The 144,179-nt window shown below is 37.4% G+C and overlaps 3 protein-coding genes and 2 long non-coding RNA genes across 10 annotated transcripts; 2 read left to right on the top strand and 3 right to left on the bottom strand.

Moving 5' to 3' along the window:
- Window positions 1-581: 581 nt before the first annotated feature.
- On the top strand, window positions 582-5,771 carry LOC114283499 (cytochrome P450 93A3). Its single transcript, XM_028226323.2, has 2 exons — window positions 582-1,754; window positions 5,106-5,771. The coding sequence occupies exons 1-2, from the start codon at window positions 843-845 to the stop codon at window positions 5,742-5,744; spliced, it is 1,551 nt and encodes a 516-aa protein (XP_028082124.1). The 5' UTR covers window positions 582-842; the 3' UTR covers window positions 5,745-5,771.
- Window positions 5,772-25,411: 19,640 nt separating this feature from the next.
- Window positions 25,412-31,934, bottom strand: LOC114289113 (chaperone protein dnaJ 72). 2 transcript variants are annotated; one of them, XM_082898710.1, is made up of 3 exons: window positions 31,237-31,934; window positions 27,331-27,400; window positions 25,412-25,768 (listed from the first exon to the last, which is right to left on the bottom strand). In XM_082898710.1, the coding sequence occupies exons 1-3, from the start codon at window positions 31,659-31,661 to the stop codon at window positions 25,706-25,708; spliced, it is 558 nt and encodes a 185-aa protein (XP_082754836.1). In that variant the 5' UTR covers window positions 31,662-31,934; the 3' UTR covers window positions 25,412-25,705. The 2 variants fall into 2 exon arrangements, with proteins under 2 accessions (XP_082754836.1, XP_082754837.1); XM_082898711.1 differs by having other exon boundaries at window positions 31,384-31,907.
- On the bottom strand, window positions 27,663-31,139 carry LOC145804523 (uncharacterized). The gene is made up of 2 exons (XR_014346476.1): window positions 29,440-31,139; window positions 27,663-29,146 (listed from the first exon to the last, which is right to left on the bottom strand). It is a non-coding gene; the product is annotated as an uncharacterized LOC145804523 (long non-coding RNA).
- A 29,558-nt stretch (window positions 31,935-61,492) lies between the features above and the next one.
- On the top strand, window positions 61,493-67,024 carry LOC145788880 (uncharacterized). Of its 4 annotated transcripts, none has more exons than XR_014346472.1 (3): window positions 61,493-61,824; window positions 66,326-66,505; window positions 66,836-67,024. It is a non-coding gene; the product is annotated as an uncharacterized LOC145788880 (long non-coding RNA). The 4 variants fall into 4 exon arrangements; XR_014346474.1 differs by lacking the exon at window positions 61,493-61,824 and adding an exon at window positions 63,758-63,909; XR_014346473.1 differs by lacking the exon at window positions 61,493-61,824 and adding an exon at window positions 63,689-63,909 and having other exon boundaries at window positions 66,326-66,936.
- Window positions 67,025-69,135: 2,111 nt separating this feature from the next.
- On the bottom strand, window positions 69,136-97,978 carry LOC114289117 (Heavy metal transport/detoxification superfamily protein). 2 transcript variants are annotated; one of them, XR_014345785.1, is made up of 3 exons: window positions 97,655-97,978; window positions 97,161-97,208; window positions 69,136-69,509 (listed from the first exon to the last, which is right to left on the bottom strand). XR_014345785.1 is itself a non-coding variant. In XM_028232772.2 (3 exons), exons 1-3 carry the CDS (start codon window positions 97,700-97,702, stop codon window positions 69,187-69,189), a joined length of 456 nt encoding a protein of 151 aa, XP_028088573.2. In that variant the 5' UTR covers window positions 97,703-97,965; the 3' UTR covers window positions 69,136-69,186. The 2 variants fall into 2 exon arrangements, 1 of the variants encoding a protein (XP_028088573.2); XM_028232772.2 differs by having other exon boundaries at window positions 97,124-97,208; window positions 97,655-97,965.
- Window positions 97,979-144,179: the final 46,201 nt, after the last annotated feature.

The raw sequence follows: 144,179 nt of genomic DNA, 5'->3' as shown, positions 1-144,179 counted from the left end.
CATTGTAATTATTGTGAAAATCAAATTATAATTGATTTACTTATACGATAATTTAAAATTAGATTTCTCACTTAAACTTTCACTTAAAAAAATAGTAATTTTATAGTGTTTATATATACAACAAATTTTAGGTGCAAGCAAAAAACAAAGATAAATTGAAGATTTTACGGTTTTACCAATATATATAATTTTAAATATGTATGAAAGTTGGGCCCTCATTTTCTGAGTTCGCCTTAGGCTCCAAAAAAGTGAAGGCTGGCTCTGCATTTATGAACCCTATACTTTATAAATTTAATTTTCACCACACAAACTGATTCTGGACAAATTATTTGAGTTCCTAACTCTGGGTTCTTAACTTTTTTGTATTGCTTATAATATGCAAAATACTCTACTTTGGGGGGTGATTCCATCTCCTCACTTATAGGCCATTTTATACAAATTTTAATGAAGATGAATCCCAGGTTCTGCTTTGACCACTTCTTTAGGTACACCAATTAACAAGCCAATTGTTCTTTGGTCGAGACAAGAAACTATAAACTAAGAGTAGAATATAAAAAAGTATGATTGACTAGTTCAGCAATAATCTACAAACATAAAAATACAACAAGAATAATTAAAATAAATGTCGCCCACATTGTTTATTTGGAAGGGCACATCATCGCCGGCAATTAGCCGTCTAGATTTTGCTATCATGATGAATCAGTCTCTTGATTTTCTCCTAGGAACAGAGTTTTTAATTTTTTATGGAGTCTAAAAGGAAAATACAAACCAAAGTTGCTTCTTATATGTAAACAGCCCTATGGAACCAAGAATGTGCTATCATTTGCATTGATGCAAATAACATGGGTGATTTTCAAGGCTACATCATCCTCTTCCTCATTTGGCTCACTTCCATAATCTTACTTCGAGCCTTCTTCAGAAACCGAGCCACGTCTCACCTTCCACCAAGCCCCCTAGCCTTGCCAATCATCGGTCACCTTCACCTTCTTGCTCCAATACCTCACCAAGCTCTTCACAAGCTCTCAACGCGCTATGGCCCCTTAATTCACATCTTCCTTGGCTCTGTCCCTTGCCTTGTTGCTTCTTCACCTGAAACAGCCAAAGAGTTACTCAGGACTCATGAAACTTCTTTCTCAAACCGGCCTCTGATGACTGCCGTTGATTACCTAACTTATGGCTCACAAGATTTCTCTTTCGCGCCTTATGGACCCTATTGGAAGTTCATGAAAAAGCTATGCATGTCTGAACTACTTGGTGGTCGAACACTAGACCAGCTTCTTCCAGTTAGACATGATGAGATAAAGCGTTTCATCGAGCTATTGCTGAGAAAGGCCAAAGCTGGTGAGGTTGTTGATGTCGGGGGTGAGCTTGTGAGGGTGACAAATAATGTAATATCAAGAATGATTATGAGTGAAAGATGTTCTGAAGATGAAGATGAGGCTGGTGAAGTTCGGAAGCTGATTCAAGAGACTGCTGAGCTTACCGGGAAGTTTAATCTCTCTGATTTTATTTGGTTCTGTAAGAATTTGGATCTGCAGGGGTTTAGAAAGAGGCTCAAAGATGTCCGTGACAGGTTTGATGAGATGATGGAGAGGATTATAAAGGAGCATCAAGATTCGAGGAAGAAGAAGAAGAAAGAGAATTGTGATGGAGATGACACTGTGAAGGATTTACTCCATATTTTGCTAGATATTTCAGAAGATGAGAACTCAGAGATAAGATTGAGCAAAGAGAACATCAAGGCCTTCATTTTGGTAATGATTCATTTTCACCGTTTCTTGTTCATATGCTATTAGCCAAACTATTCCTAGCATCAAATTAAGTAATCATCTAATACTTAGTCAAATATTTTGAAAATAAACCATTCATTTTTTTTTAAAGAAAAACGCAATAAAATAAAAATGTTACAGTTATCAAATTGACTTTTTTTTTTTTTTTTTTTTTGAATGATATATACGAAAGGTCTTATAAAATAAACGGTTCAAATTATCAAAACGGAACCCATAATAAATCCCATAAGCTCCTCAAATTCATTCAAATTAAAATGTTGACTTGAAAGTAGTACAACCTTATCTACAAATATACTTTACAAATTAGTCTTAAGCAGGCATTCCATATTCCATTCGTAGGCCTTGTTTGAGAACATACTATTTTAATAATTTTTTGAGTTTTTGGTTAAAATATGAGATAAAAAAATTAATATGTTTGGAATGATTTTTTGATTTTTTACAAAAAAATATGCAAAAAATACAGAAAAAATAGAATATTAATTTTTTTTTGTATAAATTATTGACTTCTTAATTTTTTTTAGTGATTTTTTAACTTAAGCTAAAACAGTGAGGTGCCAAATGAAATCTAAATCATACTAAAAGTCTTTTGCTTTCGAGTTTGTTGACTTTGTGGGAGATATACAAGCAACACCCTGTAAACAAAGGGGAGCTTTGCACTATTGACTTTTAATATTGTTCGGTATTTTCATAGCCCAGTTTACGCAACTTACAATGTTTAATGTTTATCATACACAACTTGCTGGTATAATCCTAAATTCTGTTTAGCAATTTGACATTTGTAGAAATTTTCTTGACCTAAAGACTGATTGGATTGATGAATTTTAACTAAAAATTTTGAGATATAGGAAATTAAACTATTATAAATAGATTAAGAAACTAAATGGAAAGATAAGTTACAGATAGAATATAAGAAATTTATCACGATTCTAGTAAAATTAGAACCCTCAGCATGAAGGATTTCAAATAATTACTTTTATATTGTTTTTTTTTAGATTCATCATGTTAAATTTCCTAAGGGACATGTTACTATGCACACCCTTCTATCATAAGAAAGTTACAAATTTTTGTGATAAAATTTACAAATTTCTGTGATGTTAACTATGAATCCTTGTGGTGTGGTTACGAAGAGTACATCTTAGGAAAACTCTTAGTTTCGACTCTTTTATGCTTATGTTATGAATATTGCAGTGCTACTCTTTTTTTTTTTTTAGCAAAAAATTATATATTTTATGATGAGCATATTATTTGATTTTGTAGTTCATGTTATGAATTTTCGTATAGTGATGAAAGAGCACACTACACCATTTTATGGGTATACGTAGCCTTTCTCAACTCTCAAATTCAATTTTGAAATTCATATCTAACTTATAAAATCTGAATTTGAGATGTTCTCCTAAAATGAATACTGTCAAATCTTTTTATTTTAAAACTATAAATTTAAACATAAATTTTTTTTATCAAAAAAAATAAAAATAAAATAATATTATTAATATCAAAGAGTTGGTACACCTTCATATATCAATAAAAGGTGCAAGTGGGACAAGTCAATGAGCATCATTGCTAAAGAAACATGTTGCTGACTAGATTGTCACATGATCCTAGCCAATCATATTAGACTTACAGATGTAAAATCGGTTCACCGGCATGTGGCCCATTCGAAGCCTGCCTGTAGTTTGGTGCTGCCTGGGCCCAACTCGAGACTTTGGACCGTCTGTTTGAGGTCCGGGCCATGAGTCTGTCCCGAACTCGGTCGACTGGTCCACTTAAGGCCCACTCTAAGCCCAGCTCAAGACCCACTCTCATTTTTAAGCTATTTCCGTGAAAAAAAATAAAAATAAATGAATATATGGTTAGGTCCGGCCTAAGCTGGAGCCCAGATTCAGTGGCTTGAATACCCCTGGTCTTGGGTTTAGGCCTGGGTCGCAATTTTGCCTGAGTGGGTCAGCTCGGCTTGATTTTTAGCGAGAGCCCGATAGATCTAACTACGGGGTAGCCCGAGCCCCGGCCAAAGCCTAAGTAGGCCAGGCCAAGCCATTTTTACACCCTTAAGTGGACTTGACCCAGAAAGAAAATTTTGGGATTATTAAGTTCGTTAATGTTAATGAAATTATATTATGTGTCTTGCTTATAAGAATACAAGAAATTAAGGTATTAGAAACAAAAATTTAGGAACAAAATTAATTATTAGGGATAAAAGATTTTTGTTGCCAAAAGTGTTATTATTTTATTTTTAGAAACAAAATTGGACATTTAGTGATAAATTTTAACCTTTTGGAACCAAAAGTAATGTCTCAAAAAATAAACTTTTTTGGGACTAAATTATTGTCCCTAAAATGCATTTGTTAATAACTTTTTAGGGACAAGATTAGTTATTAGGGATAAAACATTTTTGTTGTCTAAAGTGTTATTATTTTATTTTTAGCAATAAAATTGGACATTTTGTGATAAATTTTAACCTTTTGGAACCAAAAGTAATGTCTCAAAAAATAAACTTTTTTGGGACTAAATTATTTTGTCCCTAAAATGCATTTGTTAATGACATTTTCAAAATTTTGCCCTAAAAGCTTCTTTTTTGACTTTTCGAGATAATCTTATATCGACTGTTCTCGCGACAACTGAAATTAGTCTCTAAATGTTTTTTAAAGAGAAATGTTAGGGATTATGGAAATTTTTTCATGAAAATGATCATGAAAAATCTGTGGCCCTTAGATTACCTTGATTAGTGTGTGGTACTTTATTTTAAGTGTAATCCAAATGTCACAAATCTTTCATGATCATTTTCATGAAAGACTTTTCATGATATCTAGCATTATTGTTTTTTAAAACAAACTTCATACTTTTAATGACAAAAAAAAAAAAACTTAGTTCTTAAAACTATTGTATGTTATAGTGTACGTGATTCTGACAAAAATAAATAAATAAATAAGGGAAGAAACGTGACATTTTTTAGAGCATTTTTCATTAATTTCACAAAATCTTTTAACATTTTCACCGGAATCCCCATTCAAACTAGTGTAGGGCAGCATTTTACTTTTCTTTTCTTCTTTTTAATTGAACGGGTGTCCAGACAGCTTATGCGCATTTTGACTAACCCTAAGATTCATGCAAAACGCTCCCTCCATAGAGATTAGACAAATCTCAAACAGAACCCGCAGATGTGATCCCAAGGAATTAATAGCACTAATAGGAGTTGAATCTGAAACCTAGAAAGACTCAGACCCCAAGCTACCCCACTAAGCCAACCCTTGGGTTACATTGTACTTGTTTTAGACACTAATTGTTGGGCACTGCCACTAACTATTGGAGTACTTGCAGGATATATTTGCTGCTGGAACAGATACGTCTGCTATTACAACAGAATGGGCGCTAGCAGAACTAATCAACCATCCAAACATTATGGAGAAAGCGAAAAATGAAATAGATGCTATTGTTGGAAAGAGCAGACTAGTAGAGGAATCAGACATTGCAAACCTTCCTTACCTCCAAGCCATTGTCAAGGAAACACTTAGGCTACACCCAACAGGCCCAATGATTGTTAGAGAATCAAGTGAAGACTGCACCATCATGGGTTACCAAATACCGGCAAAGACTCGGCTCTTTGTCAATGTGTGGGCTATAGGCAGGGACCCAAACCATTGGGAAAACCCACTTGAGTTTCAACCAGAAAGGTTTGTTGGTGAAGAAGGAAGTGGGAAAAGCCAGTTGGATGTGAGGGGGCAGCATTTTCATTTGTTGCCATTTGGTAGTGGAAGAAGAGGCTGCCCTGGAACTTCACTAGCATTACAGGTTGTTCAAACAAGCCTTGCAGCTATGATTCAGTGCTTTGAGTGGAAGGTTGGTAATGGGGGGAATGGTACTGTGGACATGGAAGAGGGGCCTGGGTTGACCCTTCCAAGGGCCCATCCTCTGGTTTGTGTTCCAGTGGCTAGGCTTAGTCCATTTCCACCGATCTAACTTGTTACAATGTGAATCAAATAGAAAGAGAAAGGGAGAAAAAGAGGAAAAAACAAAATTACAAATGGCTCAATTATCTTCAGCATTTTGTATCAGTTTATATGGGAGGACATTAATCTTATTGATTGTCTTCTTAATTATTAATTTCAATGGAATGCAGCAGTCACAATCATCTTTTCAAGTACACTGACAAAAGATCATTGAAATATATTGGGAAAATAGTGGATTTAAAAAATAATAATTGTAAATCAGTGAAAAAACTTATAAATATTAATAATTAAAATTGTGAAGTTTTTCATGAATTTGTATTTTTTTTCCACCTGCCTCACTAATGTAATTCCCCAAATATGTATAACCCCCCATGACCAGGTGGAGCCGGCTTACAATATTAGAGGGGCCAAAAGTAGAGTATTAGGTTAAGTTGAAGCGGTAAGGCACTTCTAATTTAGATTACTAAAATTAACAAATCACTATTAAAACTAAACAAATAAATAATTACAAAAATGTATTCTAGAAATGGACTTGGGGTCACTGTTGCGTGGCTTATGGGACTCATTTAGTGTCTTATTTTGATGATACAAACTGTTCATTTTTTAGATAATATCGAGTAAAATATACTTGTAAAAAATCAAATTGATTAAACTGTTAGTTTTCTGAATAAAACTATATATTCAATTGTTTTAATACAATGTATACATTTGATATATATAGCAATTCTAGACCTAATCCTAAATAGAAAATAAGAATAAACCTATCCTAAATAGGAAACAAATAAACCTAAATCAATCCCAAATAAGAAACAATATTCACATAATATATACTATACTAATATTATTCTCATACCCCTGCTCAAACTCAAAGTGTTTGGGCAGAAAACACTGAGAGTTCGCCAAGAAAAAACTGAAGCCAAGCAGTGGTGTGAGTCTTGGTAAAGAAGTTAGCAAGCTGCAGAGCCGAAGAGACGAAAGGAAGTGAGATAAAGCCAGACTGCAGATGCTGACGAACAAAATGACAATCAATCTCAATGTGTTTGGCCTGCTCATGGAAGACAGTGTTATGTGTAATTTGAATAACACTGCGGTTGTCACAATAGAGGGAGGTTGAGAAGACTGAGGGATGCCCAAGTCAAAGAGAAGACAACGAAACAGTAGCATGAGTCATAGCACGATACTTAGCTTCAGCAGTAGAGCGAGCAACAACAATTTGTACTTGCTTTTCCAAGAGATCAAGAAATTGCCAAGAAACATACATAAACCAAATGTGGACTTGCGATCAGTAACATCACCAGCCCAATCAGAATCAGCATAGGCTACAAAATCCAAAGATGAAGTATAGGACAATAGTAAACCCTGAAATATGGTACCTTGGAGATAGCAAAGAATCTCAACCACGACAGCCCAATGTGTGGCGCAAAAAGCAGAGACAAACTGGCTAACCATATGAACAACATAGGTAAGATCAGGACGAGTAACTGTTAGATAGACTAAGCAACTCACGAGCTCTCGATATAGAGTAAGATCATCCAGAATAAACTATCAATAGTGTTGCGCTTTACATTAAACTCAATGGGGGTATCAAAAATCTTAGTGTTAGTAAGACCGGTACGATGAATAACTCATTGGCATACTTGGCCTGAGACAGAAAGTAGCCCTTGGGAAAAAAAGCTACCTCAATACCAAGAAAATACCACAATGGGTCTAGATCATTCATTTCAAAGGTGCGGCAAAGTTGCTGCTTGACCTCAGATATAGCAGAAGAGTTAGAACCAGTGATGATCATATCATTCACATACAGTAATAACGCAACAAATCCGTAGAGGTGTGGAGAAAAAGTAAAGCAGAGTTTTGGGCACAAGGATGAAACCCAAGCTCAGTAACAGTAGTCTGAAAGTGATCATACTAATCACGAGGAGATTGCTTCAGACTATATAAAGTACGTCGAAGGCGACAAACCTGTCCAAAGGAATGGTGAAAGCCAGGGGAGGGCGCATGTAAACCTCCTCAGTGAGATGGCCATTAAGAAAAGCATTCTTAACATCAATCTGATAAAGAGGCCAAGAACGAACAACAGCGACAGAGATCAAAGCACGGATAGTAGTCATCTTGGCAACAGGAGCAAATGTCTCCTCATAATCAATACCATACTCCTGTGACAAACCTTTGGCAACCAGACGAGCTTTGTAGCGCTCAAAAAAACCATCAGAATGAGTCTTGATTTTGTAAACCCATTTGCAACCAACCAGATTCTTACTAACAGACAAAGAAACCAACTCCCAAGTGCTAGTTTTCTGTAAAGCAGACAACTCATCCTCCATAGCTTGAACCCAATGAGGATCTTGACAAGCTTGCTTGTAAGACTGAGGTTCTGAAAAAAAGTGAATAGAAGACAAAAAAAGTATGATAGGCAGCAAAAAAACATGTATTAGACCAACCCAACCTGTTTGGAGAATGACGTGCTCGAGTAGGATATCGGTGTGCAGCAGGATCAGAGTCGTCTAAAGTAGGAGGATCAGTAGTAGGGGCAGAGGTAATAGGTGGAGGAGGAGCCTTGCGACGAGAATAAACTAACAACAGAGGAAGAAAAGAAAACGAAGGAGGAGAAGCAACCGAAGGAGAAGCAGGAGGAGAAGATAGAACAAGCTCGGGACGAACTGTGGAGATGTATTCATCAGACGAGACCTCAGAAGGAAATTGATCAATATGCACCAAATCCTCTTTGGAAACTGGGGCGGTGAGAGGAGGAAGCTGAAAGTAAGGTAGACGTTCGAGAAAAGAAACATGATAGGAGACATAAAGACGACAGGAAATAGGGTCGTAACACCGATAACCTTTCTGAGTAGAACTATAACCCAAAAAGACACAGAGGATAGATCAGACACTAAGTTTGGTCCTATCTTTGTGGGAAAGAAGGACAAAACAAGCAGACCCAAACACATAAATGAGGGAGTAGTTAGGAATTTGGGAGAACAAAGCCTCATAAGAAGACCGACCAGAAAGAATGGGATTAGGTATGCGGTTGAGAAGAAAAGCAGCAGTAAGAGTTGTCTCCTCCTCCAGAATGGAGCCGAAAATGAGGCAGAGAGAAGAAGAGACCTAGCTATCTCAAGGAGATGACGATATTTATGTTTGGCTCGACCATTTTGGGTAGGTGTATCTGTACAGGAAGTTTGGTGAATGGCACCAAAATTAGCCAAATACTCACATAACACATTTTAAAAATATTTCCTACCCAAGTCATACCATAACACTTTAATTGTAGACCCAAACTGAGTAGTAATCATAGACTGAAAGGTACAATATATCTAATAGAAATTGGACTTATGAGTCATAAGATAAACCCAAGTGTAACGGGTGCAGTTATCAACAAATGACACATAGTATGTAGAACCCCATTTGGTGAGAATAAGAGAAGAGCTCCAAACATTAATATGAACTAAAGAAAACGGTGTATCAGATATAGAAGTACTTTTACGAAAAGATAAGGCTGTCATTTTGGTAAGTTTACACCCTCAACATTCAGTAAGTTCACTAGAAGAAACTTTACCCAATATACCTGACTGAGCTAAAGACCGTAAGCGGTCAGCAAACAAATGCCCTAATCTATAATGCCACAAGTAGAAATGAGTGGACACAGAATCTAACTGAAAAGAGGAAAAAACAATTGGAGAAGTTGTCATAGGTAGATGCAAGCTCTCTATCACATAGAGGTCTCCAACTCTACGGCCAGTCCCAATTTGCTGCTTGGACATCCGATCCTGCATAGAACAGATAGAAGAAGAAAAGATAACATCAAAATCGGAGGCATCAAGCTGACTGATAGATAATAAACTGGCAGATAACTAAGGAACATAAAGGACAAATGGAATAGAGACAGTAGATATAGTAGACAGTAAGACAAACCCAACAGATATGATAGACATAGCAGACCTATTAGCAGCATTAACAGTAATAGAAAAATGAGGGGGAGTACAATTTTGAAGTAAGAAGAGATGGGGAGTCATATGATGAGAGGCACCAGAGTCAAAAATCCAGACAGACGAAGAGATGCCTATAGAAGACCCAAACAAACTTGAATGAAGAGAGGAAACAATAGAGGCAAATAGAGATGGCTGGGAAGCAGACATGGTATGCTGAAGCTGACTAATCTGAGCACTCAAGGAAGCCAAGTCAGGATCAGGAACTGGAGCAGATGTAGTACAACCGGTGAAAACCTGAAAATTACTTGGAGAAGAATAGCAAAACTGGGTCTGAGACTGCTGAGAATACAAGCCAAAAAGACATCCCGTCTTGGGATAGTGATACTTCTAATGGCCTCTTTGATGGCAGAAGGTACACTCATCCGGAGTTAGAGACATCATAATAACCAGAAAACTAAGGGATTGAAACCAACCAGAGAACCAGAAGTTGAAGTAAAGTCCAGCAAGTCGAAACAGAGAACCAGAGACCAATGATGAAGAACTCTGATCAACACAGCCAAAGAGAGAGAGAGAACCACAAGTCGAGCGAGAAGAACAAGGTCAGATAGAGGTACAAGAGAGAGAGAGAGAGAGAGAGAGAGAGAGAGACCTTCACGAACCAAAATGAGAGAGAGAAAGATCCCTCGCATGAACCAGACGAGTCAACGTGTTGTCGGATTGCAATTCTGGTGACAATACGACTTCGATGAACACTCAATGACAGCGAAACAAACACTAAAGATCCAGACAAATTGCGATAACTAGACGAACCAGACGAAACGACCAAACGAAGTAACCAACTCAGATGGGTTGACTTCGTGAGACTAGAGATCAGAATCAGAGATGGTTGCTAGGGTTTCGAGTTCTTTAGGTTTCAAACCAAGCTTTGATACCATGTTAGTTTTCTGAATAAAATTGTATATTCAATTGTTTTAATACAATGTTTACATCTGATATATATATATATATATATAGCAATTCTAGACCTAATCCTAGATAGGAAACAAGAATAAACCTAAACTAATCCTAAATAGGAAACAAGAATAAACCTAAACGAATCCTAAATAGGAAACAATATTCACATAATATATATTATACTAATATTATTCTCAAATCGATAATCCTTTTCTCAAATCACATTTGCATATAAAGAAAATGAATATATTTACGTATCAAATTGAATACTAATGTGATTTAATGAAGGGGTTATTGATGCCCGAATGCCTTGATTTTTTCAGGTATATTTTACTTGATGTTTCCCCAAAATTCGACGGTTTGAATCATCAAAATAAGACTCAAAATGAGTCCCATAAATCACACAATAGTCACTGTTATCCAAACCCCTAGAAACTTGAATTTCAATAATTATTGCTAGAAAAATGCATATTAGAAGTAATATCATAGCATTTATGTAGTACATGAATAGTAATAAATTACATATCACATTGCGTATAAATCTTTTTGAAATTGTCTCATACTAATCAATGGAAAAGGAAAATATTTCATTCTTTTAGAAAAAGAAAATGAGCAAAATTATTATACATACTCCCAAAAAGTGCATAACAAATGTCTTTTCAAAATTACATAATGATTGATAATAAAACACAATAGTTAATAACTTTTCATATCATAATAATTCGTATTATTTTAGTATTCATAATATAATCATAATAGTTGATTTCTGTATATTACCTCAGAAACTCTTGTTTACTGCTCAGAAACTCTTGGGGGTGCAAACGTGTAAACTTGTGTTAACTGAATTGAATGTGAAAAATCTAGAAATCCCCTAGATGTTGATTTGTGATTATGTATCAATTTTAAGCAGTGTATAACAATCCCAATCAAGCAATCAAGACAAATCGACACAACGATTTTAACGTGGAAAAGCCACAATTGGAGCACCTCAAACTGTGATAAAAAATCATGGGCAACAGCCACAAAACAATCCACTAAGAAGATATAAAGGAATTACACAGGTATACTCTCAATTACCTAGCGAATCCATGCCCGAATTGAACCAACCCCTATGTGCCTCTTCCAACCCCGTCTTCACTCGGAATTGTTTTGACGATGAGCCACTCCAGAATCCACCAAAGTTTCAGGCTCGAATTCTTCAAAATCCACCGAAGAACAAATCTCTCTTTTGTATAGAATGAACAAACAAACCTTTGATGTATTCTTCTTAATCCATGAGTTAAATACTCAATTAAACATTAAAGAAAACTAGCAAAATATCCCTAGATATAAACCTTAACATCCAAAAAGAAGATCTGGAGGAGTAATCCCAAAATCTGACAGAAACCCGTACTTATAGAAATCTGGAACTGCGAGGCTCGCTCGAGCGAAGACTTTCTCGCTCGAGCGAGGAACCAAAAACGCGTGTTTTCCATAAGTGGCTTCGCTTGAGCCACGCACCCTTCGCTCAAGCATACATTCATCTCTTTCAGGTTTTTACACAGACGCAGCCTTCGCTCGAGCGAGCACTCCTTCACTCAAGCGAGCATGGGCGGAGATGCAACTTCGAATGTAATTTTGCATCAGCTTGATCCCCGTCATAATCAGCGAAGTGGCAATCTTGAAAGTATTAACATCACAAACTTCTCTGCAAGGCATAATTCGGGTTAGATTCGCATCTAAAAACTCATAGCCTCACTGAAATAAAAAGTGCGAATAAAATTACAACTCAAAGGAGTTTTGTCAAACGAGATTGCCAAGAATAAAAACCTAACAATCTCCCCCTTTGGCAATGCCGTGACGAAACACACCTAACAAATAAAATCCTAAACACCCCAACCCATTACAGCCAATAAAAACAAACTTCTTTCTCAAGGTCATGATCTGCAAAACAGCTATTAGTCCCACAATTTCCAAAACAACTATTAGTCCCACAAGAGTATATGAAAAATCAATAAACATATGGCTAGATTATCTTGAAGCATGAGATGGAAAATATGAATAGATGCGACTTGGAGCTTTTAAGAACATGTAGCATGAATACATGAATACTAAGACACAAGCAATCGACGAAACAATCTCCCAATTTTTGTCATAATTGGCAAACTAAGTTCAATCAACTAAAGCAAGATCATAAACCACACAAGCAATGATATGATGATGTAAATATCAGGAGCATGCAAGAAGGAAATAATAAGCAAACAGTGCATAGCAACATTCAAACAACTATAGCCAATCTCCCTTGCAAAACAAATCAAAGTGTTCATGCTAACAAACTCTTGTAATGATAAACCAAACTCCCTTACCAAAAAAAAAAAAAAACAATGAACAAGAAGAAAACGACAAAAAATATGGTGGAGCAAGCAAGGAATTTCAGATTTATACCTTGAAACACACAAGATTATCTAAGAAGCACAATTACTTGAAAACACAATGTGTACAGTCTCTAGAAGAATCCTCATAAAAGAAAGTGATGCATTATGTGAAAAGCATAGATCCCATGATAAAAGTGTGTGTGTGACTCTTGGAGTTCGACAAACACAAGATTCAAATCCTAGTAGTGATCTGATAGCTGGACCTCTGACAAGAAAATCTAAGCACAACTAAGGAAAGTCAAACCACTAGGAATCAAGGGGTATTTGTTGAGTAAAAGCGGAGGTTCCCCCTCAATCAATGAATCTTTTTCTCTTTTTTTTCACACATTTTTTCTTTTTTTTTTCTTTTGCACATTTTTTCTTTCTTTTGCACACTCATTGGCGGCTGACACGCTCAAGAGTATAGAAACCGAACCAGAGAAGCATGGATATAATAAGGATGGCCTGGTTGGTGACTCTGAGGTAGCCTTTTCCTCATGGCTGGACTGCAAAGAATTGAAGGGAAAGCCGTGGAGATACAAAAGATGGAAGGTGGTTTAAGAGACTCAACATCACCCATGAAATGCTAGTATAGGTCAATTCCTCTAGAAAAGCAAAGATACAATGCTAAAAGTCCATAGAAAAAAAATAATCACTAAGGCGGAAGACTCCGATATTTGCTAATCCAAGAGTGTGTACAGAATGAGACATACTAATAAAAAAACACACACTCCAAAATGAGTAATGACCACATAAAGCACACACATATCAACATGTAATGGATATTCTTATCAATTCCACTATGCACCAAGGACCACTCAAAAAATTTAAGCTTGCAAAACCATACTAAGAAAATCTTTTTGGTTTTTTTTATTATTTTTTTTCGTTTTCTAAACAAAGCAAGACAGAAAATGAGCATGCACACATTAAGTGATTCAAAAAGAAAAAAAACACACAGAAACCCCAAAACTAAAACGACTAAACAAATTAACACAAGTTAAGTTTTCTCACCCAAACTGCTTTAGTATGAACAAGGTTGTGAGAATGGCGGTTCTTGGATGGTGTCTTGACGTTGTGGTTCCCTTCCCCTTCAATAAGAACCCGTCTTGACATGGTTTCCAACTTCCTATTCCTAGAACTAGGAAAACACAGCCTCTGTTCATGTTTGTTCTCAAGCAAATCAAAATAATGAGGTCTAATATGACCCTTAACCTCATTACCACCAATGAAGTGTCTCTTACCCCACAAGATATTGGAATTTCTTCCATCTCTATGAAACACTCTCCCATGTAACTCATAACAATAAGGGCGAATATGACCATGCATACCACAGTGATGACAAATAAAAATAGGGTGTACAAGATGTACCTTCTTTTCTTTGACCTTACCAACTCTAGGAAGATTGAGAAGTCCATCCTCATGTTGAATTTTTTGTTCTCCCTTTCCTTAAGTTCTTGTATCATGAGATGTGAAAGCACTTTGTTTTTGCTCTTTCTTACCACCAAAGCCAATGCCACTCTTGTCAGAACAAATTTGTTGAGACCCAATGATATTGTCCAAAGTCTTTGATCCTTTGTTCCAAAGACCAATGGTAGCCATAGCACACTTGAGTTCTTCCTCTTTCTTGATCATTAGTTCTTCCAAAGCAACTTGGGACATCTCGAGAGTTTCAATTTTTTCTTCATATGTTGCATAGATTTGCTGTAGCTCATTCCTCTCTGTCTCACAAGTCAAGAGTTTTGCACAAAGAGCTTGTTGATCATTAGAAATCTTAAGGGCATCATTCCTAGCCTCAGAAATCTCTTTCTTTAATTTGACATTCTCACTTTCACATGCTTTGAGTTTCATAGTGAGTTTGTCATTCAATTTGGATAAGTTAAGAGACTCCATATACAACTTTTCATAAGCTTGTTCAAGCTCTTCACCATCACTCTCCGAGGATTCATCATCAGTGGCATTCTCAACCGACCTCTTCGGATACTCTGTTCGTCCTTCAATTTCGGAAGCCGCCATGAAAGCAAGGAATTGTTTCCTCCTTCGCCTTGATCTTCGATGTCACTTTCATCTTCATCAGATTCTTGTTCATCATCTCAAGTGATGGCGAGGGCTTTCTTATTCCTCAAACGAGTGGGGCATTCTTGAGTAAAGTGGCCAAATCCTTGGCATTCATAGCATTGGACTCTTTCAGAGTTCCCTTGTATCTTTCCTTTCTCCTTCTTGGCTATAGAATTAATTTTGAGTTTATCTTTGCCTTTAGATTTATGAGTATGAGTAGATTCCAAAAGATTAGGATACTTTTTCAAATAAGATTTTTTAAATTGTTTAACACAAGCAGCTGTAATCTTGGAATCTATCTCACAATCCTCATCAGAATCCTCTCCAACTCTTTGAAATTCCTATGTGCCTCATAAGTTTGGAGATTTCCAACCAAGTGATCCAGCTTGAGGTTGTCAACATCTTGAGCCTCCTTAATAGCCGTAACTTTTGGTTGGAACTGAGCGGGCAAGGATCTCAAAATTTTTCCCACAACTTTAGATTCTGGTATTTTTTTCACCTAAATTGAAGTTGGAATTAACAATGTCACTCAACTTTGCATAAAATTCATCAAAGGTCTCACTATCTTTCATTGAAAGGTTTTTGAAACTAGATGTGTGCCTTTGAAGTTTTGAGCGTTTAACAGAAGGAGTGCCCTCGATGTGAGCCTTTGAAGTTTTGAGCGTTTAACAGAAGGAGCACCTTCATGAATAGTTTGTAAGATATCCCAAGCCTCTTTTGCGACTTCATAATTGCAAATATGACTAAACTCTTCAGATGTGATAGCGCAAAAAAGAGAATTGATAGCTTTACTATTCCAGCTATTATTTTGGTAATCAATTGTGTCCTACTTATCAATTGGTTTAGGGAAAGTTACTCCATCAACGGTAATCGTTGGCTCAGTCCACCCATACATGACAGATTGCCAAACTTTTTCATCAATAGATTTTAAAAACCATCACATCCGAGCTTTCCAAAAAGAATAATTGGATCCGTTAAGTAGGGGTGGTCGAACCATAGAATTTCCCTCACGAATTGTATCCATTATCACAAATCAAACAAGATCTCGCTCTAATAAATTTGTAAAATAAACAAAATAGAGCGACCCGCTTTGATACCAATTGAAAAATCTAGAAATTCCCTAGATGTTGATTTGTGATTATGTATCAATTTTAAGCAGTGTATAACAATCCCAATCAAACAATCAAGACAAATCGACACAACGATTTTAACGTGGAAAAACCACAATTGGAGCACCTCCAACTGTGATAAAAAACCACGGGCAACAGCCACAAAATAATCCACTAAGAGGATATAAAAGAATTACACAGATATACTCTCAATTACCTAGCGAATCCACGCCCGAATTGAACCAACCTCTATGTGCCTCTTCCAACCCCGTCTTCACCTCGGAATTGTCTTGACGATGAGCCACTCCAGAATCCACCAAAGCTTCAGGCTCGAATTCTTCAGAATCCACCGAAGAACAACTCTCTCTTTTGTATAGAATGAACAAACAAACCTTTGATGTATTCTTCTTAATCCATGAGTTGAATACTCAATTAAACATCAAAGAAAACTAACAAAATATCCCCAGATATAAACCTTAACATCCAAAAAGAAGATCTGGAGGAGTAATCCTAAAATCTGACAGAAACTCGTACTTATAGAAATCTGGAACTACGAGGCTCGCTCGAGCGAAGACTTTCTCGCTCGAGCGAGGAACCAAAAATGCGTGTTTTCTATAAGTGGCTTCGCTCGAGCCACGCACCCTTCGCTCAAGCGTACATTCATCTCTTTCAGGTTTTTACACAGACACAGCCTTCGCTCGAGCGAGCACTCCTTCGCTCGAGCGAGCAAGGGCAGACATGCAACTTCGAATGCAATTTTGCATTTTGCTTTGGGGGCGCTGCCCCTCGACCCCACCTGGACGCTGCCCCGAACCCGCCAGGGGGCACCGCGCGAGCTGACCAGGCAGCTCGATCCCCGTCATAATCAGCGAAGTGGCAATCTTTAAAGTATTAACATCACAAACTTCTCTGCAAGGCATAATTCGGGTTGGATTCGCATCAAAAAACTCATAGCCTCACTAAAATAAAAAGTGCGAATAAAATTACAACTCAAAGGAGTTTTGTCAAACGGGATTGCCAAGAATAAAAACCTAACAGAATGTAAGCGCACCAGACCTTGTGAACCTAGTTTCAAAGTGTAAGAATGTTTGACAATTTCTAACTTCTAATACAAAGAAATGACTGTGTGTGGCTTAGAGGAACTGTCGCTGGCTCGGATCTTGCCCTAATGAACAGGACTTTTACTAAATTTGCTAGGTAATAAAGATAGACTAAACTAGAATTGAACTTGCATTGATGGATAAATGAAGTGCAATTGCTAATCTAAGGATAATTTGAACTAAACAACTAATTCCTAGGAATTGAATTGCTTGAATGTAAGATAAAGCTGTAAAAAGCTATGGTAAAAGCTATGAAGCTAAGATAGATAGAAGTTATGAAGCTAAGATAAATGTATTAAAAGACTATTGGTCGAGTTGTTTGGTTGGGGACCACTTCAAATGTTGCACTTGAAGCCCTTTATATAGTGTTAGGGAACCCCCTATTTCTGCTCAACTACCAAGAACGTGGCAACCTCTTCTGGTGACATGTGTCCTTGATCCTTAGTTTGACCCCTAAGAGTATAAATGGTTTTGATATCTATGGATAGTGCCTATCTTTATAGCTTTGACTTAGTCCATTGAGCTCCTATAGGCCGCCACGTGTCCCACAAGAATAAAATTTGAATTTATTTTGCATGATTTAGGGAAAAGGCTCCTTTGTTGTAGCATGGATTGATCCTCAAAGCCTCTTCTTTTATTGTGTATGTTTATCCACAAGAAAATTAAAAACCCAATCTTGCATTATTTAGGGAAATAGTTCCTTGATTGTAACATATTGTTGACCTCACATATCTTCATAAGCTGACACGTGTCCCATTAAAAACCCCACTTGACTTGAGTTGGGAAAAATGGTTCCACTTTTGTAGCCTTCTTGTTAATTTGCTTAATCTTTTAAATCTCATACAATCTTCACCCATAGCAATTGCATAGCAGCTAAATAAGAGATAAGACACTTTAATAGGGGATAAGTCTCAACAACCTCCTAATTCTTAGTAACGGTTAAACCTCACCTCATTTATCAAATCTAAATTATTTTATTTTATTTAATTAATTATTCAATCAATCAACTTAGTTAATTAATTAAATAAACTCAAATAATTTCCTTTAGCACAACTACCATTTCACATCAGTGGTGGGTCCCTAAAAATCTTTGACTCTTCGTATTCCATTTCCATGTGGCATTAAATAATTTAAGGAATGACCACGTGGCTATTTTTTCCAAAATGGGTACAAACAATACCCCTCTTCAAGTATATTCTTAGTTCTTCCAAAGAATTGTAAGGATATACTTGAATTCCAACTCCCTTTTTGCCTTGATTCTTGAGATCCAATAATAACCCTCCTTGATGTGATAGACCAAAAAACCTTTAGAAATAGAGCCTTGAAGAACGGAGTGTGGGAAATGGACTAGCAGCTGTCTTTACGCCTATTATCATTATGACAGTGTCTCTTCAATCATAAGGACTGATGGCATCTTTAGTGGCAAAACTGATGATGTCTCCCTAGCAGGCAGATGCGACCTAGACTCCTTAATGATTAGATGAGCATCTCCACAAACTTAATTCACGAAATTCAACCTTACCGCCAATAATTGGCGCTAACTTCCTTAGGAAGTTGATCCATTTAGCGCTAAGGCTATAAATAGCCCCAACTACAGTTTTTAATTCATTCTTCACATCTTCTTCTTCCTAAAAATTCTTCTCTCTCTTTTCTTTTCTTTCATCCATGGCTTCCAAAAAATTCCATTGTTCCTAAGAAAGAACTAAAATCTGTTGGGCCTGAAATCGATGAACTAATTAAGGAGAAGAAACACTTGATATATCCAGAGATCTGACTCACTCCATTGGTTCGTCTCTAAAACACAAGCTAGGGCTTGGTTGTGCTTTCATTACTGGCTTCCCCTCTTATCTGAACAAGTATTATCCCTGCCTTAAGAAGAAACTGCCATTTGAGCATTCTGTTCATGCCTATTGGGACCGCTACAACCTTTCTTTATCCATCATGGTTTGGCATTCTCCCAAAACTGAATATGTCACTTGGCTAAATAGTGTGGTTACTATCAAGGGTCAAGTTAGGAAGGAAACAAGAATCTTCAATGCAATCATGTTGAGCTGAGGTAACATTCGACTTGATAAAACTCTGTTCTTTTCTATTTCTCACTTATGGTCCATCTCTACCAACTCCTTTCATTTAAAGACTACTATAATGGCGCCCACTTTGCAAAACATCCCGTTCTTGGCTGGTTTTCGTCCCAATGAAGAAGAATTAATCCATCTCCTTGTTTGCAAAGAAATTACTTATGTTTATCCTGACAAGAAGCTTCTAACTTACTTCTCATTTCCTATTGTTACTCAAACGACCCCAGAGGTTTCTGAATACGAGCACATTTTGTTCCTAATTTTCTGGTTGAACAAGTGTTTGTTTTGTATCACATCTCAGAAAATCACTAAGGATTTCACAAAACTAGCCCAGGCCTTCTCTTAGGGCAGAAAGCTTGCACTTGGCCCTCTCGTTCTGGCTCACATCTACAGAGGTATGATGGAGCTAGTTTCTTTACGCTTAACAAATAGATCTGGACCTTTCTAGCTTATGCAACTCTGGCACTAGGTTTATTTTCCAAAGTTTGCTCCATTCATTCCTGCTTATGTACCACAGTCTAAATGCTTTGGCCTCTATTTCCTAGAAGCCTACCTTAACGTTCACACCTTTGATGACTGCTTCACTTTCTTCTACCGAAAGTTGATCATTCGTGATGCTTATGCTCTTTGCCCTTTTCATGCGATTTTGCTCCTTATTGGCTAACTGTTCCTCTATCCCAAGCCACTAGATAGAAAGACAAACAATTTGAGGTTTGGGCCAGCTTCTTGGTTTCTAGACCTTTGGACTTAGTTTTTCACTAAACAATAGAAAATACGGCGTGAAAATTTATACAACAATGATACATCCCCCTAAATTTTGAGCTCTAAACCAGCTCTAGTGAGCTAGAAAATAAAAAATAAATAAAGGCCAAAACATCACATCATGTGGGACCCACACATTACATTAGAGCTCTTAAAGCTCTCAACCATTTCTCAAATTTATAAAGCCTCTCAATTCACCCGTCAATTTGGCTTGTTCCAAATAATTCCCATTCCTTCATATTGGTCTCAAAATGACACCTTTCAGGGTAGATTTGTCTTGAGCAATTCAGACCTTGAAGCACTTAATTTTGTTTTTCCTACCCTAAAATAGAATTTTCATTTCAGACCCTTTGATGAAGCTCTAGACACCACCATTGAATTCGATGTTTGGTGGGGAATCTACGTCTTGAGCAAGACCTCTATTGATCCAATGGTCCTCATGCTTTGCATCTCCCCAGACCGTATTGCAAAGATCGAAGACTCCAAGGAAAAAGCTCTTTCAAGTCCTACTCCTTCTAGAGAACAAAAAAAGAAAAGAAAAGAGTACTCTTTCCTTTCCTGACCGTTTCAATTCGATCCTTTGTTTTGAGAAATTCTTTAAGTGTACATGGAACGGTCTAAAATTTGAAGAAATAAAGAGAATACAGGAGAAAAAGTTAATCGAAATTTCTAACAAACAGAAAGATATGTCAAAATTGACATTCCTTAGAGCCTATCAGACCTTAGGTACCAAAACTCCTGCCTTAGAAACTTTTCTAAAACCTTATGATAAAGCTATTCCTCCCTTTCCTGATACATCCTCTGTCTTTGCTGTCACACTCCGTGAAGAATGAATGGATGTCTTTCTTTCTGAAATTGAGAAAATTACTATTGCAAAGACCAACTCTTGGGAGGTTGAGGATGATATTAGTCAAGGAGTAATTAGAGTAGTCCTTGCCCATGATGCTGGTCAATTTCTTCTCTTTTTGGTAGTTTACATTTATTTCTACTTTCTTTTGACCAATTCTCAGTTCTAACTTTGTAGTTGTTGTACCTGCCATTTCTGACATGCCAACAGAAACTGGAAAAAATAGCCCACCAGCAAAAAGAAAAGTTGTCTTTTTGAACTAAATCAGTAGGTCTAGAATGGCAAATGATAACCTCAATCTTTACTAATGAAATAAATTTTTGTCTACAGGAAGTCATTGCTCCACCAACCAAAAGAACCAGGTCAAACTATAAGGCAGAAATCACTGCAAGTCCTCCAGGCTTTTCCTCCCCTCAGGTAGGAATGTTCCATTACTCCTAGCTTTCTTCCTCTGACCTTCTATTCTGAGCCTTTTTTTTTTTATTTCAGAAATCTCCTAAAGTCGTGATAACCAAGGAAACCAAGGTTCTAGCCAAGGGAACAGCAGCCCCAACCAAGCCAAAGAGGTACAAAAGGTAGCATGCAAAGGCAACACCCCATTAGTGGATTTTTCCAGTTTTGTTAAGCAAAAGATAATCCTCCTTAAATAACCCCTCCATCTTCTGTCAATAAGGTAGAAATTCCTAACTTCCCTTCTTTGGTTTCCTTTTGACCTTTTTCTTACACTTGATCTTTCTACGCAAAGAAAAGCCTAAGAAACCGCAACAACTCAAGGCGAAACTACCCAAGCCTTCAAAGCACCAGAAATTGCTTATTTTGCCCCAAAGCTAGTTATGGACTTGGATGCTTATTTTGAGGTTGTCCCAAAAGACTACCTTAACTGTCTCTAGAGCCTCTAGAAGTTTGATTGCCTCTTCAAGTCAAATCATGCCTTCCTCCAATGAAGTTGAGAAAGCTAAGAACAATCTAAAGTCATTGCTGGTTTTGTCATTCCCAAATGTTTTGTTCCTAGGATGGCTCCTAGTTCTGATATCTGCTCTAAGTGTTCTAGCCACTTCTACATTATTTGACTCTTCCTTTCAGCTAGCTCTCCAAGAATTTCAACGGCGAATTTCTAACATAAGCCAGACTCGCATTTCCCTTGTTCGCAAACAAGGAGAAATTGATGGGAAATTTCAGCGGTCAGCCTACTTGAAGAGTCTTCTGAAATAGTATGTAGAATCCTACAAGAAATTAAAGGAAGCTACTAATGCTAAGGCAAAGCAAAGGCATAGTTGTCTTGGCTACCCAGAAACAGGAACTATACGTAGTTGTCTTGGCTACCCAGAATTAGATATCAAACTTCTTGAACTTAAAGAAGCTCGTGCCGCAACCGTGATTAAGTTGCAAGTTGTAGATGCCCCTTAGAACATTCTCAAGACCAAAATAAGTAGCCTCTTGTAATTTCCTTTCATTGCATCTTAGAACTTTTGATTGGTTTAGGAATTTGTAGCACTTTTTGTTTTTCTTCGGCTTGTTAAGATCATTTTTGCTTAGTCGACCTGGTTCTAGACGAGGCCATTTTGAACATTTTTGAACATGTTTAGGTTTGTTCGACCTGTTCAGGCCATTTTTTATTTAATAAATTCACAGAATTTTGCGTCGTTGACTACATCATTTCCCACATTGTTGGATAAAATTTCTTCAAGTACTTGCCATTTATTGGACACTTGTGTAATTCACCATTTAGATCTTGTAATTGGTAGGAACCTTCCTTTCAAATTCTGAAAACTAGAAATAGGCCCTCCCAACTTGGAGACCACTTTCCAAACTTAGGATCATTTACACCAAATAGCTGGACTAATTTCCAGACTAAGTCATTTTGTGCAAACTCTTCTTTCTGACTCTTATATCATAAGCTATGGCTACTCTTTGTTTCTGTACTAAAAGATGATCTAGGGTTGCTAACCTTACTTCATCTAGATCTCTAAGCTCCATTAACATAGCTTAATTATATTCTGCAGGAGTCAAGTCATTCTAGAACGCAACTCAGGACCCCATATTTACTTCCATGGACTGCATCATGCCCAAAAGTAAGCATAAATGGTGTAATTCCTTATGCTGTTCTTTTGAAGTTTTGTAAGCCCACAATGCTTTTGACAGGACTTCATGCCAAATTCTAGGTTTGTCCTCAATCATTCTTTCAAAGATGCCTTTCAGAACCTTATTTGTTGATTATGCCTTGCCATTGCCTTGAGTATAATATGGAGTTGAATGAGAAAGTTCTATACCATACTTTTCGGCAAAGGCATGGACTTTTCCACTAAAGAAAACAGTTCCTCTATCGGCCACAATATGTTGAGGCATGCCAAATCTGCGGATAATGTTTTCTTTGTTCATCTTGATGGTCATTTTGATTTATTGACTTCATAGCAATGGCCTCAACCCACTTTATAAAGTAATCCATAGTCATAACTGTGTAGGAATTACCCTTAGAAAGAGAGTTTTTTTTTCGAATCATGTCAAAGAACCAACCTCTAAATGGCCATGGTTTAAGTATGGAATTCATAGAACTTGCTGGCGCATGTTGGATATGACCATAGGCTTGACAAGGTAGACATCCTTGGGCAAATCTAACGTAATCTGAAAGAATAATAGGCTAATAGTATCCATACCTTCTAATTAGACATCTCATTTTTCTTCCTGCTTGATGAGTCCCACAAATTCCTTCATGAGCCATTAGTTTGATTGCCTTTTCGTTAGAAAGGCACTACAGAAGCAGGTCATCTTCAAGACTCTTCTCATAAAGTTCTCTTTCAATCCAAACATGATGTGTTGCTCTCCTTCTAGTCTTTCTATCTGCAGGAAGTTGTGGATGTTTCAAGAATTGAGCTCTAGGGAAATGCCAATCTTCCTTAGAAATCTCTATCATGTTTACTTCCATGATACGTTGCTCTCTCTTCTTGACTGAAGGCAACAATCTTTTCTGAATGATGATAATTCTTTGGTAGAAATCCCTCTTTTATGCATTAAAATATACCTTAAGCAACCCTAAATCTCTTAACATGTTAAATTATCAAAATAACACATAACAAGGCTAAATAACATACAAATCATTAAAAGAATCCCTACCTCAAAGCAAGGAAGAGATGAGTAACACCCAAAAATCGACCGAGACGAAAATCTAAACTTTGTAGATTAAAACGTAGCCCTCAACGTGTCCTAGCTTTTGATCTTAAGGACTAGGGGTAGAAAATGGCTTAAAAGAGATGAAACCAAGTGTTTAAAAGCTTAAAGGCTAAAAATGGCGATCTGAGAGAGAAAATGAGAAGATGAGATAAAAAATATTGATATTTTCAACTTTTGGGTGATATTTATAGACAGCCGCATCGTGGGCGTGAAAGTCATAATAGCGACGCAGACTCCCACACCACAGGCGCAATGCCAAAGTCACGGGCTACCCTCGCGTCCCAGTCAAGGGACCTGAAGGTATGTTTCGGTCACGGGTGACATCGCGGGCGTGAAGTGCACATCGCGAGTGCGATCCAATAGCTTGCGAGCCACACAATTCTCTTTTAGGCCAACAAACCTGAAGGCCATAATTGACCGCAGTCGTAAGTGCACATCGCAGTCGCGGGCGTGACCCTTCAAATAGAAGAAGAAATCTGCCAATGGTGCCGAGTTGTTTGCTCATAGATCAAAACTAGGCCAATTGTTTTTGTTAGTTTTGTTGATTTGACGCATCTTATTGCAAAGATCATGTTGCCTGTAAGAAATGAAGCCTTGTTCAAATATTTGTTATAATCACATTTGCAGCTTGTTGACTTTTTAAATTAATTTTTAAAATTAGAGCTTTGTTTTGAATTTTGTGTTTAGTTGTAAGCACTAACTGATTGATAAAATATTCTTATTAGGATTAACAGGTCAATGGGTTATACCTTCACTAATTCAAGCAATAATGGTGGCTTTTTCCAACAACATATATGTGGAAAAAGTCAAAAAAACAAACATATCCGCCTCTACCATCCCTGCAACCCAACTATACAAAACTCCAAAAGAACCTACTCTCTAATCACGAGGCAGATCCGGCTTCACCATCTCTCTTTTTTTTTTTTTTTTTTTTTTTAACTCGTTTCTTTTCTCCACCACCACCACATAGTCGGCCACCAGCTCCTTTCACAACCACCTTCCACCGCCATAGGACCACCATTGACACTCCCATCTACCTCCCTTGTTGCACATCGCACCACTCCCTTCTGCAACACCAGCACTCCCCCACAGCCAACACTAGCCCCACCATCCAATTGTTCATAAAATCAAAATCCTAACTCACTGCTGTGTTAATTGATCATTATAAACTGGCGATGATGTTTTGCCGATCTGGATAGCAATATCAGTTCATTCTCTTGCTGAAGAAAAAAAATAATAATAAAATAAGGATTTGTATCCTGCAAACCCCACCTTCACTATAATATTCGCAATAATAGTGATGAAATCATTAAATTAATATGAATATGAGTTATCCAGGTCCATTTACAACAGAACTTGTGGTTTTACATTTACACTATACAACCAATTACTTCATACATTGAAACAAAGCATTGCGAGCAAAAAGAAGATTCACAGAGCAAGATAGAGGAGACTTTACAAACAAGTATTGTAGAAATGGAAACGATACCTACTATAAATCCAGAAAGTAACTAACTTGGAGGTTGGTCAACCCCAAAAGGCGATGAAAACAGGGTCATTCATAAAATAATAGCCCATTTCACATCTTATCTTTCACTGCCTTGGCCTTCTCTATGGACTCCACAGCATCTTCAAATGATTTCTGAAATTAAAACAGGAAAATACATCAGCAACAGGAGTTGCAACCAATAATTAACCAAGTCCATTGCAACCACCAAAAATCAAAAGAAGAAAAACCAATAACATTTTGGTGCTGCCAGAAAATTCATTTTGGACTATGGCATCATTGGCATGCATAGAAATCAAATGTGAAACTAACTAAGGCTCAGTCATCCAAAAGTCCACCAAATGTCCAACCCATGTTAAATGCTCATAGCCTCATACTGGTGGACCCTTCGCAGTTATTGAATCGTTAAACAGCTACATATTTTTATAGTATTGACAGTTTTACTTCATTAATATTTTACTACTAATCTGCCAATACATCATATAATTGAAAGTAAGATCCACCACTAGTGTAACATCACATTGACAAAAAGTGTATCTGTTACATGAGTTATTGCATTTAGCCTTAACTTTTGCAAGTCAAAGCTTTCCTGCTTTTAGCTCTTAAACTTGGCTCAAACAAACGTGTGTGGGACTTAAACTGAATAACTACCATAAAAAACAAAACCAGGGCAAGAATTCTACACTTGCATCAACCAAAATATAAAAATGATCATTTGTGTTACTACAAGAATAGCATATGGAAAGTCAACCAGTGGTATTCTTGGGTTAAGTAAAAAGTTATTCGAACATTCATTTCAACCTCCATCTGAAGTAGCCTGGCTCCCTTTCAGGTATTCATTGCTAATTTGTTCAACTTACCTCCCTTCAAGCCTATTCTCTTTTGCTACAAGTGGATAGGTAGATGATTGAGTTAAAGTGTTTTGAAGTCGAGAAGAAAGTTATTGTAGTCTTTGAAATTCAAAGGCTACCAAAACAATTAGAACCTCAAGAAATCACATAAAATTTTTGAAATGACTACATATATAAAACATTTTACCTCGAAATTTCTCACTTTCCTTCCAAGATCCTCGAACTCCAGCTACTATTGGTACTAGAATTATTATTAGTATTATTATTTTCTCTTTTAATGATTTACCAACAGAGAAGGTTCTCATATGCCTTACACATTCATCAAGGTATTAAGAAAATCATAATTACTCATATAAACCTCGTATGATGGGTTTTGAAATTTAATTGTTTCCAGTGGCCCTGAGCGAACTTAAAATTTTCCCTAAGCAAAAATTTAACATAAGTTAAATTACCCTTAGGAAATGAGAGAGTTAAAAATAAAATAAAATAAAAGACAAGTAACAGGTGAGAAAGGAAAATAAGTGAAATACAGCAAGGAGCAGGCATATAGTGTATCCCCCCATTATCAGTGTTACATGTGTGTTTGTATGTGCCAACAAATACATAGACCAGACCATGAAATTTAGTAGGGGGCAAAGATGAACATTGCAGGCATATCACACTGGGTCCACTGTCCACTTCTGGAGAGTTAATTAAGCTCTGGAGATAAAATTTCCATGACATAATATGCAAATGCATGACAATAAGTCACCAAGTAACCATGATATCACACAGCATTTCTAATAAGAAAAAACGACAGAAAAGTTGAAGTCTATGGATGCACACGAATAAAACCAAACTACATACCCCAGGATTGTGCATCTTCCACAACGTATCCCCACTTGTGTCAATAATAAACGTTCCACCTAGTAGAGCACTACAAAAAATTATGTATCAGCCAAATTCCTGTCACACTTGAGAAACCATTCATGTTATACAATAAAAGCAAATGTGAAAGCACAGCATCTAATTAACAGGATCAAGCTATTCAACATATTTTACACCATTTAAGAATAAACAGTAAACTCCATCATTACTATATAAAAAAAGGGACTGGTCTACTAAAGTTTCTGTTAGTTCACTCTCTACATATTTGTTGTGATAGCATGATAAAATGGTTTGCACATAAATATTCTTTATTTCTTTTTCTTTTTCTTTTTCTTTTTTTTCAACAATGGTGTACATGTACTTTTTATAATTAACATTGCTCCCCGTTAACATTTTTTGTTGCCAATGGGTATTAACCATCTCTGTTTGACCATACTCCTTTAAGGCTGTGCTAATCCAAGGCTCAAACTCAAAAGTCTCTGATAACGTAGTTGGCAAGGCTCAAATACTCTAATTATGTGTGTTTTCTTTTTCTTTTTCTTTTTTTTTATACTTTTGCTGAAATGATCTGCAACTCTGCATGCTACATGTTTGTTTTTTTAATAAGCATTGTTTTTTGAATAATGAATTTTTGCATTGCTAGCTGATTTTTTAGTTCATTCACTATGATTACTGTGAACTTTGTTCTCTAAGTCTTTGATTCTTAGCACTTAGCAACAACAAAATATAATCTTGTTTGGTTTGGTTTGGTTTGGTTTTCAAATTCTGTTACTTTTTCCTTTTTCAAAGAAATAAAAAAACTAGTTTGTTGAATAAAATGGAAAGAAGAAAAAAAACTCATCATTTTCATATGGTTTTCTCTTTTTTTGGGGTGAAATATAATTTTTGAAAGTAATAAATATATCTTTTGTGTTTATTTTCATCAAACTAGTTTCTATTTTTAAAGGGAAAAAAAATTAAAAAAACAGAAAACAGAAAATAGTTTTTCAACACTAAACCAAACAGAGATTTTTTACATTTTTTTCTGCTGAAATGGTCTATGATTAATTACTATTATGCATGCTCTTTGAATTTGTACATCTATTACTGTTGTTTTTTGAATTTTAGCACTTTGATTTTCTGATTATTTATTTATTTGTATTTTGATTCTAGATGATGGATTATCCTTCTCCCATTGTCAATGAAAATGCCCAAGGTAGTGATGTTCAAGCTAATGCCCCCAACCCCTGTAAGAAGCTTCCAATACCACTCCAGGAAAAGGGTAAGCTGCAGGAAAAGGGTGGTGGGAGAAAATCGTCTTAGCCATGGGATCGTCTTAGGGTCAGATAAAGAGTGAGAAAGATGGAAAAGCCAGGGTTGTGTGTAACTATATCAAAAAGGAACACCTTGTTGATTCCAAAGGCCATGGTACAAGTACTTTATTGAGTCATTTGGTAACTTGCCCAAAATATGCTTATAGGGATCAGGGTACGGGACAACAAACCTTGTTCTTTCAACCCCAACAAGATGGAGAAGTGGGTGTTGATCTTGTGGCAACGAGCTTACTATTGAATAGAGTAGTAAAGCTCTCGTTGAGATTATCATTCTTGATAAATTGCCCTCTAGGTTTCTGGAAGGAATTGGATTTATGATATTTTGCAATGTCTTACAACCTAAGTTTAAGGCAATTCCATCTCATACGACTGTTGCTAGAGATATTGTAGCCATTTTTAACAAGGAGTGGTATAAGTTAAGAAACATACTGAAGGGTCATAGGGTTTGCCTTACCACAAACACATGGACATCAATACAAAATCTAAGGATGTGTTTGGTTTGTGTTTGTAGAGTAGTTTTTGAGATACAAAGTACAAAAACTTGTTTGGTTTGCCTTTTTTCAAAAATGGTTTTGGAAAATTGTTTTGGGGAGAGATTTTTAAAAAAAGTGATTGATTTAATGTGTATGAAAGAGAGAGTGATTTTAGAAAGTAGGTAACCAAACAAAATTTTGATTTTTTTTTGGAAAAAATTTGTTTGGTTTGATTACTCTTAAAAATTTATTTGTAGAGAATTTTTCCCAAAAATTTTTCTGAGAAACAAACCAAACAAGGCCTAAATTACATATGCCCACTGTTCATTTCATTGATGATGATTGAAAACTACAAAAAAAGATCATAAACTTTTGTCAAGTTGAAGAACACAAGGAAGAAACTACTGATAAAATAATTGGGATGTGTTTGCTTGAGTAGAATGTTGGTAGCAGTTTTACATTGACCAATCACTTTCAGTAGAAAAGACTTCTAAAAATCTCACAAACAAACTATAGTTTTTCCAATCACTTTCAGTTGGAGCTCCATATGTCTTCTTTTTTTCACTTCCCAAGTCCCGATCATTACAAACCTCATTACCCAAAAAGTAAGATTTGTAATTGAAATCCTCATCCTCAAAAAGCCTTCTCAAACTTTTTAGCAACCTCCAACATTAAGTAGGTAAGGTTCCACTTAGTTGGTACATCAAGGCATAAGGGAAAGTCTACTAGTAAAAGAATTGAGATATGTTTGCTTGATTGGAAAGTTGGTAGCATTTTTACATTGAACGTTGATAATGCTAGTTTTAACAATGCTACCGTCAAGTTCTTGAAGAGGAAAACAAAAGATTGGAAGGGGACCATCTTAGGTCATGAGTTTTTACATATGTATTGTTATGTGCATATTTTGAATCTGATAGTGGGTGCGGGTTTGAAAGAATTAGATAAATCTAATGCTTGTGTTCATGATGTAGTGAGCTACGTGAGGTCTTCTCCTAATAGGCTAGAAACCTTTAACAAGTGTGGAGAGAAAGCAAAAATTGAATCAAAGTTTCTTTTATGCCTTGATGTACCAACTAGATGGAACTCCACCTACTTAATGTTGGAGGCTGCTAAAAGTTTTGAGAAGGCTTTTTTGAACAAATGAGGGATGAGAACAATAATTACAAATCTTACTTTTTAGATGATGAGGCTTGTGGGAAGTGAAAAAAAAGAAGACATATAGAGCTCCAACTGAAAGTGATTGGAATAATTGTACGTTGTTTGTAAGATTCCCAAGGCTTTTCTACAATGCAACCAAGTGGCTTTTGAGCTCACTTTACATTGCTTCTAATTGTTTCTTTTATGCGGTGTTTGTGATTCAAACAAAAATTGAGTAATAGGCTAAAAAAGATTCGAAAGAGGAGTTGTTGCCTTCAGTGGCCAAAGGTATGAAAGCTAAATTTGAGAAGTATCGGGGGAATGGAGTTAAAATATGTCTCCTAGTGTATGTTGTCGTGGTCCTTGATCCTCGGAATTGAAGGATTGATATTGACCGTGTGCTTTGGAATTGAATAGTTAATCTCAAAATTAAGAAAATACAAAATAAAACCCTAAGTTACACTTAAAATCTAGGTTGCCTCCATCTACGCCTAAGGAATTCTCCATGATGATCCTGATGATCCCCATGCTACTAAGGTCAAACCCTACCAATTTGAGAATTCACAATGAACTTTCATTGTCAAAATGTCGGTAAATTACTTCGATGTAAAATAGCCCTTTTAGTCTCTTAGCTCCTTAAACCCTAGTTCTCAAATCCTTGCTCTGCTAGACATAAATAGGTGTGATGAAATTCCACAAAAATTATGCTACAAGTAAGGAATCCCAACTATTCTACTGTAAGTCATAAAACAAAAGAATTCAAATTCATATGGTACAAAAATGAGAAGTCACACGAAAAAATCGAATTTTGAATCCAACTCAACATTCCAATATAAACATAATCACAATTGGCTACATGAAATTATCGCCCATCCCCCGCCCCCCCCCCCCCCCCCCCCACAAAAAAAAAAAAAAAAAAAACAACAACAACAACATAAAATTAACATTGAGGAAGAGATTACCCAGCAAAGGCAAGGTTGAGAAGACCCGAACGTGTTGTAAGAAACCGAAAAGCGATCTCCAACTTAGAAACCAACCCATCTCCATTAACACCTCTGCTATAAAACCCATAACTAGAATTGGTTTTACTGCGAGAATTATAGCCATACCCATAACCATAAGAATTGAACCCACTTGCTGTTCTCCCATTGTTGTTATTGTTGTTGTTGGAATATCGGAGATTGAAGTGAGCGCGCTTGCGATCGTCTATGAGGACCTCGTAGGCCTCTGAAACCTGCTTGAATCGAAGAGTCGCACCGTCCTTGACAGAGTTGGGAGAGTGAGAGTGCTTGTCTGGGTGGAATTGCATTGCTAATTTTCGAAATGCTTCTTTGATTTCGTCTTTGGTAGCGTTTCGAGTCAGACCCAAGACCTTGTAGTGGTCCATTGGGGTTGATTTGGTGAGTCTGAGGAATCAATTGGGGGCAGAGAAGAAGAAGAAGAAGAAGAAGAAGAGAGAAGCAGAGGGGTTTGATTCGTAAAATGGTTTTTCAGGTTGAATGGGGAAAAGGGGTAGTTGAGGATGCCATGGAAAGAGGACATATCGTGGCTCTCTTGCAGCCGTATTCTCTCTCTTTCTCGAGTGAGTCGACGACTCGTGCAGGTGCGGGTGCTAGGTAGGGTGGCCAGAGGGCGGGTTTGGGATGAGTTTGTCATTATCTGTTTAGGTTATGAATTTTAAATATTTTGTTAAATATTCTATCAAATGAGTGTGTGATGTATATATATATGTATTTGTGTGAGTCGTATAATATTTGGGATACTTAGCATTTTTCTTCTTTGTCCCTGTTCCTATCAACAAACTCTATCTCGACTCCTGCCACACTTCATTATGAGTGGAATTTTTTGGCCCTACTCTCGTCGGTGCCAGATATCAATTATATTTCAAATAGTTAGAAAAATTAAAAATTATTTAAATTTTTAGCACATTAAATATATATATATATATATATTTTTAATTTTTATATATATAAACTGCCAAACTTTTAAGATTATTATTTATTTATATTTAAACAAAATCATGAACTTTTAATATTATTTTCTTATATTTAATTATATTATATATATTATTTATTTATATATTATTAATTATATCGGATCGGGTTTGCATTCAGGGAAGTGACACCCGCTCCGCTCCCATTACGGGTGACCAAAACATAATCTACTTCCGCCCCACATAAGTGTTGGGGCGGGTGTAGACACCTTATTTTTTACCGCGCCGCAAGGCTCGAGTGCTTTGTCCGATACACTTGATGATGAAAAGTGGTGTTGTGCATGGTTCGAGGTCTTAACGAATAGGCCATGTTTAAAGTTCCGAAACAATCCCAAACCTTTCATATTCCCACTGATTATATCTAAGAAATTCCTTTTTACACATTGTGCCACCCTATACTGAGGCTGAAACAAAAAAAAGGGAACACATTGAGGCCCAGTCGTGCCTCAATGAGGACCAGCCATGGCTATTGAAGGCTAGCCGTGCCTCGGTAGCAAGAAACACTGTTCTGGGCAGGATGCCGCCAACTGTCCATTTTTGAAGATATTTATGCCTCCTCTTACTCAAATTCTATAAAAATCACTATATATCTCTGTTTTGAGGGTTGAAGAATTTTTACAAAGCCTCTATATCACCTTGAGATTATTCTCCTTCTTCTTGTGCGAGTAACACTTTGAGCTAACCTATCACCTTGAACCTATATCCATACACCATATACACCTTCATACCTTGGCCTAGGAACCTTGGTTGGGCCTTAAACACCATAATTCAAGCTTGAAAGTGTGTTGAGACTTAGGCCTCGTTTGAGAACAGGCTAATTTAGTAACTTTTTGGCTATTTGGCTAAAAAAGTAGGTAAAAAAAACTTATATGTTTGGGATGACTTTTTAGCTAATTACGAAAAGATGTGCAAAAAGTAGAGATAAAAGAGAATCTTTGACTTTTTGGTATGAGTTGCTGATTTTTTGGCTAAAAATGTAACTTTTTGGCTTTTTGGCTAAAAAGGTAAGTCCCAAAACGGGGCCTTAGTTTGAATCACAAGCAAAAGCTTACTTCTTTGAGAGGTATAAGCTTGTCATTCTCTCTTTTACTTTTTGTTCTTTCATTTGCTATCTAGTTCTTATAGCTTTATGTTGTTTTGATTCTATTCTAAGTGTTAATGTTTGGGTTTGGAGAGCTACCAAAAGGGTAAAGAGAGTTTACACTCTTTCTACACCTTTACCTATAGTTGAAACCCTTACTTTTGCACTCTTTTTCTTTGCTCCCTAAACTGTTTTTGAGAGTTAAAAAGGTGTTGAAAATCATGTTTTAAGGTTTCAAAAATAGAGGAATTAGCCATCCCTCCTTATTTTTTACTTACTAGTCCTATTTTCTTTCTATGTTGATTAGCTTTTTAGGCTCTTTTCATGCATTCTAGGCCACTATTTTTAATCTCTTGAGGGCTGTTTTGGAGCTATTTTAGGTTGTTTAAATAATTCATGCTTTGATAGGCTTGGTTATTGTCTCATAAGTTTGCCTACATAGCTTGTTGTATATTGTTCTTAGTTTTTATTTAACTCATTTCCATGTTTAAGAACCTCATTTTAATAATCAACTCGTCATTCATCTCTTTTATTTGAGAGTTGTTTCAATCGGTTGACAGTTATTCAAAACGTGAACTAGCGATTTATGCTTAATGGCTTAATCTCTACGGAGGTTCATTGCCAACAGTGTAGTCTCTTTTTCATGTTGAGAATCACCTCCCGTTTGACATATTTCTCATTTAGTGGACGTAACAATCATCTTAGACTTAATGGATTAAACAATGGTAAAGACTAATGAATTTGGCTTAAAATGAACCAACCCACATAAATAAAATGAGTTATATTGATTGGGGTTCGGCCGGACGTTATGTAGAATTCATTGTGTCAAAGGTTATCTTGCATCAATTCATTATGCTTTGAAGAACCTTGAAGCGTCTCTACCTTCCTCTTTAAGATCACTCTATGATAGGAGGGAGGGGTGGTTACTTGTGATACCCCTGTTCCGTAATATGCTAATCGGTCATTAATTTAAATATGATTATGTGTTTGATATAATTTTGTGTGCCAATTATGTGAATATATGTGATTTTGAAGTTCTATCTGTTCACCGTAGGAATATTTGTTTGAATAATCCTTTTTGGAAATTAAATTGAGGGCCTTACCGGCCACAGAACAAGGAATTGATTTCGCCATTGTGATTGGCATAATTTTTAGAGCCTACGGTGAAATTTAATTGAAAAATTGATTCGGACCAGATTAAACTAAGTCAAGTGATGAATTGGTGCCCAATTATTTTATTCTTATTATATTGACTTAGTGGGATTTGTTGTGTTTTAGCATTACACCTCATTTCTTTCCCTTAGACGATTTAGGCTGATCAAACTCTAAGAAAAGAAAAGAGAGGGCCGGCTGTTTGAGAGAGAGGGAGAGAATTTGGGTGATTTTGGCTCAAGATTTGGGGAACTTCAAGATTAAGCCCAAGATTTTGTTATAGTTTGGAAGATTGAACTCTTGGGTAAGTAAACTCATGGATTTTAGTTTGTAAATTATAAATTCAAGATTTATTAATGGCCAAGAACACGAGTTAGCTGATTATAAGAAAATTGAATTGGTTTTGTTGAATTGAAGGCCATTATGTGCATGCATGTAAGAAAGTACCTTGAATTTGCATGTTTGAGCATGAAAATGTATAATCCATGTACAATTTTAATTGAAGCTCATGTTATAATCATCATTTGTGCTATCTAAGTTGAGAATGTGGCTAATTCATCTCATGCATGTACAATTTGAGAAGATATGAGCTTGAATGCATGAATTTGTTATGTTAGTGTTGAGTTTGACACATTTTGGGGCATGCATGTAGATGAATCAAGAAATTGAGCTTCATAATGTTATAATCTTGCATTGGTGCCATGTTAGTATGATTATATGTGAACTTTGAGCCTTAGAGTGCATGAAAAATTGGCTGGAAAATCGTGTTGGAGCTCAAGAACTTAATCTGGAAATCCCAGATTTTTGACGTCCGCTCGAGCGGGGGAAGTGCCGCTCGAGCGGGAAAATCGTGCTCCCAACACTTTTGGCAAACATGGTGCCCGCTTAAGCAGGGGAATTGACGCTCGAGCGGGGAGCTATGTAGACAGGAAGTCCGCTCGAGCGGCCAAGTTCACGCTCGAGCGGGAATTTGAGGTAACCAGCGCTTTTGCAGGCTTAAGGGTTCGCTCAAGCGGGGACGTACACGCTCGAGCGGGGACCCTATTTTTTGAAATTCTGAAAATGCATTCTGTGTTATATTTTTTTTCCATTCTCTTTCACTTGTAAGCACTCTTAGGCATATGTTAAGCATTGTAAATGAGTTAATGAGATAAGAATAAAGCTTAAAGAGGAATATGTGAATTAAAGAACGGATTGAACTGCTAGTGGCCCTTTTGTGTTCATGAAATATGTAGGGTCAAGCTCCAGGGCAAATCCACAAGCCGATCACTGTGAGTAATATCGATATTTGAAAGCTTAGCAATGTCCAACTGTTTATTCCCTTATAAGTTTTATGAGTTGCCAATTGGGATTGTGGACAAAATTCTGACATGAACGAATGAATGGACCGAAGGTCGTTTCGATATGAATAAATGGACCGAAGGTCGTTTTGATAGAAATAAATGGACCCAAGGTCGTTTTGATATAAATGAGTGGGCCGAAGGCCGTTTCAACACGAATGTATGGGCCAAAGGCCGTTTTGATGTAAACGAATGGGCCGGAGGTCGTTTTGATAGAAATAAATGGACCTAAGGTTGTTTTGACATAAATGAGTGGGCCGAAGGCCGTTTTGACGTAAACGAATGGACCAAAGGTCGTTTTGACAGAAATGACTGGACCGAAGGTTGTTTTGATAGAAATAAGTGGACCGAAAGTCGTTTGGACATGTAAGAATGGACCTAAGGTCGTTTTGACATGAATGAGTGGCCCAAAGGCCGTTTTGACACGAATGTATGGGCCGAAGGCTGTTTTGACGTAAATGAGTGAGCCGAAGGCCATTTTGACAGAAACGAATGGGCCGAAGGCCGTTTTGACATAAATGAATGGGCCGAAGGCTATTTTGACATGAATGGAAATCTGAATGGGCCAAAGGCCAGAATGTTGGAACTACAGTCACTTGATTTGAATTTCGTATAGTTATATATATCTGTTAAATAGAAATATGAATTGGGCCCAAGGCCGTTTGGAACATGTTGTTCTACATTGTTATGTAACTTCTGTATTTGATTTGATATTATTCACTGGGCTTTCGCTCACGCTCATTCATGTGTTTGTAGGTGAGCCAAGAGAAGTCCGGACCCAGCCTCAGTGAAGTCTGTATGGAACAACTAAGGTTTTGAGAGAGTCAGCCCTTGTGTCTCACGCACGAGACCCGTCTTCGCCCTTTTGTTATGTATTTACATTTTGTCAGGTTGGCGAAGTTTTGAATACGTCTGTATGTAGTTTGCTTGGCTGACTTAGATTTGAATGATCCTGTCTGTACAGTACTTATGTTACTATACTTTTTGTTGTGAGTTATTAACATATGTATGTCTGGAATGTTATGATGTGCATATAAGCACGGCTCTATGGACAAAGTTTTAAAATTGCTTCCGTTTGGCCCCTTTTACTCTAATGAGTTTTGTCTTATTTGGTTTGAGACCGTAGGTAATCTCGTGATTACTGGCCGGTTATGGCCTTAACCCAGAGGGGCGGGTGACGATCGTGACATTACTGTTCATTGCATTTATTGATCTTTGTCCAAATTGTACTTAAAATCATCAAGTAATCAACTTGTTTGTTGATGGTTTTGGAAACGACTACAACCTTTTCTCGAAGCTTTCCCATGACAAAGAAGTGTGAGAGGAACAAACAGAGTCCAAAACACTTTGTCTGCACTATTTTCACTTCAGAGCATAAAACAGAATTTGGTATAAAATTGAGGCATGACCGGCCTTCTATAGGCCCGGCTAGGCTTCATTGAGGGCCGGCCGGTCATCAATGTTTGGTCAGCAATGTATTTTGCAAAAAACAAAGGACAGTGGCTAAAGGTGAAACAGAGCAAGCCTGAGGCAGACAAAACTGTTCTTGGACATTGAGCTGCAACCCTTGCGCATCTTTGCTTACATCACGATCATTGTTGTAATTAATTAATTTGTTTATTAGTGTTGTTATAATTAGTCTTGTTAATTATTAGTGTTGCAATTAATTAATTTATTATTATTGTTTATTTGTAATTGTTATAGCTAATTAACTTAGATAGCTATTTTGTTTCTTATTATTATCCTTGTTGTAATAGAGTAGTTAGCTAGTTATTCTTTAATTTATTCATTCAGTTTTATAATAATTAGTTTAATTCGGATTTTCAGATTTTAATTCGCACCCTCTTGTACGAGAGCCAACTATGTAATAAGTTGTATGTCTTTCAACCCCACGCCTTTCTCCTTTTTACGTACTTGCTTATGATGGTTAGTATATGAACATCATTTTTCAAATTAGCATTCTTATGATTTGCATTCATTGTCTTACATGCATCTAAAGCTCGGCTCATCATACTAACCCAATATCAACGTTCAAATTCATTACTTGAATACGTGCTTTATCGCATGTCTTGAACAAAGTCATATGCCATGCTCATAGCCAAGCCTATAAAATTCATAATGTGTGCGTTGCATTAGTCATATTGAATTAATTAGGAGCATGCATATTTTTCTAATTATTTGCTTTGTTATGGCTTGGAATACTAGGTAAGTAAATTTTGTGTTTTAGCATCTTGCATCGAATGTTTGTGTTACCACGTCAAAACATGCTTCCATGAGGCTATTTGCTTAAATGTTAAACTGCCTGTGGATAAAGGCTAGTTGCTTGAATTGAAATAATTTGAGTAATGTTTATATGCGATCACTTTTTCAAGTGGTACATTTTCACAAAATAATTTCAAACAAAACATGAAATCAAATGTTCCAAATTTTGCAAATTAGTCTATACTTGTGTGAGTCACATAGTAATATAGTTAATAATCAAAAAAAGAGCATATAATGTAAATAAAAATTACATCATGATTAGTAGAGGTCGATCTTTGATCGGGCAAGTGGGGTGCTCAATTCATGACATTTTCTTCTCGTACTTAAGTTCCCGAGCCGAGACACTTGGTGATGACGGACTAATCGCCTTTGGCACAAGTCTTGGGTTTCCTAAATTTCTCAAAAATATTTAGGTGGCGATTGTGAAATCTGGTAAAACAGTCTATCTTTGGCATTTTATTCAAAACATCGATTTTCCAAAAAGAATTTTCAAATTTGGACTCTTTTTGTGTTTTCACTATTTCACATTGCACTTGTGAAATCAGATTCAGAACCACAAGTAGAGTCTGAACTGTAGGGCTTCTTGTCTTCTAAAAGGGGCACGGAAAGTCGAGCTACAGCGGACCGCCGCAGATCGGATTAAAATGACCGTCCCTAGTGCTAGGTTGGGTCAGTATGCACTAAGCGGGTAGGGGTATTGAAATCGCATACCCCGACCCGGGGTTAGGCTTAGCAGATTCTTGTAAATAATGGGACCAAGTTGAATCTGCTCACTTGTGCAAAATTGCGGCTCAGATCCAAATTTAAACTCAATATGGTTGTTTGTGGATCGATTTTTGAAAGTTTGATTTGCGGTTTAGACCCATCCGCATGTTAGCAGCTTGGAAAAAATTGAACCTGCAAATTGTGATTTGTATAAATAAGGTTTGCGGATGTGCGAGTAGTTTATGGATTGGGCTTTTCCTTTAAAATTTTATATTTGGACTTATTTTTTCTCATTTTTTAAATATTCTTTTTGGGCCTTTTCCACCCATTTTTTAAATTTTATTTTGGGCTATAAAATCACATATTTCTTATCATGAAATCATTATTTTTCAAATGATTTATCCCAAATAAATTACAGCATATCTATCTAATTTACTTCCAGAAGGAAACAAACTATAAACACCGGCCAGGATCAGTCAATTGACTGACATTCACTTTGCAAAAAATGTATAAGCTAAACAATGTATACAGATGCGGATGTGTGAGTGTGGTATGGGTAAAACCTATCACCAGCCCGCAACTCACAAAATAGGAAAATCCTAACCCGCATCCGATCCTAACACTTATGTGAAAATTCCAAAATAGGTGCAGGCGGTTCAGGTTGGGTGGTTTTGTAGGTCAGATAACTTTATATCCAGTCCTAAGACCCAGGGATACTTAGGCCTCGGGCAGGCTAGCAAAGTGAGCTTAGACCGGACCTAACTTTTTTTTTTCCCCCACCAAAATAGCCTAAAAATGACATTAAGTCTCGGGCAAATTGGGCCCCAAAACACACGGCCAAAGCGTTGGGTCACATGTTGGACTCGAACCTGGTTGGATTGAACCGTTCCGAGCTACGGATGGGCTTTAGATGGGTTGCCGGTTAGTGGGCTAATTTACATCCCTAAGCAGTTTTGGTTTGATTTTTTTTTTAATTGATTTTTAGAAGAATTTTTGTTTATTTTTGGTAAGTTTATTTATTTATTTATTTTTCATATTTTAATATTTTTTTAACATTTTAGTAAGTGTTTTATTTTTTAAATTTTTTTCATGTACCTAAAAAAACTTATTAAAAATAAATGAAAAAACTTATTAAAAATAAACGAAAAATTGAATAAGAACACACTAATTTTTGCCTGGGTTTTCAATTATTTTTAATATATATATATTTTTACTTTTTAAATAGGGATTTTTATTGATAAGTCCAATTTAGAAGTGTTTTAACCCAAGAAGTCCATGAAGGAATTTTTTAACCCATTTAGTCCCATGTATGTATAGTTTTATTCCATAAAGTCCATTTTCTTGATTTACACTATTTTATTGGACACTTATGCCCTTATATTTAATTTTGATACCCTTATAAATATTTTTTCAACGATTAGCAATTTAATGATGTGAACATTCATATTTTAAAATTCACATTTGTAGGAATGTAAGTTGGCCCGTGGGCGGCCCGAAACCCGCCCGTGAGCCAGGGCGGGCACGGCCCGTTGACAATGTGAATATTCACATTGACATGTTAAAATTCACATTAATAGGAGTGTAAAATTGGCCCCCGTCCCGTGGCGGCGCGAAACCTGCCCACGGCCCATGGGCGGCCCGGGGCGGGGCCGGTCCGGCCCGTTGACAATGTGAATATTCACATTGACATGTTAACATTCACATTGATAAGAGCATAAAATTGGGCCACGGCCCATGGGCGGCCAAAAGCCCGCCCGGAGCGGGCCCGGCCCGGCCCGTTGACAATGTGAATATTCACATTGACATGTTAACATTCACATTGATAGGAGTGTAAAATTAGCCCGCACCTCGTAGCTACCCGAAACCCGCCCACGACCCGTGGGCGGGCCCGGCCCGGCCTGTTGACAATGTGAATGTTCACATTGACATGTTAACATTCACATTAATAAGAGTGTAAAATTGGCCCCCGTCCTATGGCGGCGCGAAACCCGCCCGCGGCCCGGGGCAGGCCCAGTCCGGCCCGTTGACAATGTGAATATTCACATTGACATGTTAACATTCACATTAATAAGAGTATAAAATTGGCCCGCGGCCCATGGACGGCCAAAAGCTCGCCCGCGGCCCGGGGCGGGCTCGGCCCGGCCCGTTGACAATGTGAATATTCACATTGACATGTTAACATTCACATTGATAAGAGTGTAAAATTGGCCAGCAGCCCGTGAGCGGCCCGAAGCTCGATCGCAGCCCGAGGCAGGCTTGGCCCGACCCGTGACAATGTGAATATTCACATTGACATGTTAACATGCACATTGATAGGAGTGTAAAATTAGCCCGCGCCCTGTGGCTGCCCGAAACCCGTCCACGGCCCGTGGGCGGCTCGGGGCGTGCCCGGCCCGGCCTGTTGACAATGCGAATATTCACATTGACATGTTAACATTCACATTGATAAGAGTGTACAAATGGCCCATGACCCGTGGACAGCCCGAAGCCCGACCTTGGGCCAGGGCAGGCCCGGCCCGTTGGCAATATGAATATTCACATTGACATGTTAACATTCACATTGATAGGAGTGTAAAATTGGCCCGCAGCCCGTGGGCGGCCCGAAGCCCAATCGCACCAGAGGCGGGCTTGGCCCGACCCGTGACAATGTGAATATTCACATTAACATGTTAACATTAACATTGATAGGAGTGTAAAACTTGTCCGCTGCCCGAAGCTTGCCCGCGGCCCGGGGTAGGCCCGGACCCAAACCCGGGCCACCCCGGGCCGTCGGCGGGCTTCGGGCCGCCCATGGGACGCGAGTCAATTTTACACTCTTATCAATGTGAATGTTAACATGTCAATGTGAATATTCACATTGTCAACAGGCCGGGCCGGGCCTGCCTCGGGCCGCCCACGGGCCGTGGGCGTGTTTCGGGCAACCACGGGGCACGGGCTAATGTTACACTCTTATCAATTTGAATGTTAACATGTCAATGTGAATATTCACGTTGTTAACGGGCCGGGCCCGCGTCGGCCTGAGGCCGGGCTTCGGGCTGCCCACGGGTCACGGGCTAATTTGACACTCTTATCTATGTTAATGTTAATATGTCAATGTGAATATTCACATTGTCAACGAGCTAGGCCGGGCCCGACCTGGGCAGCGGGCTGGCTTCGGGCTGCCCATGGGCCACGGGCCAATTTTACACTCCTATCAATGCGAATGTTAATATGTCAATGTGAATATTCGCATTGTCAACGGACCGGATGGGGCTCGCCTCGGGCCGCCCATAGGACGCGAGTCAATTTTACACTCTTATCAATGTGAATGTTAATATGTCAATGTGAATATTCACATTGTCAACAGGCCGGGCCGGGCCACCCACGGGCCGCCCACGGGCCGTGGGCTAGTTTCGGGCAGCCACTGGGCGTAGGCTAATTTTATACTCTTATCAATGTGAATGTTAACATGTCAATGTGAATATTTGCATTATCAACGGGTCGGGCCGGGACCGCCCAAGGCAGCCCACGAGCCGCAAGCGGGTTTCAGGCCGGCCACAGGCCGCGGGCTAATTTTACACTCCTATCAATGTGAATGTTAACATGTCAATGTGAATATTCACATTGTCAACGGGCCGGGCCGGGCCCGCCCCGACCCAAGCCCGGGCCCGGGCCCAGGCTTCGGGCTGCCCACGGGTCATGGGCCAATTTTACACTCTCGTCAATGTTAATGTTAATGTTAATATGTCAATGTGAATATTCATATTGTGAACGGGCCGACCCGGGCCCGCCCCAGGCGACGGGCTGGTTTCGGGCCGCCCACGAGCTGCAGGTCAATTTTACACTCCTATCAATGTGAATGTTAACTTGTCAATGTGAATATTCATATTATCAACGGGCCGGGTCAGGCCTATTTTTTTGGCTTGTGGGCCGGCCCGGCCCGACTCGAATTTTTTCGGGCATCCACGAGGATCGACATGAGCCGAGACCCTACACATCAATGATATAAACATTTATATTGACGGTGTGAACATTCACATTAAGGGTATTTTAGTAATTATGTCACCCATAAGACTTATTGAAACATAAGAAAATAATGTGAACTAAATGGAACATAAGTAGATGAAAAGAGTATTTTGGTCTTCTTATCTCAAATTGGACCTAATGGAATAGTCAAAAAGAATATGGGTTGGATGGAATAAAACTCTTAGAAAATGGATTTATCAAAAAAGCTCCCTTTTAAATACCTAGTCTAACATTTAAAAAGTTAAACTAAAAATATAGAAAATAAAAACTTTAATAAAAGCCAATAAGAAGTTGTTTAAAAATATTTTTTTGAAAAATCACACTAAACAGACTCATATATTAAAATTCATACAAACTCTCATATATTAAATAAAAAATATATTATAAAATTAATAATTAAAAACTTTATAGCAGAGAAAGTTCATAAAATATCATTCAATTCAATCTTAAAGTGTTTAAAATAGCAGAGAAAGTTCATAAAAATCCATTTCAATTCAATCTTAAAGTGTTTAAATATTAATCTCAAACTTTTATAAAATTACTATAATGGGCAAGCTAAACGGACAATTGAACCAATTTGAAAGTGTAATTTAAAGACTTTTAGAAAAATTACAAAATAACCCCAACATTTAATCATTATAATAAATTATGCACTAAATTCTTAGTTTCCTCAATCAATTCACACACTTTGGCCTCGTTTGGGAACATGCTAATTTAATAACTTTTTGACTATTTGGCTAAAATATGAGTTAAAAAAAACTAAGTATGTTTGGGATGACTTTTTGGCTTTTTACGAAAATATGTGCAAAAAGTTGAGAGAAAAGAGAATTTTTGACTTTTTGGTATGAATTGTTGGCTTTTTGGCTAATTTAACTTTTTGACTTTTTGACTAAATCAATCGCTTCCCAAACGAGGCCTTTGTCTATTATTTGGTAACTTGTCTAGCTATTTGAGATACTATGGGTGTTTGGTGTAACTTAAAAAAACTTATTTCAGCTTTTAACTTAATTTAAGTTGAAATAGTGTGTTTGGTGTAACTTACCATGTAGTAACTTATAACTTATTGCAACTTAAGGCTTGGTTTGGGATATACTAAATAATTTAAAAAGTCAAAAAGTCACTATCCTATTTAAGTCACATCATTTTATTTATATCACATCACCTCTATAGCACATCATATCAAACCCAATCCAAATCCAATCCATATAAATCAATAAAGTCAAAAAATATATTTTTTTATAACATTTCAAACCAACCATAAATATAAGGAAAAAAGTTGATTTCAAAAAGTATCTCAAGAGATGCTTTTCAAATTTAGATTATGAGCAATGCTACGTCGCTCGAAAACAGGCCCCCCAAATCCCCCTAAAGGCAAAAACGACGTCGTTTTTGCCTTCTTTTTTTTGTTTTTTTGTTTTTTGGTTGAATCAGAAACGAAGAAGAAGATGGAAGAAGAAGAAGGAGGAGGGAGGAGGGAGGAGGAGAGGGAGGTGGAGGGACTGGAGGAGGAGGAGGAGGGGGCCCAACAAATGGAGCGGAGGCGAAGGCGGCAGAGGCAGGGGCTGCGAGGGGCGGGGCTGCGACGGCGGACCTGTAGAGGCGAGGCTGCGACGATCTGGCGGAGGCGACGGCGAAGGCTGCGACGATCGGGCAGAGGGCTACGACGGCTGAGACCTACCTCCTCTTCCCCTCTCTTCTCTTTCCCCTCTCTTTCTTTCCTCTGTGATTTCAGGGGATTCGGGGGAAAAAAATTAGGGAGACAAATCATTTTCCTTTAGATTATATGGATAGCTAAAACTGAAGAAGTCAAAATACCTAAATGTCCTCTATCGTTACAAAATATTATCATTAAACCAGGTATATAAACTCCTATTATACTCTCTCTCTCTCTCTCTCCTTATTTTACATATGAGAACACAGAGAGAACATAGGGAGCTCTAGAGAGAATCCAAAGAACTCTCATGTTTTTGCTCAAATCGAACCTCAACCTTCGAAGATCCGAAGCCGATCGAAGGCACTATTGTCGCCGACTGAGAGGGTAATTTTTGGGAAAAAATTGGGCCGAGCTGCAAGTTGGGCTTTGAGGCCCAAAATGCGAAGGACTAAGTAAGAAGGCCGTAAAGGATACTCTGGCCCAGGAGAAGCGTAGTTACTCCGGCTAGGAGAAGTAAATGTTACTTCGGCTCAGGGATGTAAAGCTACTCCGGTCCGGGGTGGCTTCTAGTTAAACCGATCTCCGAGGTAGTCCGGTTATAAGTTGTTCTGGTCAAGATCGGTCGGAATGTTATTACTTGGAAGAGCGGTTCAAATGCACCACGGTTCGTGTATGGGAGAACCAATATATGGTGTGGCAAGAAGAACCGAACTACGGTTAGTATGGCCTATTCTACGGTTCGGCATAGCCAATGTTATTTCGGTCATGAGGTAGTTCGGCCGCAGAGAAAACCATCCCACTTGGTTTAAACAGTGGGGGAGGGTGTAAAAGGATAAGCATTATCCTTTGGAGTATGAATCCTAGGAGGACTCTGCATGGAGAAATACAAGTCCTACTAGGATTGTGCCACGGGAAACTTATAAAAGCTCACAAGCATCACCTTGGAGGAGGTAATTGAACACAATACTTTTTGAGAGCATAAATCTTTGTCTATTTGTCAAGCTTACTGACTTAGGCATCGGAGAGGTTTCCGGCACACACCCGCCGGCTAGCTCACGTTTGTGTTTTCAGGTGACAAAGCGACGTCGTACGGAGGAGCGTGGACTTGGTCAACAGGATTATACGAGGAGAATTATTTCCTCCCCGTACAATTGGCGCCGTCTGTGGGAACAACAGACAAGAACAAAAACCTCTTGACTAAGCTTCTCCTTTTCTCATTCAATGGCACACATTGAAGACTTGCCGCAGTCCGCCGTCGACGGACTAACTCCAGAGGGGGGCGCAAGGCACGAAGGATTACCCTCTGTCCCTCCTATGGCAGATCTGGAGCCCCAACAACATAACTCCAGGAGGAGTGGCAGGGGAAGGCGGAATAGCAGCCCTCGACATTCTCAGAGTCCTGACAGGCAAAGGAGGAGGATGGATCCTCAAGCCCTGGAAGATCGCGTGAAGGAACAAGATGAACTAATTCGAAAGATGGCGGCGGACATGGAGGCTTTAAAACGCCGGATGAAGACTAAAGATGTGGCGACAGGAGAAGGGCGCAAGCATAAGACGCCCCCTCGCCACTCAGAGAATCGTAGTAGGAATACTACGCCCTCCCAAGGAGAGAGCAGAAGCCTCAGGACAGGCGACACTCACTCCTTGTCTTCAAGAACTCGTCACTCCAGGTCTGAGAGGACGAGATCCGAAAGATCATACACTGAAGGAAGCACGTATTGGCCTTCACATTCACACCAAACCAGATCTAGACAAACAGAGCTGCCCAGGTCATCCGACTTACGAACCGTGCTAGAAGAGAAAGCACGATGCAAGGAGGATGCCAGGGCAAGAGATCCACACCGAGTTTCGGCCTTACAACGGTTGGCTCCTCGGACGCATGGAAGCGTCGAGATCGGAATGCCAATACCGCAACCGGCCTACGAACCAACGGACAAGGCATTGGCAAGACTACAGACTTCGCCGTTTGTCCCAGCGATTGAAAACGCACCCCTACCATCAGGCTTCCTTCAGCCGAAATTCAATACATATGAAGGGAAGACGGACCCGTATTCACACTTGAGCCACTTTCGCCAAGTCATGGCTGTGTACAGGCGAAACGAGGCCTTAATGTACATACTCTTCCCGTCAAGTCTTGGCGACCTAGGCTTGACTTGGTTCGAGAAGCTCCCAGAGGGCAGCATAGCCTCCTGGGCCCAATTGGCAGAAGCGTTCGTAACGAGGTTTCGGACAAATACTAAAACACCGGTGGAGATAGACCAGTTACTCTCCATCGACATGGGTGAAAAAGAGACCCTCAGATCTTACAACAGTCGCTACTGGGAGACATTCAACCAGATTGGAGACTGCCCCACCAATCTAGCCATCGCGCAATATAAAAGAGGCCTACCAGTAGGGAACCGACTAAGGGATTCAATTACCATGACGCCACCCCTCACCATGGAGGCCCTGATGGAGAGAGTGCATCAGCACATCAGGGTAGAAGAGGATGGCGCACGTGCAAAAGCAAAATCTAGCGCGACCGTAGTACCAGAAAAAAAGACCTCAGCAAAGGTCAATACAGTAGATCGACAGAATAAAAACGGGCGTGGCAGACGAGATAACGGAGAAGACCCAGATAAAAGATGGTTGAGAATCCGCACTGCCATAACAACGGTGTTCAAAAAACCAATATATCGGATTTTGAGCGAAATAAAAGACGAGCCATTTGTGAAGTGGCCAGCCAAGCTAGGGGAAGCTCAGAAGAATTACGACGACAGATCACGGTGCACCTTCCACAAAGAAAATGGGCACCGAACTGAGAATTGCACGCCACTGAGACAGCACTTGGAAGAATTGGTGGCAGCAGGCCACTTGGACAAATACATTGAAGGAGGAGCGCAACCGGCCCCCCAAGATCATAATGACCATCCCAATAGAATGCCAATCGATGCACCACCTCAAGGCACTATCAATGTAATTCGTGGAGTTTTTGAACCTGAGCGCGTATGCGAGCTCAGAGGTTCAATCAAGAAGGCTGAGCACTTTAGGGAAGTATTAAGTGCCCAACCTACCATCAAGAAGGGGAGGACGGAGGCAACAAACGTCATGTCCTTTTCGGATAAGGACTTGGAAAGAATTTACTGCCCCCATAATGATGCCCTGGTTGTCACTCTCCGAGTCAAGGATTTTGACGTCAAGCGGATTCTGATTGACCAGGGTAGTTCATGTGAGATCATGTATTACGACACATTCAAACAACTAAAGCTGCAAGACAAAGACTTGGCACCTGCAGTTTCTCCCCTGATTGGATTCAACTCCATGCTAGAATGGCCTGTCGGCAAAATAATCCTTCCGGTCAGAGCAGGAAGTGTAACAAAACAGGTGGAATTCTGGGTATTGAAGGTCCCCTCCACCTACAACATCATCCTGGGCAGAACATGGCTGCATGCCATGCGTTCGGTAGCATCATCATACCATCAGGTAATGCGGTTCCCCAATGACGCCGGTATAATTGAAGAAGTCTATGGCGATCAGATCATGTCAAAACAATGCTTCGCCACAGCGAATGGAAGCCGAGCTGCCAAAGGATACGTTCATTCGGTGGAAGAACCAGAAAGTAATGAACTATTCGCGGACGTCGGCAAAGAGGCTGATCAGAAAGTAGTGGAGGACTTGGTGGAGGTAAAAATAGATGAGAAGAACCCGGATAGGTTCTTCTTGCTTGGCTCATCGTTGTCCAGCACTGAGAGATCAGAGGTCTTGGAATTCTTGACCTCTAATATCGAAGTGTTTGCCTGGACGCCCTACGACATGCCAGGCATTGATCCAAACTTCATCAGTCACCAACTCTTGTTACTCTTCAGCCGAAGTAAGTGCATGGCTGAAGAGTGGTTGGCTGGAATAAACCAACTCTTGTTACTCTTCAGCCGAAGTAAGTGCATGGCTGGAGAGTGGTTGGCTGGAATAAACCAACTCTTGTTACTCTTCAGCCGAAGTAAGTGCACGGCTGAAGAGTGGTTGGCTGGAATAAACCAACTCTTGTTACTCTTCAGCCAAAGTAAGTGCATGGCTGAAGAGTGGTTGGCTGGAATAAACCAACTCTTGTTACTCTTCAGCCGAAGTAAGTGCACGGCTGAAGAGTGGTTGGCTGGAATAAACCAACTCTTGTTACACTTCAGCCGAAGTAAGTGCATGGCTGAAGAGTGGTTGGCTGGAATAAACCAACCCTTGTTACCCTTCAGCCGAAATAAGTGCATGGCTGAAGAGTGGTTGGCTGGAATTAACCAACACTTTGTACTCCTTAGCCGAAGTAAGTATATCGGCTAAGGAGTGGTTGGCTGGTAAGCATAGATTAAAAAGCCAAAACCGGAATAAGAGTTGCGTAAAATTTTCATTCAAGGAAAAGTCATTACATAGGGGCATACTTCGGTTACAAAGAGAAGAAAAAATTAAGAGAAAAGTTCATCAATTTCAGCATCAAAAGCCGCATCATCACTAACTCGAAGACCGGTCTCAAGAGGAAGCTCACTCTTGGCTGCCGTGATTCCTTCGGTTGGAACCACGTCTTCATTCGGCTGCTCGTTAGGAAGGTCCTCTACCATGGGTTCCAACCGAAGTGATGGGTCGGCACCAACAACCGGAATGTCTTCAGGAGCAGAGGAGTCATCAGTGTCAGAGTCCTCCAGGAACTCTTGTTGCAAGGCATCTGGATACGCCGCAAGGGACTTCGGTATAAAGTACGCTGGAGGGTCGAAGACCTCGGTCTGTTCATCATGACCGAGCTTCTCCACAGCCGCCCTCCAGCCGCACTTGAAGAAAAGCTCCTTGGCGGCGTCGCATTGTTTGACATAGGCCTCCTCTGCCTCCTTGTAACCTCGCTTGTACCCCTCCTTTTCGGCCGCCTCCATGTTCTTTTTTAGTTCGTTTATTTCGGCGTCTTTTCTCTTCTCAAGCTTCAGCAGCTCACGCAGATATTTGTCTTTCATTACAATGGCCGCTTTTTGCTTCTCCGCTTCAGCCGAGTTAACCAGATCGGCAAGTCGGCCGTTCTCTGCTTGAAGCTCGGTCATTTTCCTTTCGGCCTCCACTAGTTCGGCCGCCTTTGCTTCGGCTTCCGCCATCGCTTGCCTTGTGGTTTTGCGGAGTTCTTGGACTTTCCTATAAGTGATATTGTTCTTTTGCAAGGCCTGGCAAAACAAAGATTTCTTCTCAAGCCGAAGTAAAAGTTGGAAAAATTTAGACAGAAAAAACAGACAGAGCTACTTACCAAGATCATGGACTTGGAGGCAGACCGAATCGACTTCATTTCGGTGTTCAGCTGTTTCAAGTGGTGCTCCATGTCCTTGGGGAGGCACACACTTTTGGCCAAGTTAAAGGCCAATTGGTGATCTTTTTCAGCCACGACCGAGTCAGTAGCTTTGATGTCTCGGTCGTTGAAAGTCAACAACGGGGCCCACTTCGGAGATTCAGGTCGGTCAGTTTGCTCCGGTTGGGGGGAAGGTTGAGGACTCTGGGGGATGGATTCAACCTCATCGACAAGTTGTTGTTCGGTCGATGTAGGTCGGGCGCGTTTGGAAGGGCGAGATGAAGAAGGCCGCTGAGAAGGGAGTGCCACAACGGCAGGTTGCGCCTCGATGGATGGCTGTACTTCGGCTCTGGTTGTTGAAGTTAGAAGGGCCCTGACTCTGCTCTTCTTTGCCATTTCTTCCTCAGCAGTTAATGGAACAAGTCTTATTTCGGGCAAAGTTGGGTCCGGTTCTGGGTCTTCCTCAAGAAGAAAATCGGTTACCCTTGCTTTTCGGCGACCGCTGTACCGGTAGGTCGGCTCAAAGTTCAGAAGCTTAGCCCAACTCCTCTCTTGGCACCGTAGTGCGGCTCGCAAAATTGCAAGGTTGGGATAGCTATATAAAGAACGGAGGTGGGCAAAATCTGCGAAAAAAAAAAAAGTGTTAGTTCGGTCAACAGACTAGAAAAACCGATATAAACGTACAAGGAAGAAGACCGAAGTTGAATTACCAGGCTCTCCCATTTTCCAATTTATAGGTCGGCCAGGAATTTGGACTTGAAAATCCTCAAAGTTCCCAGAGACCCAAAAGAAATCATCATCATTAAGATCTTTATCCGGTGTGTGTTTAACTATCTTCTCTCGGCGACGGCGAATCCTAAGGTAATAGACCCACCCAGCATTCTTTGAGCCAATGGAGTACTGATGAAAGATTTCGGCCAGACCAAGGTTTAGTTCGGTTTGGTGGTTCAGTGCGGCTATTCCCATTATAATACGATATGTATTGGTGGACAGTTGGGTGGGGCATAACCTAGTCTGTCTAAGAAATTCGCAGATTAGCGGTTGGACAGGAAACCGTAGTCCGGTTTCTATTATGGATTGAAGGGTAAAAGGGACGAAGCCTTCATTGTCCCAGGGAGTAGCATCTTTTTCGGCCAACGTCAGATGGACGTCGTCAGGAATTTGGTAATCTTCCCTAAATTCGGCCAGGCCACCAGGGGTCTCAACTAGATATCTATACTTACCCATCTGGTGAATAAATTACTTATAATTTATGTCGGTACAAAAATTTGGCTCAGTAGCTCGGTTGAGCACACGCAGGAGTGCCTGGGCAACCTAAGTCTGCAAAGTAGAAAACAAAGGGGTTAAGCACAGATCGTTGGACCGCGCTACAAATTATAAGCAAGATATACAAATCCTACTTCGGCTTAGTGGGCTGGTTCTACCTCGGTTCATCAGAAGGTTTGTTAGCTCGGTTTTGAGCAGATTAGACCGGTTTATCGTCTAGGGGCAGCTTTCCGAGTTCGGTCTAAAAAACTAAGAAAGCTGGTTTAGCCCCAAGGCCTAAATCGGTTGTGGTATGAATAGAGTTACTTCGGTTAAGCCTCTAGGGGCAGCTTTCTGAGTTCGCGTAAAGGAACCAAGAAAGCCGGCTTGGCCCCAAAAGCTTAGTTCGGTTGATAACCAAGGTTCCTAGTTTGCTATATTCAAAACTCGGTGATCTTATTTCGGCTAAAGCGAGTTAGGCACTGGTAACCCCTTTGATCTTATTTCGGCTAAAGTTCTAGTTCGGTCATTAACTACAGAGATCTACCTATTTGGGGCAAACAGGATCCTAGTTCGGTTGCTATGTGATTTTGGATCTAAGAGTGGTTTTCTACATAATAGTTCATACACGCATGGAGTTCTGTGGTTTTTTCATGAAAGTACAGAAGCAAAAATAAGAAATGCACAAGCATGCTTCACCAAGATAGAGAAAACAGAAACGAAGAAAGCAAAAACAAGTTTTTTCAGAACTTACCAGGGGGAAACAAAGGCAAAGAACGAAAAATGGTAGCAAAACCACAGCCTCTTCGAGTTCAACGGAAGAACAGCTAGAGCACGCAGAGAGAAGACGAAGAATATGAAAAGTATGTGAATGATTCAAGAGTAGGAAAGTTATTTTGTGAAAAGAGACTGAGAAAAGGCGGCAAAAGGAGGCGGGACTGTTCAAAATTCACGAAGTACGAAAGACGGCGTGACAGCCGTCCTCAACCTATCAGAATCTGCCACGTGTCATGGGAAGGGGAAGCGTTACAGTCGCTGTGATTGAAGAAACGTTTTGACCGGACATAGTGAAGCTCGAAGTAAAATTAGCTCGGCTTAAAAGTTCGAGAGTTTTTAGCTCGGCTGGAGAGGCTAAAGTATTTTTTAGCTCGGCTGGAAAAGCTTAAAACGACGCCAGCTCGGCTGGTGGACTGGTAATCCCAATCATGCAATGCAGATGGAATTAAGGGGCAATTGAGAGGGTAATTTTTGGAAAAAAATTGGGCCGAGCTGCAAGTTGGGCTTTGAGGCCCAAAATGCGAAGGACTAAGTAAGAAGGCCGTAAAGGATACTCCGGCCCAGGAGAAGCGTAGTTACTCCGGCTGGGAGAAGTAAATGTTACTTCGGCTCAGGGATGTAAAGCTACTCCGGTCCGGGGTGGCTTCTAGTTAAACCGATCTCCGAGGTAGTCCGGTTATAAGTTGTTCCGGTCAAGATCGGTCGGAATGTTATTACTTGGAAGAGCGGTTCAAATGCACCACGGTCCGTGTATGGGAGAACCAATATATGGTGTGGCAAGAAGAACCGAACTACGGTTAGTATGGCCTATTCTATGGTTCGGCATAGCCAATGTTATTTCGGTCATGAGGTAGTTCGGCCGCAGAGAAAACCATCCCACTTGGTTTAAACAGTGGGGGAGGGTGTAAAAGGATAAGCATTATCCTTTGGAGTATGAATCCTAGGAGGACTCTGCATGGAGAAATACAAGTCCTACTAGGATTGTGCCACGGGAAACTTATAAAAGCTCACAAGCATCACCTTGGAGGAGGTAATTGAACACAATACTTTTTGAGAGCATAAATCTTTGTCTATTTGTCAAGCTTACTGACTTAGGCATCGGAGAGGTTTCCGGCACACACCCGCCGGCTAGCTCACGTTTGTGTTTTCAGGTGACAAAGTGACGTCGTACGGAGGAGCGTGGACTTGGTCAACAGGATTATATGACGAAATCTGGACGACTAAACTTCACCCCCATCTCCAATGAACTGTAAGTTTTGATCTTTGTTTTTTTTGTGCACAACAAGTTATATATATGTATGCTTATAGTATGGGAAAAAAAAATTTGTTTAGGATTTTTTTACTTGTTCTCTTTTTCAACGAAATCCTAAACTTACTAATATGTGGATTTAAGTTATGATTTATGAAATTAGAGAAAACCATTTGAGTTTTAAGATTTGTTTTTTTAATTTACAACCAGTTATATATATATATATATGTTTACATTGTGAAAAAATTTGTTTAGGGTTTTTTTAATTGTTCTTTGTACCCAAAAAAATTTTTTTTTTTTTGTTGAAATGGAATTGCAATGAAGTGTACCAATATAGGTACTAATTATTAACTTTAATTATAAAAGAACTTTTTAAAAAATAAAATTCAAGAAAAGAAAAAATATTCAGTGTGTTTGGTTTGAGTTTTTTGGATTAAGTTTTTTGAAAACTGAGTTTTTTGATTTTTGTGTTTTTTTGTTTTTAGTGAATATTTTTAAAATTTTAAACATTTTTTTTACTTTTTTAGATGCATGTTACTTAGATGTATCCAAAAAGTAAAAAATTTGTGAAAAAATATTTTAAAAAATTAATAAATACATAAAAATGCAAAAAATGTACTAAATTCTCGTGTATTTTTGGTATTTAGTGAATTTTTAAAAGGTTTTTTTCAATTTGTTTTTACTTTTTAGGTATATTTATGTTAGGTATGTCTAAAAACTAAAAAAAATTGTTTAACATATTAAAAAAAATCAGTAAAAACAAAAAAATATGAAAAACAAGAAAGTAGAATTTTTTGAAAAGTGTTTTTGAAAAATGATAATAAGAGCAAAAAGGACAAGTACATAACAAAAAAATTATTTTACAGCATATTCAACCAAATACTACTCTGTTGCTTAAATTCATAATCCCACAATTGTACCAAACAGTTAACAACTTTTGTATATAGCTAAAATTTATAATATGTTAAACTATAATATAAAATCACTTGCTCACAGCAGCACCAAACAAAATCCTCTTTCGTTTGTTTTTTCAACTTGGCCTCAATTTAAACTTTTACTTTGTTGGAACAATCTTCTGTGTAATTAAAATAACTAGAAATAAATTCAAACAAAATAAATAAATAACATACCAGATTTATTTATTGAACTGAAATAAAATTAAGACCAAGTCGAGTGTGTGACACTCTGTCCTTAAGACAGATTCGCCCCGCTGCGGTACTTACGGTTGAGTGGCGTCTATCTCCCAGGATACAATGATCTTCACAAATTGTAGTAGTACTCCAAACAATTTGTTCGGCGAACCAAACATTGTGTTCTAATACTCTCTTAATATTTATTCTTAAATCTAAAATGAAGAATAATGCAAAAGTAGAAAATTTTGGACAACAATGGGACAAAATTTCAGACTATTTTCGGATTGCAAAATCAGATACACGGACTGATTTTTCTCGGATTGAAAAAAAAAAAACCAGATAAAAAACTGCTAGAATAGATGATATTTATAGGCAACAAAAAGTCCCAAACAGGTATCAGTTTAATGAAATGAAAAGGTGCTATTGTTTTTCAATTCAAACAAAGTTGACCATTTGAACAGGAATATTCAAATTCAAACATTTGAAAAAGTGTTCCGCAGTTTTGTTGATGGAACAAATTCCAACCTGTAGAATCTTTGTTATTTATTCAAACTATTTCAAATATATATATATATATATATATATATTAAACTAATGAAATAGTTAAATAAATAAATAAATGATGAGGTACAAACTTTAAGAAACCACTTAGAAACTCAAAATTTGAATTTAGAATTAAATTAAATTCCCACAATTACAAACTTTAGGAAACCACTCAAGAATCCAAAATTTGAATTTTAGAATTAAATTAAATTCCCACAATAATTTTTTAAATGAAAAAATTCAAATGAATTTTATCTAAAAAATTAATGTTAGACTCGAAAACGACGTCATCTTCCCATTCACTCGTAAATGGTTTTGACGTTCCGTCTTCACCACTTCACCTCTTCGGACCCACCCCAAAAGACGTTTGGGGTCCACCCAAATTGGGTTAAAAAATATGCCTATATAAAACCATTTTTTCCAACAATCCCCCACATGAATGGAAGTTGACGGAGAGAAAATGCAACAATATGATCTAATCAGAGAGTACAGAAATTGAAAATATTCTGCAAAGGATAGGTAGCTTTTGGCTTTGAACCTTCCCTTGTGAGACACTATCGGATTTACTAGCTAACCAGTGAACATGATGTCTTGAACTGTTCAGCCGTTTGTGTAAACCAAGACAATAGAACTCACACAGTATATCTCCAGACACAGTTTAGTTCTCACTATTGTGTTCATTTTGGCCCTGAACAACCTGGTCTTCATGAGTGCTTTAGAGAATTGTAGCCCTTCACAAATCTCATAGAACCGGCCCAGTTCACACTCATATAGGTGATTCTTATGAAGAGTATCCTGCCATACTCTACTAGGTTTACCTAGATATAAGAATCATTAAAATTTTATTTAACCTTTAATGCTGCAGACATCACTTATTTCATCATAGAAATGGGTAGGAGTTGGACTCCACAGTGATCCTTCTGAGTCAATCACAACTCGGTTGTCCCTTTGAATCTAGATCTTGGGATCTCCAGTCAACTAGGTTGGGTTGCCATTGTGATAACTCTTACTTAATAGACTTAAGTCCCATTCCCTGCGATGAATTCTCAACTAACTCTCTTGCTAACCCTTTGGTTAGTGGATCCGCTATGTTGTCTTTAGACTTAACATATTCTATGGAAATAATTCCATTAGAGAGTAGTTGTCTTACGGTATTATGTCGACGACGAATGTGTCGTGACTTACCGTTATACATATGACTCTGTGCTCTACCTATTGCAGATTGACTATCGCAATGTATGCATATAGTAAGCACCGGTTTTGGCCATATTGGAATATCTTCAAGGAAGTGGCGAAGCCATTCTGCCTCTTCCCCAGCTTTGTCTAAAGCTATGAATTCAGATTCCATAGTAGACCTAGCAATACAAGTCTGTTTGGAAGATTTCCAAGATACAGCTGCCCCACCAAGAGTAAAGACATACCCACTGGTGGACTTTGAGTCTCTTGTATCCGATATCCAATTTGCATCACAGTATCCTTCAAGTACTGCTGGATATCTAGTATAGTTAAGCCCAATGTTACGAGTAAATCGGAGATATCTTAGAACCCTTATTATTGCTTTCCAGTGTTCTACTCCCGGATTACTCGTATATCTACTTAATTTACTTACTGCATAAGCTATATCTGGGCGAGTGCAGTTCATCAAGTACATTAAGCTTCCAATAATTTGGGCATACTCTAATTGAGAAATACTTTCCTGTATATTTTAGAAAGATACAAATTAACATCTACAGGAGTTCTAGCAAGATGATCATCATCTTTGCTGAATTTGTCAAGTATTTTCTCAATGTAATGAGATTATGACAAACCATATCCTTCTGATGTTTTGGTAATTTTCATACCAAGAATTACATCAGCAATGCCCATGTCCTTCATGTCAAAATGTTTATTCAACATTTTCTTGGTAGTTTTAATCATATCATTATTACTACCTATGATGAGCATATCATCTACATAGAGACATACAATAACATAACCTTTGTCTGTGTTTTTAATGTAAACACATTTGTCACACTCATTAATTTTAAATCCATTTGACATCATTGGCTTGTCAAATTTCTCATGCCATTGCTTTGGCGCTTGTTTTAAACCATATAATGATTTAACCAATTTACACACTTTCTTTTCTTTCCCTGGAACAGAAAACCCTTCTGGTTGTTCCATGTAAATTTCTTCATTTAACTCACCATTTAAGAAAGCGGTTTTAACATCCATTTGATGAATTTCTAGATTGTATAGAGATGCAATGGCAATTAGCATTCTAATGGATGTTATTCTAGTAACCGGTGAGTATGTGTCAAAGTAATCAAGACCTTCTTTTTGTCTAAATCCTTTGACTACAAGTCTTGCCTTGTATTTGTCAATTGATCCATCCGCTTTCATTTTCCTTTTGAAAATCCACTTATATCCAAGAGGTTTACAACCTGGTGGTAAGTCCACTAATTCCCAAGTGTGATTTTGTAAGATGGATTCAACTTCACTGTTGACAGCTTCTTTCCATAAAGGAGCTTTAGGACTGGACATAGCCTTTTTAAAAGTTAAAGGCTCATTTTTTACCATATATGTTAGAAAATTTGGACCAAAAGATTTTGAGGTTCTAGCACGTTTACTACGTCTAGGTTCCTCTTCTTCATTTTGATCTAACTCTTGTTCTTGATCATTACTAGTAATAGCATCAAAAGATCTTTTCTTATTACTAGTCTTTTGTCCAATCTTATTCGGAAATACATGTTCATAGAAGGATGCATTCCGAGATTCAATAATAGTATTTACATGCATTTCGGAATGTTCTGATTTATGAATCAAAAACCGATATGCACTACTATTCTTGGCATAACCAATGAAAGTGCAATCAATGGTCTTAGGACCTATCTTAGTCTTTTTAGGACTAGGAATAGCCACTTTAGCCAAACACCCCCACACTTTTAAGTATTTGTAGGATGGTACTCTTCCATGCCACAATTCATAAGGTGTTTGATTCACTTTCTTTCAGGGTACTTTATTAAGTATATAATTAGTAGAAAGTATTGCTTCCCCCCACAAGTTCTGAGGTAATCCAGAACTTATTAACATGACATTCATCATTTCTTTTAAAGTCCTATTTTTCCTTTCAGCAATACCATTTTGCTGAGGTGAGTAAGGAGCGGTGGTTTGATGAATTATTCCATGTTCTTTACAAAACTCACCAAAAGGTGATTCATATTCACCACCTCTATCACTTCTAAGTTTCTTGATTTTCTTACCAAGTTGATTTTCAACTTCATTCTTATATTGAATGAAAGTTTCCAAAGCTTCATCCTTGGTTCGAATTAAATAAATATAACTATATCTAGTATAGTTATCTATAAAAGTGATTACATACTTTTTTCCACATCTGGTTTGAATTGATTTAAAATCACAAATGTCACTATGAATTAATTCAAGTGGTTCCGTACTTCTTTCAATTGAATGAAAAGGAGTTTTAGATAATTTTGCCTCAACGCAAATTTCACATTTATGATTTGAATCAATGTTAAATTTAGGTAAACATTCCATATTAATTAATCTACGCAAAGATCCATAATTAACATGTCCTAGTCTGCCATGCCATAAATTTGAAGACTCAAGCAAGTAAGAAGAAGATGTAGTATTATTAATAACTGAGGGTACAACGGTCATTACATTTAACTTGAAAAGGCCATCAGACATGTAACCTTTTCCTACATACATCCCATTCTTAGTAAGTACAAATTTATCACTCTCAAATACTAGCCTAAACCCATTCTTACTCAACAAAGATCCGGAAACAAGATTCTTGAGAATGTCCGGTACATGCAGCACATTGTTAAGAGTGAGTTCCTTTCCAGATGTCATCTTGAGTACAATCTTTCCTTGTCCTTCAACTTTGGAAGTTGAGGAGTTGCCCATAAAGAGTTGTTCACCATTGTCCACTGTAGAATAAGATGTGAACATCTTTTTGTCGGCACAGATATGGCGAGTAGCACCAATGTCCACCCACCATTCTTTAGGATTTCCGACAAGATTTGCCTCGGAAACAACTGCAGAAAGATTGATGTCATCGACACCATTGGAAATATTATCCACTTCGGTCATGTGGGCTTGAGCAGGCTTCTTGCTTGTTCTTCTTTTGTTTTTGCCTTTGTTACGACAATCTTTGGCCTGATGTCCCTCTTTGTCACAGATGTAACATTTGCCATTAAACTTGTACTTTTTATTATCCCCCCCTTTAGAGCCTTGTGATGAACTTTCTCCAGAAGACTTTCGTTTCTTGGTTTTTGAAGTATGTTCCACCACATTTGCCTTAGACTCCATAGGAAGCTTACCAGCCCGCTTTTCAGAATTGCGGTTGTCCTCCTCAATCCTCAAACGCACAATTAACTCGTCCATGGAAATTTCTTTGCGCTTATGTTTGAGGTAGTTCTTGAATTCCTTCCAGCCTTTTGGTAATTTTTCAATTAAGGCTGTAACTTGAAAGGATTCACTGAGAAACATACCTTCTGCGTGAATGTCATGCAGAATGAGTTGGAAATCTTGAGCTTGGCTGATCACAGTTTTTGAATCAACCATTACAAAATCCAAGAATCTGCCAACCACAAATTTCTTTGAGCCGGCATCTTCCGTTTTGTACTTTTTCTCCAACGATTCCCAAAGTTCCTTTGCAGTCTTGATTGGACTGTAGACGTTGTATAATGTGTTGTTAAGTCCGTTCAAGACGTAATTCCGGCAAATGAAATCGGCATGTTTCCAGGCATCAACCGCAGCAACCACTTGCCGATCGGTTTCATCCTCTTTCAGGATAGGAGCATCTTCATGGAGGAAACGAGCCAGGTTCAGAGTTGTAAGATAAAACAACATTTTCTGTTGCCATCTTTTAAAGTCAGTTCCTAAGAACTTCTCTGGCTATTCACCGTGATTTACCGGTACTGTTACAACAGGAGAGGGAGTTGGCGTCATTGCAGCCACCACAGTAGTACTTGTTTGGGCATTCGTTTCAGTAGCCATCAATTCTAATATATAAAACAAAATTATAATTAGAATTTATACTACATAGAAAATTAAACCAAATTCACAGAATTAAATTCTGTAAAAATAAAAGAAACAAGAATGTAACTTTTATTTTCCAATTAATTTGAAAACAAAATAAATTTTTATTTAAACAAATTAATTCCACACAGAAAATTAAATTCTGTAAAATAAAAGAAATAAAAAACTATAACTTTTATTTTTCAATTAATTTGGAAATAAAATAAAATTTTATTTAACCAAATTAATTCCACACAAGAAATTAAATTCTGTAAAATAAAAGAAATAAAAATTATAACTTTTATTTTTCAATTAATTTGGAAATAAAATAAAATTTTATTTAACCAAATTAATTCCACACAAGAAAATTAATTTCAGTAACACTTCAATAATTAAAATACTGAAACAGAATTTTAATTAATGAAAACTCAGAAAATAATTTCTAAAACTCAAAATTAATTTCTGAAAAAATTCCACAAAAATATATTCTGAATTGTTAATGACACCAGTATCGTACTACTTGTTGTTGTCAAAGAAAAGAAACAGTATATTACTACTATCTGTCAAATAGCATGTAATCACTATTTGTTTTTCCAACCAGAATATTATTTTGTAAATTCACAGAAAATAATTTTTTTCCGAAATTATTTACGAAGAAAGAAAAAAGGGAAACAAACGAAAAATTCTGTAAACAGAATAATTCGAATCTGTCTTAAGATTGTTGGAACAATCTTCTGTGTAAATAAAATAACTAGAAATAAATTCAAACAAAATAAATAAATAACATACCAGATTTATTTATTGAACCGAAATAAAATTAAGACCAAGTCGAGTGTGTGACACTCTGTCCTTAAGACAGATTCGCCCCGCTACGGTACTTACGGTTGAGTGGCGTCTATCTCCCAGGATACAATGATCTTCACAAATTGTAGTAGTACTCCAAACAATTTGTTCGGCGATCCAAACCTTGTGTTCTAATACTCTCTTAATATTTATTCTTAAATCTAAAATGAAGAATAATGCAAAAGTAGAAAATTTTGGACAACAATGGGACAAAATTTTAGACTATTTTCGGATTGCAAAATCAGATACACGGACTGATTTTTCTCGGATTGAAAAAAAAAAACCAGATAAAAAACTGCTAGAACAGATGATATTTATAGGCAACAAAAAATCCCGAACAGGTATTAGTTTAATGAAATGAAAAGGTGCTATTGTTTTTCAATTCAAACAAAGTTGACCATTTGAACAGGAATATTCAAATTCAAACATTTGAAAAAGTGTTATGCAGTTTTGTTGATGGAACAAATTCCAACTTGTAGAATCTTTGTTATTTATTCAAACTATTTCAAATATATATATATATATATATATATATATTAAACTAATGAAATAGTTAAATAAATAAATAAATGATGAGGTACAAACTTTAGGAAACCACTTAGAAACTCAAAATTTGAATTTAGAATTAAATTAAATTCCCACAATTACAAACTTTAGGAAACCACTCAAGAATCCAAAATTTGAATTTTAGAATTAAATTAAATTCCTACAATAATTTTTTAAATGAAAAAAATTCAAATGAATTTTATCTAAAAAATTAATGTTAGATTCGAAAACGACGTCATCTTCCCATTCACTCATAAATGGTTTTGACGTTCCGTCTTTACTACTTCACCTCTTCGGACTCACCCCAAAAGACGTTTGGGGTCCACCCAAATTGGGTTAAAAAAATATGCCTATATAAAACAATTTTTTCCAACATACTTTAACTACATCAAATCATAATAACCCTTTTTTATTAATCATCCGGGACAAAACTCCTATACACCCAACATTTTTGACATTTACTACCATCTCCTTCTTCTTTCCCTTCCGCTCAAACCACTTGCCATTATTTTCCTTCCTTTCCTATGCTGCTACCTTCTTACTTATTCTTCTTCAACCTTCTTAGTAATTGGAACAAGTTAAGAACAATCACTGTGGTATCTCATCCCTGTTTTGTTTTATGTTGGGGTAGGAATAATGTTGAAAAAATCAAGAAAGTGGTGATGACAAGAGAACACTAAGGTTGCAAATGAACCAAACTGTTTATGAACAAGGTCAGCTCGTCTCGTCTCGTTTCATCTCGGCTCAGCTTAAACGAGTTGAGTTCGAGTTCAAATATTAGACTTGTTTAGTAAACGAGTTGAACTTGAGCTCGAATAAATTCGGCTCATCAAGCTCGGCTCGTTTATCTTTATTTAAATTATATAATAAATATATTATTTATATATTAAATAATAGTAAAAATACATTATTTATATATTAAATAATATTAATAATATTTTTATTTAAATAATATAAATAATATTAAAAAAATCTTATCGAGCTGATCAGCTCGAGTTTCATTAATATTAACGAACCGAGCCAAGCTCGAATTCAATAAATGAGCTTGATAAGCAAACGTGCCAAGCTCGATTCCACTCAGCTCATTTGCAGCTCTAAACACAACATGGCCAAAAAAGTGTCGTGATAATTTGTTTCAATTTGAAAGGAATAATACTAACAAGTGATAGGTGATTAACATATAAAGGGCAAAGATTATTAGTGATGAGAGAAAATATTTATCTATAACATATATAAAAAGAAGGTAAAAGTGGTGTAACATGGTGTAACGCTGGTGCCTCTGGCGTAAATCTATTGTTTCTTTGTTTGCGAAACAGATTTGGCCTGGCTACGTGGCCTTCAAATTACCACACACGACAATACAAACAATCAAATTCCATCATTTGGCCTAGTTACGTGGCCTTCATTTCCAATACCATTCCCCGTAGAATTTCCCCAAAATGGTGGTCTTCGATTTGCCTATTTCCCAAAGCTCTTCCCTACCACATGTTGTTGCAGATTTTGGTTTTACCCAGGTGGAATTCAGATCAACGACGCTAGGGGCGGAGGGAAGGAGGGCTCAGGGGGGTCACGTGCCCCCCCTGAGTTTTGGAATTTTTTTTTTTTTTTACAAACATAAAAAAAATATTTTATATAAAAATAAATTATAAAAATATTATTTAGAGTGAAATGTCAATGATATTTTTAAAATTATAAGAACAATAATTATTGTTTTGATTGAAAATAAAGAGACTACGATATTATTATCTATGAAAATTTCAATATAATGGTGATCTCTATCATTATTGATATGCAAACATAATTAATTTCAATTAAAATATAGAATTTATTGAATTGTTAAGTTACATTTAATATGCAGGGTTCACCCTCCGTGTGTTTCTTTATTATTGGTTGGTAATATCGCATGTCAATGATTGCGTGATATAGCTATATATTATATTGAATTTTTATGCATATTTTGTATAAAAAAACTACTTTATCATTATATAATTTATTTTAAAACTTTATATCTATGACTTTTTTTTAATGCTGTCCGTGATACACTAATTACAAATAACATATTCACTTTGTTTGGTTTGAGTTTTCTAAAAACACTTTTCAAAAAATTCTACGTTTTTGTTTTTCGTATTTTTTTGTTTTTATTGATTTTTTTTAATATTTTAAGCAATTTTTTATTTTTATTTTTAGACACACCTAATATAAATATGCTTAAAAAGTATAATTTTTGGGAAAAAATCTTTTAAAAATTCACTAAATACTAAAAATATAAAAAAATACAAAAAATTAATACATTTTTCATATTTTTATGTATTTATTAATTTTTTAAAATATTTTTTCACAAATATTTTATTTTTTTAGATACATCATGTATCTAAAAAAGTAAAAAAAAAAACTTAAAATTTTAAAAATATTCACTAAAAACAAAAACAAAAAAAATAAAAAACTTAATTTTCAAAAACTTAATTCAAAAAATTCAAACTAAACACACTGATTTTTTTTTAATCTTTTTTGAAGTCAATCGTAAAAATTATATGAAATATTTTTATAAATATTTTTAATATTGTAATTAAGAAGTGTCCCTCTGATTTATTTTCTTGGCTCCGCCGCTTAGCGACGCCGACAATGAAAAAGAAAACAAAATTTTTCCCTTCAAACATGGGTTTCTCACAAGATATATATATATATATATATCTTGTCGATGGATTGTCCTCTTCTTTCCATCACTATCGGTGTTCTTCCTGCCATAACGCTATGAAAATTGGGCATCCAAGGCTCTGGTCCTGCAGTTGCAAATCCTAGTATGTACATCTGTAATTTCATGGCTACTATTTACAAGTGTGTTGCACAATATTTAACCACACTATTTTTTCCCTACCCACATGTTTAGCAGATGCACACCATGTGTTTGTTAATATGTCTCAATAAATAAGGAGTTTACCTGGCTGAATTTTCTGAATAAAAAATAAGCCTCATCCAATTTTCTAAGTTGAAAATCCAAATCCAAGCAAGAGAAATGTATGATATATTACTTGAAAATATAAAACAAATAAATAAAGAAAATGAAAATCCAAAAACTATTAGAGACAAAATATAACTACAGTTCACTTCTCAAATTCATAAACCAAACACAATTTGTAGAAATATTTATGTGGAAAAGATTTAGCTGTAATGGTGTTACTTTGGATTACATACTAAAATATATGAAATTAATATAGCAAATCTAGGTTGGTTGGTTAATTAGCTGATGTATAGGTAGGTATGCAATTGTTATTCTGTCATTGTCATTCAGTAGTTGCCATCTATACGAACTGGGGGTCAATATTTGAATCCTCAAATTATTCATTGTTAGTTAGAATTCATACAAATATGTAATTTATAATCAAAAGAAAAAAACTAACCTGTACAGGAGTGTTCCGTCTAGTATTTTAATTCAAATGATGCCCAAATGGACAATCCAAAGAGCGCAAGTTTGGAATCATAGGGAAGGCAACCAACTCAAACAGAAAGCAATCAAGTTTGATTCCCCTATTTATGTCAGATCAATTCAACTTAAAACTACTAACATAGAAACATAAAAAAAATAAAAATAAAAACAGGAGGAGCAACCCAAAAAACCTAATAAAAATGGTCAAAAGCTTCATCTCCTTCTCTCTATGTTATATGACCAACCAATAACTATGTATCATAATTCTTTGGCAAATTGAAGTTACTCTCAAATGATTTTTTTCCCCAGTGGTTCTGGTTCTGTTGTGGAGTTTATATCTATATGTTTTGAATTTGGGTTTGAACTTGGGTTGTTGTCTTTGGTGTGAATTTGTTTTTTTTTTTTTTGTTTTGTTCCTTTTCCCATTGTGGGTAGAAGTGTAGTGCCTCAGGCTTAAAAGAAAAACGTAGCTGCAAATGATGAACCATGAGCCTACTAAATATAAACCTGAAGTAGTGCAATTACACAAGTTCAAAGATCATTAAAGAAAACTCTGCAAATCAGTAGCAGCCATTGTCATGCTTTTGTCATTCAGGAACAACAATATTAATTTGATCTACCTTGCTAATCACCCATTCAAACATTCTAAAAGCTTGAGTTAAGTGTATATGTATCATTTTCAGCAACCAAAAAAACAAAAAAAAAAAAAAATTCTAAAAGAGTTTTCCTTCTGGTATTTAAATTGGAATGATTCCCAAAAAGACAATTCAAAGAGCACAAGTTTGGAATCATAAAGAAGGCAACCAATCCAAAAACAGAGCAATCAAAGTGGATTCACCCATTGATTTCCTTCTCTCTATTTTATACTATTTCATACGACCAGCCAATAACTATGTATCATAATTCTTTGGCAAATTGAAGTTAATTCTGAAATGAATTTTCATCTAAAGTTATATATAATAGTAGATGTATATATATATACATATCTCTCTCTTTCTATATATATATACATATACTTCACTAAAAGTTATATATAATAGTTAACTTTCGCTTTTTCGATAACATATAAACAACTTTTGTATGTAATAACTTCAAATTTTTGGACAACATATAAATAACTATGGTATATAGTGTAAGAATATGCTTGCTAGCTTTTGGATACCACATATAGTAGCTATTTATTCTTGCATTCCAGGTGTTTTTTTTGCTTTGATATTGTGCATATGTATAAATTCCACTTAACCATTCCAAATTTATTACAGTGTGTGGTTGAGTGGTTAAGTATCAAGGGAAAAAACCTGATTACTTGTAGGCTCCGATTATTCCATTTCGTATTGTTGAAGAGCATGGATCTCATTGTGATAAAAAGCATGAATCTCATTGTGATAAAAATTTATTGTCGCAACTATCTTTAATATGACACCATGTTTCTTTATTTATAAATTTCTATAATTTATAAAAATTTATGTCCATAAGCTAGCCCCCTGTTCGAAGTACCCCTGTTCAATCTACCTTGTTATTGAACTTGTGTAATTGCACCGTTTCAGTGGATTTCAATTTGTCGCTTCAAGTTTATATTTAGTAGGCTTATGATTATGGTGCATAATTGTTGGCAGCTAAGTTTTTCCCAATTGCTTTATCTCTTGGGAATTGGGTAGGTAAGTTTTTACTTGATTGTTTTTATCATTTGCTAGATGTAGTCAATGTAATCTGGTTTGGATAGTGATGGGGGTATTCTCCAAGATAGTCATGGCAAATTATTTTTGGCTTGTCTGTTGTTGCTTGTGCAGTGTTCCAATATTGTAGCAGAAATGAAGGCATGACTATTTCGTATCGTCTACATTTGAATAGGATATTTGCTGGTTGCAGATTGGGTGACTCGAAATTTTTGGTGGATTTCCTGAATGATACATTTGGCTCCCTTTGGTTCTTCATTGATGATGTGCTTGTCATGCAGCAATTGTTGTCTGGTATTCATTGTTCAATGTCTCTTGGTTTTGAGGAGTCCAATGATAGTTTATGCTTTTGCTAATTGGGTTGTGATCATCAAGACTACATTTTCAAAAAAATTTATAGTCTTCCTTCTTTAGTTAAAGGTTCAGTAAATTTGGATAGAATAGGATCTGCCTATGTTAGGCTTGCTTGATGTTCCTCTTAATTTGTTGGTACAGTGTTTTTTTGATGCTCTTTTCCAGAGGTTCGACAAGAATGTCAGGGAAGCATTGAAAAATTAGCTAAATAGTTGTGTCTGGTGTTATGCATGCAATCTGTTTGCTAAAATGATTGGTACCATTTCACAGGTTCTGGATGGTCCCGCTACAGCTTTGTCACTGTGATATTTGGTTTTCTACACTTGTAGCTTTTTTTGGGTTTCTACACTTCTGATATTTCTGTTTCTACATTTGTAGCTTTTTCTTTTTCCCTTTTATTGTCAACTTTGTACAATAAATTTTTTTACCATAGTCAACTACTTTAGTTCATCATATAAATATACTCCACAACAATTGGAGTATTCAGCTGCATTTGAGCAGTAAATCCAAACCCATTAGGTAGCAATACTTACCATTTTGCAAAGTTGGTTTAACTTTCTGATGCATGTTCAATACCTTAAGTTCATGGTTTTCAAATAATTGAGAAAATATCTTATTTCAAAAGTCACGAAAGTCGGAACATCAAATTTTAAATTACAAATCCAAATCCAAAAACACACTAACCTCAAATATGTTTCCACAACGTATATAACTCAATTTTCGCTTTATTGCTTAAGCCATCAGATGGCGAAATATTAATAGTTATAAATTGAAATTATAAATTGGTCTAAAAAAAATATGAAAGACATATCACACATATTTTTTTAAATGCACATTGTAATATTTTCTGACTTTATAATATTAACCATAAAATTACTACACATTTGAACATCTAAAATTTGAAAATATTTGTAGAAATATTTATATTGAACTGTAGCATGACCCTCACGCGCGTGGAGGGCCAACTAGCAATGAGAAATAGAGAGATTGAATGAGATATTTATGAATATTTTGATTTTGTCGTCTTATCCTTATTATATTTAATAAATTAAATTATATATAAATATATGTGAAATAAAAATTATTTAATTAATATAATTGGAATGAAAATAAAATTTTAAAAAAATATATAAAATTGCACAAAATGGGAAGTGATACGGACTAGGCAAAAATGGGAATTGCCAATCTAACCACTACCTAAATGCCAATTGAAAATATATAAATGGTCCTACTAGTAACAGCCTTGAGCACTATAAAATATTTATAATATCAATATATTTTTCACATATTCTAAAATATTTTTATATATTTTGCTACATTGGAAAATGCTAATTATTGTTAGTGTTAGAAAAGTGTATAAAACTGCATTGAAATATGTGAAAGTGTTTTGGGATATATGAAAAATGTATTGAGATTATAATTTTTTTGGTATTTATGGCTTTTTTGAAAAAAACAAAAGTCAATTTTTAATCCATTTGAAGTCACATCATCTCTCAAATTTTTAACATATTTTTTTTTAAAAAAAGAAAAAGAAAAAAAAGTTAAAAAGTCAATTTTTAATCATGTTCTCCAAATAGGTGTTTCTTATTAACAATTCTTTAAAAATGTTAAAGACCTTTGATGGATTACCAAATATTCAAAACAATACTTGCATAGGCATGTGTCTCTCATCTATGTGAGTATTATGTAAAATATTTAATAATTTTATCGGGATTCTAACATTGCTCGCTATCATTAGCAAGTCTCTAGCAATATTACTTTTAAAATTAAGGGGGTAATTGGCATACAACTAAAAAAGTCACACTTTTTTTTAAATATATTTTTTATCTTTAGTGATATTTTTCTCAAAATTATGTATTTCTTTTTTACTTTTCAAGTCTGTCTTATCCAGATGAATCTAAAAATAAATAAAATTAACTTATTTTATTTTTTTATTCTTTTTTAACTCTTTTTTTTTCAAATTATTTTACTTTCCCAATCTGTCTAGCCAGGGAAAACTCAAAAGTGTAATTTTTTTGGAAATTTAAAGGGAAAAAAAAAGAAAAAGAGTATAATTGACAAAACTAATATAATAGCCAAATTACAAAAATCATAATGTAGTAATTGGGAAATTTAGTCAAAACTCTCCGTTGAATCCTTATTCGGTGAAAATGACAACTCAATTTATCTTTCTCCATAAACTCCTTATGGAGAAAACACATAATTGAGTAAGGACAAAATAAAATATCTTTTTTTTTTCTTTCTTGAATAATATTGTCAAAGTAACATGTTACTGTCAAGTAGAATAATTGTCAAATAGAATAATATATTACTATTACTGTTTATATCAATTTCAACGGTAATATTTTTAAAAAAAAAAAAGAATTTCATAGTCAACATGATTTTGATAGATCTTGATGAGAAAATTTTAAAAATACAAATTTTATTAAAAATCAACATCTATATTAAAAGTTATATTATTTTAAAATTTTACATCTTGATAATAGTGATATTTATTAGACTTCAAAAAAAAACTTTTTATACACATCTTTAATGCATTAAAATTTTATTACGAGGTTCCCAAATGTAATTTACACCATTGAACATATATATGTCTTATTATAGGGTTGTGAACCAAAAGATCACATGATAGTGCAAGCATGATGGACATTATCCTCACTAAAAAGCTCATAAATTTCAGAATTGACGGTGGAATAAAGCGGGTCGGGTAAGTATCCATGGACGTTCTCATTGTAACCGTGGGTGAAGTAGTTATAAGTAGAAGAGAAGGTAGACTCGTCTAAATACTGAGCAGCGTAAGGATAGTAGTCGTTATCATAAGGGTATGGCCAAAACTCAGCTTTCCTTCCTGTTCTTCTCACCACTTTCAGTACCCTCCTCTGATCCACATATCCAGTCACTGTTACCTTTTGTTTGTCCATGTCTATGTCTAAGCTATCAACCCCTGCATCATTTTGTTTTTTTACAAAAATTAAGTACATACACAAATAAAAATGAACAGAACGCTCTACAAAATGAATAATTAAAATTATTAAAATGAAATCGTAATGGGTTTTATGGAGTCCTCAAATTCAAAGCCCAACTCTTACGCTGTGTTTGGTTAGAAGATTTGAGAAGAGATTTGGAAAGAAAAAAAGAAAAAGAAAAATGTGTGTGAAATTAAGTAAAATATAAGTATATTTTATTTATATTTTACCTACTTTATTCTTTTTCCTTTCCAAATCCCTTCTCAAATCTCCTAACCAAACAGAGCAATAATTTAGCTAAACAGATAATTTTTAAAGAGGGACTAGTACCAAAAAGAAAAGCTAGGGTTGAAATCTTCCAACAAAATAAATCTTGAGTTTTTAATTTTGTTAATTTAAACTTTAATATTTTGATTGATTTTCAGCCTAAATCATTTGTCTATTGTTGTTAAATTAAATTGACAAAAAAAATAGTATTTCAATTATTAAAATCGATATAAATATATATAAAATGTCTAAAATATTTTTTTTTTATTGAGTATGACTAAAATATATTTATTTTTCCATCGATTTTACTTAAAATGATTTAGATACTCCATGTAGATATATACATAAAATGTCTAAAATACTCTTTTTATTGATTTTAATGACTAAAATACTTATTTTTCCATCGATTTTACTTAAAATGATTTAGATTGAAAACAAATTAAAAGTTTAGGATTTAAATTGATAAAATTAAAAAATCAAGATTTATTTTGTTATAATGCTCAAATTCTGAGAATTTTTTTTGTACTTCCCACTTAAAAAATAAAAGTGAAAATTGAATTAAAAAATAAATTAGGGAGACTTATTTATAAATAATTTTTCAGACACTTATGATAGGCTAAGTCCTGTGTAATTTCTTATAGAGTCTTAAGTCCTATTTAGATAAGAATGTATTCCACAAGATCCTACATAAACATAACGTGACGTGACACTTACAAAAATATAACGTGACGTGACACTTACAAAAACGTAACGTAACGTAACGTGACACCTACATAAACGTAACGTGTCACGTTACGTTTCGCAAACTTAATGAGTTTTTATTTTTTTTAAATTGAATGTGAAAATGTTGTTGGTTTATATTGGTGTCACGTTACGTTTCATATAAATATGATCTATGGTAACATTCAATTTCCTATATGGGAAATTAAATGTTGCCATAAATCATAGGTGTCACGTTACGTTACGTTTACGTAGATATGATCTATGACAAAATTGAATGTTGCCATAGATCATAAGTGTCACGTTACGTTACGTTTATGTAGGTGTCACGTTACGTTACGTTTATATAGATATGATTTATGGTAACATTCAATTTCCTATATATGGTTTTACTATTATTTATGATATTAACAACTAATATTTAGGGTAAATGTGTCAACAAACTTCACACAGAACTTATGGGAACATAAGAGGTCATTCTATTTACACATCACTTTCCCTCTTAAAGCAAACCATTAATTAATTTATTTTTTATTACAATTTTAACCTTAAGTGAAATGACTATAAAGGACAAGTTATGATACACCCCATTTGTGTATTTACCATAAAGGATAAGAATCAATATAATATAAATTATCAATTTCAAACTTGTTCCTTACGTATCTTTTCTGTCAAGAATCCAAAAACCCTAAAACCAAAATCAAAAACCATTCAACAAATAATCAAAAATATAGTATTATTGAAGATTTTGATTGGATTCAATGAAGAATACATCTGACAATTCTCATTCAGAACAATGGAGCAATGAAAAGGTTTATTTTTTTTGGTTGTTTTCGTCTTCGTTTTCGTTTATGAGTGGTAAATCGTTGTTCGGTTAACCAAAGGTAAATGATATATCATTGTTCGACAAGCTACAATGGAACAAATTACATCTGTTCAACAAACTACAATCGAACAACTTACATCTGTCCAACAGATTACAATCGAACAAGTGCAATTTGTTCGGATTACTACGGTCGAACTTTTTCATTTAATTCAACTCTGTACTACCGAACAGTTATAAATTTGTTTTTTTTTTTTTTTCAGAACTGTGTTGAGCAACACCACCAACGACGTCTTTATGAGTGTTTTTGGCAATGGTGTTCACCGGTGTGAATAGAGAATGGAGTGGGAGATGAATATCATGGGTGTGGGGTGTGTGGCTGTGTGGGGACAAAGATGGAACTTTGTGTGTATATTGTTGTTGGTAGGTGTGTGAGTAAGGGTAAATATATAAATTTGTGATGTGTGATGAGAAAAATATTTATTTTTGCAAATTATTTTTAGTGTGTCTTTAGAAGTGGTTTACCTTGAGAGAGAAAGTGGTGTGTAAATAGAGCTTCCCGAACATAAGATTTTTAGTAGGACTATATGTAGTATAAGTTTCCCTAATAGGACTTATAAATAATTTTCCCAATAAATTATTATAATAAATCCAGTCAGATTGAATTTTCAAATCAAATATCTAGATAAAAATGGATTCAAATTTAGATGATCTTCTATTGGGTTCATCATAATTGGGTTGGGTTTGAATTCTGATTGCTTTATAATCAGATTGGATTTGAATTGTGCCAGATCCAATTCAATCTGATCCATTGACAAGGCTAATATGTACAATATATTGCTCATAGTTTAAGGTGGTCATGGTTATAATTTAGAAGGATTTTGAATATGAATCAAAGTATATATTCACTCTGTTTTGTTTTAGAAGTTTCAAAAATTGTTTTTAAAATTTCAATACGTATTTTTTTAGTGAACATTTTAATATATAAAAAAAAAAATCTCAGGGTTTAACCGTTATAACAAAATAAGCTTTAAGATTTTAATTTTATCAATTTAAATCATAATATTTTGATTTATTTTCAATCTAAATCATTTCTCTATTTTTGTTAACTAAACTAAATTCCATTTTTTCATGTGTGTATTTAACGAAAATAGAAATATTGTTTGAATTGAAAACAAATAAAAATTAGATTATAAATTGATAAAATTAAAAATTTAAGGTTTATTTTATTACAAAAGTGCCCTGTTGTTTATTTTATACTTTCCCTGTTAATATTTTATACAATTATTTTTACTTTTTTAGATTTATTTAATCTAGATACACTTAAAATATACAATTTATGAAAAATTCTTTGCAAAATTCACTTAATACTAAAAAACACTAGAGAATATAAAAATTTAGTATATTTCATATTTTTTTGTATTTATTTAATTTTTTTTATTGAAAATTCAAAAATTATTTTTAAAAACTAAAACCAAATAGAATGATTAGTTATGATTTGAAGTGATTGTACAATTAATAGAAATTACACCTGGTATCTGTGCATTTTACACTGAATCTTATCAAACTTCTAATAAAGTTTAACAACAATGCTAGAGGGCCACAATTTTTGTGGCCACAATGGCTCAAAATTATCAAAACGACGTCGTTTTGGCATATTTTGCACCCAAAACGACGTCGTTTTGGCAGTTTTGAGCCATTGTGGCCACAAAAATTATGGCCCTCAAACATTTTCCAAAGTTTAAATTCAACTCATTTGTTAACCCACAATAATGAATAAGACAAAAAAGTAGCCACGTGAGGAGTGATTTGGAAAATTGATTAAAAGTTAATTTTTTGATATTTTTTTTTAAATTTTTTTTTGTCTTTTTATGTGTAAAAAATATAAGAGTTGATATAATCCAAAATAAATAAAAAATAAAAAATTAACTTTTAACTGACTTTTCAAATCACTTCTGAGATTCACATGGTCACTTTCAAGAACAATACTGCAAAATTACTTGGTGTTCCACACAAATACACTTAAATTGTCCCCTACACTTTGTAATGCTTATATATATATATATATATCTTCATTTTTTACATGAAAAACGGAGTGGAGTTCCTATGAAGAAGAAAGAAGAAAAATAATGGTCGGAATGAGTGAAATGCTTTTTTGTGTGTGTGTGTTGGGGGGGGGGGGGGGGGGCCAATTTGGTTTTTGGGATTAACTTTTCTGGTGATACTTTTCGTCTTTAGTTATTATTATTATTTTTTAAAAATATTAGATTTTAAGAATATAATTAGATGAACCATAAAAGTAGAATAAATTGAAAAAATTTAAAAACAAAACAATTGGTTTTTTTTTTTTTTGAATTCTTTCAATTTTTTTTTATGAATTGAAAAAGTAACAAAATCCAAACTTGAGATAAAGGGAACCATTTGATATGTTGAGCTTGAGATCCTATATGATAAAAATTAATCTATTCTCCAATAATGTAATGTGTATATGTTTATCTAGTGTCATCGGCTATGCTAAAGGTGAATTCCATCTTAGTGGACCTACATGTTGTTCGATATATGATTTATTATCTCTTGTATCTATCATGGCATTTACACTAATGTTGTGTTTCGTTGGAAAATTTGAGAAGGAATTTGGAAAGTAAAAAGAAAAAAGTGTGTAAAATTAGATGAACTATAGGTGTATTTTATTCATATTTTACCAACATTTTTCTTTTCCCTTTTCAAATCCATCCTCAAATCCCCTAATCAAAAACAGTGTAAGAGTTGTTTCTGCGAATTTGATTACGCAAGATATTTCAACTAAATTTAGTGTGGGTATGACAAGATAATTAAATGGTAAATATGCTTTGTCAAATTGTGTTTGAAAATGTTGACTAAAGGGTTGAGAATCAACTAGGTTAACTATTTCTAAAGAGTGCATACGTTCCCTAACAAGTTTATCTTTTAAGGGGTATTTATTTTGAAATTATTTTAACTGTTGTTTAAGCTTTTATTTTCTAATGTTAAAATTTTTATGTCAAGGTTAGTTCTATTTTCTACCTCATGTATTTGTAGTTTAAGCCTTTTGATTTGTATCTCTAATTCTCTATTTTCTAGACTATGATATTCTCGCATCTCCTTTTTATTTTCTAGTATTACTTTATGTGTCATATTCAATTTTTCTAAACAAATTGTACAATAAGTTACACTACATAATATACATTGAGTTCTCTTATTTTTAACTAAAAACCAGTTACAATAACTGCATCAAGTGGTATCAAATCCTAGTCCAATCATAAAGTTATGCTGACATTCATTATCTGGATAGCGTTCTTTTGTCATCATAAAGAAGCCATTATGGGAAGAGGGTATTTCTATTTCTTAGTTAAGTTGTCCTGAAAGATTATCTATATCAATATCACTTTCTGAATCACTATCTCAACTCATAGCCTCTATTTATTATTCATAATCACTGACTATGCTATATACATCTGAGTCATCACTATTTATGCTTACGACTTCTTTTTCTAAATTTTCTATAATATGCAATCTTTCTATCTGCTTATTAGTATCAGGCTTATGTCTTTTTGGATAATTTTTTACAAAATGATTAGGTTCTCCACATATAAAACAATTACATTTTTTATTATTAGGTTTTCTAACATATCTTTGTTTGCTTTTATCTTTCTCTTCCTCAAGTAGACGCTTTTAATTATTTATGTTAAAAGTTCTACTTTTTCTAATAAATTTTTGTTTTTTTCCAAGGTTTTCTATATTTATTCTTCCAGTACTTTTCTTTCTTTGTTTTTTTTTGTTATATATTTTCTGTATCTTTTGTATTTTCTTCTATTATATTTATCTTCATATTGTTGCGGAGTGTATATTATGCTGCTACAGAAACCATAGTTTTGTTTTTTCAATTTTTTTTTGTATTTTGACTTTTATACATTTTTCTGCTAGCCTTCGAAACGTAAAAACTATTCTAGGTCCTATTCCTAAATCTCCTCTTATATTTACTTCTACTGTGGCTATTCTTGCTGGAAAGGTTGTTTAATAGATTGACCATTGATTCTTTATTTCTCTTCCTAATTCTCCAAGTAACTTTCTAAAATATGTATTCCCTATCTCTTCATCAAAACTTTTTCCTGTTCTAACTGCTATGGCTAGATATTCTTTATTTAAAGGTACAATATATTTCCAACTCCCTAGTGTTATCTGATCTTGTTCAGTTAATACTATGCTTTGCGTATAATCATTTATATCCTATAAGCATTTCTTTTATAAAACTAGTAAAATTCCACGGGTTATCTCCTAATCCTTTAAGTTGTCTAATGGTCTCCTCATATTTTCCTTTAAAAGTTAAATATGTATTAAAAGCTGAATCTCCTAAAAGTATTTCCATGTATTCCCACATATCATTTCCTTCAAAAAGATTATTCATCCATGCTTTTATTGCATCTTTTTCCCATTTTTCTATCACTTGTTGCCATATTTTTGGGTCGAATTTAGCTAAGTCTAAAATGATTCCTCGGTTAGTAGCTAGTCGTAATTGTATGCTCATATCTGGTTGTCTACATTTTCTATGAAACCTATACTGTTTACTGGGATCTGCTTTACTACGTCATGCATTGGTTGGTGGCCATCTTCCTCATACTTCATATTGCATTGGTTCTACTGATCTTCTACTGTAGGCTATGAATTGCTAGTTCCTATGCTTTCTATTGTTTGAGGGAATGTTAAAGTATTCATATAAAATGTGTCTTGTATTTTAGACTGTTTAGGTGTTTTAAATATCTTACTAGGATGTATCTTGTCTTCTAAAATATCATCTACATATTCGATATGAAATTTGTATGGGCACGAAATATTCTTCCCGTATAATCCTGTTGATCAAGTCTTCGCTCCTCTGTACGTCGTCGCTTTATTCCCTGAAAACACAAACGTGAGCTAGTCGGCGGGTGTGTGCCGGATACCTCTCCGATGCCTAAGTTAGCAAAATAGACAAATAGACAAAAAGCTCTGTGTATTCGAGAATCAAAGTTGTGTTACCTCTCCATAGGTGATGTTGTGAGCTTTTATAGGTTCCGCGTGGCACAATCCTAGTAAGACTCTTACTCCTCCATGTAGAGTCCTCCTAGGAATCACATTCCTGAATGATAATGCTTATCCTTCAACACCCCCCTCACTACTTAAACCAAGTGAGATGGTTTTACCATAGTCAGACTTCTGTGACCGAGGTAAACATGGCTATGCTAAACCGCAGACTAGACCGAACTACACTTAGTTCGGTTCTTCCTTTCACTGCTCTTACCTTGGTTCTACCTGCACAAACCGTGCTAACCATAGTGTTAGTTTAGACCGTGCTTAACAATTAGCTAGGTCTGACCGAGGTAGCTGCACCATGCCACGATCGAGCTAACTCTGGCGACCGAATAATCCGCAGTACTCTCCTGGACCGATATAACAATAGGCTCTCTGGGACCGGACTAATCATCAAGGCTCTGAGATCGGACTAACTTCAAAGCCTTTTTACTCAACCTTTTGTATTGTGGCCCATAACGGCCCATTGCCCAGCTTGGCCCAATGTTCATATAAATTACCCTCTCAATTGCCCCTTAATTCCATCTGCATAGCATGATAGGGATTACCTTGTCTACTAGCCGAGCTAAAAAACTTCTTTAACCTTTCCGACCGAGCTAAAAAAACTCTTTTAGCTTTTCCAGCCGAACTAAATTTACGCCGGCTTTACCTGTCCGGTCAAAACGTCTCTTCAATCACACCAACTGAATCGCTTCTCATTCCTATGACACGTGGTATACTCTGATTGGCCCAATGCAGCTATCACGCCGTCTTCGTACTCCGTGCTTTTTGAACAGTCCCGCTCTTTTTTGTCCTTCCTTCTACACAAAACTCACTCTTCATTTTGAATCTATCAATCTACTATTCATTTCCTTCATTCTCTCTCCCTGGGCTTCTATTTCTTCTCGACCCTGAACTTTGCTGAGTTCGTGTTCTTCACTGCCGTTGCTTCCATCTTCGATTTCTTCCTCTTGACCTGGTAAGTTTACTCAAATCCGCCTTGTTTTTGTTGTTTTTCGCATTTGCTTTTATAATACATGTATTTTGTGTGTTTTTTCAAAACACATACCTTTCTTTCGTTGAAGAGCCATGTAATAGAACCTCCAATTTTCCATGAATAAACTGAAAAACATTGATTTTGATCCAAAATCACAGTATAGCCGAACTAAAAAGCTGTTTGTAGTTGATGTCACTTTAGCCAGACTTACCAACCGAACTAAACACCGTACCAGTAGTTTCAACAGGTAAAAACATCTTTTGATTTAATTTTACCGAGCTAACAAACCGTACTAAGTCTGCGTAATAGCGTGCTTGATAGTCTCGACCACGGCCGAGCTATAACCTAGGGCTAGACCAGCCTTCGTAGTTCAGACCGAACTAAGAGCGCTACCCCTAGAGGCTCAACCGGACTAACAAAACCCATGCACAAACCGAGATAAGAAACCCCTTGCACAAACCGGGATACCAAATCCCTTCTACAAACCGAGCTAGGACTATATTTATCTTGCCTTTATTTTTTTTAGCACGGTCCCATGATCTGTGCTTAACACTTTTGTTTTTCACTTTGCAGACTTAGGTTGCCCAGGCACTCATTTGAGCGCTCAACCGAGCTACTCAGCACCTTTCTTCGACCGAGCTAACACCAGTTTAATTTATTCATAACTTAATAGAGAATGGGTAAATATAGGTTTCTAGTAGACACACCTGGTGGCTTGGCCGAATTCCGAAGGGAGTATAACATTCCTGACGATGTCCATCTCACCTTAGCCAAACAAAATATCACACCATGGGGAAACAAGGTTTTGTACCTTTTACCCTCCTGTCCATTATAGAAACCGGACTAAGATTCCCTGTACAGCCTTTACTTTGTGAATTCCTTAGGCAAACTAGGATATGCCCCACCCAACTCTCCACAAATTCATACCGCATAATAAATGGTATAGCCGAGCTAAACCGCCGAGCTGGCATTAACCTCAGCTTAGCAGAACTTTTCCATCAATATTCCATAGGATCAAAAGAAGATGGCTGGGTCTATTATCTAAGAATATGCCGCCGCCGAGAGAAAATAATAAAGGACACACCGGACAAAGACTTAAATGATGACGATTTTTTCTAGGTATCTGGAAATTTTGAAGACCACCAAGCCCAGATCCCAGGCCGTAATATAAACTGGAAGAAAGGAACCCTCGGTACAACTACCTCGGCTTCTTTGCATGCCTCCCTTTATTTCGGTTTCCTGTTCCTGAACCGAACTGACAGTTGTCTTCTTTATGCAGATTCAGCCCACCTCAAGTCACTGTACAGCTGCCCCAATCTAAACATACTTCGCGCCGCACTACGATATCCTGAAAGAAGTTGGGCCAAGCTATTGAATTTTGAATCGACGTACAGATACAGCAGTCGACGAAAATCCAGAGTAACAGACTTCTTGCTGGAGGCATCTCCTGAACTGGATCCAACCTTGCCTGAAATCAACTTGGTCCGACTTACTGCCGAAGAAGAGATGGCAAAGAGGAACAGAGTAAGGGTCCTCCTAACCGAAACAAACCGAGCCGAGGTACCACCACCCAACCAGACTCAGGAAACCGTGGTGGCCTTTCCATCTCAACAACCCTCCTCATCTCGTCCAAGCAAGCGGGCCTGGACTACGCAAACCGAGCAATGCCTTGTTGATGAAGACGAAACCATTCTTCCACCAAGCTTTCCACCAAGCCCGCAACCGAAGCTTTCCGACCGAGCTGGCTCCTCCAATTGGGCTCCCAAAATCACTTTCCAGAACCGAGCTATTCAGGACATCGCCTCAGTGGTCACTGAAAAAGATCACCCAATGGCATTCAATCTTGCCAAGAGTGTTTGCCTACCAGCAGACATGGAGCATCACAAAAATTTGACCGAGCTAAAGGCCATTCGTTCGGCCACCAAATCCATGGTGCTTGTAAGTAGCTTCCTTTGCTGTTTTTTCTAATTTGCGCGACTTTCTGTTCGATTTTACTCCAAGTCTCTTCCCATTCTTTTTCAGGCCATGCAAAAGAACCACATTGCTCACAAGCGCGTGCTGGAGCTTCGTAAGACAGCAAGGCAAGCCATGGTCGAAGTAACCGAGAAAACAACCGAGCTAGAAAAAGCCAGGAAGCAGATAGCCAAGCTAAAATTCGAGAACGGTCGCCTGACCGGTCTTGTTAGCTTAGCTGAAGCTGAAAAACAAAAGGCTGCAATCGAGCTGAAAGACAAGTATTTGCGCCAGCTTGCAAAGCTTGAGAAGAAGAAGGACACCGAGATCACCATGCTGAAGGAAAGTGTGAAGGATGCCAAACTCCGGGGTTTTAAGGAAGGCGAAGCCCTCTACGTCCAGCAGTGTGAGGTTGCGAAGGATCTCTTTTTTAAGTGCGGTTGGCGCGGGGCTGTGGTGCAGCTCGGTCATGGACCTGAGACCGAGGTATTCAATCCTCCTCAGTGCTTCACACTGAGCTCACTAGCGGAGTACGCTGCTACCCTTCAGAAACAATTCCTTGAGGGTTCAGATGATGATGAAGAAACAGAGCCTAATGACACCCCGGTCATCAATGATCCTGCTGATTAATCAGCTCGGTTGGAGCCAATGGCGGAAGACCTGACTAACGAGCTACCGACTGAAACCATGCTTCCGGCTGACACCGAGCTCTCAACCGAGGCCGTGCAACCGTCTGAAACCGGGCTCCCTGTTGATATTGATGCTGATCTTGATGATCTGTTTGACTGATTTTGTTTTTTCTTCTTTTTGTTGGACAAAAAAGTTTGTAACCAGGCTGAGTCCCCAACTATTGTACCTTTTCCTTGCTTTTGAATGGAAAAACCTTGCATCTTTTTGTTCGATCTGTGCTATACCTGCATTCACTTTTGTACACAGACTAACATTTTCCTGCCAAGATAAATATCTCGGTCCTATACTTTGGAAATTTATTACAGCTGCCAACCACTCTTTAGCCGAGATGCCTACCTCGGTTGAAGAGTACTAAGAGTTGGTTTAATCCAGCTAACCACTCTTTAGCCGATATCCTTACCTCGGCTGAAGAGTATTAAGAGTTGGTTTAATCCAGCCAACCTCTAAATTGGTTATTCCAGCCAACTTTAGAATAAAGTGTTTGGTTATTCCGACCAAACGTCCTGCAGCCTGGATCCTTATCCTGGGCTTAGGAAGGGTGTTGGTTTTTTCCAACCAACCACTTTTTAGCCGATATCCTTACTTCGGCTGAAGAGTACTAAGAGTTGGTTTAATCCAGCCAACCTCTAAATTGGTTATTCCAGCCAACTTAGAATAAAGTGTTTGGTTATTCCGACCAAACGTCCTGCAGCCTGGATCCTTATCCTAGGCTTAGGAAGGGTGTTGGTTTTTCCAGCCAACTATTCTTTCAATGCCTCTAGCCTACTAAAACAACTTTTACAAAATAAAAACACTGATGCGGAAAAGAAAACTACTTGCTTTATTGGGGAAAAGAAAAATTACAAGTATTTTAAAGTAAAGCTAAAAATAAAATAGTTTGAGATTGACAGTGTTCCATAGTCTGGGAATTGCTTTGCTGTCTTTGTCTTCCAAGTGGTAAGCACCTTTTCCTGCTAATCCGACCACTTTGTAAGGTCCTTCCCAATTAGGCCCTAATTTGCCATCTCCTGGGACCAAGGTGTTTCCCATTACTTTGCGCAGTACCCAATCTCCGATTTTGAATTGTCTTGGATGTACTGTCTTGTTGTATTTTCTGGATAACTCTTGTTGGTATGAGGCAATGTGAACCAGTGCTTTTTCTCTTCTTTCTTCGGCGAGGTCGAGCTCCATTGCTATGGCTTCTCCATTCAAATCTAGATCAAAATTTTCGCTTCTAATTGTGGGGAGGCCAACTTCCAGCGGGATTACTGCTTCCATGCCATAGGCTAAGGAGAATGGTGTTTCTCCTGTTGATCGTCGAGGTGTGGTGCGGTAAGTCCATAAAACATGAGGAAGCTCCTCAGCCCATTTGCCTTTTGCTTTTTCTAACCTTTTCTTCAGTCCATCCAAGATGACTTTGTTTGATGCTTCCGTCTGGCCATTGGCTTGGGGATATGCCGGTGTAGAATTATAGAACTCTATCTTGTATTCTTCACAAAAGCCTCTAAAGATTCTGCCATCAAACTGAGAGCCGTTGTCTGATATTAGGGCTTTAGGTATGCCGAATCGAGTAATGATATTCTGCCAGATGAACTTCTTCACATCTTTTTCCTTGATTGATGCCAATGCTTCTGCTTCCACCCACTTTGTGAAGTAGTTTGTTGCTGCGAGAAAGAACTTCCTGTTACCGGGTGCTGTTGGAAGTGGTCCTACTATGTCCAAGCCCCACATTGCGAAGGGCCATGGGCTAGTTAGTGGTAGGAGCTCTCTAGCTGGCTGATGTATTTAGTGTGCGAACTTCTAACATTTCTCGCACTTCTTTACATACTTCTTCGAGTCTGCTTGCATGTAAGGCCGCCAGTATCCTTGCGAAATGACTTTGTAAGCTAATGATCTTCCTCCTTGGTGGCTTCTGCACACCCCTTCGTGTATTTCGAACAAGAATGCTTCTACTTTGCTGGGGTGGACACACTTTAGATAAGGTCCTGAGAATGACTTTTTGTACAATGCCATAGATGGGGAGAGCCAAAATCGCTGCGACTTTGCTTTAATTTTGTTGGCTTCTTTCTTTTTTTCCGGTAAGACGCCGTCTTTTAAAAACAGTATGATGGGATCCATCCATGAGGGGCCTAGTTCGGCGCAACACACCTCTTCTACTTCGGGGTCCTCAATGCTTGGTCTTAGTAGGTAGTCAATTAGTAATGGATGAGGGATGGATGTATCTGCCATTGACGCAAAGCCTGCTAGTTCGTCTGCTCTGCTATTTTCCTTCCTGCCAATCTGTTCTATCCTTACTACTTCAAATTTCTTGATCTCTGTTCTGACCAATTCTTGGTACTTGGCCATCCTGTCATCCTTTGCTTCATAGTCGCCAGAAATTTAGTTTACCACCAGCTGTGAGTCGCTGTAGACCATTAGTTCGGTGGCCTTCATGTAGAATGTTGATTTGAGTTCTGTAAGAAATGCTTCATACTCCGCTTAGTTGTTTGATGCTGGGAAGCCAAGGTTGATTGCTGGCTCCACAACCAGGCCGTCTAGTGAGATGAGGACTATGCCAAGTCCTGCACCATGCCAGTTGGATGCTTCGTCCACAAAGAGCTTCCACATTTCTCTAACGAACAATTTCCAGCAAGTTGAGGGATCAGATGATGCCGTGGGGTCAAGAATGCTGCAGGTGTTTTCTTCAAAGCCCATGCTTGCTGTCTGCCCCTTGCTATCTGATTGAACCAAGTCTTTATTTGTGGGCGAGTCTTGGCTTGGTGTAGTATGGTTTGCTTCTGTCGTGCTCTCTTTACTTTGGTCTGTCTTGGAGTTTGACCGAGTATTCTGCACCAGGGGTTGCGCTATTCCGGTGTCAACTTTCATCCTTAGTTCGGTTGTGTCAGTCAGGTCGACTGGGAAGATATGATGACTTCTTGAGGTGAATTCTGCGACAAAGTCTGCCAAAGTTTGAGCCTTTATTGCAGTTCTGGACTGAAACTTGATGTTGAATTGTCCCAACTCTACTGCCCACTTCAAGATTCGCCCAGAAAAGTTCGCCCTCTCAAACAAAGCTTTTAATGGAAAAACTGTGAGGACGACTATGGTGTGGGTGTGAAAGTAGTGCGATAACTTCCTTGAGGCCATCATTAAGGCCAATGCCAGTTTTTCCAGTGGCAAGTACCTTGTTTCGGCGCCCAGCAATGTCTTGCTGACATAATAAATGGGCAGATGTTGGATTCCTTCTGCACGGACCAATACTGCGCTAATTGCGTGCTGAGAGACTGCCAGGTACAAGAAGAGTTCTTCTCCAGGTATTGGGGTGACAGCAGTGGTGGAGAAGACATGTATTCTTTCAAGCTTTTCAGAGCGCGGTCGCATTCTTCGTCCCACTCGAACTTGGCTTTTAACGCTTGAAAAAATGGTCATAGTCTGTCTGATGACCGGCTAATGAATTGGTTGAGTGCAGCTGCCATGCTGGTGAGATGCTGTACTTCTTTTACTGAGTTAGGTCTCTCCAGATCCTGAATAGCTTTGATCTGGGAGGGGTCTGTTTCTATACCCCGGTTGGTCACCAGGAAGATCCTACACTGAACGCGCACTTAGATACATTAAGGCGCAACTTGTGCCTCTTCAAAATCTGGAACATCTCACCTAGGTTCCTTAGATGGTCGTTCTCATCCTTGCTTTTGACCACCATATCGTCGATGTAAGCTTCCATTGTTTTGCCTAACAACGGCTCAAACATCTTGGTGACCATTCTCTGGAATATTGCCTCTGCGTTCTTTAGGCCAAAGGGCATGGCCTTGTAGCAATACAGTCCTCTTGGAGTGGTAAAGGACGTGATCTCTTGGTCTGGTTCGTACATGGCGATCTGATGGTAGCCTCTGTTCGTATCCAGAAAGCTAAGTTGGTTGTGCCCCGCCGTTAGGTCTACCAATTGATCTATCCGTGGTAGGGGGAAGCTGTCCTTTGGGCATGCTTTGTTGACTGTCTTATAGTCGACGAAGACACGCCATTTGCCATTCTTTTTTGGCACAACTACTGTGTTGGAAATCCATCTGGGGTAGTGCACCTCTCTGATAGCTCTTGCCTCTAGCAGATTTTCCACTTCTTCTGCCACTATCTCGGCGTAGTGGAGTGCCGATCTACGAGTGCGCTGAATGATTGGTCTGGCGGATGGGTGGACATTGAGTTGGTGATAGATGAAGTTTGGATCAGTGCTTGGCATGTCGTAGGGTGTCCAGGCGAACACTTCGATGTTAGAGGTCAAAAATTCCAAGACCTCTAATCTCTCAGTGCTGGACAACGACGAACCGAGCAAAAAGAACTTATTCGGGTTTTTTTAATCTATTCTTACCTCTACCAAGTCTTCCACCGCTTTTTGATCAGCTGCTTTGCCGACATCTGCGAACAGTTCATTGCTCTCAGGTTCTTCCACCGAATGAACATATCCCTTGGCAGCGCGGCTGCCATTAACCGTGACAAAGCATTGCTTGGACATAATCTAGTCTGAAAAATATATTCTTCAAGTCCTTGTCTGAAAAAGACATGACGTTCGTGGCCTCCGTTCTTCCTTTCTTGATTGTGGGTTGTGCACTTAGAACCTCCCTTAAGTGCTCAGCCTTTTTGATTATGCCCCTGAGCTCACATACACGCTCAGGTTCGCATATCCCATGTATTACGTTTATCACGCCTTGGGGTGGGGCGTCAATTGACATTTCGTTTGGGTGGTTGTCATTTTGGAGGGCTGGCTGCGCCCCTCCTTCAATGTATTTGTCCAGGTGACCGGCCGCCACCAACTCCTCTAGATGTTGTCTCAATGGTGTACAATTTTCAGTGCGGTGCCCCTTTTCTTTATGGAAGGTGCACCGTGATCTTTCGTCGTAGTCCTTCTGAGCCTCTCCTAGCTTGGCAGGCCATCGGACGAAAGGTTCATCGCGTATCTCGCTTAGAATCCGGTAGATTGGCTTTTTGAATACTGTGGTAATGGCAGTGCGGACTCTCAACCATCTTTTATCCTGGTCTTCTCTGTTGTCCCGCCTGCCTCGTCCGTTTTTGTTCAAACATTCTACCGCGTTGATCTTTGCTGCGGTCTTTTTATCTGGTACTGCCGTCGTGCTAGACTTTGCTTTAGCACGGGCGCCATCTTCTTCAACCCGAATGTTCTGGTGCACTCTTTCCATTAAGGCCTCCATCGTGAGAGGCGGTGTCATAGTGATTGAGTCCCTTAGTCTGTTCCCGACTGGAAGGCCTCTTTTGTACTGTGCGATGGCGAGATTGGTGGGGCAGTCCCCAATCTGGTTGAAGGTCTCCCAGTAGTGGCTATTGTAGGATTTTAATGACTCTTTTTCGCCCATGTCGATGGAGAGCAGTTGATCAATTTCCACCAGGGTTTTGGTGTTCGTTCTGAACCTTGTTACGAACGCCTCCGCCAATTGCACCCAGGAGGCTATGCTGCCTTCTGGAAGTTTTTCGAACCAAGTCAAGCCTAGGTCACCAAGGCTTGATGGGAAGAGGATGCACATCAAAGCCTCGTTTCGTCGATATACCGCCATAACCTGGCAGAAGTGGCTTAGATTCATGTAAGGGTCTGTCTTCCCTTCGTACGTGGTAAATTTAGGCTGGATGAAGCCTGAGGGTAATGATGCGTTCTCAATCGCCGGAACGAACGGCGAGCTATGTAGTCTTGCCAATGCTTTATCTGTTGGTTCGTAGGCAAGGTGTGGTACTGGCATTCCAACCTCGACACTTCCATGCATCCGAGGAGCCAACCGCTGAAGGGCTGAAACTCTGTGTGGGTCACGTGCCCTGGCATCCTCCTTCTGTCGCGCCCTTTCTTCAAGCACGGTCCGTAAGTCGGACGATCTAGGCAATTCCATCTGCCTGGATGATGTTTGGTGCGAGTGTGAGGGCCGATAGGTACTTCTCTGTGTGTAAGACCTTAGTGATCTCGTTCTCTCAGACCTGGAGTAACGAGTTCTGGAAGTCCTTGATTGAGTATCGCTCGTCCTGAGACTTCTACTCTCTGCTTGCGACGTCGTGGTATGCCTACTACGATCTTCTGAGTGGCGAGGAGGCGCATTGCCTTTGCGCCCCTCTCCTGTCGCTACTCCTTTTCCCTTGATCTGGCGCTTCGCGGCCTCCATGTCCGCCGCCATCTTCTTATTAATTCATCTTGCTCCTTCACGCGGTCCTCCAGAACTTGAGGATCAATCCTCCGCCTTTGTCTGTCAGGACTTCGTGAACGAGAGTGACGGGGGCTGTTCGTTCGCCTCCTCCCCCTTGCATCCTTCCTGGGATTTTGTCGCCGTGGCTCCAAGTCCGCCATGGGAGGGATAGAAGGTAGGCCTTCGCGCCTTGCACGCCCCTCTGGTGTTTGTCCATCGATGGCGGACTGCGGCAAATCTTCGTTGTGCGCCATTGCTTCCAAAGAGGAAAAGCTTGATCAAGAGGTTTTGTTCTAGTCTGATCTTCCCACAGACGGCGCCAATTGTACGGGCATGAAATATTCTTTCCGTATAATCCTGTTGATCAAGTCTTCGCTCCTCCGTACGTCGTCGCTTTATTCCCTGAAAACACAAACGTGAGCTAGCTGGCGGGTGTGTGCCGGATACCTCTCCGATGCCTAAGTCAGCAAAATAGACAAATAGACAAAAAGCTCTGTGTATTCGAGAATCAAAGTTGTGTTACCTCTCCATAGGTGATGTTGTGAGCTTTTATATGTTCCGCGTGGCACAATTCTAGTAAGACTCTTACTCCTCCATGTAGAGTCCTCCTAGGAATCATATTCCTGAAAGATAATGCTTATCCTTCAACACCCCCCTCATTGCTTAAACCAAGTGAGATGGTTTTACCATGGTCGGACTTCTGTGACCGAGGTAAACATGGCTATGCTAAGCCGCAGACTAGACCGAACTACAGTTAGTTCGGTTCTTCCTTTCACTGCTCTTACCTCGGTTCTACCTGCACAAACCGTGCTAACCATAGTGTTAGTTTAGATCGTGCTTAACAATTAGCTAGGTCTGACCGAGCTAGCTGCACCATGCCACGACCGAGCTAACTCTGGCGACCGAACAATCCACAGTATTCTCCTGGACCGATATAACAATAGGCTCTCTAGGACCGGACCAATCATCAAGGCTCTAGGACCGGACTAACTTCAAAGCCTTTTTACTCAACTCTTTGCATTATGGCCCATAACGGCCCATTGCCCAGCTCGGCCCAATTTTCATATAAATTACCCTCTCAAAATTCTTGGTCTAAAAATGAAACTGCTTCATCATGGGTATCTTCCTTAGCTATATATTTATAGTATCTGGTATATAATATTTTATTCATATCCATTAGAGTAAAACTATCATTACATAAACCTGATTTATACTACTATGATTATCTTGATTTTCTTCCTTATCTATGCTACTGAATTCATCTTCCTCGGAGCTTTTCGGTGCTGCCTATATATATTGAGTAAATCTTACTGCATAACTATCGTCTGCTTTTTGATATAGTAAGTTATCTTGAGGGGCTAACCTCTTTTATCCTAAGAAATCTCCTAAATTCCAATCTAGGGCTGCATTATCTTCTGAACTATATTTTTTAGCTGGAAGTATCCTTATTCCTTTTGCTCCTAATAATTTAACTATCTGATCATTTGTAAGTCTATAATGGGTATTACTTTATGAGACCGCTAGGCCTAAAAACCCTGTGCAAATTAATAAATTCTTTTATCCCCTTTTCATTTTATATCCTCTACTTTTTATTCCTATTTTTATCTTCTTATGAAAGGTTGAAGTTGGTAAAAGAAAATCTAGTGTAAAATAAACTATTCCTCATTTCGAATTCATGTTGAATTCACAGCTTCCTAATATACTTTGTCTTACATTATTAAACCTATCATCGTAAAGACATACAAAGACTTTAGCTCTTAAATTTTCTCTAGTTAAAGCCTTAACTCCTATTATAACTAGCCCTAAATGGGTCATTTAGAGATGTTCATTTATAGCATAATTGTAGCTTTCTCTATTTATTAAGTTTATCTCTATTTTTTCATCTTCCTGGGTTACGCTAATCATTTGTTCGCCATAGTATTTAAATAAATATTGTTTCTTATGAATTTTTTCTAGCTTATATTCATACTTAGCTGGAATTAACTCTAATTTTTCCTTTTAAAATTTCTCTATTTGGTGTTCGACATCTATGAACTCTTCTACCTTAACATCTTCATCTTCATTATTCTTTTTACTGCTACTTCCTTTTACTAGTTGTTTGAATATTTTTATTTTCTATAAGTTCTACAAACAAGCTTTCTTATTGATAATCCTGGTAGTAATTTAAGCTTTTTTAAATATTTAGCTATATTTTTTTCGTTTATCTAAGAATGAACCTTACTTGCTTGTCCTTCAACCTCTTTTCCTAATCTTTCTAAAGAAGCTATACGATTTTCCAAAATATGTAGTTGTTTTTATAATTCCTCAATTTTTTCACACAACCTAATAAGAAATAAAATTTCCATATTATTTTGTCTTACAAATATTTTATTTGATTGATGTATTCCTCGATAGCTACTAATTTCTTTTGGGTTATTATAAAAATCTTCTGCTTGTTTTAAAATGGCCAAATAATCTCTGTTAGCTTTCTTATCACTGCTCATAAATTACGATCTTAGTAGTTGCTCTAATTCTTCTAACTTTCGTTTTAAATTATCTTGAATTTGATTGACTTGTTCAATTTGTCTAGCTATTTGATTTGTCTGGTTATGGATATTTTCTAGTAATTGCTTAGATTCTAATTCTATTTGTTTACGATGGCTTATATTTATGGCTGAAATTAAGTTTTCTGTTTCTAGCTTAGTAGAAACTTTTTCTAAATCTAATTTTTCCTGTAGAATCAAGCTACACTAATCTTGGATGTAATCTAATTTTTTTTATCTTGCTCCTTAATTATACTGTGAGTATTCCAAAGATGGTCTATAAACAAGTTAATGAGATTATTGATTTTATCTACATATTTTTTAATATTTTCTACAAAATTAATCTGATGGTTTATAATACTATTTAGTTGAAAAATATGTTCGCTATGAAGCTGATGTGTAAAAGTACCTTCAAAACTATAACGAAATCTATTTTTATCTATATTAAGACGATGGTTATTATAATTGTTGAGGTCTAAATCTAAGTATTCTACTTTTTTCATACACAAAATTAAATCCTAATTTAAAATTACTAAAAGCTACTATAGCATGAAGCTTATAACTAAATTTTCCAAAAATAGAAACTAATCTATTTCAGTAAGCAAAATGCATAAACTAACTTAAACTATCCTAAAACCAAACACTACCCTGATACCAATTTGGGAACGAGTTAGTGGTTTACCACTATTTTGGTGTTGGGCTAAGAATTATCTAGTTAATTCTACAGTTATTCCACTATTAAGTTCTTAAGCTGTTGTATTAATTGCTCTAAAGCTTCTTGTTTTATTGCTAGTTGTCTGTCAATTTGTGTGATTCTCAAATTATAGTGTGCTAGAGATCTTCCTGTAGCTAATGATAGCAGAAATGGATATCGTTGTTTTTGATCTTCTAATTCTTGTATATGTTCAGTACAAGATTTAATTTTAACTCTAAGTTCATCTTCAAAAAACATGAAAATTTGGCTTTAAAAGATATTATATTGAAAATATTAATTTGGTATTTTTACTTGGGTTACTGTCATTTTATTCTAAAATTCTTTCATTTACTTTGAAAAACTACTTTTAAGCGACGTTTACTTTCATTACATGTACTTCCACCTTGAGACTAAGTCTCGTTTGACATAGTATATTTTTATTGTCATATTCCTTACCTTTCCCTTTCTGCCTACAATTTCCCTCTAATGCCTGCCTGATCACGGCTCACACGGGTTCTTCAGCTAAAGTCACTCACTAATGGAATAACAAAAATAATAGATACTATGAAGGTTCAAAGCATGTAATATTAATGAGCAAGGAAACATTTCATAACCTTAGTTTTTCAAAACGACAATAAATTTTAGAACAAATGAGTTACCCTTTCCAAATACCCAAGGAAAAAGAGAAATTACTCACACTTTATATTAATATAACAAAATACTTACAAGGATTATGTTACAGACTTTGGAACACTTAGAAACTTGGAAGACAAAAGTTGAGACACTTGAAAGTTGGACAAAGATAAGGACTTGAGTGATTTTTTCTTATTTTTCTCACTAAAGTGTATTCTCTATTTATAGTGGTGAATATCCCAAAAGATTGACTACCAAAAGAATCAATCAAGAAGTAGGATATGATGCTGGGTAGTACTTTGGGCCCCATCGCACATCATTCAATCCTCTCTCTCTCTTGGTTCTTTGTTTACAAAATATTACAAAAAAAAAAAAAGAAAAAGAAAATAGAAAAAAAAATAAAAATAAAAACACGTGTAAGGATTCTCATAGTTTTTCTTTAACGAAGCAAAGTAGGGGTCGTTTGCTCTATTAAAGTAGTGAGTGGAGGAGAAGCCTTACTATTGACAGACGCAAATAATTATGATAGTTTTTGTCGTCTTTTAGCGTGAATTCTAACACATAGTTTAGGCGTGAAGGAGAAACCTTATCTCTAACAAACTCAAATAAATATGTTGGCCGTTGTCGTTTTTGAGCTAAGTCCTTCTTGGTGAAGCTCCCTGTAGATGCTTACTGATGTAGATGCTTGATGGTAATATTGGATACTCTAGACACTTGTTTTTTTTTTTGTTTTTTTGTTTTTTGACCTTCAACCAAACATTATATCCTAAAGGTCATCAAGGTCTATTACTGAAAGTTGTTTATAAAAATCCGCCTCATTATCTGGGTCATCGTCACATTGATCATCATCTTGAAGTATTGGTGACTCATGGGAAACACTATGCTGATAGTTAGGATACTAACTTTCATTGACAAATGTCTCTTTGCTGAAGGAAAAACTTGGAATTGCCAAGTTACAATAGATCTTCTGGTTTTTATCTTCACAAACGAGGTGTCCATAGTTTCCATTATAAGCTAATAGATGGTTATTAGCAAATTTCCTCCATTTATTAAGTTGATCTTTGAGTGAAAATTTTCTTGCATGGCCAAGGTCTTTGGTTGAGAAGTCCTGGGTATCTTGGAAAAGTTGAGATTCCTCGGAGGTACATTTTATGTTTGACGGGAATACACCTTATTCCTTTCCATTTTGGTAGCTTGCTATCAATCAATACTTCAACATATGGATGATGTTCTTCCATTATGCAAAGTACTGAATGAGCATGTTTATTTCCAAAATAATCAGTCTGGTTTGGTTCTAAAAAAAATTATTTTGGAAACAAAACCATAATCTAACAATTGTGCGGTTGTTAGACTACGAGTTTTGCCTTTTATTTCTATCTCTAATGGCTCAAAAGTGGCTAAATTTATTTGGCAAAGACAGATGCTGGAGTAGAGATTACACTGGCATCTTCCAAAACATTCTAGCATTTCTCTACATCGTCTTTCTTGTGTGCATGGTTGTTCTTCATCATCGTAGAGATAAGTCCATTGATAAGCCATACCAGGGCACTGAACTCCTGCTATAAAAAGGTTCTGGAGAAACTGTTGTATAGTAATTAACTCATTATTTCCACTATCTTCGACTATTGTATATATAAAAGGCTTAATATCCTCGAATTCATGGCTTTTGTCACAAAAAGATTGAATGATAGAATGTCTAAAGAAATACATTCTAGCACTCAATTGATCAAATTCCTCACTGGTGAGTTGCTTGATTTCTTAGATTTGAACAGAAGTAGGTGATTTATTTGGAGTAAATATTTTAAGCCGGCTAGTTAGGGTTCTAATGGTTGACCTCAAATGTTTTTCTTCGTCTCAGAGCTAGTCTGGCTCTTCACTAACTCTTTTGCCTTTATCCATAATTTTCTTGAAATTTCTAGTAAGGCCTTTGCAGTGTCTGCATAATTGAAGAGAACTTTGTGATTCTGTATTAAGCTGCGAGTTAGTATTACAACTTCCTGTTATCTAACTTACTAGAATTCTACTTGTAGCAAGAATAGATGACTGCATCTTGCCTAATATATCCAGATAACCTTTGGAATAACCTTAATTATCTAGCTAAACGTCTGTTAGTCTTAAATTCCCTAAGTATATACTTTTCAAAAATCCAAAATAAACCCTTCTCTAAAAGTTTCTCTTTCTATGTAGTAGCTAAAGGAGCTGAACCTGGCATTTACCATGATTGAATAGAAGTTGAACCTCTTTGGTCAAAAATTTTCCTTCACCCCAGTTCAAAAGATTTTATGATTTTGAGTCAGCCAGTACATATGCTCTCAGACAAATAGGAACTAGTTATATAATTAGCCAAGCAGCCAAAGATTATTTGGACACATTGGGCAAGATGTAGTCATCTATTCTTGCTACCAGTGGAGTTCCAATTAGTCAGATAACAGGAAGTTGTAGTGCTAACTTGCAGCTTAATACAGAATCACAAAGTTCTCTTCAATTATGCCAACATTGTAAAGGCTTTACTAGAAATTTCAAGAAAATTATAGATAAGGGAAAAAGAGTCAGTGAAGAGCCAGACCAGTTCCGAGATGAAGAAAAACATTTGAGGGCAACCATTCAAACCCTAACCAGCCGGCTTAAAATATTAACTCCAGATAAATCACCCACTCCCATTCAAATCCAAGAAATCAAGCAACTCACCAGTGAGGAATTTGATCAATTGAGTGCTAGAATGTATTTATTCAGGCATTCTATCATTCAATCTTTTTGTGAGAAAATCTATGAATTCAAGGATATTAAGCCTTTTATATATACAATAGTCGAAGATAGTGGAAATAATGAGCTAATTACTATGCAACAGTTTCTCCAAAACCTTTCTGTAGAAGGAGTTCAGTGCCCCGGTATGGATTATTAATGGACTTATCTCTACGATGATGAAGAACAACCATGCACACAAGAAAGACGATGTAGAGAAATGCCAGAATGTTTTCGAAGATGCCAGTGTAATCTCAACTCCAACATCTGTCTTTGCTATATAAATTTAGCCAATTTTGAGCCATTAGAGATAGAAATAAAAGGCAAAACTCATAGTCTAACAACCACACAATTGTTGGATTATAGTTTTATTTCCAAAATGATTTTTTTCAGAACCAGACCAGACCGATTACTTTGGAAATAAACTTGCTCATTCAGTACTTTGCATAATGGAAGAACATTATCGATATGTTGAAGTATTGATTGATAGCAAGCTACCAGAATGGAAAGGAATAAGGTGTATTCCCATCAAACATAAAATTTACCTCAGAGGAATCTCAACTTTTTCAAGATACCCAGGACTTCTCAACCGAAGACCTTAGCCATGCAAGAAATTTTCACTCAAAGATCAGCTTAACAAATGGAGGAAATTTGCTACTAACCATCTATTAGCTTATAATGGAAACTATAGACATATCGTCTGTGAAGAAAGAAACCAGAAGATCTATTATAACTTGGTTATTCTTGGTTTTCCTATTAGCAAAGAGACATTTGTCAATGAAAGTCATTATCCTAGCTATCAACATAGTGTTTTCCATGAGTCACCAAATACTTCAAGATGATAATCAATGGGAGGATGAACCAGATAATGAGGTAGATTTTTATGATCAACTTTCAGCAGCAAACCTTGATGACCTTTAGGATAGAATGTTTGGTTGAAGGTAAAAAAAAATAAAAAAAATAATAATAATAAAAAAAACGCAAGTGTTTAGAGCATCCAAGATTACCATCAAACATCTACATCAATAAGCATCTACAAGGAGCTTCACCAAGAAGGATTTAGCCCGAAAACGACAACGGCCAACATGATTATTTGAGTTTGTCAGAGATAAAGCTCTCCTTCACAACTGAACTATGTGTCAGAATTCATGCCAAAAAATGACAAAATCTATTGTAATTATTTGTGTCTGTCAGTAGTAAGGCTTCTCCTTCACTCACTACTTTAATAGAGCAGACGAACCCTACTCTGCTTCATTAAAGAAAAACTGTGAGAATCCTTACACGTGTTTTTATTTTTATTATTTTTTTTCTCTTTTCTTTTATTTTTTTTTTGTTGTAATATGTTGTAAACAAAGAACTGAGAGAGAGAGAGAGAGAGAGAGAGATGATTGAATGATGTGCGATAGGGCCCAAATTAGTACCCGACATCAGTATCTTACTCCTTGACTGATTCTTTTGGTAGTCAATCTTTAGGGGTTTTCACCACTATAAATAGAGAACACACATTAGTAAGAAAAATAAGAAAAAAAATCACTCAAGTCCTTGTCTTTGTCCAACTTTCAAGTGTCTCAACTTTTGTCTTCCAAGTTTCTTAGTGTCCCAAAGTCTGTAACATAATCCTTGTAAGTATTTTGTTATATTAATATAAAGTGTGAGTAATTTCTCTTTTTCCTTGGGTATTTGGAAAGGGTAACTCATCTGTTCTAAAATTTATTTTCGTTTGGAAAAACTAAGTTTATGAAATGTTTGCTTGCTCATTAATATTATATGTTTTGAACCTTCATAGTATCTATTGTTTTTGTTATTCCATTACTGAGTGACCTTAGCTGAAGAACTCGTGTGAGTTGTGATCAGGCAGGCATTAGAGGGAAATTGTAGGTAGAAAGGGAACGGTAAGGAATAGGATAGTAAAAATATACTATGTCAAACGAGGCTTAGTCTCAAGGTGGAAGTACATGTAATAAAAGTAAACGTCACTTAAAAGTAGTTTTTCAAAGTAAATGAAAGAATTTTAGAATAAAATGAGAGTAATCCAAGTAGAAAAACCAAATGAATATTTTCGATATAATATCTTTTAAAGCCCATTTTTTATGCTTTTGAAATAAGAACTTAGAGTTAAAATTAAATCTTGTACTGAACATATACAAGAATTAGAAGATCAAAAACAAAGATATCAATTTCTGCTATCATTAACTACATGAAGATCTCTAGCACACTATAGTTTGAGAATCACACAAATTGACAGACAACTAGCAATAAAACAAGAAGCTTTAGAGCAATGAATACAACAGCTTAAGAATTTAATAGTAGAATAACTGTAGAATTAACTAGATAATTCTCAACCCAACACCAAAATAGTGGTAAATCACTAACTCGTTCCCAAATTGGTATCACTAAAGATATAATTAAAAAAAATATGACTTTTTTAATTAGATGTTAAATGATGAAGAAATGAAAAGATATATCTATACTATTATCTATATTATTATATATGTGAATAATTCACTTGAAGTTTACTCTCTCTTTTTTCCAATTGAATTTTTTCATATAAAAAGGAAAGAAATTTATAAAGTGACTTGTACAAAGTTTGAACCTAAGGTCCTGGGACTTATTGAATAGCACACTCTTCAAGTGGACTTACACCCTAATATATATATATATATATATAGAAGCATAATAAAATACGGGGCAGAAATGGAGTAGCAAACCAAGTCACCTATTGTATTGCCTTTGAAAGTGACCAAGTGAATCTCACATGGCTATTTTTCCGTCTAGTTCATTCATAGGTTAACAAATGGGTAGAATTAGAATTTGGCTGAAAATCTGAAGGGTTGACTTTGTATAGCCTCGGGGCAAAGTGGGAGTAATGTAAGTACAAAGATGCTAAGTGTAATTTATTCTATAATCAAGTAAGAATTAGAGCCGAACAAATAGATTGAAAAATTCGCAAGCGTTTCTCAATACATGGTTTGATTCTAATTTTTTAAAATAGATGAATTGTATCTCATAATTCTATCCGTCTTTTATAATTATGATGCTAGTTTGGAACCGAATTGAACCGAACCATTTAGGTATATACATATATTTAATTTATTATATTTGGTGTACACTCAAGTATCTTATTAATATCCTATATATATTCATAAATTATTAACCCTTTACTTATAAGTGTGTTCTTGTAAACCAACCAAGTTTAGCTTAGTTGGTCACTATGACTCTCCTAAGGACTTAGTCCTAAGGAGAAGGTCATGGGTTCGACTTTCCGTAAAAGGGAGTTGAGTTAAGAGACAAATATTTGGTACTTTGTAAGGGTGTAGAGGATAGATTCCATAAGTGTTAATTTAATAACTAACAATTATAACTTTCGTTGGTCCAAAAAAAAAGTGTGTTACTGTATAATAGTAGAATTAGTTTTAAACTTCTTCTTCTTCTTCTTCTTCTTCTTTTTTTTTTCTTTTTTTTTTTTTTTTTTTTTTGTAAAATGATGATATATTATTTGATTTTTGACTAAGTTGAGATTATGTTGTGACTAATGACAAACTTCAAGAAAATCGTGATGTCAAATCAAACCGAACTGTGTTTTATAGTTTGGTTTAGTTTGATTTAAATTTTTCATGGTTCGGATTAGTTCCAAATTTTATAGAACCACACATAGTGATTTGGTCTTGGTCTACTTCAAAATTGAACCAAACCGAAACATGCTCACCCCTAGTGAGAAGAACTAGAAGGGTTTGATTTCTCTGAAGTTTATATCTCAACTTGGCAAAACTTGAAAGGCTCATGAACCCACTATGGGTCCGATTTTGATGATTTGAAATGCTCATTTTGTAAGATTCTCTATATATATTATCCATTAAAAAATTAAACAAATTCGACAATCGTAGCATTTCTATTTTATCATATTTGTTTTCAAAAAAATAGATGGCTTATTTTCAAAAATATACTTGTTGACAATTTTTTTTTTTTTTTTTTTTGAGGCAAACATGATAAAATGAAAATGTTATGATTATCGGATCGACTAATTTTTTTTGGAAAAAGGTTGAGACCCCTTTTTTCCTTGACCCCCGCCACTCTCACTGTATTGAGATTGGTCAACTTTTTGCTTTTTGCTTTTTGCTTTTTTTTTCCCTCTCATCACTCAATGACATGTGTTTGTGAGAGTTGTGGGGGTTAAAAAAAAAAGGGTCTCTATCATTTCTGATCTTTTTTTCTTTTTCTTCTATGGATGATATATTGAGAGCCTATAAAATGAGGTATATGATAAAAGGTATGTATGATAGAATTCTCCCAATCATAAAATAAGGAAATGAATTGAAGCAATAGAAAATAATAATATAATATTATTAAATAAATGTGAAGTACTCTTCTTGCCATCTAATTTAGAGATTGCCTTTCGTACTCTTTTTTCACATCCGTCACAGTCCATATGTACCAAAAGCTCCACAATCTATTAAACCAAAAATGTGATACATATTAGACGTCAATTTATTTTGACTATTTGGTATAATGAAATGTAAAAATCAACACACACAGAAAAAGATTAAAATTAAAAAAATAAAAAACCATATTGTTCATAATTAATGAAAAATAAGATATTTGGGCGAAAGATTTTTGTCATTTTTAAAATGTAGAAATCGTTTTCTTAACTAAATTCTTAGTAATACTACCATACTATCCATCACCACTTATTATCACCACCCCCACCACCGCTGCACCAAAATTATCACTGTTGCTCCATCATCATTGCCACTACTATTATTAGGATTACCAGCATATTAATTTTTTTTATTGCAATTAAAAACAGAAAACGTTTTCTAAAAATTATTTTTTTTGCCTAAACAAATGAAGAGATCAGAATATGGAAGTAGGTGAAAGAACGAGAATGGTACTCACAGACATGGCATTTGATATTTGTGTTCGCCCAAAACACCAACCAAACATGATGATGATGATGGTGAAGTACTTTTTGCGGACGGCTAACTATATAGCAAGCTTTAGAGAAGGCCAAATTCTTTCGAAGTTGGACTTGGATATAAGAAAACATTGGAGAGAGATGGTGGAATATATGAAGAAATTTTTCAACAAATGAAATGAAATGAAAAGAATCAGAAAAGTTGATGAACTTATTTTTCTGCTTTTGATAACTTGCCCCTCTTGCTATTTATTTTCCTTCCTCCTCCACTTTTACTTTTATCACAATTTGCAACTTGGTTTCTTCAAGACAGAGACGCTTCTCTCTCTCTCTCTCTCTCTCTCTCTCTCTCTCTATATATATATATATAGATATTGCATAGCGTGTGATAAAAGCTCAAGGTGGCGAGCTAATGTCTTATGCCACAAGCAATTATTTGATGATATTTGAGTAGTACTTAAGTTTTTTTTTTTAAATCCGAAAGCACAAGACTTAGAGGTTGTTTGGGAAGTGTTAAATTAGTATTCTTTCTGACTTGTTATGAAAAAAAAACGTGAAATATGAGTTAAGTTTAAAATAAAACATTGTGACTTAAATAAGATAATGTGCTAAAATAGCATGTCCTATTTTAGTATATGCCAAACAACCACTTAATACAATATATATTAGACAGATAATAAATCGTCTAATAAAGTAAATCAAATACAAGAGGGATTCCAAAAAAATATAAAGAGTCTATATATGGAAGGAGGATATATAACAATCTTCATATGAAAAAAAATAAAAAAAATCCCCATGAGAGGAAATCTCTACGTAAAGAGACATTATTACAATATAAACAGACACACCATCAAAAAAATGTAGAACAAAAATAATCACCACCAAACACCTTTGTAATGTGACATCGTAATTATCACCTCTACGTTATAAAATAAATTGTTTTAAATTTGAAATAGTTGTTTAGCTAATAAAAAAACAAATGATAAGCTAGATCTGAGCCTAGATTTGAATTTTTTTTAATAGCAGACCGATGATGGAGACATGATAGGAGCATTAGTGGGCAGGATAGTGATGAATATGAAGAAAACAAAAAATAGATTTACACTTGTTTGATTGACTGTTTGGGAAGGAATTTAGAAAGGAAAAGAAAAAAGGTATGTGAAATTAGGTGAAATTTAAGTATATTTTATTCATATTTTACCTATTTTTTTCATTTTTCTTTCTAAATTTCTCATCAAATCTCCCGACCAAACATAACATTAAAAGAAAAAATTGTAGGACAATCTTCACTGTATTTAAATTAATTAAATTCTATTGTGTACTAAACAACAACCAGAATATAAAGAAATAAAGGAAAGGAGAGAATTTGTTTGATTACAAAAATCAAACTCGAAATAAAAATAAAAATAAATAAATAAAAACAGATTTTATTTTGTTACAAAAACAAAATTAAAATCTGATTTAAATAAATAATAAAACACTGAAAATAAATTAAATAACTTACTTGATTTAATTTCTTCGAATTATAATCTGATCAAGTCCAGTGTTTGACACTGTGTCATTAAGACAGATTCGTCCTCTCCATGGTGCTTTCAGAAATTGGACGTCTATCTCCCAAGATAAAATGATCTACTACAAACAATAGCAGCACTACAAATTGTTTGCCTTACGAACACACTAAATGTTTACACTCTTTCTTTCAGAAAATAAATGCAGCAAAATGCAGAGATTTATATCAGAGGATGGAGTACGAAAATTGGAATAAAATCCAAATGGGAGGCTAGTCTATTTATAGATGTAAAGGTGACTATTGGTTTTGAATTGAACAGGTATGAAACCTGTTGGTTTTGAATTCAAACAGATTTGAATCTGTTAGGTTATATTTCAAATATATAACAAAGCGGGAAGGGCCCTGTTTGGGTGTGCAATAATACCAGACTGGTTTATTTCGGGAAGGGCCCTGTTTAGATGTACAGTAAAACCAAACTAGTTTAATTTTGAATTATGGATTTTATTTTACCAAAAAGTAAAATTAAATTCAAATATTTTTGGCCCAAAAAGATTAGTATTGGGCCGAACAAGCCCAACCCAACCTCACACCACGCACCTGCGCCCAAGCCCAGCTTGCCCGACTGGACAGACGGCGGCGGCGGCGTGTGAGCACGTATGTGATGATTTTTGGGTCCAATGGGTCTAGCCCATTTTGCCCATAACCTCTCCCTCTAAAACACTTGGGTACCCCTTGAGACACACCCCAAGTACCAAACCCAAGCCTTATAAACCCATTCAAAACCTCTCACCAAATCAGTGTGGGACAAGCCATTTTATAACCGTAAGGAATTTCCACCAAAACTCCATTTCCATGGAGCACACTTTGGCTTCAATTTCCTATTCACTCGGTAATGGTTTTGAGCAACCAAATATACCACGTGAATCACAACGCGGCATAGGACGCGTTACCACTTTGACCCGCGTAAATCGACGCACGGGGCCCACCTAAAAAATAGACTGAACTTAGGATAAAATTCTGGTTTTTCCCAAAATTTATAACCATTTCCAACAATCCCCCACATGAATAAAATTTGATGACAATGGAAATGCAACAATATGAAGATTTATCGAAAGAGTATAAGTCGAAAATATCTTGCATCAGGATAGGTAGTTTTCGGCCTTGAACCTTCCCTAGTGATAACCTATTGGACTTACTAGCTAACCAATGAACGTGATGCCTTGAATTGTTCAGCCGTTTGTGTAAGCCAAGACAATAGATTTCACACAAAATATCTTCTAACACATTGTGGTTCTCACTGTTGTGTTCATTTTGGCCTTAAACGTTCTTGGTTTTCATGAATGTTTTTAGAGAATTTAGCCTTTTCATTTTCATAGAACCGGCCCCAATTCGACACTCATATAGGTGATTCTTATTGTGAGTATCTCCTTATACTCGTCTTGATTTTATGCCTTAATCAAGATATAAGTAATCATTAAAAGCAAAGCTTATCCTTATACCCCTGCATACAACATATGTTGCAGATATCACTCTCACCATAGGAATGGGTAGGAACTTAATCCTTTGGTGATTTCTGGCGAGCCATACATAACTTAGTTGTCCCTTTGAACTTAGTTCTTGGGATCTCCAGTCATATAAGTAGGGTTACCATTATGACGACTCTTATGTAATAGGCTTTAATCCCATCCCCTTTGATGAACTATGCACTAGCTCTTTTGTCAAACTTTTTGTTAACGGATCCGCAATATTCTCTTTAGATTTTATATAATCTATTGAGATTATTCCGTTTGACAACAATTGCCTTACGGTATTATGTTGACGACGAATATGTCATGACTTACCGTTATACATATGATTCTATGCCCTGCCTATTGCAGATTGACTATCACAATGAATGCAAATAGCTGGCACAGGTTTTGGCCACATTGGAATGTCGTCTAAGAAGTGACAAAGCCATTCTGCTTCTTCTCCTGTTTTGTCTAAAGCAATAAACTCGGATTCCATTGTGGATCGTGCGATGCATGTTTGTTTTGTGGATTTCCAAGAAACAACAGCGCCTCCTAGAGTAAAGACATATTCACTAGTGGATTTTGAATCTTTAGTATCCGATATCCAATTGGTATCATAATAACCTTCAAGTACTGTTGGATATCGAGTAAAGTTCAAACCATGATTACGGGTGAATCTTAGATATCTAAGAACCCGAATGATCGCTTTCCAATGGTCTTCTCCGGGGTTACTAGTGTACCTACTCAATTTACTGATAGTATAAGCTATGTCAGGACGAGTACAATTCATTAGGTACATTAGGCTTCCAATAATTTGGGAGTATTTTAACAGAGACACTGCATCACCTTTATTTTTCAATAAATAAAGATTGACGTCTACAGGTGTTCTAGCTAAATTCATATCATCCTTGATAAATTTACCAAGAATTTTCTCAATATAATGTGATTGAGATAATGCATATCCGTCAGATGTTTTAGTAATTTTCATTCCTAATATAACATCTGCGACCCCCATATCTTTTATATCAAATCTTTTGTTAAGCATCTGCTTAGTTGATTTGATCATGTTTTGACTGCTTCTAATGATAAGCATGTCATCCACATAAAGACAAACTATGACATATCCTTGGTCAGTGTTTTTAACATAGACGCATTTGTCACATTCGTTTATCTTAAACCCATTAGTAAGCATTGCATGATCAAAATTTTTTATGCTATTGCTTAGGTGCTTGTTTTAATCCATAAAGAGACTTCACAAGCCGACAAACTTTTTTTTCTTGCCCTGACACTACAAACCCTTCGGGTTGCTCCATATAGATCTCTTCATTTAGATCACCGTTTAAGAAAGCTGTCTTAAGATCCATTTGATGTATTTCTAAATTAAACAACGTTGCTATAGAAATAAGCATGCGAATGGAAGTTATTCTTGTCACAGGGAAATATGTGTCAAAATAGTCCAGACCTTCCTTTTGTCTGTAACCTTTAACTACAAGTCTTGCTTTATACTTGTCAATTGAACCATCTGCTTTTATTTTTCTCTTGAATATCCATTTATATCCAAGAGGTTTAGAAGCTGGTGGAAGATCCACCAATTCTCAAGTATGATTTTGCATAATGGATTCAATTTCATTATTAACAGCCTCTTTCCACAAAGGTGCTTCAGGACCTGTCATTGCTGCCTTAAAGCTTTGAGGTTCATTTTCTAACAGGTATGTCAGAAAATCTGGACCAAAGGATTTTGATGTTCTCGCTCTCTTACTTCGTCTTGGTTCATCATTAGTTAAATCCTGTTGGTTGAGACTATTACTAGTCTCTTGTGTTTGATTGTCAATAGTCTCTTGACTTTGTGTACAATCATAAGTTCTTTTCTGTGAACTTAATTCCTGTCCTTTCTTGTAAGGAAAGACATGTTCAAAAAACACAGCATTCCTTGACTCTATAATAGTGTTCACATTTATATCAGGTATTTCTGATTTATAAGTCAGAAACCGATATGCACTACTATTCTGAGCATAACCGATAAACACACAGTCTACTGTTTTTGGTCCAATCTTAGTCTTTTTAGGAACATGAACTTCAACTTTTGCCAAGCACCCCCACACTTTTAAGTACTTGTAAGAAGGTAGTCGACCTTTCCACAATTCATAAGGAATGCTTTTGGTTTTCTTGTGGGGTATTCTATTAAGAACATAATTAGCAGACAATATTGCTTCCCCCCACAAGTTCTGTGGTAAGCCTGAACTTAGTAACATGGCATTCATCATTTCTTTTAGAGTTCTATTCTTCCTTTCAGCAATTCCATTTTGCTGTGGAGAATAAGGTGCTGTAGTTTGGTGAATAATGCCATGTTGTGCACAAAATTCATTTAATGGTGCATCATATTCACCACCCCTATCACTTTTAATACAAATCAATGAATTTCAAAACAAATTCAAGAAAAAACCAAAATAATTATGACTACTCAAGTCAGAATTAATGTTTTGACAAAATCATATCCTCATAAAAATTTTTGCCTAAGAATCAAACAATTCAAAAACCCATTTGATTGTATACATTCTTGCAACTCAATAAATGTCACTGTCATAAAATATTTGTGACAAAAGAAAATTAAATTATCTCAACTAATGCAAGAGATACACCCCCATATTAATAAAATGGTTCATGGTTTAACAAATTCTACTACGCAAGTAAAATAATTATTAATGACATCTCATGTCACAAATTTAAAATAAACTAATAATCAACATAAAAGATTTCTTAAATTTACTTTCCAATTAAATAGAACGATATAACTACATACATATTCATGTTTAAATTTCTCTGGTGTTTAAATATCCATTTAAAATTGATTGGAAAAACTCAAATTAATCAACATATCAATTTAACATTCCAAATCACATGAAATTTTTGTTAAGAAATAACTTGAGTTGACATCATACATGCATATCAAACGCATCAACTAAAAATAATGAATTAACAAAATGAATTAATCATGCATGATCCCAAAATTTGCATCATGAAATAAAAAGATTCTCAACTCATAAATAAAATTCAATGCGTTTTGAATTTTAAACTCCAAAATGACAAAACATACCTTCATTTAATAGGTTTGATTTGTACATAAATAAACTAATTAAATATGCATGCAAAAGTCCTTGTGAATATATATATATATATATATATATATATATATATATATATTATTCCGTCTCATATGCAGAAACTATTCACGATTACAGATCTACACACAGAAATGTAAAAATGATTCAAAAAACCAATAAAGAAACTAAATTTGCCACAAAGGTTTCTTTGTAATAAAAAATGAAATTTGTTCGTAAATTAATATTTTACTCCAGAAACAAATTCTCCCATGTACTACGATAAAGTCAAAAGAACTATGATAAATTAACAAAATTAATTTTCTAGTTACTAAAACCAGAAAATAAATTATAACATAAAATAATTTTATTTTCCTTGTTACTAAAACTAGAAAATAATATAATTTTATTTTCCTTGTTACTAAAACTAGAAAAGTAAAATACCAAAATAATTTTCTGTAACACCAAATAATATTCTGCAATTGTTAATGACACCAGTATATTACTACTAGTTGTCAAAGAAAAGAGACAGTATATTACTACTATCTGTCAAATAGCATAAATCACTATTTGTTTTTTCAACCGGAATATTACTTTGAAAACACAGAAAATTAAATATAATGAAGATACCAAAAACAAAATACGAGGTCTGTCTTAAGATTGTAGAACAATCTTCACTGTATTTAAATTCTGTTGTATACTAAACAACAACCAGAATATAAAGAAATAAAGGAAAGGAGAGAATTTGTTTGATTACAAAAATCAAACTCGAAATAAAAATAAAAATAAATAATTAAAAACAGATTTTATTTTGTTACAAAAACAAAATTAAAATCTGATTTAAATAAATAATAAAACACTGAAAATAAATTAAATAACTTACTTGATTTAATTTCTTCGAATTATAATCTGATCAAGTCCAGTGTTTGACACTGTGTCTTAAGACAGGTTCGTCCTCTCCATGGTGCTTTTAGAAATTGGACGTCTATTTCACAAGATGAAATGATCTACTACAAACAATAGCAGCACTACAAATTGTTTGCCTTACGAACACACTGAGTGTTTACACTCTTTATTTCAGAAAATAAATGCAGCAAATTACAGAGATTTATATCAGAGGATGGAGTACAAAAACTGGAATAAAATCCAAATGGGAGGCTAGTCTATTTATAGATGTAAAAGTGGCTATTGGTTTTGAATTGAACAGGTATGAAACCTGTTGGTTTTGAATTCAAACAGATTTGAATCTGTTAGGTTATATTTCAAACAGATAACAAAACGGGAAGGGCCCTGTTTGGGTGTGCAATAAAATGTTTTTGGCCCAAAAAGATTAGTATTGGGCCGAACAAGCCCAACCCAACCTCACACCTGCGCCCAGGCCCAGCCTGATTGGACAAACGAATGACGGTGGCGCGTGCGTGTGGTGATTTTTGGGTCTAATGGGTCTAGCCTATTTTGCCCATAACCTCTCCCTCTAAAACACTTGGGTACCCCTTGGGGCACACCTCAAGTACCAAACCCAAACCTTATAAACACATTCAAAACCTCCCGCCAAATCAATGTGCGACAAGCTATTTTACAACTTTAAGGAATTTCCACCAAAACTCCATTTCCATGGAGCACACTTTGACTTCAATTTCCCATTCACTCGGTAATGGTTTTGAGCAACCAAATATACCACATGAATCACAACGCGGCATAGAACGCGTTACCACTTTGATCCGAGTAAATCGACGTACGGGACTCACCTAAAAAATAGACTGAACTTAAGATAAAATTCTGATTTTACCCAGAATTTATAACCATTTCCAACAAAAATAGTGATGAGAATACTACCGAAGAAGAAATAGAGGAGATAGGATGGTGAAGCGCCCTCCTCTCCCTAGAAAGTAGATCTGAAGGAGTTTTTTCACTAATGAAATTAAGTTGGAGCACTACATATATTTTAAATAGAAAATTGATTTCCCTGATCTTATCATGTTTCCTCATTGATTTACTGGTCTGTTTGGTAACATTTACGTTTTCAGTTTATATTTATAAAAATTTTATAAACTGGTTTTTGTTTATTTTTAGAAAAACATAAACTACAAACGCGTTTGGTAATTGACAAAATGTTTAAAAAATTTTAAAAATATAAAAAAGAGTGAGAAATGGCAAGTGGTGGCGGAAGACGGTGGTGGAAAGTGGTGACGATGGGTGGTGGGTAGCGGGTAGTGGTGGGTGGTGGGTGGTGGCGGGTGGGTGGGTGACGGTAGCAGGTGGTGGGTGGTAGCGAGTGGGTGGTGGCGGGTGGTGGGTGGTGGTGGTAGGTGGGTGGCGGGTGGTGGTGGGTGGTGACGGGTGGTGGTGGTGGGTGAGTAGGTGACGGTGGCGGGTGGTGGGTGGTAGCGAGTGGGTGGTGGTGGTGGTAGTGGTGGCAGGTGGGTGGCGGATGGTGGGTGGTGATGGTGGGTGGGTGGGTGACGATGGCGGGTGGGTGGGTGACGATGGCGGGTGGTGGGTAGTAGTGAGTGGGTGGCGGTGGTGGTGGGTGGTAGCGAGTGGGTGGTGGTGGTGGTGGTGGTGGTGGGTGGTGGTGGCAGGTGGGTGGTGGGTGGTGGTGGTGGTGGTAGAGGTAGTGGGTGGTGGTAGCGGCTGGGTGGTGGGTGGTTGGTGGCTGGTGGTGGTGGGTGGCTGGTAGTGGCGGGTGGTGAATGGTGGTAGCAGGTGGGTGGTGAGTGGTGGCGGGCGGTGGAGGGTAGTGGCGGGTGGATGGCAGGTGGGTGGTGGGTGGTGGTAGCGATGGGTGGGTGGTGGTGGTGAGTGGGTGGCAAGTGGGCGGTGGCTGGTGGTTTCTGGTGGGTGGCAGGTGGATGGTGGTAGAGGGTGGTTGGTGGTAGTGGCGGGTGGGTGGTGAGTGGTGGTGGTAGGTGGTGGTGGGTGGTGGTGGCGGAAGACGGTGGTGGAAAATGGTGGCGGGTGGTGACTAGTGTTAGGTGGTAAAAAAAAAAATTAAAAATTCAAAACGGAAATACATTTTTTGAGTTTACATTTTTTGGCCAAATTTATAAACTGAGACCACTAATTTATAAATTAAAAATTTACCAAACAAGTTTTTATTTGAATTTTTAAAATTTTTGTAAATATAAACAGAAAATTGAAAACGTAAGTGTTACCAAACGGCACCTTATTGTTTTCTTTTATATTTTCCATAACTACCAAATAAATCAAGTAATTTCATTTCCCTATCCACAGTGTAGAGGTTTGTTTGATCAGATTCGATAATGATGATGATGAATATTATCATTAATACTACTACTACTTATATTGAAATTCTATCCATATAAATCCTTTGAAAACCATTCATCAATTTCAGCAGACATTGTTTCAGTAATGTATCCTTCTTAACCCTTGAAAGTGTTATCGTAACTATTTGACGTCAAAACAGTTGTAACAGTTGTGGACGTATATTTAGTTTTGAGATGAATTATGTAAATTTTATATTTTTTCTATTTGCGCATATAATGTGGTTATTTGTTTTTATATTTTTTATTTCATCGATCTGGATTAAGTATGACAGATTCTTAACAAGATATATTTTATATTAGGTATATATTTTGGAATGGAATATATATATCTTCGGATGGGCATTCGCATTAAGTATTAAATAGCGTGAGATTTTCATATGATACTCTCAATTAATAATGTAGTAGAAAATTCTACATAATTTACCTTTATTAGGTAGTTGAGAGAGAAGACATAATTTACTTAGGATGTGTTAAGATAATGAATACAAATAGAGATTTAAAAAAACAAGAAAAATGTGAGTAAAATATGTATAAAATATAAATAATTTTTTTTCTCCTTTTTCTTTTCTGTTTCCAGTTCCATGACCTAAATACATCCTTAATATATTTAGCGATTTATCAGTTGTGAAAAAATCATGTAAACAATATCAAATGATATTTTGATATATATATATATATATATATTTCTCATATTTATAATTATTTTTGCCACCGATTGATATAAAAAAATTGGTATTTTCATACTAACTAATAACTTTCCGTTCACATCTATCTTAGATTTCTACATTCCATCTTCTTTCTTTTTTTTCCTTTTTTTTTATTTTTTATTTCCGCACAAGTTGTCTGATTTTGGAAGTTGGACTTTGGGACTTCATGGGCCAAGTTTGGGTGGTGGAGCAGTGGCAGAAAGCAACGTTTGGCATTGTATTCTGGCACAAAAATTCCTTAGGCTAGTGGCATATGTGTACCTTTCATGCTATTACCACCTTTATGTTATATTTATATATCTTGAGTTTTTTAGAGAGGGGTTTGTGAAAAAAATTGCAATATATATATATATATATTTTTTTTTTGCTCTTCAAATTCTTTCCTAAATTCACCATACAAAAAGAGTTACAGTCAATTACAAAAATGAAAATGTCCAACAAAATTATCTCTTTATATATTTAGTATAATTTATTAAAAAATAAAAATTAAAAATTGAAAAAGTAAATGTCAAAATCACTCTTCTCTGTTAATAAACTGCATCAAACACCCATATGTAATGTAATTCAAGTTGATTGACTTGGGGTCAATGGTGATTGCACCACATGACTGGTGGTCACACATGCAGGAATCTGGCTGCTGGCTTACAATTTTCCTCTTTTTTCTTTTTCTACATTGTTTTTATCAATAATACTATATTTAAATTGTGATTTATTAAAATAAAAAAATCATAGAGGGAAAAGAATTAATTTATTTGTTATTCACTTTTGTCTTTTCTTTCCTTTTATTTTTCTCCTACTACATATTCTTATACAAATCTAAAATACAAAGGCAATCTAAAAATTAAATGTGGGGTCGTTTGTGAATTAGTTTTTTTATTAATTTTTTTTATTATAAAAAAATATGTAAAAACGTAGAAAGAATAAATTGATAATTTGTAACGACTTTTATAACTTTTTGACTAAAGGGCCTAACTTGCCTGTAGACTGGACAATGTTGTTAGGCTTGTGGGGCTCATAACGGGTTTTGTTTTGATAATTCGAACCGTTCAATATGTATAACTCGTTGAGTACTATATTCTTGTAAAAAAATCACGTTGATCGGATATTGATAGTTATTTGATCAGATCAGATTTTTATCAACAATTTATTTTGAAAATTAAATTTATTATTGACAGAAATTTGATCTGATCAAGTAGCTGTTGATATCTGATCAATGTGATTTTTGACAAGTATAAAGTACTCGACAAGATTTACATATTCAACAGTTTAGATTATCGAAATAGGACCTATGGTGGGCCTCCATAGGCCCAACAGCACGCTCCGGTCCAATCTTGGACTAGAGACAAGCCAAGCCCTTGACGAGCAGCAACAACAACAATCTGACTACGAACAGAAGTGAGGCGAGCAACATGAGAAAATGTCTTCTCATAATCAATACCATATTCCTAAGTGAAGCCCCGCGCAACTAGATGAGCTTTGTATTGCTCAATAGATCCATCAGAATGAGTCTTAATTTTATAAAACCATTTACATCCAATTGTAGTCTTACCAAAAGAAAGGTCAACAATATCCTAAGTATGAGTTTTGTCTAAAACCTATAGTTTATCAACCATAGCTTGTAGCCAAAGAGGATTAGAACGAGCCGCATGACATGAGGTAGGTTCATGAGTACAAAAAGTAATAGAACCAAGAGTATAATCATGAAGACAAACAGAGGATTGAACTACTTGTTGTGGACGTTCTATGGGGAGATCTGTGGGAGAGGATCTGGTAGTGAATGAGGAGACTTAATAGGGGGTGGGGGACCCAGAGAGAGGACTGCAGGACCATTAGAGAGAGCAATCTCGATGAGATCAAATGCAGGCAGAGACGTCTCTAGAGATGGGGAAAGGGAACCTACATCAAACTTATTAGAAAATAGATCCATGGAAGGATTAGTAAACATGAGGGAAGTAGGAGGTGAGGATAAATGAAATGAGGAAAGAGATGAAAACATTTTATACTCCTAGAAAACCACAAGACGAGAGATATGAATATGCTTGGAAATAGGATCCCAAAGCTATAACTCTTATGTTCAATGCCATACTGGAAAAAACAACAAAGACAATAATGAGGTTCAAACTTGGTGTGTTCATGAGGCTGAAGCAGAACAAAACATACAAATCCAAAAACCCTAAGTGTGGTGTAAGAAAGAGAAGTGTTATACAAGCGCCCATAGGGCGTTTGATTATGAATGATGGGTATGGACATAAGTAATAGTATAAACAGCAGTAAGTATAGCATCTCCACCTCCCAAAATTTTTAGGACAAGATGAAGAAATAAGAAGAGCTCGAGTCATATCAAGAATATACCTATGTTTCTGTTCAGCACGTTGATTTTGTTGAGATGTGCCGACACAAGAATGATGAGGTTGAGTACCATGCCTTTGAATAAAAGATAAAAAAAAAATTAGAATCCATGTATTCCATAACATTATTAGAACGAAAAAAATTTATAGTATCGAAAAACTAGGTTCGAACCATTTTGGCAAAATTGTAAATTTGTTTAAGTTCAGAACAATTTTTCATGAGAAATATCCAAGTATAACATGAAAAATCATCAATAAAAACAATAAAATAACGTGATCCCCCCATGGTAGGTGTAGAAAATGTGCCAAAATATCATAATGTATAAGATTAAAAAGAGCACAAGAAACATAATTACTTTTATTAAAAGATAAAGCCGATTGTTTTGTAAGTTGACAAGATAAACAATTTAAAGTGTCTGAAAAGACAGGGCCTAACTGACCACTAGAAATTAAAGATTTAAATTGACTGACAGAAATATGACCTAAACAAAAATGCCAGAGATGAAAAGGTGATAAGGTGGAGGTAGATGTAAGGGCATCCAATGGAGTGGAGGTCAGAACACGAAGATAAATGAGCTCATAGAGACGTCTATGCTTGCGGCCAATCCCAAAGATCTGTCTTGTCCGAGAGTCCTACACCAAACAACTATTAGCAGAAAATATGGTGAAAGTTACACCATTTTCATATAACTGACTAATGGACATAAGGTTGAAAGTGAGAGTAGGAATAAAATAAACATGTGACAATGATAAGTGAGATGTAGAAACAAAAAATGACTCATAGACATGAGAGAACCATCAATAGTATGTATGAAAGGAATATGAAGTGAGGAAGACATGGACGAAAAAATAGTAAAATCAGAAGTCATATGGTTACAGCATTGTAGACACCATTTTGACCGGCTTTACGACTTGGACGCTTTCTTTTGAACACTTGATGATGAAAATTAGAATGTTATTTTACGAATTTCGTAGCAGAAAAGTCAGGTTTAAGCTTCAGTTCCAACCTTACACCCGTTTTGGCCAAATTATTTTAGACCCATTCCAAAATATTTTTCTAAATTTTTTATTTTCTGGAAAATTTAGCAGTTTTGAAAAAAATAGCTCCCATACCACATGGTAAGCCACATGGTTTTGAGATACTACATGGCAAGTCATGTGTTTTTGGAAATATCATATGGCTAGCCATTTGTTTTGGTGATCCAAAATTCCTATAAATACCACCACATTTTGTTGTTTGGGAAAAGAGAGAAAATTTTGGAAAAAGAAAATTTTATTTCAAAAAGGGAGAAAATTTTGGAAAAAGAAAATTTCACAAGTCTAGAGAAGAGAAAAAATTGATTTCAACAAATCTTAAACCTCTATCACCTTTCTATCCACTAATATATACCACCTAAAAATTTCATCAAAGCTTAAACTTGCAACTTCTTATTGATATCTCAAAGCATACTCCATAACCGTGAGTGTGTAAAGAAAAAGTTTGATAAATTAAGAAATTCATCATTTTCTCCAAAGGTGAGTTTTTACAATTTTTTCATTTCTTTTCTTGCATTTTCTTTGCTGCTTTAAATATGCAATTTCTTTATCTTTAATATAAATCACTATTATTATTATATTATGATACCATAATAATATATATTTTCTGTGCAGTGATGGGTGAAACCACCAAGCACACTTCTCTCAAATCTATGTATTACTATTATTATGTTGTTGCTGTTGTTGTTGTTTGATTTGTTAGATTCAACTTATATTTAAGTTATATAGTTGTTTGTTGTAATAATTCCTACCTCACGTCTTTTATTCAGTGTTATAAATATTCAATGTTGTAATAATTTCTCGTCCTGCTTCTTTCAATCCCTCTTCATTTATTTATTTGTTTGTTTGTTTATTATTATTATTATTATTATTATTATTATTATTATTATTATTATTATTATTATTATTATTTGTAAATAAGCATCATATTTTATTCTTCATCATATTTATGCTTTGCATTCACATTTTATGCATTCAAATTCGGCTAATTTGCATATGTGGGTTTAATAAATTTTTATGTGATTTTTTGTGCTATCCCTTGTCATGAGATGATTCACATATCATGTATTAGTGGCCAAATTTTTAGTTGTATTTTTGTGTATGTATTTCATTAGAATCTAAAATCTAGGATCGTGCCTGCTTTCCTAATTTTATTTTGTAGCTGTTCACAGGACGTCGGTAAATATGTAAGTTTTGATGCTTTAGCACCCCGCTTGTGTAGCTTTCCTTACTATGTTTAGGATTCTACCATGAGGCTATTTGTTTATTTGATATAACTCTATAAATGCCGGTGGATGAAAGTTTTGTCGTTTAATTTGGAATGATGATTTTTATGTTTGTAAGCTCAATTTTTTTGAGTTGTACATCTTCAAAACTCTTTCAAAATGCATGAAAATCAAGTTATTCTAAAATGAATGATATAGTCTATACTTATTTTCTTCACATAATAAATTTTAGGATTTATTTAATAATCGGAATATGAACATATAAAGTCAATGAAATTCATATCATGATTTAGTAGAGGCAGATCTTTTAATCGGGTGAGCGGGGGTGCTCAATTAATGACCTTTCCTCCTCATACCTAAGGTTCCGAACCAAGACATCTCTGGTTATGACGAATAATGGCCTTGGCTTAAGTCATGGGTTTCCTAATTTTCCCAAATATTATGTGGTGATTCTAAGATCTGGTGGTGTAGTCCATTTTTGGCAAATGTTTTGCAATAAAATGGGTTTTCTATAAAATTGTCAGATTTGGACTCTCATCTATGTTTCACATTGCACTCATGAGACTAGATCAAAGAAATCGAGGGTTTGAACTGTTTAGTGTGCTTGGGTACCCCTCGGGTGATGCGATAGTTTCTGGCGATTCCACTGGGGATTCTATGAAACATTGACTCAAACTCCATGATATGACTTTTATTTTCAATTATATGTTCATTGTATTACATGCATTGATGCACTTAAAGTCGTGGGAGCACAGACAAGCTTTTTGTGACATTATACTTATCTCCGCGTTACTTTTGAGACCTTGTGTTAATACTTTTTAAGATCTGTCAAAACGGTAGCTCTGCTATCTAAGGTGTGGCTCGACTTTTTTGAGCCCCCATTTCGGAAGTTCAAAATAAGCCCTACAGTTAGGATTCCCGCAGTTCGGAATCTAATCTCACAAATGCAATGTGAAATTGATAAACACCAAAGAGTCTAAATCCGACAAATCTTTTGGAAAATTGATTTTGAATCAAATTGCCAAAAATGGGCTGCTTTGCTGGATACAAAGTCGCCACCTAAATATTTTTGGAAAATTTAGGAAACCCATAACTCTTGCCAAGGCCACGTGTCTGTCATCACCAAGATTGTCTCGGCTTAGGAATTTAGATACCAGAGGGGAAGGTCATGAATTAAGCACCCTCGCTCGCCCAATCAAAGATCGGCCTCTACTAATCATGATATGAATTTTATGTATATTATATGCTTTTGTTCCGGTTTATTAGGCTAGCATTACTATGTGATGCGCACACACACAAGTATAGACTAAATTTGCAAGAATTGGAACATCTCGAGTTCATGTTTGTTTTGAAAATTGTTTTGAAATATGTACCACTCGAAAAAGTGATTGCATATAAATATTTACTCAAATTATTTCAATTCAAACAATAAGCTTCCATCCATAGGCATTCAAGTAGTTATAGCACTTAAGCACTTAGCCTCATGGAAGCATGCTAAACATGGCAATAATCACATTCATGCAATGTACTAAAGCGAGTAAGGGCTCACCTAGTACTCAAAGCCAAAACAAACAAAAGAGTTAGAAAAATGCATGATTCTAACTATGCGAGATGACTAATGTAACACATGCGACATGCAACTAATTGGCTTAGCTACTAAACATGGCATATGAAACAATTTGATAACATGTGGTCTAAGCACATATTCAAAGAAGTATTGAACTAACAATGTAGGTAGAATAATGAACCGAGCCTCGGTGCATGTAATACAAATGGATGCAAACATGAAGTATGCTAATTGAAACATGATGTTCCTAAACTAACCATCATAAGCTAGTAAATAAAAGGGAGAAAGACGTGGGGTTGGAAGACATACACATTATTACAACAATGCGCTCCCACGAAGGAGAATCCGAATAAACTAAGCTAATTAACTAACTAATTAAAGCTAAGCTAATTATTACAAAACAAATTGAAAATAGCTAAACTACTTAACTAATTATTACAACAAATGAATTAACTAACTAACTATTCTAGTTAACTAACTAATTACAAAACGAAATTGAATAACTAGTTAACTAACAAATTAATTACAACACTTTACAAAATTAATTAGCTACAACTAATTAATTACAGCAATTTACACTTAAAAAAAGCTCGGTATGCGAGGAATGATCATGCACGTGCTCAGTTTCAAGCCGAAAAACCACTGTTTTGCTTCCAGAGAGCCTCTGTTGCGTAATAGAACACACACACTGTTGCCCATTTCCATAATAACTCTGCTCTGCTTGAAGAACACACTGCCAAATTTTGCATTGGTGGCCGGCTGGCCAGTGATGAAGGTTACTGACCACCAGTGATGGCCGGCCGGCCATCAAAGGTGGTCTGCCGGCCATAGAAAGTGGACTGTCGACTACTGCAGCCCAGTTCTTCTTGCTGTAACAGAGGACAAACAGAGCATATACTGGGTATTTCAAGGGCTTGTTTGCACCACTCACCCCTCCTTTTCATGAACAAATCAAACGAGTAGCAAGTTTAGTTCACAAACCATCAATGGATGCAATTTCATTGCATGATGGCTCATGAAACCAAGTATGCAAGTTCAATAAATGCAACAAAACAAGACTCATATCACCCCCCTATCATGGAAGATCAAGGGAAGTGGTGACCTTGGAAACTTGAATTATTTCATCACTAATGAGTATGAAATGGTTCAAGTTTCCATGTGTTCAATTAACGTCCGATTGAACACAACCAAATTATTATCTTTCATCATTTTAGCCTTAATTTTAAATACTCCATTTTAGTTACCAACCATTCTTTATTCAATTGAGTCCAAAGGGTGAGTTTAAGTCCTCTAATGGGAAGAAGACTCAAACCAAAAGTTATTTTTGGCATGAAAGAGACATCATACCGTTGGTAAGGAACCCCCTAGGGGATTAAACCGTTAAGCATGACACCTCAATCTCATACTTTAAACAAACAAGTTATTTGAACCACTTTCAAAGTAAAATAAAAATCCAAGAAAGAAGGGAGGTTGCGGAGATTATTAGTGTTGAAAATGAGTGAGAAAAGCATAAATAAATGCTATCAACTCAAATAAGATGGTGTTTAAGGTCTAGAACACCAAACTCATGAGGACTATTACACTACAAGGATGCAAAACAAGCTCAAATGCAACTATCACTCAAAAATAGTGCTAAAATAGTTTAAAACAAGTCATAAAACATGCTGGAATTGAGCTAAAAATAGCTAGACTAACATGCTAAAACATGACACAAACTAGACTAGTGAGTAAGACACAAGGAGGGGAGGCTAACCCCTCCAAATTTGAACTTCAAAACATGATTTTGGCCACTGAAAATGCTCTGAAAATCAATGTTTAAAAGCTCAGAAAATGATAGTAAAAGGGTGGCAAAACACAAGGGCAAAGGACTCCAAAACAAGGTACAAAGAAGGGTGGATCACCCCTCAACCTTTAATGGCCTTAGAACCTAACTTTCATCCCAAAAATATAGAAGTTTTACAGCCCAAAATCAGTTGAAAAATAGCAAGTACAACAGTAGAAAAAGCAAGTACAAGGACAAAGCCTTATACCTCTTGAAGAGGAAATGAAGTCCAAGCTACAAAACCAAGCAAACAACTCCCTTAAGCACTCAAACCAAGCTCAAAAGTACCTCAGCTCAAAGATGAGAAGATTTGGTTAAGGATGTATGGGTAAAGGTTAAGGATTTGTAGGCAAAAGTGTAAGAATTTGTTAGAGAGAGGAAAAATTTTGATCTCAAGATTTTCTAACCTTAAAACATGAGAGATGGGTCTCCTATATATAGAAAACATGAATTCTCTACAAGGATATCCAGCCCTACATGTGGGTGCAAATGCATGCATCTGTGCAAACAGTTGGCACAACTAGTATAAAATATCTACAAAAGAAACTAATGGCCGGCTGGCCGTCACTGGTTGCCGGCAAGCTACATAAGTGGCCAACAACCCAAAAGTGATGGCCGACAGCCTCAAAAGGTGGCCAGCAGGCCACCTAAAGCTGTAGGCTTGAAAGACCTAGGCTTGGTCCAAAAATGAGGCAACAAGAGTGTAGGGTTTGAAAGGCTTAAAGCTATGGCATTCTGCTGAGGACTTTGAGCACTGGACGAGCATTTAGACTCATCATCGGGTATACAAGCAATGGTGTCCAAGTTGTAAGGGTCATAAAAAATGAGGTGTCTATAGTTGGCCCTCTTTGACAGAACTTAGAGTCATGAAATGACGTGAGTGAATGTCAAAGCCTAAAGACGATCCATTTTGACAAGGCCGTAAGACTTGGACAAACAATCAAGACAAAAATAAATGGTTGCGCTTGCAGGCTGCCTATGTATCCCCTTGCAAGGAATCAAACCAGCGTAGTTCTGGGGCAAGATGCAAATGATATGCATAATGCAACTTTGAAAGCTAGATTAACACGCTCCGTGAAGCCGGCTATTTTGAAAACTCATGATCATGCAAGATGATGCAATAAGCGATATCAAGACCATAACATATGAATGAGTAGCTTCAAGCTAAACCAACACAGGTTCCATGCAAAAAGGTAAAACCACACTCTAACCACGCCAAAACAAGAGACGAGGAAAGGAAACACCGCTCAGGGTTGCGTTTTACGCATCCCGAGAAATTGAGAAAACCGTCCAGGGTCATTCTTCGCACATCCCGAGAAACAAGAGAACGAAAACAGCTTGGGATCGTGTTTCACACGTCTTGAGAAACAGAAAGACCGCTTAGGCTAGCGTTTTACGCGTCCCAAGAAATTAAAGAAATAGCTCGGGTTCGCGCTTCGTGCGTCCTGAGAAACATAAAGCTCGGAGTTGCGTTTCACGCATCTTGAGAAACAAAAAGAACCGCTCGGGGTCGCGTTTCATGTGTCCCGAGATAAAACTTGCCCAGGGTCGCGTTTCACGGGTCCCGATATGAAACCCACCCAGGGCCACGTTTCACGCGTCCTGAGATAAAACTGCTCGGGTCGCGTTTCATGCGTCCTGAGATAAAACCCACCTAGGGCCGCATTTTATGCGTCCTGAGATAAAACTGCTCGGGGTTGCGTTTCGCGCGTCCCGAGATGAAACTTGCCCAGGGCCGCGTTTCATGCATCCCGAGATACAAGAAAAACCACTCGGGTCGCATTTCACGAGTCCCGAAATAAAACCCACACAGGGCCACGTTTCACATGTCCTGAGATAAAACCGCTCGGGGTTGCGTTTCACGCGTCTCGAGATAAAACCCGTCTAGGGCCGCATTTCATGCGTGCTGAGATACAACAAGAATCGCTCGGGCTTGTGCTTCGCATGTCCTGAGATAAAACTCGTCCAGGGCTCTGTTTCATGCACCCTAAAAAACAACAAAAATTGCTCGGGCTCATGCTTCGCACGTCCCGAGATAAAACCCGCCTAGGGCCGTGTTTCATGCGTTCTGAGAAACAAGAAAAATCGCTTGGGGACATGTTTCACGTGTCCTGAGAAATAACAAAAACCACTCGGGGTCATGTTTCACCTGTCCCGAGATAAAACCCGCCCAGGGTTGCGTTTCACGCGTTCTGAGAAACAACAAAAATCACTTGGGCTCATGCTTCACACGTCCCGAGATAAAACCCAGCCAAGGCTGCATTTTACGCTTCTTGAGAAACAACAAAGAGAGATGTGCGATAGATGCACAAAATGAAGAGAATGTGTACGATAGATGCAAAAAGTGAATGCGTGCGATAGATGCACAAAGTGAATGCTGTAGGTTCTCCTACCGAGACACAAATGACTTTATCCGGAACTCCTCCGAATAAACCGTACATACAATATCGTTTGCCTATGTTGGCAATGGAAGAAAAAAAAGAACTTTCCTGTTTGCAAAAGCATAACTAACATGAATAACGTGCGATACAGTGGCAATGCATATTCTATACAGGATGGACGACCGATGTAGCATGTTAATCGAAAGCATGTTCTATGCAACACAAAAAAAAAAACAAAAAAACAAAAGCATATTCTATGCGAAATTGGAATGATGCAAGATATGCATGCAATATATATATGTGAAATGAATATTCTATGCAACAATATATATGAAATGCATATTCTACGCAACAAATATGTGAAATGCATATTCTATGCAACAATAGAGAACAAAAGGAGAATGAAGGCAAAATGAACTAAAGCGACATTCGATGGCACCTTTCGATTTACCTCTCAGAGGAATTGCAATATGTTTAAAAAGGATACACCTTATTCATGTTGACAAGTGATGAACGTCATGTGCCAAAAACAAAGTTTTGAACTTCCATAGGGACAATCTAGACCCAACAGTGAAATTTCCTTGCACTTCTTGGGAAAAAAGAACACAAAACAGCATCAGGACCCAGAGGGAAGCCGCCGGCCACCTGTCGGCCATGAACAAGCTTTGCCGGCCACTAGTGAGCCTTGCCGGCCTCCTCTCTAGATCCGAGCTTTTTACGCGTTTTCCAACGCCCCATGCAAACTTTATTTGCTAAACCCTTTTGATTCTCTTCCTTTTGAACTAATCAAAATTTGATTTCGACACTTTTTTCCTCATTTTCACCCTTCTAGGCTTGTTCCCCTCGAGTTTCTCTCGGGTTTAGTTCACTTTTCCCGGTTTTGAGTTTTCCTTCCATTTTCTCTCTCCTAGGGTTGACTTTTTCCAAGTTTACCCTCTTTTCTCCATTTATCTTCATTTTTTACCCATTTTCACCCATTCTTCAGATGGCGGATGATTCACCACATGACGGGCCCCTCCGGAGGTTCCCCCCGTATTTTCACCTGTTGCCGAAGTAGAGGAACTAGTCGTTACTGAGGTTAGCGAGGTGGCCAGAGATATTGAGGTGGACCTCGAGGCAGAGTTTGAGCCTGAGGTTGAGCTAGAGCCACTACTGTTGAGGGTATGCCCCTTTGATCTAGCAAGGTACCATCCCCGGACACACATCTTGCCAATCGATGGCATTAGATGCTTTAGCGATTTTGTTTTTGGTGTACCGGACGACCTCCTGCTGAGGGAGCCGGCTTCTCACCTTTCATCCATCGCTGTTAAGGTATGAGCTCTGTTTTCATGCATTCTTGCCTTTATTTACTTCTATTTCTTGCAGTGCCTTTTATCTAACTGTATTTTTGTCACTGCCTGGTTTGATTCATCTGTTCTTTGCCACAGAGAGAGTCTTGTGCCTTCAGAGGGTATGGAGCCATGATTGCGCAAGACTGGTATGACGAGCTCCCTGCTGGAGTTCACGACATTGTAGATGAGACTGGCTTCGACCTCTTCTACTCCGGCCTGACATGGGTCATCGCTAGTCGACCTCTTCTGGGAGCACTTGTGGAGAGGTGGTCGTACACCACCAACTCCTTCCATTTCTCTATTGCTGGAGAGATGACGATGACTCCCTACAACTTTGCCATGCTCACTAGCCTAGGAGTAGGGGGTGATCCAATTTTGTTTGACACCAACATAGGAGAGTGGGAGGTCGCCTGGGTTGGACTGCTGGGAGTGCGTCCACGCTTATACCGAACAAGCATGGTTAGATATAGATGGTTTGTTGAGCGGTTCAGAGGGAGTAATCCTGAGACACTTGAGGAGATGGAGCAGTCCGCTAGAGGCTTCCTGATGTTTATCCTTGGTACCACCTTGTTTTCAAACAGGTGGAACACCATGGGCTTATATCTGATGAGTGCCCTGGTGACCCTTCCCCGGGTACGCTTTTATGATTAGGGCAGAGCTGGCCTCGCCATCCTGTATGGCTACATGAGCTCTACCTCCCGTCTGAGGGGAGGAGTTGATCGGAGGCTACTGGCAAGCCTGGGAGGTATACATTTCAGCTCCCTCTTTGCACTTTACATTTTCTGCTCTACATTTTCTATTTCATAGATGTTCAACACCTGTGCTTTCTGTATCTGTTTATGCTGTATACTTTCTGCTTTGCACTTTCTATATCTGTTTATACATTGTTGATCACATTTCACTGCACTTTCCTTGCAGCTATGGGTTTATGCATATTTTCTGACTCTCGCCCCAGAGCCCATGGAGGAGCTCCCCCTGGCAGTCCCTTATTCGAGATGGTATGACCGCCAATGCCAGCGTAGGACTCGCGAGACCTTCACATTCTTCCAGCATTATTTCGACACAGTGGCTGCTCACAAGGTAACCTAAAACATAGTCATTTTTGTTTTAACACTGTTCTGGTTCACACTTTTGCAACTAACAGCAACTAACAATCTATACACTCTCCATTTGCAGATCATGTGGCAGCCTTGAGCTATGATGGCAGCTGGGATACGGGACCAGTATGCCGGGGCTTGGGCCACTTCCTGCTTCTATATTCTACTTGAGGGCCCAGTCTGCCGAGCTTGGTTCCTTAGTGAGCAGTTCGTTCGCCAAACAGTAGGCCTGCCAGACCCGATCGTTCCGATGGCACCGCCGGAATCCATGAGATCAGAAAACAGCCTATCGGTAGATGCAGTCACTCAGTTTATGGTGGGCTTGGATGCTGACTACTTTAAGGAAGAGGGCGACTACGCGACCTTTATTCAGACCCATCTCATGCCACCTCTGACCGGTGTTCGCAGAAGTGAGGGGGCGAGGGATCCTGCAGCGGGAGAAGTGCGTAGGATGACCAGGGCTCTTGCTAGAGGGGCTCCTCGTGAGGGGTAGAGGAGCCGTTGGCCAGAGCTTCTTACCACTCTTACATGTTGGCAGCATACTGGGGCAGCTTACCAAGTCCCGATTGAGCCTGCAGTGGCTGATCATGAGCTTGTCGAGGTTCGAGGCCCGACTAAGGTATGAACCATACTTTACACTTTGCATCCCACATTTTATTCCAGATATGTTCATCATGGATATTGATCATCCAAATGCATTTGCAGGCATTGATAGAGTACATAAGGAGCACTCTCGAGCTGATAGCTTCATTGATGGACATGGTACAGAGGAGGGAGACACTGCTCGGTCTCCACGGCATCTCGGTAATTTCTTCAATTTACACTTCATGCTATCATCTTTCCACTAATACATTGGCATTTCAACTGTAGTCTGTTCTAAACTACGTTGATACGCTGCATTGGCACACTGCATTGGCACACTATACTCACACACTGTATCTGACTTTTGTATCCAACTTCTGCATTCACTCATTCTGTATACTATGCTTGTATCTAATACACATACTGAAATTGATACATGACAATTGTCCTTTCAGATCCGAGCTATACCGAGTGCACCGGCGGCAGCAGCAGCACCGGCACTAGCAGTACCTTCTCCAACAGCAAAGAGAAGAGGCAGAGATAGGGGTACTCGGGGCCAGAACAGTCCTCCAGAGCCCATCTTGAGCGATGACGATGCTGAGACCAGTGACTCTGAGGAGGGAGCGGGTCTGCATTCTAAGTCGTCCAAGAGTGGAGACGATGCCAACTCTGGTTCTGAGAGCGGAGGTGATGATGCCGAGGTGGGTTCTGGGGCAGAGAGCGGAGACGATGCTAGCTTTGGTTCTGACTCAGAGACTGCTTCAGATAGAGGAGCTGATGGAGACAGTGCCCCAGAGTCCTCTCCTCCAAGGAAGAGGACGAAGAGGGTCTCTCGAGCTTGAGGCGATTGACGCTGATTTTTTTGATTTTTTGCTTAGTTTCTTTTTGTTTGGTAGCACTAGCACATTGTATAGCTTCAAATAGGTTTTATTTTCTTTGAAAACTTGTACTCCTCGTTTGTTAAAAACCATGATCGGAATAAAATCTCTGAGTTCTTTATAAAAAGAGTGTTGTTATTTTTGCATCATGAGCACCATATTTGCATGAAAATGGGCATGGAATTGAATTGGCCAAGAACACATAATTGAAACAATGTTCTTAATCAGGTTATGAACCAACCAACAAACGAAATACAAAATGCAACATACAACTCGATAAGCAAAACAACTTGATAAACAAAGCAACAACAACTCAGTAAACAAAACAAAACAAAAACAACTCAAATACACATAAACAAACCTGCTAAAACCAAAAAAAGTTAAAACAAGACCTTAAAATACTCAAAGATCAAGACAAAACATAGGCTTCCAGCACTACCCAACACATGGGTGGACAGCAGGGCTGAGAAGAAGGCTGCCGGCCACAGAAGGAGCCTGCCGGCCATATGCCGACCACAAGAAGTGGCCAGCCAGCCACCAAGGTAGCTTGCCAGCCACCAATGTGGCCTGCCGGCTATCAATGTGAAGCACCTCCAGATTGTTGACAGCTAGCTTCCAATCACTACTTTATCTTCTACAAAAGGTTGAACTTTGTGAATTCTTCTCCAGAACTTCATTTTAGCTGCAAATTCTTCACAAATGGAGCCGTTTTTTTCCGAAAAGCTCTCAGATTGGATAGCTGCTTTAGACGGCTCAGAAAAGGTGAATTTTCGGGGTTTTGGCATAAATACACCTTTTCCGTCAAGTGGAACTCCACTTTGTTTTCCGTTCCTTCATGCCGCAGCTAGATGCTGGGACCCGATTACACATGTCTTTAGCTTCGAGGGATAAGAAATATGCCCGACAATTGAAGAATTTTGGGCATTAATGGAATCCCAACGTGATGAAGAAATCATGCCTCAGCCCCGTTTTGGCCACGCCCAGACTTTGGGACGGATGTGTGGGCTCACTCTGTATGAGGCTCGATCTTTGGCGCATAATGAAGAGCTAGACATTCCTAGTTTGATTCATCAGTTTTTCGACGTTGGTGACCGAGGCGACCTTCTTTGGCAGAGTTTTTAGCAATATGCCCTCTGCCTGTGTATGCTTGCTTATTTCCTTCTTGCCCCTAGTTTTGGTGGGTCCAGCATTCGTTTGGTCAAAGTGGCCCAAGGTTTGAAAGTTGGTAAGAGTTACATTGGCTCGGTATTGGTCGAGACTTTGATGAGCTTAGACGCCTTTCATCGATGGGAGACTACCAGATTCGCAGGGAGCCCATTACTTCTTCAGGTATTGTTCCCCACCCTTTCTCATATGTGTTTCTCACATCACTCGGCACTCATGCTCTGTTTTTGTCTCAAAACCTTTTTCTCACTTTTCTCTCAACATACATCTCTCTATTTTTTAATCTCTCTTTTCTTTCATCGCTCCCTAGGTGTGGCTTATGGACAAGCTAAAGGTAGCGGACTCTGGCCTTGAGTACTCGGCTCGAGGCTATTTATTCCGTCACCAATTAGTGGATTTCCCAAATGAGGGATTGTGGTGCAACTAGAAGTGCAACAGGTCTGCTGTTGACATAGCTTGGCATTGCCCCTAGCTTCACCTGACTGAAATGAGTTACAACATGGCTCGGCAACCTGGGATACAGCTGATCAGCCTTACACACTGCGTGTTCTACTTCCCCTTCCGGTTCAGATGTTAGTTTGGGCATGATCAGACCTGCCCAGAGGAAGGGGTAGAGTACCCGGATTCATTCCTCATCCGTGGTTCACACTTGGCTAGGTACCCCACTGCTTGGAGGATGAGAGAGTTTCTGGCCCCTGTCCCTAGTTTTAGTTGCTTCCTTTCTGGCAAATGCTTGGCTTGGCTCAAGGATGAGGCACAAACCGGGCCCACTTTGGCTTCAGAAGCTTCCACAAGCACGAGTGGAGGACGCAAGAGCACCTGACTCACCTATGCCCCTAGTTTATTGCTTTGACCATTCTTTTCAAGTTTTTGATGTAATAAAAACGACTTTGATTTGTATCAGAGAGTTGGAGAACTTTAAGTTGAAATCAATGAAATTAAAGTTGTGAGCACTAAAAATTTCCTTTTGGTCCGAAAATGGTCTAAGTTGTAAAAGGTAAAATTTGAACAAAATCAACTTTTATTAAAACTTTCCAAAACCATTTTCGAAAAGGATCACCACTTGACACGCACAGAATCAATCCCTGAGATGTACAACCCCGAATCAAAAGACCATAACTGCCCCGTGATTGAATAGCACTGCTCAGCATTGTAACCAGCTCTTCTTCTAGAGTAAAGATCATAATCGAACCCTTAGGAAAAGAACAGACAAAGATGGCCTAATCAGACACATGGACAGGACAATTGATTTGAAGGTGTTTACAGCCAAACTTCAGGATGAAGTTGCCTACATATCTCAAAGATGGGAATTAGGCCTTACGTAGTTCAGTTCGGGTTCACTCGAGTATTAACTCTCTCCTTTTGTGCTCTAACTTTTGCCAAAGTCGCCCTTTAAGGTTTTTAACCTTGCGAGCTCTGTTTTTCTTTATTTCTAATTTTTCATGCTCTAACTTTTGCCTAGGTCACCCTTGGGTTTTCGGCCTAGCGAGCTTCTTAAGGGTAGTATTTCTTCAACTTGTCCATGTTGATCAATTGTGAAAATTTCAGGCCATCCAGGTCCATAAGAATAATAGCTCCATCCGACCAGATAGTTTGATGATGTAAGGACCAGTCCAATTGGGTCTGAACTTGCCCCTAGGGTCATGAATGAGAGCTCGGTTGTCTTTCAGCACCATATCCCCCTCTTTGAGATTTTGGGACTTAACTTTCTTTTTAAAAGCCCTAACAATTCTGTGTTGATAGCCCTAAACGTGATACAATGCTTTCAGCCTTCTCTCGTCGAACAACATCAACTCTTCAAACCTGCTTTGTTGCAAGTCCGCCTCTACTATTTGACACTCAGCCATAACTCACAGCGACGAGGCTTCTATTTTAATTAATAGAACAACTTCTATCCCATGAACAAGAGAATAATGAGTTGCCCCTATAGACGTCCGGATTAAAGTTCTATAGCCCCAAAATGCGAATGGAAATTTGTCTGGCCAGTCCCTGTAGGTCTCAACCATCTTCTGTAAAATATTCTTGATGTTCTTGTTGGCGGCCTCAACGGCTCCGTTGGTTTGCGGCCGGTATGTAGATGACTTATGAAAAGCCACATTGTATTTCTCCAACAAGTCTATTACTTCCTTTTTGAAGTGGGAGCCATTATCTGATATAATCTCGTTTGGGACTCCATATTAGCAAATGATGTTGTTCCGGATGAACTTAGCCACATGCGATGCTTTCAACACTACATAAGACTGACCTTCCACCCACTTTGTAAAGTAATCACTTGCCACCAGAATGTATTCATGCCCATTCGACCCTTTCGGTGTGACTGCACCAATAACATCGATTCCCCAGACCGAGAAAGGCCATGGTGAAGTCATGTTGTACAATTTTGACGATGGAATATTCATGCAATTAGCATGAATTTGGCATTGGTGGCATCACCGAACAAAACTAGTACAATTCTCCTCCATAGTGGACCAGTAGTAATCTTGCCTGAGAATCTTTCGGGCTAACATTACCCCGTTCATGTGCGCTCCGCACTCTCTCCCATGGATGGCCTCCATCAGGTGCTTTGATTCCTTTTCTTCGACACACAACTTGTGTATTCCCAAATGACCACTTTTGTGCAGTTTACCTCCGTAGATGATAAATTGAACTGTCATTCGCCGTATTCCCCTTTTGTCCTTGGCATTTGCCCCTGGTAGATAGGTCTCATTTTCCAAGAAGTTCCAAATATCGTAGTACCAAAGGTTTCTGTCTTGCGCTTCATCTATTGCGGCGATAGTTTCATAGGCCGGTGTGTACTTCTGCTTAATGATAATCGAACGTATCTGGACTCCAAGCGGGATGTCTATCATGGAAGATAGAATTGATAAAGCATCAGCAAACCTATTGTTCTCTCTCAATAGATGCGTGAAAGTTAACTTTTCAAACCTAGGAATCAGAATGTCTAGGGTTTGGTGATAAATCTTCATCTTTTCTTCTTTGACTTTCCAATCTCCATTTGCTTGAGAAACAACTAGGTTCGAGTCCTCGATAACATCCAACCTTTTTGCCCCTATTTCCAAGGCAACTTCTAAACCAGCGATACACGTTTCATATTTTGCTTCATTATTGGACACCTTGAGCCGGAGTTTGAAGGCTAAGGGTATATGGGAGTCGTCGGGTGTTATCAACAACACACCTATCTTATAACCATATTGATTGGACGCTCTGTCAAAGTACATTGTCCAAGTCTCCTCCTCAACTTGCAGAATGGCTTCATCTGGGAACAGGTATTCTACCACTTCATCAACTTCTACTGGGTGATCAGCCAGGAATTCCGCTACATCTCTCCCCTTGACTGACTTGTGGGTAACATACTTGAGATCAAATTCGGAGAGAAGAAACAACTAACGGGCTAGCCTACCCATAAGCACTAGTTTCTCAAAGAGATATTTGATGGGATCTAATCTCGAAACCAAGATTATAGAGTGATCTAACAAGTAGTGTCTCAACGTCCTGGTAGCCCATACCAAGGCTATGCAAGCTTTCTCCAACGGAGTGTAGCAGGTCTCGTAATCCAGCATTTTCTTGCTTAAGTAGTAGATGGCTTTCTCTACCATATCCTTAGATTCCTGAGCAAGCATGCATCTCATAGTGGTGTTTGTGACTGACAGGTACAGAATCAAAGACTTCCCCGGCTCTAGCGGCGACAACACAGGCGGATTCTAAAGGTACTGCTTAATTTGCTCAAAAGTGAATTAACATCGATCACTACATTAAAATTTCTTTCCTTTCTTCAGGAGACCAAGTAGTGGTTCACAAGTCAAGTTTAATTTAGAAATAAACCGTCTAATGAATTGCACCTCACCCAGAAAGCCTCGCACCTCCTTTTCAGTCCTTGGTGGTGGCATTCTAGGATGGCCTTGATTTTGGAAGGATCGACTTCGATGCCCCTCTGTGTGATCAAGAAGCCCAGCATTTTCCCTGTTGTTACGCCGAAAGTACATTTCTGTGGATTCAACCTCAGTCTGTATTCTCTAATCTGTTGAAAGAATTTTTTCAAGGCGGTGTAGTGGCCCTCTCTTTCCTTGGACTTGACAATCATGTCGTCGACGTACACCTCAACCTCTTTTTGGATCATATCATGCAGAATGGTGGTTGCAGCTCGTTGATAAGTAGCCCCTACGTTCTTCAACCCAAACGGCATAACCTGATAGTAGTAGGTACCTCATGGCATAGCAAATGCAATTTTCTCTCTGTTCTCGGGTGCCATCAGAATCTGGTTATACCCAAAAAAACCCGTCTATGAAGGATAGCAATGCATGACCCGCAGTGAAGTCCACTAGTTCATCGATGTGGGGCAAAGGGAAGTTGTCCTTCGGACTGGCTCTGTTTAAATCTCGGAAGTCCATACACACTCGGATTCTACCATCATGTTTCGACACTGGAACGATGTTGGCTAACCAAGTTGGATATTCAGATACTAACAAGAAACCTACTTTGATTTGCTTGGTGACCTCTTCTTTGATTTTCAACGCCCAATTCGGACAGATTCTTTACAACTTCTGCTTGACAGGTCGGGCCTCGGGGTCAAGAGGGATCCGATGTTGTACAATCTCAAGATCGATTCCAGGCATATCTTCGTAGGACCACGCGAAAACATCTTTGAAATCTTTTAATAAAGCGACTAAGCGCTCGTGCTCCTTCGAAGACAACGTGAACCCGATCTGGACTAGATGCGGATCCTTCTTAGTACCCACATTAATAGTAATGATTTCATCAGCAAGAGGTTTTACAAGCCTCTCTTCCTCTCAATTAATCAAGTTTTTCAAAACTAGAGGAATTCCTTCCTCTTCATTTTCATTAAAATTCTAAAAATCTTGGTCAATGCAATAAACAAGCGGCATAGAGAAATACTCAGAATCAGTAGCGTTCTCATTCATAAGGTCTAACTCTTTGGTTACAACTGACTCAAAAGCAAAAGAAAAAGAGGACCTGGACAAGACCTTGGCATCCGGGTTATCACCCCCAGGAATACTAGACTCGGACTCAGAAGAACCGAAATCTGATTCCGACTCCACAGACTCTGTGGAATTAGATTATGGCTCATAACCCAACTCGGAACTAGACATGTAGCCCTCCTCCAGCTGCCAGACAAGAGATGGTGCTTCAGATGCATCCAAAATGCTACTGGATGGGTTCATACCCGATTGGTCCCCGATCATGGAGATGGTAAGGTTATCTCCCAAGCTCTCTAAGTCGGCCAGAGGATCTGTAAGGAGACATGCTAGTGCTACCCCTACTCTAAGCTCACTGTTGTCCGAGTCACTTTCCATGCTCTTTTTAGCTTTAGCACTTGGTTCAGCCTTTTCCTCAACATCACTATCTTGCAACTGGAGGTCGAAGAAGATTTTGAATCTGAGGACATACTGCTTCACGGAATTCATCCAAGCCTTGGGAAAGTCGCAAAATGGGAAGTTTTCACCCTCCCGAACAAAGTGGCTATTTAGCGTTCCCCGGATCGGCATGTGAATGAGCTCATAGTGTTTTCCAGCTTGTTTGGCTCTGGCTCTGCCTGCCATCTCTTCCCTTTTCCTGACCCAATCCTCTTTGGTTGGTACATATCCTAGACCAAAGGCATGTGGATTATGAGGCACATTGGCTAATGCTGTGAAGCCTTTCCGGCCACTTCTTCCAAGCCCCATTCCTGGCATATGTTGCAATTTGTTCATAAATAAACAGACTGGGCGCTGATATACATGCCCTCATCTATTGCCAAGATGGTCTACACTACTCGGGCTTCAGCTAGAGTAAACCCTGAGAGGAAAACATCCTCTTCGCTATGAACAATCTCCAATACTGGTGTAGTTACCTCTAGCCGGAGATGGATAGACGAATTCCCGAAAACAATTGCCACTCCCTTCTCGTGAGGGTTCTTTAACATTTGGTGGAGGGTAGAGGAGACTGCTTTCACTAGATGCAACCAGGGTCTCCCTAGCAGTAAGTTGAAGGTGGCTAGGACATCCTGGACATGGAACTCGACATCCTGTTGAGGTGGGCCACCTGAACTCTGATTTATACTGTGCTCATAACTCACTGCTAGTATTATTATATGCCCGAATCACTTAGATTGTGGGCACAAAGTCTGCTGGTTTATGGCCGATGGAATAAGTTGTGCAAGAAGGACATACATTGATAGCTGAGCTGGTGTTGACTAAAACCACGAGCACCCATTTTTTGATGCACTCCACAGATATATACAAGGATTTGTTGTGAGCTGAGCCTTCCGGCGGCAGTTCTTTATCAGAAAAGGTTAGGGTTGGCCTGACAACACCTGGGAAGACTAATCCCACAAGCTGTATAGGAGTAGTGTCAATGGACAGTTTGGCTTTGTCCATTGTTGATAGTACAGCCTATCGATGCACCCGAGAGGCCATAAGAAGACCCCAGATTGAGATGTCTGCTTGGATTTTCTTCAGTTGCTTCAACACTGCCTCTTCTTCTAATTGCTTCTCTTTTTGTTTTTCAACCTCTCTATCTTTCCTAGATACTTCAGCTTGGTCTAAGTGCAGTGGCTTGAAATACTGCCCACTTCTCGTTATGTGATCAATCTCTTCAGCGTACCACGTGTTATCTGAAAGGGTCTCACCCTAGTCTTCATCGATGTGAACCAGAAGGAGATCATCATCCTCCCAGTCGACAAACAATTGTCCGGCTTCGTTTGTATCACTTTCACATCACCAGTATTCCCCACAGGGTGTTGAGCCATTATAGCTTTCTGGTTGTCTTGACTCATTTCTTGTGCAAACTGCTTCAGTGTAGCTTCCTGTTCTGTGTCCACAATACTCACAGGGCCTAGTTCTTGAGCTGAAATTTTCACGTCGGTGTTCTCCAGTAGTTTCCCTTTTCGTTGACCATTCTGGCTACTGCAGGAATTCCTGCTTTCTTTTCTTCCGATTTTGTTTCAGTTCCTTCTTCTTTGTTGGGTTTATCACTCAACCACCCAGAGTTGTCCGCTGATCCACTCAAATCGAACCAGTCAATCTGTACATCCCCTTGATCTTGTTCATTAAAGAACTGCAGGTTGTCTAAGTCCTCAAATTTTGCCAAATCATCCAAACCTTGGCTCGGGCCATCCTCCCTAACAACATTGACCTCCACTACTATTGAAAATACCACTTCTGGTTTAACTTGATCAATCGGCGCAATGTAGTAATTTGGAGCATACTCCCCCCAAGACAAGTCCTCAGAGCACTCAGGCAACGGACTCGTACTCTCCTCTAAGGTTAGCCTCCCTTCTTCTACCACTGTCACCACCACAAGTTTAGGTTGAAGTGTGGACGTGTCCATCATACACAAATCCATGCTTTCAGGAATGAACACCATCGGTTTGGGTAGGTGGGAAGGGGCAATATATACGTTGGGATCGTAAGGGATGGCCAATGTATGGATTAGGTTTAAATTATGAGGTGGAGGAACTTGATTGTGAGCTAGGAGAGGGTTGGTAGTTACATTTTCTTTTTGGGGTGTTGCAATCACCTTGTTGTCAATAAGGTCTTGAATCTCATGACGCAGCCTGAAGCATTGGTCGGTGTTGTGACCATGATGCTAGTGAAAATCACAACACTTGGCTGGGTTGTGTTTTGGTGGAAGATAATCAGGTAGTGGGCATGGCTTTAGTGGTTTGAGGTGCCCTTTTTTGATTAACACCTTCATGGCTTGAGATAAAGGCATGTAGTGTGGGGTAAAGATCCTCTGGGATCAGGCAGGGTTGTTTGAAGTTTGCTGTGCTGTATTAACAAGGGAATTGGCGGTCTTGGTTATGGTGGTGACAACACTCACATCAGACAGCCGCGTAGCTGTGCTACCACTGGTGGTTACATTGGAACTGCGCACAAAAGGCCTCTTGGCCTGCTCTTTCTCATTAGTTATCAAGCCCTGTTTCATAGTGTCTTTAATTTAAACACCCATCTCATGGAGCTTAGTGAATGTGAACAAAGGTAAGACGATCATCTTCTGCAACAATTTCCCGTGCAGATTACGGACTACTATCCTTATCTGATCTTTTTCTAAAGGTCGTGTAGTCATCATTGAAGCCTTGGTCCTCCACCTTGTCACAAATTTTGAAAAGCCATCCTTTGGCTCCTGGCGCGTTGCTTCGAGATTACGGGTTGTGACCTCGATTTGTGTGTTGTACAAGTACTGTGCAACAAAGTCCTCAGCCATTTCCTCCCAACTCTGCTTCACAAAATCCTCTAGCTTCGCATGCCAGATAGCCGCTATTCCCGACATAGTCTGGCCAAAGAGTGAGAGCTTTTGCAACCTGGTCAGGCCCATCGGTCGTAAGATGTCTGAAAATAGCTGAAGATTAACCATGGGGACTCTAGAGCCATTGAACCGATCGATGTGTGGCATTTTGTACCTATCTGGCAATGTCACTACAGAGTCAGTATATCCGTCTTCTATGCAGGAATAGAGTTCACACCCTACGCTCTTTTGAAGAGCTTTTCCAGTTTGTTGACCTTAAGCACAGTCGGGTCAACCTCAAATTCAAATGGAGCTTCAGTTTGATACATAGGTGCTTTGGAGGCTTGTGGTGGGATCGGCTCTATCGGATTGCCCTGATTTTCAACGTGGGCCGTGGCTCTGGGTGTTGGGATACCTGTAGGAGGTACGTGAGATGCGGAAGCCGCTGCCAGCTGTGGCCGTTGTTATTGCAGCCTGTTTATTACCTTAGCCTGACGTGCTGTGACCTCAGCTTGACGAGCAGTGTCTTACTGCATGGTTTCAACTGTTACTGAAGATGATGGATCAGGTCTTCCATGCTGACTGGGGGATATTGTGCCATTGGAATTGGCAAGTGATCTCATACTGATGTAGAAGAGTGAGCCTGACTAGATCTAGGTGATGCAAGTGAAGTGAAGGGTGACTGCTGTAGAAATTGAACCAGTGAACTTTGCCTTTCTCTCCTCCGTCTAGTAACTGGGGGGGGGGAGTGAAGTAAACACTGGTTGTCCCCTAACAAGATCTCCGGCTCTATAAAGCCTTATGACACGAGTCCAGAGCGCTTTGGAGATATCTGAACTGCCCGAAGCTATGGTGTTATACTACCTAGCAAAAAGAAATAAAGCAAACAAAAAGCAATAATCAGAAACCGCATAGCATCAGATGTTAACAACACACAGATGTAATCAAAATTGATAAGACTGCACTCAACACTGAATTTTGTCCCCAAAACTAATACCCAACTTGCAACTGATATGCACGTTCCTGTATAGTTTCACTATAAAGCACAAACCAGTTAAGTGAGAACCAAAACACCCTTCTAAAGGGGTAAGGTTACCCTGCCCTAGTTTCGTCACGAACTAGGGTTCACTATTCAAACAAAGTAGTTTAACGCAATCCTGTATTTGGGTAAGCATCCTGTCCGAGTTTGGAACAGTCTCTATGGCTTTTGATATGCAACTAGGCCAAATGGTTGAAAAGGGTACCTCAGTAAGACTACCTAATATACCTCTCACACCTAACACCGATAAGTGAAAGGAGGATCAAACGGTATAGCGGTAGTCCAGATCCAAGGATTGTGTTTCCATCATGGCAGAGCCCATGACCGGTCAGCCTTTTGGCAAGCTTTTAGGCAAGCCTTTGACAAACCGTCTAGGAATGGCAGATGGCAAACACAATGACTTAAACGCACCAATGCAAATGCAATGCAAAGAAACATATATGTGTAGATAAAATTTCACATCATGAATTTCAAGTCAAGTTCTCTAATTTCCCCAGTAGTGTCGCCAGAAACTGTGGCTCAACTTTTTCGCACCCCCCTTTTGGAAGTTCGAAATAAGCCCTACGAGAGGGAAAGGTCATAAATTGAGCACCCTCACTCGCCCGATCAAAGATCGGCCTCTACTAATCATGATATGAATTTTATGTACATTATATGCTTTTGTTCCGGTTTATTAAGCTAGCATTACTATGTAATGCGCACACACGCAGGTATAGACTAACTTTGCAAGAATTAGAACATCTCAAGTTCATGTTTGTTTTGAAAATTGTTTCGAAATATGTACCACTCGAAAAAGTGATCGCATATAAACATTTATTCAGATTATTCCAATTCAAGCAATAAGCCTTCATCCGCAGGCATTCAAGCAGTTATAGCACTTAAGCACTTAGCCTCACGGCAAGCATAAACATGGCAATAATCACATTCATGCAATATGCTAAAGCGAGTAAGGGCTCACCTAGTACTCCAAGCCAAAACAAACAAAAGAGTTAGAAAAATGTATGATTCTAACTATGCGGGATGACTAATGTAACACATACGACATGCAACTAATAGGCTCGGCTACTAAACATGGCATATGAAACAATTTGATAACATGCGGTCTAAGCACGTATTCAAAGAAGTATTGAACTAACAATGTAGGTGGAATGATGAACTGAGCCTCGGTGCATGCAATACAAATGGATGCAAACATGAAGTATGCTAATTGAAACATGATGTCCCTAAACTAAGCATCACAAGCTAGTAAATAAAAGGGAGAAAGACGTGGGGTTGGAAGACATACACATTATTACAACATTGCGCTCTCACGAAGGAGAGTCCGAATAAACTAAGCTAGTTAACTAACTAATTAAAGCTAAGCTAATTATTACAAAACAAATTGAAATTAGCTAAACTACTTAACTAATTAATATAACAAATGAATTAACTAACTAACCATTCTAGTTAACTAACTAATTACAAAATGAAATTGAATAATTAGTTAACTAACTAATTAATTACAACACTTTACAAAATTAATTAGCTACAACTAATTAATTACAACAATTTACACTTAAAAAAGCTTGGTGTGCAAGGAATGATCATGCACGTGCTCGGTTTCCACTTGAAAAGCCACTGTTTTGCTTCCAAAAAGCCTTTATTGTGCAATAGAACACACACACTGTTGCCCACTTCCAGAATAACTCTGCTCTGCTTGAAGAACACACTGCCAAATTTTGCATTGGTGGCCAGCCGGCCAGTGATGAAGGTTTCCGGCCACTAGCGATGGCCAGCCGGTCGGCCATCAAAGATGGTCTGCCGGCCACCTGTTGGCTATGGAAAGTGGCCTGCCGGCCGATACTGCCCAGTTCTCCTTCCTACAATAGAGGACAAATAGAGCATATACAGTGTATTTCAAGGGCTTGTTTGCACCACTCACCCCTCCTTTTCATGAACAAATCAAAGGAGTAGCAAGTTTAGTTTACATACCATCAATGGATGCAAATTCATTGCATGATGGCTCATGAAACTAAATGTGCAAGTTCAATAAATGCAACAAAAAATGACTCATACCACCTCCCTATCATGGAAGATCAAGGGAAGTAGTGACCTTGGAAACTTGAATCATTTCATCACTAATGAGTATGAAATTGTTCAAGTTTCCATGTGTTCAATTAACGTTCGATTGAACAGAACCAAATTATTATCTTTCACCATTTTAGCCTCAATTTTAATTACTCCATTTTAGTTACCAACCATTCTTTAATCAATTGAGTCCATATGGTGAGTTTAAGTCCTCTAATGGAAAGAAGACTCAAACCAAAAATTGTTTTTGGCATGAAAGAGACATCATACCGTTGGTAATGAACCGCCTAGGGGATTAAACCATTAAGCATGACATCTCATTCTCATGCTTTAAACAAACAAGTGGTTTGAACCACTTTCAAAGAAAAACAAAAAGCCAAGAAAGGAGGGAGGTTGTAGAGATTATTAGTGTTGAAAATGAGTGAGAAAAGCATAAATAAATCCTATCAACTCAAATAAGGTGGTGTCTAAGGCCTAGAACACCAAACTCATGAGGACTATTACACTACAAGGATGCAAAACAAAGCTCAAATGCAACTATCACTCAAAAATAGTGCTAAAATAGTTTAAAACAAGTCATAAAACATGCTGGAATTGAGCTAAAAATAGCTAGACTAACATGCTAAAACATGGCACAAACTAGGCTAGTGAGCAAGACACAAGGAGGGGAGGCTAACCCCTCCAAATTTGAACTTCAAAACATGATTTTGGCCACTAAAAAAGCTCTGAAAATCAATGTTTAAAAGCTCAAAGAAAGATAGTAAAAGGGTGGGAAACACAAAGGCAAATGCCTCCAAAACAAGGTACAAAGAAGGGTGGATCATCCCTCAACCTTTAATGGCCTTAAAACCTAGTTTCATCCAAAAAATACAAAAGTTTTACAGCCCAAAATCAGTTAAAAAACAACAAGTACAATAGTAGAAAAAACAAGTAAAGGGACAAAGCCTTATACCTCTTGAAGAGGAATGAAGTCCAAGCTACAAAACCAAGCAAACAACACCCTCAAGAGCTCAAACCAAGCTCAAAATTACCTTAGCTCAAAGACGAGAAGATTTGGTTAAGGGTGTATAAGCAAAGGTTAAGGATTTATAGGCAAAAGTGTAGGAATTTGCTAGAGAGAGAGGAAAAATTTTGATCTCAAAACTTTCTAACCTTAAAACATGAGAGAGTAGTCTCCTATATATAGAAAACATGAATTCTTTACAAGGATATCCAGCCCTACACATGGGTACAAATGCATGCATTTATGCAAACAACTGACACACCTGGCATAAAATATCTGCAAAAGAAATTAGTGGCCGGCCGACCATCACTGGTGGCCGGTAAGCCACATCAATGGCCGACAACCCAAAAGTGATGGCTGGCAGCCTCAAAAGGCCACTAGAAGCTGCATGCTTGAAAGACCCAGGCTTGGTCCAAAAATGAGGCAACAAGAGTGTAGGGTTTGAAAGGCTCAAAGCTGTGGTGTTTTGCTGAGGACTTCAAGCACTGGATGAGCATTTAGGCTCATCATTGGGTGAGCATGCAATGGTGTCCAAGTTATAAGGGTCGTCAAAAATGGGGTGTCTACATAAGGTTATCAAAATTTGAAGAGAGGCTATATTGACTCTTCCGATTTCCTAGGATCTTAACTCGTCATTAACCAAAGGGCTCTTTCCTGACGTCACCTTGACTTCAACCCCCAGAGTAGAGCTGACCTTGTACATATAGTGAGCTAATGTACATTTCAAAATTAGGACAGGATGCTCTCTTATTTCTAGGATGTATAATATCACTTGTTTGAATAGTGAAGCTCTAGATCATTTCAAAGGGTAACCTTACCCCTCATAGGGGTATTTGTTCTCTTTCTTGCTATGCGCAATGAATGGAAATCTGTATAGAGGTTCTCAAATTCAGATCAGTGGTTCAAGCATATCAGTTTGTAAGATTTAGTTCAGTTTTTCGATGGGGCATAAAATGATCAGTTGTGCGAATTGAGCTGAAGTGCTACCGAAATTATGATTGGGGGTTTTGTTTTTGGTTTTTTTTTTTTTTTTGCTAAGTCATTGTAGCATCATAGCTTCAGAAAAGTCTGATATCCTACAAAGTCTACTAGTAAGAATCCATAGAAATTTCAGGGAATGACCACTTGTTAATTACACAAGCTTTATTTTGAATGTAGTGGATGGCCCGCACTTAAACTAGCAATTCAAGAAAGGTTTCATTTCATGTTTTGAATCAAATGTTGAGTCTAAGTCTGATTCCATCGAGTCTGTGGAGTCGGAGTCAGACTCAAGTTAACCTAGACATATCTGTCTTGTCTAGGTCTTCTTTATTGTTTTGTTCTGAGTCTGTTGTCATTACTGGGTTAGAGTTTCTTTTGAATAAAAGTGTTATGGATTTCACCTACTTTTTTGTGCCTTTAAATCATTGCATTGACCAAAATTTTCAAAACTTTTTCCAAAACTTTGATAAAAACAAAGAGGAAGAAATTCCTTGGACTTTGCAAAATTTGATTGACTGGGAGAAAGATAGGTGTATTAAGCCCTTGACAGATGAGATTGTTTCAGTTAATGTGGGTACTGAGAAGGATCATCGCTTGGCCTAGATTGGTTCTACATTGTCTTCAGAAGAGCACGAACAATTAGTCGCTTTATTAAAAGATTTCAAAAAAATATTTTTGCGTAGTCCTTCGAAGACATGACTGGAACTGATCTTGAGATTGTACAACATAGGATCCCTCTCGACCTAAGGGCCGACCCTTTAGCTTTCAAACCTTGATTCAGAGTGTTCAATAATCAACTAAAGTATACAGCTTAGATAACCAGATTGGAAGCAGCCCTAGAATTAGGGGCAATAAGGTTGGATGTGATTGATGATTTAAGCTTGGTCGTTTCTCAAACTTTGGACATTTTGATTTCAAAATTTGAGAACTTGACATTCACCCACATAGTCAAAAAGAATAACCAGTTCAACGATGCTTTGGCAACCCTAGCTTTAATGGTGGGTATACCAATTGGGGTCAAGATGCATCTGATCCTCACAGAGCATGTTCAAGATGAAAATCCTTGGTATCATGATATTTCAGAAAATGAACTATATGACAAGGGGAAAATTCTAGGATAAGGTATTAACGCAGGATTATCATATCTCAAAATCTGAGAGAGGAAGATTTAATGCTGAAGGCAATCAAGTTCCTATCCACAACCCTAGGGGCAAGTTCACACCCAATTAGATAGGTTCCTACATCATCAAGTCTATCTAGTTAGAAGGAGCAGTTATTCTTGCGGATTTAGACGACCTAGAGATCTCACAACTAATCAACATGGACAAGCTACAAAGGTAGTACCCTTGAGAGGCTAACTTGGCTGAAAACCCGGAAGGGCAATCTAGGCAAATGTTAGAATAGAAAAACAAAAAATAAAAATAAAAATAGAAAATGAAAAAAAAATGAAAAAATTGAAAAAAAGCTCACATGGTCAAAAACCTGAAAGGGTGTCTTTGGTAAAAATTAGAGCACAAAATGAGAAGGTTAATACCTGAATGAACCTCACCCCTATGAACTACGTAAGGCCTAATTCCTATCTTTGGGATACGTAAGTAGCTTCATCCTGAAGTTCGGCCCCAACCATTTTCAACTTGCTTGTCTTATTCATGTACGATTGGTTTATCCTTATCCAACTTGGTTATCCTATCTATGTTCAATTGGGTTATCTTCATTCAATTTGACTGTCCTATCTCTTCTTCATGGAAGGCCCGGTTACAAGATAGATTAAGTGGTGCATCATGCTCGAGTTATCTGATTTTGATGTTGTACATCGCAAGGGTTGATTTCATGTTGGTTCAGTAGTGACCATTTACGAAAATAGGTTTTGATTATTTTTAATGAAATTTACTGATCTTGTCGAAAATTAGTCTATTTTTGCAAAGCCAGATCATTCTTTGGACCAAAAAGGGAAAAATTTCAATGCTCACAGCATGGCTTACATGATTTCAAAACAGACAGTAGAACAAGCATACTAATCTACCTCTCATGTTGATCAAAACCTTTTTACTAGAAAACCAAAAAAATAGGCAAAGCGATGAATTATGGGCACAGTCGAGTCAGGTTTTCTGTCTTTCTCCTATATTCGTGGAAGTCCTTATTTACATTGTCAATCACTTGCCAGAAAGTGCGTAATCGTTATCTCTGATAATGTAACAGAACCCTTCAGTCAAGCGGTCGTTCGAGCGACTGACCGACGATGGTTTTTTGTTTTGAATTTTGTTTTACGACATCGCGCCTATGATATTCTAAACCACACTCGCGATTGTTCTACTTGGTCGCTCCTGCAATGTTTATAATCACACCCATGTTGAAGTTTTGTGTCCTTTCTATTCCAGCAAATATCAATATGTCTATTTAGGTTGTCTTTGTTTGGCTTTTCTTTTATTAAGTCATTTTTTGATTTCTAATCAGTTGAGGGCTTAATGTCCAATTCAAAACTCATTGAAATTCAATCATTCTTAGATTCAAGTTCAAGAAAAATGTTTTCATGCTCAAGTGTTGTGTCATTCACGTCATGATGTGCAAAAAAAAAAAAAACAAAACAAAACAAAACAAAACAAAAACAAAAATTGAAACTTCTTTATTGAATTTTAGGAAGAAACCCCCGATTACAACTGTCAAAACAAGAAAATTTTAAAATCAACAAAAGATAAATCTAAAGCATTGGTGCCCCTTCCTAAGTAAAACTAAAAATACAAAGGGAAAAAAAAAAAAAAAAGAGTGCAGGCATTCTTCTAGATTTTGGTGGCAAAAGGTAATGGCCGACATCTTTTGGCGAAAGTTTCATCTCCTGCTTCCATTGTCAGTTGTCTCGCGTCATCATTACTCTCGGGAAGCTCTTGAGGACTCTACCTTAGCATTTGCAGAGCTTCCAAAAGAGATTACTCCTCGCCAGCCGTGAAATGGAGAACACCCTCCGAATCGGGCCACGGAGGTTGCATGTCATTTCAGCTCTTTGTTTTGTTTTTTCAATTTGCTAATCTTTTCTCGAGTATCCTTTTACATGCGCTGGTATAGGGAGAGTTATGCATTCAAGCACTGTACTTCGTTTGCTCTGTTTTGCAATCGACGGGGCACATTCGTTACCGCAGCTGCGGTCTCTATACATGAGTTTAGAGTGTGAGAACTGGTATCAGTGTCAGATTTTACTGCCAGCATTTGTTCTATTGGCGTTGTAGGGAGATGAAAAATTGCGGCAGGGGCACCCCGCAGAAGCTCAGAGTGTCACGACCCAACCCTAGTTACTTAGGACTGGAACCGCAACTTGCTAATTAATTCTAATGTTAACAAATTAAGTGGCGCAGGCGGAGGCGAAATGAAAGTAAGAAAATAATTAAATAGATGATTAACTTCATTAATTATCCAACTACTTTAATAAAAAGAAATACATCCATCGGGCATTTATTATTTTTTCATTTGGTGGCAGACAATTATAAAAATGAGAGAGAGAAAAAAAGAAAAAGAAGATCCACGTCAAATTCCATGCTAGTCCCACTACACGAGGTTACAATCCTTCTCTATATTTCATCACCTGAAAGGCTTAACAACTATAAGCATCTAGCAAAGTGAGAGATATTATACCAAGAACGTAGGGCTCAAAATAACCATGAATAGTTATTTAAGCTAAAACATTGTACAAACTTAATTTGAGTAAATAAATTATTTAAGTGGCAGAAATTGAAATCCAGAAGTTATGTAAACAAATAATCATAACCATGGTATAGAATAGAACATAACAGAATAGAAGTCACTGGAGTGACAATCAGAACAGGGGTCAATGGATCCATGACAAACAAAAGGCTACAAAGTAACCAATCAGAGGCTAATGGTTATTTAAGTTCCCTAAAGTATGGGATTCTCGTGGTGGAACTCACAAAAATAAATATTTATGTAATCATTGTCAAATAATTTCTAAAATTTAAACAATTATATCCATGAATTTCAATTTAGGCAAATAGGGTTCAGAAAATAATTAACGTAATTGAAATATTAATATAATTTATAGAACATGAAGTGCATAAAATAAATTATGGTAACTCGATACATACGTAAAATATGTTATGGTGAATCAAGATATAATATAACTCACTGAAATATTGACTCTTAACCTTTACTTTCCTAATATTGACTCCCAACCTCTTTGTATGCTACCCTTAGTTATATCTTTTTCCCTCCGGCTCAACAACCCAGTAACCCATCTATTTATAGTTGGTGAAAACCCTTAGTCCCTAATCAAAATTTAACGCATGGCAAGTCTAAAACCTGGCCACCTATCCAACATGTGACAAATTTGTTTACTTTCCACATGTCCCTCTAGATTAGGCGACTCACCAAGTCTATAAAACTATACGTGCATATTCATCACTCTATATGCTAGGTCGGAGAATGTATAGGGACCTTTTATTATTATTATTATTATTATTATTATTATTATTATTATTATTATTATTATTATTATTATTATTATTATTATTATTATTTCTTTTGCCCCAAATTTCTTTTATTTACCCTTGGCCCCATAGATTAATTCTCTTGTTAATAACTAAGTCCTATTTTAGTTTAATTTTAATTTATATTCTACAATTCACAATTTTATTAAACGTTAACATGGTGATGAAATTAATCAAATATTTAGGTGTCACATTTCTCCCATCCTAGGAAGAAGTTTGTCCCCAAACTTGTCATACCTTGGTTTTCGAAGAGGTGTGGGTATTTGGCCCGCATTTGATTTTCAGTTTCCCATGTTGCTTCTTTGACACAATGATTTCTCCACAAGACTTTCACAAGAGGTATAGTCTTGTTTTGGAGAACCTAATCACGACAATCGAGAATCTACACTGGTTGTTCATCATAAGAGAGATCTTCTTGAACTTCCAAGTTCTCATAATCGACAACATGCTCTAAATCTTGAAGATACCGTCGAAGCATCGAAACATGAAACACATTGTGGATTGGACAGTTTAGGTGGCAGTGCAAGGCGATATGCCTCAGGGCCAATCCTTTCTAGTATTTCTAATGGCTCGATGTAATGTGGGTTTAACTTTCTTTGCTTTCCAAATCAGATAACTCCTCTTGTTGGTGAGATCTTTAAGAAAACATGATCTCCTATTTGGAATTCCAATTCTCTTCTTTGTGTATCTGTATAGCTTTTTTGGCAGCTCTGAGCAGTGCGAATTCGCTGTCGGATGAGTTGAATTCTATCACTCGTTATTTGCACGATTTGAAGATCCAATAACTTTTTGTCTCCAAATTCCGCCCAGCACAGGGGTACTCGACACCTCCTTTCATATAGTGCTTCGTACGGTGCCATTCCAATGCTTTCTTGGTAATTATTGTTATAAGCGAATTCCACTAAAGGTAGGTGCTCATCCCAATTCCCTTTGAGGTCCAGCACGCACACACACAACATGTCTTCCAAGGTCTGGATTGTCCTTTTGAATTGCCCATTAATTTGCGGGTGATAGACAATACTAAACTTCAGTGTGGTTCCCAAAGCCTATTGCAATTTGTTCCAGAAATGAGATACGAAGCGGGGGCCTTGGTCAGATACGATTAAAATTGGGGTGCCATGTAATCACATGATTTCCTTGATGTATAAAGTGGCAAACCTATTAAGAGTATACGTGACTCTAATTGGTAGAAAATGCGCCGACTTTGTCAATCGGTCTACCCTTTTGAGCTCGAATTCTATAAAATCGAAGCTCTGGGATTGTTTTGAGGGTTGAACAAAAATCTTGAAGTCATAAATACACCTTGAGAGCTCTTGTCTCCTCCTTCTTCCATTGCAAGTCATCTTTGAGCTAAACTAGCTTGTTTGTATCACCTCTATTCACCATACACAACCTTATCTTACCACCCTAGAGCCTTGGTTGATCTTGGAGAAGTATAATTCAAACTTGAGAGTGCATTAAAACCAAGTTTGAAGCATCAACAACAAGTTTACCCCTTTGAAAGAAACAAATCTTTGCACCAAATTGATGCCGGCAATCAGTGATGCACAACCAGCCCTTGGTGTGTGGCCAGTAGTGCAGTTTTGCAGAAACAGAGGCAATGGCTGAAGGTAAAACAGAGATGGTCTGGGCACACAAAGTAGCTTTCAAGTGATGCGCATGTGACCTTCATCCATCTTCCATTGTGTCCTTATCAAATGCGTTTAATTATTTAATTGTTTCATTAGCATAATAAATTGTGTTGTAATATTTAATTTGTTGGTGTTGTATTATTTAATTAGCTTAGCCTAGTTAAATTCTTAATTAGCTTAGATAGTTAGTTAATTATTCATTTCAAGTGTTGTAATAATTAGTTAATTAGTTTAGCTATTTATTCAAATTTTGTAATAATTAGCTTAATTAACTTAGTTAGTTTATCTATTCAGACTCTCCTTCGTGAGAACGTGTTGTAATAATGCGTATGTCTTCCAACCCTACGTCTTTCTCCCTTTTATTTATCCGTTTTTGATGGTTAGATTAGGGACATGTTTCAGTTAGCATACTCGATGTTTGCATCCATTCATCTTGTCTTGCATGCACCAAGGCTTAGTGTATCATTCTAATTACATCATCATTTCAATACTTCTTTGAATACGTGTTTAACTACATGTCATTTAATTGAATCATATGCCATGTTAAAGAGCCGATCCTATTAATTGCATATTGCATGTGTTGCATTAGACATCTTGTATAGTTAGGAATCATGCATATTTTTTTTTCTAACTCTTTTGTTTTCTTAGTTTGGAGTACTAGATAAGTTTTTAGTGCTTTAGCATACTTGCATGAGTGTGAGTGATTGCCATAACTAGCATGCTTGCCATGAGGCTAAATACTTAAGTGATGAACTGTTTGAATGCCTGTGGATGAATTCTTGTTGCTTGAATTTGAATGATTCAACGAATGTATGTTTAAGCCCACCATGTTGGCAAATTCGCAAACTTTAAGCCCACTTGAGGTGGCAAATTCAAACCCTTTTCACAAAACAAACATGAATTTGAATTGTTCCAACTTAAGCAAACTAGTCTATATTTACTTGTGCGCATCACATAGTAATGCTAACTTAATAACCGAAATAAGAGCACATAATGTTGATAAAAAATCATATCATGATTAGTAGAGGCCGATCTTTGATCGGGCAAGCGGGGGTGCTCAATTCATGACCTTCCCCTCTCGTACCTAAGTTCCCAAGCTGAGGCAACTTTGGTGATGACGGACACGTGTCCTTTAGTACGAGTCATAGGTTTCCTAAATTTCTCCAAAATAAAATATTTAGGTGGCGACTTTGCATTTGGAAAAGCAGTCCATTTTTGGCATAACAGTCCATTTTTGGCATTTTAATTCAAAATCGATTTTCCAAAAGATTTGTCGGATTTGGACTCTTTGGTGTTTATCAATTTTATATTGCACTTGTGAGATTAGATTCAGAACCGCGGGAGTTCAAACTGTAAGGCTTTCTTTCAAACCTTCCGAAAGGGGGCGCGAAAAAGCCGAGCTACACTACCATAACCCATATTACATCATTCTTCGAGATTGACTGTGGTAGCTCGATCATGAAGTCCATAGTAATGTGTTCCCATTTCCATTCAGGAATAAGGAGTGGTTGCAATGTTCTTGTAGGTC

The sequence above is a fragment of the Camellia sinensis genome, chromosome 12 (assembly GCF_055761805.1).
Source record: "Camellia sinensis isolate YWXY chromosome 12, ASM5576180v1, whole genome shotgun sequence".
NCBI lineage: Eukaryota > Viridiplantae > Streptophyta > Magnoliopsida > Ericales > Theaceae > Camellia > Camellia sinensis.
Note: the sequence above shows the minus strand (reverse complement) of the source record. Positions and strands in the feature narration are given on the sequence as shown.

Excerpts from the sequence above, each read along its gene's own strand:
- LOC114289113 (XM_082898710.1), bottom strand. The coding sequence starts at position 31,661 with ATGGACCACTACAAGGTCTTGGGTCTGACTCGAAACGCTACCAAAGAC. Across the intron at positions 27,401-31,236 it reads CTCAACCTTGCCTTTGCTGG|TGCTCTACTAGGTGGAACGT; the intron begins GTAATCTCTTCC and ends AATTTTTTGTAG. Across the intron at positions 25,769-27,330 it reads GGAAGATGCACAATCCTGGG|AAATCATTTGAAGATGCTGT; the intron begins GTATGTAGTTTG and ends TTTTAATTTCAG.
- LOC114283499 (XM_028226323.2), top strand. The coding sequence starts at position 843 with ATGGGTGATTTTCAAGGCTACATCATCCTCTTCCTCATTTGGCTCACT. Across the intron at positions 1,755-5,105 it reads ACATCAAGGCCTTCATTTTG|GATATATTTGCTGCTGGAAC; the intron begins GTAATGATTCAT and ends GAGTACTTGCAG.
- LOC114289117 (XM_028232772.2), bottom strand. The coding sequence starts at position 97,702 with ATGTTTGGTTGGTGTTTTGGGCGAACACAAATATCAAATGCCATGTCT. Across the intron at positions 97,209-97,654 it reads AAATATCAAATGCCATGTCT|ATTGTGGAGCTTTTGGTACA; the intron begins GTGAGTACCATT and ends TTGGTTTAATAG. Across the intron at positions 69,510-97,123 it reads TAAATTAGATGGCAAGAAGA|GGGTTGATAGCTTAGACATA; the intron begins GTACTTCACATT and ends AAAATGATGCAG.